The sequence below is a fragment of the Taudactylus pleione genome, unplaced genomic scaffold, assembly GCF_031769625.1.
Source record: "Taudactylus pleione unplaced genomic scaffold, aTauple2 ptg000278l, whole genome shotgun sequence".
In the NCBI taxonomy this organism is placed as follows: domain Eukaryota; kingdom Metazoa; phylum Chordata; class Amphibia; order Anura; family Myobatrachidae; genus Taudactylus; species Taudactylus pleione.
In genome coordinates, this window is record NW_028284680.1 from 1,065,410 (window position 1) to 1,209,588 (window position 144,179).

The window sequence follows — 144,179 nt, forward strand, 5'->3', positions numbered from 1 at the left end:
TATACATACACTAGGTCAGTATTTATATATATACACTAGGTCAGTATTTATACATACACTAGGTCAGTATTTATACATACACTAGGTCAGTATTTATACATACACTAGGTCAGTATTTATATATACACTAGGTCAGTATTTATATATACACTAGGTCAGTATTTATACATACACTAGGTCAGTATTTATACATACACTAGGTCAGTATTTATACATACACTAGGTCAGTATTTATACATACACTAGGTCAGTATTTATACATACACTAGGTCAGTATTTATATATACACTAGGTCAGTATTTATATATATACACTAGGTCATTATTTATACATACCCTAGGTCAGTATTTATATATACACTAGGTCAGTATTTATACATACACTAGGTCAGTATTTATACATACACTAGGTCAGTATTTATACATACACTAGGTCACTATTTATACATACACTAGGTCAGTATTTATACATACACTAGGTCAGTATTTATACATACACTAGGTCAGTATTTATATATACACTAGGTCAGTATTTATATATATACACTAGGTCAGTATTTATACATACACTAGGTCAGTATTTATATATATACACTAGGTCAGTATTTATATATATACACTAGGTCAGTATTTATACATACACTAGGTCAGTATTTATACATACACTAGGTCAGTATTTATATATACACTAGGTCAGTATTTATATATATACACTAGGTCAGTATTTATATATATACACTAGGTCAGTATTTATACATACACTAGGTCAGTATTTATATATACACTAGGTCAGTATTTATATATACACTAGGTCAGTATTTATACATACACTAGGTCAGTATTTATACATACACTAGGTCAGTATTTATACATACACTAGGTCAGTATTTATATATATACACTAGGTCAGTATTTATACATACACTAGGTCAGTATTTATACATACACTAGGTCAGTATTTATATATACACTAGGTCAGTATTTATACATACACTAGGTCAGTATTTATACATACACTAGGTCAGTATTTATACATACACTAGGTCAGTATTTATACATACACTACGTCAGTATTTATAAATACACTAGGTCAGTATTTATACATACACTAGGTCAGTATTTATACATACACTAGGTCAGTATTTATACATACACTAGGTCAGTATTTATACATACACTAGGTCAGTATTTATACATACACTAGGTCAGTATTTATACATACACTAGGTCAGTATTTATACATACACTAGGTCAGTATTTATACATACACTAGGTCAGTATTTATACATACACTAGGTCAGTATTTATACATACACTAGGTCAGTATTTATACATACACTAGGTCAGAATTTATACATACACTAGGTCAGTATTTATACAAACACTAGGTCAGTATTTATATATACACTAGGTCAGTATATATATATACACTAGGTCAGTATTTATATATACACTAGGTCAGTAGTTATATATATACACTAGGTCAGTATTTATATATATACACTAGGTCAGTATTTATACATACACTAGGTCAGTATTTATATATACACTAGGTCAGTATTTATACATACACTAGGTCAGTATTTATACATACACTAGGTCAGTATTTATACATACACTAGGTCAGTATTTATATATACACTAGGTCAGTATTTATACATACACTAGGTCAGTATTTATACATACACTAGGTCAGTATTTATACATACACTAGGTCAGTATTTATACACACACTAGGTCAGTATTTATACACACACTAGGTCAGTATTTATACACACACTAGGTCAGTATTTATACATACACTAGGTCAGTATTTATACATACACTAGGTCAGTATTTATACATACACTAGGTCAGTATTTATACATACACTAGGTCAGTATTTATACATACACTAGGTCAGTATTTATATATACACTAGGTCAGTATTTATATATACACTAGGTCAGTATTTATATATACACTAGGTCAGTATTTATATATATACACTAGGTCAGTATTTATATATATACACTAGGTCAGTATTTATACATACACTAGGTCAGTATTTATACATACACTAGGTCAGTATTTATACATACACTAGGTCAGTATTTATACATACACTAGGTCAGTATTTATACATACACTAGGTCAGTATTTATACATACACTAGGTCAGTATTTATACATACACTAGGTCAGTATTTATACATACACTAGGTCAGTATTTATACATACACTAGGTCAGTATTTATACATACACTAGGTCAGTATTTATACATACACTAGGTCAGTGTTTATACATACACTAGGTCAGTGTTTATACATACACTAGGTCAGTGTTTATACATACACTAGGTCAGTGTTTATACATACACTAGGTCAGTGTTTATACATACACTAGGTCAGTGTTTATACATACACTAGGTCAGTGTTTATACATACACTAGGTCAGTGTTTATACATACACTAGGTCAGTATTTATACATACACTAGGTCAGTATTTATACATACACTAGGTCAGTATTTATACATACACTAGGTCAGTATTTATACATACACTAGGTCAGTATTTATATATACACTAGGTCAGTATTTATACATACACTAGGTCAGTATTTATACATACACTAGGTCAGTATTTATACATACACTAGGTCAGTATTTATACATACACTGTACAGTCAGTATTTATACATACACTAGGTCAGTATTTATATATACACTAGGTCAGTATTTATATATACACTAGGTCAGTATTTATACATACACTAGGTCAGTATTTATACATACACTAGGTCAGTATTTATATATACACTAGGTCAGTATTTATATATTCACTAGGTCAGTATTTATACATACACTAGGTCAGTATTTATATATACACTAGGTCAGTATTTATATATACACTAGGTCAGTATTTATATATATACACTAGGTCAGTATTTATATATACACTAGGTCAGTATTTATAGATACACTAGGTCAGTATTTATAGATACACTAGGTCAGTATTTATAGATACACTAGGTCAGTATTTATAGATACACTAGGTCAGTATTTATAGATACACTAGGTCAGTATTTATACATACACTAGGTCAGTATTTATACATACACTAGGTCAGTATTTATACATACACTAGGTCAGTATTTATACATACACTAGGTCAGTATTTATACATACACTAGGTCAGTATTTATACATACACTAGGTCAGTATTTATACATACACTAGGTCAGTATTTATACATACACTAGGTCAGTATTTATACATACACTAGGTCAGTATTTATACATACACTAGGTCAGTATTTATACATACACTAGGTCAGTATTTATATATACACTAGGTCAGTATTTATATATACACTAGGTCTGTATTTATACATACACTAGGTCAGTATTTATACATACACTAGGTCAGTATTTATACATACACTAGGTCAGTATTTATACATACACTAGGTGAGTATTTATACATACACTAGGTCAGTATTTATACATACATTAGGTCAGTATTTATATATACACTAGGTCAGTATTTATATATACACTAGGTCAGTATTTATATATACACTAGGTCAGTATTTATATATATACACTAGGTCAGTATTTATACATACACTAGGTCAGTATTTATATATACACTAGGTCAGTATTTATATATACACTAGGTCAGTATTTATACATACACTAGGTCAGTATTTATATATACACTAGGTCAGTATTTATATATACACTGTACAGTCAGTATTTATACATACACTAGGTCAGTATTTATATATACACTAGGTCAGTATTTATATATACACTAGGTCAGTATTTATACATACACTAGGTCAGTATTTATATATACACTAGGTCAGTATTTATATATACACTAGGTCAGTATTTATACATACACTAGGTCAGTATTTATATATATACACTAGGTCAGTATTTATATATATACACTAGGTCAGTATTTATATATACACTAGGTCAGTATTTATATATACACTAGGTCAGTATTTATATATACACTGTACAGTCAGTATTTATACATACACTAGGTCAGTATTTATATATACACTAGGTCAGTATTTATATATACACTAGGTCAGTATTTATATATACACTAGGCCAGTATTTATACATACACTAGGTCAGTATTTATATATACACTAGGTCAGTATTTATACATACACTAGGTCAGTATTTATATATACACTGTACAGTCAGTATTTATACATACACTAGGTCAGTATTTATACATACACTAGGTCAGTATTTATATATACACTAGGTCAGTATTTATATATACACTGTACAGTCAGTATTTATATATACACTAGGTCAGTATTTATATATACACTAGGTCAGTATTTATACATACACTAGGTCAGTATTTATATATACACTGTACAGTCAGTATTTATACATACACTAGGTCAGTATTTATATATACACTAGGTCAGTATTTATATATACACTAGGTCAGTATTTATATATATACACTAGGTCAGTATTTATATATACACTAGGTCAGTATTTATATATACACTAGGTCAGTGTTTATACATACACTAGGTCAGTGTTTATACATACACTAGGTCAGTATTTATATATACACTAGGTCAGTATTTATACATACACTAGGTCAGTATTTATATATACACTAGGTCAGTATTTATATATACACTAGGTCAGTATTTATATATACACTAGGTCAGTGTTTATACATACACTAGGTCAGTGTTTATACATACACTAGGTCAGTATTTATACATACACTAGGTCAGTATTTATACATACACTAGGTCAGTATTTATATATACACTAGGTCAGTATTTATACATACACTAGGTCAGTATTTATACATACACTAGGTCAGTATTTATACATACACTAGGTCAGTATTTATACATACACTAGGTCAGTATTTATATATACACTAGGTCAGTATTTATATATACACTAGGTCAGTATTTATATATACACTAGGTCAGTATTTATATATACACTAGGTCAGTATTTATATATACACTAGGTCAGTATTTATATATACACTGTACAGTCAGTATTTATACATACACTAGGTCAGTATTTATATATACACTAGGTCAGTATTTATATATACACTAGGTCAGCATTTATACATACACTAGGTCAGTATTTATACATACACTAGGTCAGTATTTATATATACACTAGGTCAGTATTTATATATACACTAGGTCAGTATTTATATATACACTGTACAGTCAGTATTTATACATACACTAGGTCAGTATTTATATATACACTAGGTCAGTATTTATACATACACTAGGTCAGTATTTATATATACACTAGGTCAGTATTTATATATACACTAGGTCAGTATTTATATATATACACTAGGTCAGTATTTATATATACACTAGGTCAGTATTTATATATACACTAGGTCAGTATTTATATATACACTAGGTCAGTATTTATACATACACTAGGTCAGTATTTATATTAGGGGTGTGCACCGGCCACTTTTCGTGTTTTGTGTTTTGGTTTTGGATCTGGATCTTTCTTCGTGTTTTGGATCTGGATTGGTTTTGCCAAAACCACCCTTCCGTGTTTTGGGTTCTGGGTTTTGTGTTTTGGATCTGTATTTTTTTGAAAAAAAGCATAAAAACAGCTAAAATCACAGAATTTGTAGTTTTTTCTGCTCCTATGCTATTATTAACCTCAATAACCTTAATTTCCACTCATTTCCAGTCTATTCTGAATACCTCACACCTCACAATAGTGTTTTTATGTCCAAAAGGTTGCACCGAGGTAGCTGGATGACTATGCTAAGCGACACGAGTGGGCGGCACAAACACGTGACCCATCTAGGCGTGAAACTGCAGTGGCAGACAGGATGGCATTGAAAAACTAGGCCCCAAACTGTACATAATGCAAAGAAAAAAAAGAGGTGCAAGATGGAATTGTCCTTGGGCCCTCCCACCCACCCTTATGTTGTATAAACAGGACATGCACACTTTAACAAACCAATCATTTCAGCGCCAGGGTCTGCCACACAACTGTGGCTGAAATGATTGGTTCGTTTGGGCCCCCACAAAACAAGCTGGCAATTAATCTGTCCCTGCACAAACTGGCTCTACGGAGGCAAGAAGTCGTCCTCATCCTCCTCATCCACAGATTCCTCACCCTCTTCAGTGTTATGTACATCCTCATCCTCACAGAGTATTAATTCGTCCCTACTGGAACCACAGGTCCCTCTGTACGTTCTGGAGGCTGGTCTCCCTGGAAGAGTTGATCATTCATTTTATGAACATCATCTTCTCCACATTTTGTGGAAGCAACCTTCTACGCCTTTCGCTAACAAGGTTCCCGGCTGCACTAAACACTCTTTCGGAGTACACACTGGAGGGGGGGCAACTCAGGTAAAATAGAGCCAGCTTGTACAGGGGCCTCCAAATTGCTTCTTTTTCCTGCCAGTACAGGTACGGACTGTCTGACATGCCTACTTGGATGCTGTCACCGATGTAATCCTTTAACAGACAGACGCACGCTTGTCGCTGCTGCTTTGAGGATTCAAGTGCGGCTACAGCCCACACAATTCACAAAGACAGAAAAAAAAAAAGAATATTTTTATTGTTTGTGGAGCACACTTTGAGGGTTACACCACCCTCTAACAGACAGATGCACGCTTGTCGCTGCTGCTTTGAGGATGCAAGTGCGGCTACAGCCCACACAATTCACAAAGACAGAAAAAAGAAGAAGAATATTTTTATTCTTTGTGTAGCACACTTTGAGGGTGTCACCACCCTTTAACAGACAGACGCACGCTTGTCGCTGCTGCTTTAAGGATGCAGGTGCGGCTACAGCCCACACATTTCACAAAGACCGAAAAAAAAAGAACAATATTTTAATTGTTTGTGTGGCACACTTTGAGGGTGTCACCACCCTTTAACAGACAGACGCACGCTTGTCGCTGCTGCTTTAAGGATGCAGGTGCGGCTACAGCCCACACATTTCACAAAGACCGAAAAAAAAAGAACAATATTTTAATTGTTTGTGTAGCACACTTTGAGGGTGTCACCACCCTTTAACAGACAGACGCACGCTTGTCGCTGCTGCTTTAAGGATGCAGGTGCGGCTACAGCCCACACAATTCACAAAGACAGAAAAAAGAAGAATATTTTTATTGTTTGTGTAGCACACTTTGAGGGTGTCACCACCCTTTAACAGACAGACGCACGCTTGTCGCTGCTGCTTTGAGGATGCAAGTGCGGCTACAACGCACACAAGTCACAAACACATAAAAAAAATAGTTTTTTATTTTTTGGAGCACTTTGAGAGTTACACCACCCTTTAACAGATAGACGCACGCTTGTCGCTGCTGCTTTAAGGATGCAGGTGCGGCTACAGCCCACACATTTCACAAAGACCGAAAAAAAAGAACAATATTTTAATTGTTTGTGTAGAACACTTTGAGGTGTCACCACCCTTTAACAGACAGACGCACGCTTGTCGCAGCTGCTTTAAGGATGCAGGTGCGGCTACAGCCCACACAATTCACAAAGACAGAAAAAAGAACAATATTTTAATTGTTTGTGTAGCACACTTTGAGGGTGTCACACCCTTTAACAGACAGACGCACGCTTGTCGCTGCTGCTTTAAGGATGCAGGTGTGGCTACAGCCCACACAATTCACATAGACAGATAAAAGAAGAAGAATATTTTTATTGTTTGTGTAGCACACTTTGAGGGTGTCACCACCCTTTAACAGACAGACGCACGCTTGTCGCTGCTGCTTTAAGGATGCAGGTGCGGCTACAGCCCACACATTTCACAAAGACCGAAAAAAAAAGAACAATATTTTAATTGTTTGTGTAGCACACTTTGAGGGTGTCACCACCCTTTAACAGACAGACGCACGCTTGTCGCAGCTGCTTTAAGGATGCAGGTGCGGCTACAGCCCACACAATTCACAAAGACAGAAAAAAGAACAATATTTTAATTGTTTGTGTAGCACACTTTGAGGGTGTCACCACCCTTTAACAGACAGACGCACGCTTGTCGCAGCTGCTTTAAGGATGCAGGTGCGGCTACAGCCCACACAATTCACAAAGACAGAAAAAAGAAGAATATTTTTATTGTTTGTGTAGCACACTTTGAGGGTGTCACCACCCTTTAACAGACAGACGCACGCTTGTCGCTGCTGCTTTGAGGATGCAAGTGCGGCTACATCGCACACAAGTCACAAACATATTAAAAAAATAGTTTTTTATTTTTTGGAGCACTTCATGAGTTACACCACCCTTTAACAGACAGACGCACGCTTGTCGCTGCTGCTTTAAGGATGCAGGTGCGGCTACAGCCCACACAATTCACAAAGACAGAAAAAAGAAGAAGAATATTTTTATTGTTTGTGGAGCACACTTTGAGGGTGTCACCACCCTTTAACAGACAGACGCACGCTTGTCGCTGCTGCTTTAAGGATGCAGGTGCGGCTACAGCCCACACATTTCACAAAGACAGAAAAAAAAGAACAATATTTTAATTGTTTGTGTAGCACACTTTGAGGGTGTCACCACCCTTTAACAGACAGACGCACGCTTGTCGCTGCTGCTTTGAGGATGCAGGTGGAATCTAGACGGGATTTGGAACCGAGGACACACTACCTCCATCAATTGTCTAAATCCCACTGCACTAATGTCGGATACCGGACGCACGTCTAACACCAACATAGCAGTCAAGGCCTCAGTTATACGTTTTGCTTCAGGATGACTGCTGTCGTACTTCATCCTCATCGCTAGGGACTGTTGGAGGGTCAATTGTTTAGTAAAAGTAGTGATGTTCCTACTTCCTCTCTGGGATGATGAACAACTCCCAGCAGCAGCAACAGCACTAGTAGGAAGTGGTTCTTGATCTTTCCCTATTTTATTTTTATCAGAGAAAGTTTGGTCCTCCATTTATGTTATATTGAAATATATACGTGCGGCTAAAGCGCACACAAACACAGAAAATATTTTTTTATTTTTGCTGGAGAGTAGTGCACTTTGTGGGTTACACCACCCTTTAAGAAATGAGCCAGCCGGCTCTTTACTTATGGGACACAGGCGCACGCTTGGCGCTGCTCCTTTGTTGATGCACGTGCAGCCACAGTGCACACAAGTCACAAACACAGAAAATATATATTTTTTTGGTTTGGAGTGTACTTTGGGGGTTACAGAACCCTTTAACGGTCAAGCCAGCCGGCCCTTTACTTATGACACAGGCGCACGCTTGGCACTACTTTGTTGATGCACGTGCGGCTACTGCGCACACAATTCACAAACACAGAAAATAATTTTTTTTTTGGTTTGGACTGGAGTGTACTTTCGGGGGTTACAGCATCCTTTAACGCTCAAGCCAGCCGGCCCTTTACTTATGACACAGGCGCACACTTGGCACTACTTTGTTGATGCACGTGCGGCTACTGCGCACACAATTCACAAACACAGAAAATAATTTTTTTTTTGGACTGGAGTGTACTTTGGGGCTTACAGCACCCTTTAACGGTCAAGCCAGCCGGCCCTTTACTTATGACACAGGCGCACGCTTGGCACTACTTTGTTGATGCACGTGCGGCTACTGCGCACACAATTCACAAACACAGAAAATAATTTTTTTTTTGGTTTGGACTGGAGTGTACTTTCGGGGGTTACAGCACCCTTTAACGGTCAAGCCAGCCGGCCCTTTACTTATGACACAGGCGCACGCTTGGCACTACTTTGTTGATGCACATGCGGCTACTGCGCACACAATTCACAAACACAGAAAATAATATTTTTTTTGGTTTGGACTGGAGTGTACTTTGGGGGTTACAGCACCCTTTAACGGTCAAGCCAGCCGGCCCTTTACTTATGACACAGGCGCACGCTTGGCACTACTTTGTTGATGCACGTGCGGCTACTGCGCACATAATTCACAAACACAGAAAATTATTTTTTTTTTGGTTTGGACTGGAGTGTACTTTCGGGGGTTACAGCACCCTTAACGGTCAAGCCAGCCGGCCCTTTACTTATGACACAGGCGCACGCTTGGCACTACTTTGTTGATGCACGTGCGGCTACTGCGCACACAATTCACAAACACAGAAAATAATTTTTTTTTTGGTTTGGACTGGAGTGTACTTTTGGGAGTTACAGCACCCTTAACGGTCAAGCCAGCCGGCCCTTTACTTATGACACAGGCGCACGCTTGGCACTACTTTGTTGATGCACGTGCGGCTACTGCGCACACAATTCACAAACACAGAAAATAATTTTTTTTTTGGTTTGGACTGGAGTGTACTTTCGGGGGTTACAGCACCCTTAACGGTCAAGCCAGCCGGCCCTTTACTTATGACACAGGCGCACGCTTGGCACTACTTTGTTGATGCACGTGCGGCTACTGCGCACACAATTCACAAACACAGAAAATTATTTTTTTTTGGTTTGGACTGGAGTGTACTTTCGGGGGTTACAGCACCCTTTAACGGTCAAGCCAGCCGGCCCTTTACTTATGACACAGGCGCACGCTTGGCACTACTTTGTTGATGCACGTGCGGCTACTGCGCACACAATTCACAAACACAGAAAATATATTATTTTTTTAGCACTTGGGGGGAGCACCCCTGATGGACAGAGCACCCCCTGGACAACACTACAGCACCTCTTTAGGACTGGGACACTGCACTGGACTTTGGAGTGGACACAGCCCCTATGGAGAACTGACTGCACAACACAGTCCAGCCAGCCCCTATGGACTTTGAAGTAGTGGACACAGCCCCTATTAACAACAGCAGCACAGCACAACACAGCCAGCCCCTATGGACTTTGAAGTAGTGGACAACAGCAGCACTACACTACACTACACAGCCCTAACTCCCACCCTCCCTCTTCACTGTCCACAGCAGAGTGAGAAAATGGCGCCGACGTGGGTACCTTATATAGGATCCAAAACCCGCGAGACTCGGAAGGTGGGATGATGACGTTTTGCCTCGATTTCAGATCCGAGTCAGGCGGGAAAAGTCGAGCCTGATTCAGATCGGACTCGGATCGGGGGGGCTCGGGGGGGTTCGGATTTCAGAAATCCGAACCCGCTCACCCCTAATTTATATATACACTTGGTCAGTATTTATACATACACTAGGTCAGTATTTATACATACACTAGGTCAGTATTTATACATACACTAGGTCAGTATTTATACATACACTAGGTCAGTATTTATACATACACTAGGTCAGTATTTATACATACACTAGGTCAGTATTTATACATACACTAGGTCAGTATTTATACATACACTAGGTCAGTATTTATACATACACTAGGTCAGTATTTATACATACACTAGGTCAGTATTTATATATACACTAGGTCAGTATTTATATATACACTAGGTCAGTATTTATATATACACTAGGTCAGTATTTATATATACACTAGGTCAGTATTTATACATACACTAGGTCAGTATTTATACATACACTAGGTCAGTATTTATATATACACTAGGTCAGTATTTATACATTCACTAGGTCAGTATTTATATATACACTAGGTCAGTATTTATATATACGCTAGGTCAGTATTTATATATATACGCTAGGTCAGTACTTATATATACACTAGGTCAGTATTTATAGATACACTAGGTCAGTATTTATAGATACACTAGGTCAGTATTTATAGATACACTAGGTCAGTATTTATAGATACACTAGGTCAGTATTTATACATACACTAGGTCAGTATTTATACATACACTAGGTCAGTATTTATACATACACTAGGTCAGTATTTATACATACACTAGGTCAGTATTTATACATACACTAGTTCAGTATTTATACATACACTAGGTCAGTATTTATATATACACTAGGTCAGTATTTATACATACACTAGGTCAGTATTTATACATACACTAGGTCAGTATTTATACATACACTAGGTCAGTATTTATACATACACTAGGTCAGTATTTATACATACACTAGGTCAGTATTTATACATACACTAGGTCAGTATTTATACATACACTAGGTCAGTATTTATACATACACTAGGTCAGTATTTATATATACACTAGGTCAGTATTTATACATACACTAGGTCAGTATTTATATATACACTGTACAGTCAGTATTTATACATACACTAGGTCAGTATTTATATATACACTAGGTCAGTATTTATATATACACTAGGTCAGTATTTATACATACACTAGGTCAGTATTTATACATACACTAGGTCAGTATTTATACATACACTAGGTCAGTATTTATACATACACTAGGTCAGTATTTATATATACACTAGGTCAGTTTTTATATATACACTAGGTCAGTATTTATACATACACTAGGTCAGTATTTATACATACACTAGGTCAGTATTTATACATACACTAGGTCAGTATTTATATATACACTAGGTCAGTATTTATACATACACTAGGTCAGTATTTATACATACACTAGGTCAGTATTTATATATACACTAGGTCAGTATTTATACATACACTAGGTCAGTATTTATATATACACTGTACAGTCAGTATTTATACATACACTAGGTCAGTATTTATATATACACTAGGTCAGTATTTATATATACACTAGGTCAGTATTTATACATACACTAGGTCAGTATTTATACATACACTAGGTCAGTATTTATACATACACTAGGTCAGTATTTATACATACACTAGGTCAGTATTTATATATACACTAGGTCAGTATTTATACATACACTAGGTCAGTATTTATACATACACTAGGTCAGTATTTATACATACACTAGGTCAGTATTTATACATACACTAGGTCAGTATTTATATATACACTAGGTCAGTATTTATATATACACTAGGTCAGTATTTATATATACACTGTACAGTCAGTATTTATACATACACTAGGTCAGTATTTATACATACACTAGGTCAGTATTTATACATACACTAGGTCAGTATTTATACATACACTAGGTCAGTATTTATACATACACTAGGTCAGTATTTATACATACACTAGGTCAGTATTTATATATACACTAGGTCAGTATTTATATATACACTAGGTCAGTATTTATACATACACTAGGTCAGTATTTATACATACACTAGGTCAGTATTTATATATATACACTAGGTCAGTATTTATACATACACTAGGTCAGTATTTATACATACACTAGGTCAGTATTTATACATACACTAGGTCAGTATTTATACATACACTAGGTCAGTATTTATATATACACTAGGTCATTATTTATATATACACTAGGTCAGTATTTATACATACACTAGGTCAGTATTTATACATACACTAGGTCAGTATTTATACATACACTAGGTCAGTATTTATAGATACACTAGGTCAGTGTTTATAGATACACTAGGTCAGTGTTTATACATACACTAGGTCAGTGTTTATACATACACTAGGTCAGTATTTATACATACACTAGGTCAGTATTTATACATACACTAGGTCAGTATTTATACATACACTAGGTCAGTATTTATACATACACTAGGTCAGTATTTATACATACACTAGGTCAGTGTTTATACATACACTAGGTCAGTGTTTATACATACACTAGGTCAGTGTTTATACATACACTAGGTCAGTGTTTATACATACACTAGGTCAGTGTTTATACATACACTAGGTCAGTGTTTATACATACACTAGGTCATTGTTTATACATACACTAGGTCAGTATTTATACATACACTAGGTCAGTATTTATACATACACTAGGTCAGTATTTATACATACACTAGGTCAGTATTTATACATACACTAGGTCAGTATTTATACATACACTAGGTCAGTATTTATACATACACTAGGTCAGTATTTATACATACACTAGGTCAGTATTTATATATACACTAGGTCAGTATTTATACATTCACTAGGTCAGTATTTATACATTCACTAGGTCAGTATTTATATATACACTAGGTCAGTATTTATATATACACTAGGTCAGTATTTATATATATACACTAGGTCAGTATTTATATATATACACTAGGTCAGTATTTATAAATACACTAGGTCAGTATTTATAGATACACTAGGTCAGTATTTATAGATACACTAGGTCAGTATTTATAGATACACTAGGTCAGTATTTATAGATACACTAGGTCAGTATTTTTACATACACTAGGTCAGTATTTATACATACACTAGGTCAGTATTTATACATACACTAGGTCAGTATTTATACATACACTAGGTCAGTATTTATACATACACTAGGTCAGTATTTATACATACACTAGGTCAGTATTTATACATACACTAGGTCAGTATTTATACATACACTAGGTCAGTATTTATATATACACTAGGTCAGTATTTATACATACACTAGGTCAGTATTTATACATACACTAGGTCAGTATTTATACATACACTAGGTCAGTATTTATACATACACTAGGTCAGTATTTATACATACACTAGGTCAGTATTTATACATACACTAGGTCAGTATTTATACATACACTAGGTCAGTATTTATACATACACTAGGTCAGTATTTATACATACACTAGGTCAGTATTTATACATACACTAGGTCAGTATTTATACATACACTAGGTCAGTATTTATATATACACTAGGTCAGTATTTATATATACACTAGGTCTGTATTTATATATACACTAGGTCAGTATTTATATATACACTAGGTCAGTATTTATACATACACTAGGTCAGTATTTATACATACACTAGGTCAGTATTTATACATACACTAGGTCAGTATTTATACATACACTAGGTCAGTATTTATACATACACTAGGTCAGTATTTATATATACACTAGGTCAGTATTTATATATACACTAGGTCAGTATTTATATATACACTAGGTCAGTATTTATATATATACACTAGGTCAGTATTTATACATACACTAGGTCAGTATTTATATATACACTAGGTCAGTATTTATACATACACTAGGTCAGTATTTATACATACACTAGGTCAGTATTTATATATACACTAGGTCAGTATTTATATATACACTGTACAGTCAGTATTTATACATACACTAGGTCAGTATTTATATATAAACTAGGTCAGTATTTATATATACACTAGGTCAGTATTTATATATACACTAGGCCAGTATTTATACATACACTAGGTCAGTATTTATATATGCACTAGGTCAGTATTTATACATACACTAGGTCAGTATTTATATATACACTGTACAGTCAGTATTTATACATACACTAGGTCAGTATTTATACATACACTAGGTCAGTATTTATATATACACTAGGTCAGTATTTATATATACACTGTACAGTCAGTATTTATATATACACTAGGTCAGTATTTATATATACACTAGGTCAGTATTTATACATACACTAGGTCAGTATTTATATATACACTGTACAGTCAGTATTTATACATACACTAGGTCAGTATTTATATATACACTAGGTCAGTATTTATATATACACTAGGTCAGTATTTATATATATACACTAGGTCAGTATTTATATATACACTAGGTCAGTATTTATATATACACTAGGTCAGTGTTTATACATACACTAGGTCAGTGTTTATACATACACTAGGTCAGTGTTTATACATACACTAGGTCAGTATTTATACATACACTAGGTCAGTATTTATATATACACTAGGTCAGTATTTATACATACACTAGGTCAGTATTTATACATACACTAGGTCAGTATTTATACATACACTAGGTCAGTATTTATACATACACTAGGTCAGTATTTATACATACACTAGGTCAGTATTTATATATACACTAGGTCAGTATTTATATATACACTAGGTCAGTATTTATATATACACTAGGTCAGTATTTATATATACACTAGGTCAGTATTTATATATACACTAGGTCAGTATTTATATATACACTGTACAGTCAGTATTTATACATACACTAGGTCAGTATTTATATATACACTAGGTCAGTATTTATATATACACTAGGTCAGTATTTATACATACACTAGGTCAGTATTTATACATACACTAGGTCAGTATTTATACATACACTAGGTCAGTATTTATACATACACTAGGTCAGTATTTATACATACACTAGGTCAGTATTTATACATACACTAGGTCAGTATTTATACATACACTAGGTCAGTATTTATATATACACTAGGTCAGTATTTATATATACACTAGGTCTGTATTTATATATACACTAGGTCAGTATTTATATATACACTAGGTCAGTATTTATACATACACTAGGTCAGTATTTATACATACACTAGGTCAGTATTTATACATACACTAGGTCAGTATTTATACATACACTAGGTCAGTATTTATACATACACTAGGTCAGTATTTATATATACACTAGGTCAGTATTTATATATACACTAGGTCAGTATTTATATATACACTAGGTCAGTATTTATATATATACACTAGGTCAGTATTTATACATACACTAGGTCAGTATTTATATATACACTAGGTCAGTATTTATACATACACTAGGTCAGTATTTATACATACACTAGGTCAGTATTTATATATACACTAGGTCAGTATTTATATATACACTGTACAGTCAGTATTTATACATACACTAGGTCAGTATTTATATATACACTAGGTCAGTATTTATATATACACTAGGCCAGTATTTATACATACACTAGGTCAGTATTTATATATGCACTAGGTCAGTATTTATACATACACTAGGTCAGTATTTATATATACACTGTACAGTCAGTATTTATACATACACTAGGTCAGTATTTATACATACACTAGGTCAGTATTTATATATACACTAGGTCAGTATTTATATATACACTGTACAGTCAGTATTTATATATACACTAGGTCAGTATTTATATATACACTAGGTCAGTATTTATACATACACTAGGTCAGTATTTATATATACACTGTACAGTCAGTATTTATACATACACTAGGTCAGTATTTATATATACACTAGGTCAGTATTTATATATACACTAGGTCAGTATTTATATATATACACTAGGTCAGTATTTATATATACACTAGGTCAGTATTTATATATACACTAGGTCAGTGTTTATACATACACTAGGTCAGTGTTTATACATACACTAGGTCAGTGTTTATACATACACTAGGTCAGTATTTATACATACACTAGGTCAGTATTTATATATACACTAGGTCAGTATTTATACATACACTAGGTCAGTATTTATACATACACTAGGTCAGTATTTATACATACACTAGGTCAGTATTTATATATACACTAGGTCAGTATTTATATATACACTAGGTCAGTATTTATATATACACTAGGTCAGTATTTATATATACACTAGGTCAGTATTTATATATACACTGTACAGTCAGTATTTATACATACACTAGGTCAGTATTTATATATACACTAGGTCAGTATTTATATATACACTAGGTCAGTATTTATACATACACTAGGTCAGTATTTATACATACACTAGGTCAGTATTTATATATACACTAGGTCAGTATTTATATATACACTGTACAGTCAGTATTTATACATACACTAGGTCAGTATTTATATATACACAAGGTCAGTATTTATACATACACTAGGTCAGTATTTATATATACACTAGGTCAGTATTTATATATACACTAGGTCAGTATTTATATATACACTAGGTCAGTATTTATATATATACACTAGGTCAGTATTTATATATACACTAGGTCAGTATTTATATATACACTAGGTCAGTATTTATACATACACTAGGTCAGTATTTATATTAGGGGTGTGCACCGGCCACTTTTCGTGTTTTGTGTTTTGGTTTTGGATCTGGATCTTTCTTCGTGTTTTGGATCTGGATTGGTTTTGCCAAAACCACCCTTCCGTGTTTTGGGTTCTGGGTTTTGTGTTTTGGATCTGTATTTTTTTGAAAAAAAGCATAAAAACAGCTAAAATCACAGAATTTGTAGTTTTTTCTGCTCCTATGCTATTATTAACCTCAATAACCTTAATTTCCACTCATTTCCAGTCTATTCTGAATACCTCACACCTCACAATAGTGTTTTTATGTCCAAAAGGTTGCACCGAGGTAGCTGGATGACTATGCTAAGCGACACGAGTGGGCGGCACAAACACGTGACCCATCTAGGCATGAAACTGCAGTGGCAGACAGGATGGCATTGAAAAACTAGGCCCCAAACTGTACATAATGCAAAGAAAAAAAAGAGGTGCAAGATGGAATTGTCCTTGGGCCCTCCCACCCACCCTTATGTTGTATAAACAGGACATGCACACTTTAACAAACCAATCATTTCAGCGCCAGGGTCTGCCACACAACTGTGGCTGAAATGATTGGTTTGTTTGGGCCCCCACAAAACAAGCTGGCAATTAATCTGTCCCTGCACAAACTGGCTCTACGGAGGCAAGAAGTCGTCCTCATCCTCCTCATCCACAGATTCCTCACCCTCTTCAGTGTTATGTACATCCTCATCCTCACAGAGTATTAATTCGTCCCTACTGGAACCACAGGTCCCTCTGTACGTTCTGGAGGCTGGTCTCCCTGGAAGAGTTGATCATTCATTTTATGAACATCATCTTCTCCACATTTTGTGGAAGCAACCTCCTACGCCTTTCGCTAACAAGGTTCCCGGCTGCACTAAACACTCTTTCGGAGTACACACTGGAGGGGGGGCAACTCAGGTAAAATAGAGCCAGCTTGTACAGGGGCCTCCAAATTGCTTCTTTTTCCTGCCAGTACAGGTACGGACTGTCTGACATGCCTACTTGGATGCTGTCACCGATGTAATCCTTTAACAGACAGACGCACGCTTGTCGCTGCTGCTTTGAGGATTCAAGTGCGGCTACAGCCCACACAATTCACAAAGACAGAAAAAAAAAAAGAATATTTTTATTGTTTGTGGAGCACACTTTGAGGGTTACACCACCCTCTAACAGACAGACGCACGCTTGTCGCTGCTGCTTTGAGGATGCAAGTGCGGCTACAGCCCACACAATTCACAAAGACAGAAAAAAGAAAAAGAATATTTTTATTCTTTGTGTAGCACACTTTGAGGGTGTCACCACCCTTTAACAGACAGACGCACGCTTGTCGCTGCTGCTTTAAGGATGCAGGTGCGGCTACAGCCCACACATTTCACAAAGACCGAAAAAAAAAGAACAATATTTTAATTGTTTGTGTAGCACACTTTGAGGGTGTCACCACCCTTTAACAGACAGACGCACGCTTGTCGCTGCTGCTTTAAGGATGCAGGTGCGGCTACAGCCCACACATTTCACAAAGACCGAAAAAAAAAGAACAATATTTTAATTGTTTGTGTAGCACACTTTGAGGGTGTCACCACCCTTTAACAGACAGACGCACGCTTGTCGCTGCTGCTTTAAGGATGCAGGTGCGGCTACAGCCCACACAATTCACAAAGACAGAAAAAAGAAGAATATTTTTATTGTTTGTGTAGCACACTTTGAGGGTGTCACCACCCTTTAACAGACAGACGCACGCTTGTCGCTGCTGCTTTGAGGATGCAAGTGCGGCTACATCGCACACAAGTCACAAACACATAAAAAAAATAGTTTTTTATTTTTTGGAGCACTTTGAGAGTTACACCACCCTTTAACAGACAGACGCACGCTTGTCGCTGCTGCTTTAAGGATGCAGGTGCGGCTAAAGCCCACACATTTCACAAAGACCGAAAAAAAAGAACAATATTTTAATTGTTTGTGTAGAACACTTTGAGGTGTCACCACCCTTTAACAGACAGACGCACGCTTGTCGCAGCTGCTTTAAGGATGCAGGTGCGGCTACAGCCCACACAATTCACAAAGACAGAAAAAAGAACAATATTTTAATTGTTTGTGTAGCACACTTTGAGGGTGTCACCACCCTTTAACAGACAGACGCACGCTTGTCGCTGCTGCTTTAAGGATGCAGGTGCGGCTACAGCCCACACAATTCACATAGACAGATAAAAGAAGAAGAATATTTTTATTGTTTGTGTAGCACACTTTGAGGGTGTCACCACCCTTTAACAGACAGACGCACGCTTGTCGCTGCTGCTTTAAGGATGCAGGTGCGGCTACAGCCCACACATTTCACAAAGACCGAAAAAAAAAGAACAATATTTTAATTGTTTGTGTAGCACACTTTGAGGGTGTCACCACCCTTTAACAGACAGACGCACGCTTGTCGCAGCTGCTTTAAGGATGCAGGTGCGGCTACAGCCCACACAATTCACAAAGACAGAAAAAAGAACAATATTTTAATTGTTTGTGTAGCACACTTTGAGGGTGTCACCACCCTTTAACAGACAGACGCACGCTTGTCGCTGCTGCTTTAAGGATGCAGGTGCGGCTACAGCCCACACAATTCACAAAGACAGAAAAAAGAAGAATATTTTTATTGTTTGTGTAGCACACTTTGAGGGTGTCACCACCCTTTAACAGACAGACGCACGCTTGTCGCTGCTGCTTTGAGGATGCAAGTGCGGCTACATCGCACACAAGTCACAAACACATTAAAAAAATAGTTTTTTATTTTTTGGAGCACTTCATGAGTTACACCACCCTTTAACAGACAGACGCACGCTTGTCGCTGCTGCTTTAAGGATGCAGGTGCGGCTACAGCCCACACAATTCACAAAGACAGAAAAAAGAAGAAGAATATTTTTATTGTTTGTGGAGCACACTTTGAGGGTGTCACCACCCTTTAACAGACAGACGCACGCTTGTCGCTGCTGCTTTAAGGATGCAGGTGCGGCTACAGCCCACACATTTCACAAAGACAGAAAAAAAAAGAACAATATTTTAATTGTTTGTGTAGCACACTTTGAGGGTGTCACCACCCTTTAACAGACAGACGCACGCTTGTCGCTGCTGCTTTGAGGATGCAGGTGGAATCTAGACGGGATTTGGAACCGAGGACACACTACCTCCATCAATTGTCTAAATCCCACTGCACTAATGTCGGATACCGGACGCACGTCTAACACCAACATAGCAGTCAAGGCCTCAGTTATACGTTTTGCTTCAGGATGACTGCTGTCGTACTTCATCCTCATCGCTAGGGACTGTTGGAGGGTCAATTGTTTAGTAAAAGTAGTGATGTTCCTACTTCCTCTCTGGGATGATGAACAACTCCCAGCAGCAGCAACAGCACTAGTAGGAAGTGGTTCTTGATCTTTCCCTATTTTATTTTTATCAGAGAAAGTTTGGTCCTCCATTTATGTTATATTGAAATATATACGTGCGGCTAAAGCGCACACAAACACAGAAAATATTTTTTTATTTTTGCTGGAGAGTAGTGCACTTTGTGGGTTACACCACCCTTTAAGAAATGAGCCAGCTGGCTCTTTACTTATGGGACACAGGCGCACGCTTGGCACTGCTCCTTTGTTGATGCACGTGCAGCCACAGTGCACACAAGTCACAAACACAGAAAATATATATTTTTTTGGTTTGGAGTGTACTTTGGGGGTTACAGAACCCTTAACGGTCAAGCCAGCCGGCCCTTTACTTATGACACAGGCGCACGCTTGGCACTACTTTGTTGATGCACGTGCGGCTACTGCGCACACAATTCACAAACACAGAAAATAATTTTTTTTTTGGTTTGGACTGGAGTGTACTTTCGGGGGTTACAGCACCCTTTAACGGTCAAGCCAGCCGGCCCTTTACTTATGACACAGGCGCACACTTGGCACTACTTTGTTGATGCACGTGCGGCTACTGCGCACACAATTCACAAACACAGAAAATAATTTTTTTTTTGGACTGGAGTGTACTTTGGGGGTTACAGCACCCTTTAACGGTCAAGCCAGCTGGCCCTTTACTTATGACACAGGCGCACGCTTGGCACTACTTTGTTGATGCACATGCGGCTACTGCGCACACAATTCACAAACACAGAAAATAATATTTTTTTTGGTTTGGACTGGAGTGTACTTTGGGGGTTACAGCACCCTTTAACGGTCAAGCCAGCCGGCCCTTTACTTATGACACAGGCGCACGCTTGGCACTACTTTGTTGATGCACGTGCGGCTACTGCGCACACAATTCACAAACACAGAAAATTTTTTTTTTTTTGTTTGGACTGGAGTGTACTTTCGGGGGTTACAGCACCCTTAACGGTCAAGCCAGCCGGCCCTTTACTTATGACACAGGCGCACGCTTGGCACTACTTTGTTGATGCACGTGCGGCTACTGCGCACACAATTCACAAACACAGAAAATAATTTTTTTTTTGGTTTGGACTGGAGTGTACTTTTGGGGGTTACAGCACCCTTAACGGTCAAGCCAGCCGGCCCTTTACTTATGACACAGGCGCACGCTTGGCACTACTTTGTTGATGCACGTGCGGCTACTGCGCACACAATTCACAAACACAGAAAATAATTTTTTTTTTGGTTTGGACTGGAGTGTACTTTCGGGGGTTACAGCACCCTTAACGGTCAAGCCAGCCGGCCCTTTACTTATGACACAGGCGCACGCTTGGCACTACTTTGTTGATGCACGTGCGGCTACTGCGCACACAATTCACAAACACAGAAAATAATTTTTTTTTTGGTTTGGACTGGAGTGTACTTTTGGGGGTTACAGCACCCTTAACGGTCAAGCCAGCCGGCCCTTTACTTATGACACAGGCGCACGCTTGGCACTACTTTGTTGATGCACGTGCGGCTACTGCGCACACAATTCACAAACACAGAAAATAATTTTTTTTTTGGTTTGGACTGGAGTGTACTTTCGGGGGTTACAGCACCCTTAACGGTCAAGCCAGCCGGCCCTTTACTTATGACACAGGCGCACGCTTGGCACTACTTTGTTGATGCACGTGCGGCTACTGCGCACACAATTCACAAACACAGAAAATAATTTTTTTTTGGTTTGGACTGGAGTGTACTTTTGGGGGTTACAGCACCCTTTAATGGTCAAGCCAGCCGGCCCTTTACTTATGACACAGGCGCACGCTTGGCACTACTTTGTTGATGCACGTGCGGCTACTGCGCACACAATTCACAAACACAGAAAATATATTATTTTTTTAGCACTTGGGGGGAGCACCCCTGATGGACAGAGCACCCCCTGGACAACACTACAGCACCTCTTTAGGACTGGGACACTGCACTGGACTTTGGAGTGGACACAGCCCCTATGGAGAACTGACTGCACAACACAGTCCAGCCAGCCCCTATGGACTTTGAAGTAGTGGACACAGCCCCTATTAACAACAGCAGCACAGCACAACACAGCCAGCCCCTATGGACTTTGAAGTAGTGGACAACAGCAGCACTACACTACACTACACTACACAGCCCTAACTCCCACCCTCCCTCTTCACTGTCCACAGCCGAGTGAGAAAATGGCGCCGACGTGGGTACCTTATATAGGATCCAAAACCCGCGAGACTCGGAAGGCGGGATGATGATGTTTTGCCTCGATTTCAGATCCGAGTCAGGCGGGAAAAGTCGAGCCTGATTCGGATCGGACTCGGATCGGGGGGGCTCGGGGGGGTTCGGATTTCAGAAATCCGAACCCGCTCACCCCTAATTTATATATACACTAGGTCAGTATTTATACATACACTAGGTCAGTATTTATACATACACTAGGTCAGTATTTATACATACACTAGGTCAGTATTTATATATACACTAGGTCAGTATTTATACAAACACTAGGTCAGTATTTATACATACACTAGGTCAGTATTTATACATACACTAGGTCAGTATTTATACATACACTAGGTCAGTATTTATACATACACTAGGTCAGTATTTATATATACACTAGGTCAGTATTTATATATACACTAGGTCAGTATTTATACATACACTAGGTCAGTATTTATACATACACTAGGTCAGTATTTATATATACACTAGGTCAGTATTTATATATACACTAGGTCAGTATTTATACATACACTAGGTCAGTATTTATACATACACTAGGTCAGTATTTATATATACACTAGGTCAGTATTTATATATACACTAGGTGAGTATTTATATATACACTAGGTCAGTATTTATATATACACTAGGTCAGTATTTATATATACACTAGGTCAGTATTTATACATACACTAGGTCAGTATTTATATATACACTAGGTCAGTATTTATACATACACTAGGTCAGTATTTATATATACACTAGGTCAGTATTTATATATACACTAGGTCAGTATTTATACATACACTAGGTCAGTATTTATATATACACTAGGTCAGTATTTATATATACACTAGGTCAGTATTTATATATACACTAGGTCAGTATTTATACATACACTAGGTCAGTATTTATACATACACTAGGTCAATATTTATACATACACTAGGTCAGTATTTATATATACACTAGGTCAGTATTTATATATACACTAGGTCAGTATTTATATATACACTAGGTCAGTATTTATATATATACACTAGGTCAGTATTTATATATACACTAGGTCAGTATTTATACATACACTAGGTCAGTATTTATACATACACTAGGTCAGTATTTATATATACACCGTACAGTCAGTATTTATATATACACTAGGTCAGTATTTATATATACACTAGGTCAGTATTTATACATACACTAGGTCAGTGTTTATACATACACTAGGTCAGTATTTATACATACACTAGGTCAGTATTTATACATACACTAGGTCAGTATTTATATATACACTAGGTCAGTATTTATACATACACTAGGTCAGTATTTATATATACACTAGGTCAGTATTTATACATATACACTAGGTCAGTATTTATACATACACTAGGTCAGTATTTATATATACACTAGGTCAGTATTTATATATACACTAGGTCAGTATTTATATATACACTGTACAGTCAGTATTTATATATACACTAGGTCAGTATTTATACATACACTAGGTCAGTATTTATATATACACTAGGTCAGTATTTATATATACACTAGGTCAGTATTTATACATACACTAGGTCAGTATTTATACATACACTAGGTCAGTATTTATACATACACTAGGTCAGTATTTATACATACACTAGGTCAGTATTTATATATACACTAGGTCAGTATTTATATATACACTAGGTCAGTATTTATATATACACTAGGTCAGTATTTATATATACACTAGGTCAGTATTTATACATACACTAGGTCAGTATTTATATATACACTAGGTCAGTATTTATATATACACTGTACAGTCAGTATTTATACATACACTAGGTCAGTATTTATATATACACTAGGTCAGTATTTATATATACTCTAGGTCAGTATTTATACATACACTAGGTCAGTATTTATACATACACTAGGTCAGTATTTATACATACACTAGGTCAGTATTTATACATACACTAGGTCAGTATTTATACATACACTAGGTCAGTATTTATATATACACTAGGTCAGTATTTATATATACACTAGGTCAGTATTTATATATACACTAGGTCAGTATTTATATATACACTAGGTCAGTATTTATACATACACTAGGTCAGTATTTATATATACACTAGGTCAGTATTTATACATACACTAGGTCAGTATTTATACATACACTAGGTCAGTATTTATACATACACTAGGTCAGTATTTATACATACACTAGGTCAGTTTTTATATATACACTAGGTCAGTATTTATATATACACTAGGTCAGTATTTATATATACACTAGGTCAGTATTTATATATACACTAGGTCAGTATTTATACATACACTAGGTCAGTATTTATACATACACTAGGTCAGTATTTATACATACACTAGGTCAGTATTTATACATACACTAGGTCAGTATTTATACATACACTAGGTCAGTATTTATACATACACTAGGTCAGTATTTATATATACACTAGGTCAGTGTTTATATATACACTAGGTCAGTATTTATATATACACTAGGTCAGTATTTATATATACACTAGGTCAGTATTTATATATACACTAGGTCAGTATTTATATATACACTAGGTCAGTATTTATACATACACTGTACAGTCAGTATTTATATATACACTAGGTCAGTATTTATATATACACTAGGTCAGTATTTATATATACACTAGGTCAGTATTTATACATACACTAGGTCAGTATTTATATATACACTAGGTCAGTATTTATACATACACTAGGTCAGTATTTATACATACACTAGGTCAGTATTTATATATACACTAGGTCAGTATTTATACATACACTAGGTCAGTATTTATATATACACTAGGTCAGTATTTATATATACACTAGGTCAGTATTTATATATACACTAGGTCAGTGTTTATATATACACTAGGTCAGTGTTTATATATACACTAGGTCAGTGTTTATATATACACTAGGTCAGTATTTATATATACACTAGGTCAGTATTTATATATACACTAGGTCAGTATTTATACATACACTAGGTCAGTATTTATACATACACTAGGTCAGTATTTATATATACACTGTACAGTCAGTATTTATATATACACTAGGTCAGTATTTATACATACACTAGGTCAGTATTTATATATACACTAGGTCAGTATTTATATATACACTGTACAGTCAGTATTTATATATACACTAGGTCAGTATTTATATATACACTAGGTCAGTATTTATATATACACTAGGTCAGTATTTATATACACACTAGGTCAGTATTTATATATACACTAGGTCAGTATTTATACATACACTAGGTCAGTATTTATATATACACTAGGTCAGTATTTATATATACACTAGGTCAGTATTTATATATACACTGTACAGTCAGTATTTATATATACACTAGGTCAGTATTTATACATACACTAGGTCAGTATTTATATATACACTGTACAGTCAGTATTTATATATACACTAGGTGAGTATTTATATATACACTAGGTCAGTATTTATATATACACTAGGTCAGTATTTATACATACACTAGGTCAGTATTTATACATACACTAGGTCAGTATTTATACATACACTAGGTCAGTATTTATATATACACTAGGTCAGTATTTATATATACACTAGGTCAGTATTTATACATACACTAGGTCAGTATTTATACATACACTAGGTCAGTATTTATACATACACTAGGTCAGTATTTATACATACACTAGGTCAGTATTTATATATACACTAGGTCAGTATTTATATATACACTAGGTCAGTATTTATACATACACTAGGTCAGTATTTATATATACACTAGGTCAGTATTTATAAATACACTAGGTCAGTATTTATACATACACTAGGTCAGTATTTATACATACACTAGGTCAGTATTTATATATACACTAGGTCAGTATTTATATATAAACTAGGTCAGTATTTATATATATACACTAGGTCAGTATTTATATATATACACTAGGTCAGTTTTTATACATACACTAGGTCAGTATTTATATATACACTAGGCCAGTATTTATACATAGACTAGGTCAGTATTTATACATACACTAGGTCAGTATTTATACATACACTAGGTCAGTATTTATACATACACTAGGTCAGTATTTATACATACACTAGGTCAGTATTTATATATACACTAGGTCAGTATTTATACATACACTAGGTCAGTATTTATACATACACTAGGTCAGTATTTATATATACACTAGGTCAGTATTTATATATACACTAGGTCAGTATTTATACATACACTAGGTCAGTATTTATACATACACTAGGTCAGTATTTATACATACACTAGGTCAGTATTTATATATACACTAGGTCAGTATTTATACATACACTAGGTCAGTATTTATATATACACTAGGTCAGTATTTATACATACACTAGGTCAGTATTTATATATACACTAGGTCAGTATTTATATATACACTAGGTCAGTATTTATATATACACTAGGTCAGTGTTTATATATACACTAGGTCAGTGTTTATATATACACTAGGTCAGTGTTTATATATACACTAGGTCAGTATTTATATATACACTAGGTCAGTATTTATATATACACTAGGTCAGTATTTATACATACACTAGGTCAGTATTTATACATACACAAGGTCAGTATTTATATATACACTAGGTCAGTATTTATATATACACTAGGTCAGTGTTTATATATACACTAGGTCAGTATTTATATATACACTAGGTCAGTATTTATATATACACTAGGTCAGTATTTATATATACACTAGGTCAGTATTTATATATACACTAGGTCAGTATTTATATATACACTAGGTCAGTGTTTATATATACACTAGGTCAGTATTTATATATACACTAGGTCAGTATTTATATATACACTAGGTCAGTATTTATACATACACTAGGTCAGTATTTATACATACACTAGGTCAGTATTTATATATACACTGTACAGTCAGTATTTATACATACACTAGGTCAGTATTTATACATACACTAGGTCAGAATTTATATATACACTAGGTCAGTATTTATATATACACTAGGTCAGTGTTTATACATACACTAGGTCAGTATTTATATATACACTGTACAGTCAGTATTTATACATACACTAGGTCAGTATTTATACATACACTAGGTCAGTATTTATACATACACTAGGTCAGTATTTATACATACACGAGGTCAGTATTTATATATACACTAGGTCAGTATTTATACATACACTAGGTCAGTATTTATATATACACTAGGTCAGTATTTATACATACACTAGGTCAGTATTTATATATACACTAGGTCAGTATTTATATATACTCTAGGTCAGTATTTATACATACACTAGGTCAGTATTTATATATACACTAGGTCAGTATTTATACATACACTAGGTCAGTATTTATACATACACTAGGTCAGTATTTATATATACACTAGGTCAGTATTTATACATACACTAGGTCAGTATTTATACATACACTAGGTCAGTATTTATATATACACTAGGTCAGTATTTATATATACACTAGGTCAGTATTTATATATACACTAGGTCAGTATTTATACATACACTAGGTCAGTATTTATATATACACTAGGTCAGTATTTATATATACACTAGGTCAGTATTTATATATACACTGTACAGTCAGTATTTATATATACACTAGGTCAGTATTTATACATACACTAGGTCAGTATTTATATATACACTGTACAGTCAGTATTTATATATACACTAGGTGAGTATTTATATATACACTAGGTCAGTATTTATATATACACTAGGTCAGTATTTATACATACACTAGGTCAGTATTTATACATACACTAGGTCAGTATTTATACATACACTAGGTCAGTATTTATATATACACTAGGTCAGTATTTATATATACACTAGGTCAGTATTTATATATACACTAGGTCAGTATTTATACATACACTAGGTCAGTATTTATACATACACAAGGTCAGTATTTATATATACACTGTACAGTCAGTATTTATATATACACTAGGTCAGTATTTATATATACACTAGGTCAGTGTTTATACATACACTAGGTCAGTATTTATATATACACTGTACAGTCAGTATTTATACATACACTAGGTCAGTATTTATATATACACTAGGTCAGTATTTATACATACACTAGGTCAGTATTTATACATACACTAGGTCAGTATTTATATATACACTAGGTCAGTATTTATATATACACTAGGTCAGTATTTATATATACACTAGGTCAGTATTTATACATACACTAGGTCAGTATTTATACATACACTAGGTCAGTATTTATATATACACTAGGTCAGTATTTATATATACACTAGGTCAGTATTTATATATACACTGTACAGTCAGTATTTATACATACACTAGGTCAGTATTTATACATACACTAGGTCAGTATTTATACATACACTAGGTCAGTATTTATACATACACTAGGTCAGTATTTATATATACACTAGGTCAGTATTTATACATACACTAGGTCAGTATTTATACATACACTAGGTCAGTATTTATACATACACTAGGTCAGTATTTATACATACACTAGGTCAGTATTTATACATACACTAGGTCAGTATTTATACATACACTAGGTCAGTATTTATACATACACTAGGTCAGTATTTATATATACACTAGGTCAGTATTTATATATACACTAGGTCAGTATTTATACATACACTAGGTCAGTATTTATACATACACTAGGTCAGTATTTATACATACACTAGGTCAGTATTTATACATACACTAGGTCAGTATTTATACATACACTAGGTCAGTATTTATACATACACTAGGTCAGTGTTTATACATACACTAGGTCAGTATTTATATATACACTGTACAGTCAGTATTTATATATACACTAGGTCAGTATTTATACATACACTAGGTCAGTATTTATACATACACTAGGTCAGTATTTATACATACACTAGGTCAGTATTTATACATACACTAGGTCAGTATTTATATATACACTAGGTCAGTATTTATACATACACTAGGTCAGTGTTTATACATACACTAGGTCAGTATTTATACATACACTAGGTCAGTATTTATACATACACTAGGTCAGTGTTTATACATACACTAGGTCAGTATTTATACATACACTAGGTCAGTATTTATACATACACTAGGTCAGTATTTATACATACACTAGGTCAGTATTTATATATACACTAGGTCAGTATTTATATATACACTAGGTCAGTATTTATACATACACTAGGTCAGTATTTATATATACACTGTACAGTCAGTATTTATATATACACTAGGTCAGTATTTATATATACACTAGGTCAGTATTTATATATACACTAGGTCAGTATTTATATATACTCTAGGTCAGTATTTATACATACACTAGGTCAGTATTTATACATACACTAGGTCAGTATTTATACATACACTAGGTCAGTATTTATACATACACTAGGTCAGTATTTATACATACACTAGGTCAGTATTTATACATACACTAGGTCAGTATTTATACATACACTAGGTCAGTATTTATACATACACTAGGTCAGTATTTATACATACTCTAGGTCAGTATTTATACATACACTAGGTCAGTATTTATACATACACTAGGTCAGTATTTATACATACACTAGGTCAGTATTTATACATACACTAGGTCAGTATTTATACATACACTAGGTCAGTATTTATACATACACTAGGTCAGTATTTATACATACACTAGGTCAGTATTTATACATACACTAGGTCAGTATTTATACATACACTAGGTCAGTATTTATACATACACTAGGTCAGTAATTATACATACACTAGGTCAGTATTTATATATACACTAGGTCAGTATTTATATATACACTAGGTCAGTATTTATACATACACTAGGTCAGTATTTATACATACACTAGGTCAGTATTTATACATACACTAGGTCAGTATTTATACATACACTAGGTCAGTATTTATACATACACTAGGTCAGTATTTATACATACACTAGGTCAGTATTTATACATACACTAGGTCAGTATTTATACATACACTAGGTCAGTATTTATACATACACTAGGTCAGTATTTATATATACACTAGGTCAGTATTTATATATACACTAGGTCAGTATTTATATATACACTAGGTCAGTATTTATACATACACTAGGTCAGTATTTATATATACACTAGGTCAGTATTTATATATACACTAGGTCAGTATTTATACATACACTAGGTCAGTATTTATATATACACTAGGTCAGTATTTATATATACACTGTACAGTCAGTATTTATATATACACTAGGTCAGTATTTATATATACACTAGGTCAGTATTTATATATACACTAGGTCAGTATTTATATATACACTGTACAGTCAGTATTTATATATACACTAGGTCAGTATTTATATATACACTAGGTCAGTATTTATATATACACTAGGTCAGTATTTATACATACACTAGGTCAGTATTTATATATACACTAGGTCAGTATTTATATATACACTAGGTCAGTATTTATATATATACACTAGGTCAGTATTTATACATACACTAGGTCAGTATTTATATATACACTAGGTCAGTATTTATACATACACTAGGTCAGTATTTATATACATACACTAGGTCAGTATTTATATATACACTAGGTCAGTATTTATATATACACTAGGTCAGTATTTATACATACACTAGGTCAGTATTTATACATACACTAGGTCAGTATTTATATATACACTAGGTCAGTATTTATATATACACTAGGTCAGTATTTATATATACACTAGGTCAGTATTTATATATACACTAGGTCAGTATTTATATATACACTAGGTCAGTATTTATATATACACTGTACAGTCAGTATTTATATATACACTAGGTCAGTATTTATATATACACTAGGTCAGTATTTATATATACACTGTACAGTCAGTATTTATATATACACTAGGTCAGTATTTATATATACACTAGGTCAGTATTTATACATACACTAGGTCAGTATTTATACATACACTAGGTCAGTATTTATATATACACTAGGTCAGTATTTATATATATACACTAGGTCAGTATTTATATATATACACTAGGTCAGTATTTATATATATACACAAGGTCAGTATTTATACATACACTAGGTCAGTATTTATACATACACTAGGTCAGTATTTATACATACACTAGGTCAGTATTTATACATACACTAGGTCAGTATTTATACATACACTAGGTCAGTATTTATATATATACACTAGGTCAGTATTTATATATATACACTAGGTCAGTATTTATATATATACACAAGGTCAGTATTTATACATACACTAGGTCAGTATTTATACATACACTAGGTCAGTATTTATACATACACTAGGTCAGTATTTATACATACACTAGGTCAGTATTTATAGATACACTAGGTCAGTATTTATAGATACACTAGGTCAGTATTTATACATACACTAGGTCAGTATTTATACATACACTAGGTCAGTATTTATACATACACTAGGTCAGTATTTATACATACACTAGGTCAGTATTTATACATACACTAGGTCAGTATTTATACATACACTAGGTCAGTATTTATACATACACTAGGTCAGTATTTATACATACACTAGGTCAGTATTTATACATACACTAGGTCAGTATTTATACATACACTAGGTCAGTAATTATACATACACTAGGTCAGTATTTATACATACACTAGGTCAGTATTTATACATACACTAGGTCAGTATTTATACATACACTAGGTCAGTATTTATACATACACTAGGTCAGTATTTATACATACACTAGGTCAGTATTTATACATACACTAGGTCAGTATTTATACATACACTAGGTCAGTATTTATACATACACTAGGTCAGTATTTATATATACACTAGGTCAGTATTTATATATACACTAGGTCAGTATTTATATATACACTAGGTCAGTGTTTATATATACACTAGGTCAGTATTTATACATACACTAGGTCAGTATTTATATATACACTAGGTCAGTATTTATATATACACTAGGTCAGTATTTATACATACACTAGGTCAGTATTTATATATACACTAGGTCAGTATTTATATATACACTGTACAGTCAGTATTTATATATACACTAGGTCAGTATTTATATATACACTAGGTCAGTATTTATATATACACTAGGTCAGTATTTATATATACACTGTACAGTCAGTATTTATATATACACTAGGTCAGTATTTATATATACACTAGGTCAGTATTTATATATACACTAGGTCAGTATTTATACATACACTAGGTCAGTATTTATATATACACTAGGTCAGTATTTATATATACACTAGGTCAGTATTTATATATATACACTAGGTCAGTATTTATACATACACTAGGTCAGTATTTATATATACACTAGGTCAGTATTTATACATACACTAGGTCAGTATTTATATACATACACTAGGTCAGTATTTATATATACACTAGGTCAGTATTTATATATACACTAGGTCAGTATTTATATATACACTAGGTCAGTATTTATACATACACTAGGTCAGTATTTATATATACACTAGGTCAGTATTTATATATACACTAGGTCAGTATTTATATATACACTAGGTCAGTATTTATATATACACTAGGTCAGTATTTATACATACACTAGGTCAGTATTTATATATACACTAGGTCAGTATTTATACATACACTAGGTCAGTATTTATACATACACTAGGTCAGTATTTATACATACACTAGGTCAGTATTTATACATACACTAGGTCAGTATTTATACATACACTAGGTCAGTATTTATATATACACTAGGTCAGTATTTATACATACACTAGGTCAGTATTTATATATACACTAGGTCAGTATTTATATATACACTAGGTCAGTATTTATACATACACTAGGTCAGTATTTATATATACACTAGGTCAGTATTTATACATACACTAGGTCAGTATTTATACATACACTAGGTCAGTATTTATACATACACTAGGTCAGTATTTATACATACACTAGGTCAGTATTTATACATACACTAGGTCAGTATTTATACATACACTAGGTCAGTATTTATACATACACTAGGTCAGTATTTATACATACACTAGGTCAGTATTTATACATACACTAGGTCAGTATTTATACATACACTAGGTCAGTATTTATATATACACTAGGTCAGTATTTATATATACACTAGGTCAGTATTTATACATACACTAGGTCAGTATTTATACATACACTTGGTCAGTATTTATACATACACTTGGTCAGTATTTATACATACACTAGGTCAGTATTTATACATACACTAGGTCAGTATTTATACATACACTAGGTCAGTATTTATACATACACTAGGTCAGTATTTATACATACACTAGGTCAGTATTTATATATACACTAGGTCAGTATTTATACATACACTAGGTCAGTATTTATATATACACTAGGTCAGTATTTATATATACACTAGGTCAGTATTTATAGATACACTAGGTCAGTATTTATAGATACACTAGGTCAGTATTTATACATACACTAGGTCAGTATTTATACATACACTAGGTCAGTATTTATATATATACACTAGGTCAGTATTTATACATACACTAGGTCAGTATTTATACATACACTAGGTCAGTGTTTATACATACACTAGGTCAGTGTTTATACATACACTAGGTCAGTATTTATATATACACTAGGTCAGTATTTATATATACACTAGGTCAGTATTTATATATACACTAGGTCAGTATTTATACATACACTAGGTCAGTATTTATACATACACTAGGTCAGTATTTATATATATACACTAGGTCAGTATTTATACATACACTAGGTCAGTATTTATATATACACTAGGTCAGTATTTATATATACACTAGGTCAGTATTTATATATACACTAGGTCAGTATTTATACATACACTAGGTCAGTATTTATATATTCATCTAGGTCAGTATTTATATATACACTAGGTCAGTATTTATACATACACTAGGTCAGTGTTTATATATACACTAGGTCAGTATTTATATATACACTAGGTCAGTATTTATACATACACTAGGTCAGTATTTATACATACACTAGGTCAGTATTTATACATACACTAGGTCAGTATTTATATATATACACTAGGTCAGTATTTATATATATACTAGGTCAGTATTTATATATACACTAGGTCAGTATTTATATATACACTAGGTCAGTATTTATATATACACTAGGTCAGTATTTATACATACACTAGTTCAGTATTTATATATACACTAGGTCAGTATTTATACATACACTAGGTCATTATTTATATATACACTAGGTCAGTATTTATATATACACTAGGTCAGTATTTATACATACACTAGGTCAGTATTTATATATATACACTAGGTCAGTATTTATATATACACTAGGTCAGTATTTATACATACACTAGGTCAGTATTTATACATACACTAGGTCAGTATTTATACATACACTAGGTCAGTATTTATATATACACTAGGTCAGTATTTATATATACACTAGGTCAGTATATATACATACACTAGGTCAGTATTTATACATACACTAGGTCAGTATTTATACATACACTAGGTCAGTATTTATATATACACTAGGTCAGTATTTATATACACACTAGGTCAGTATTTATACATACACTAGGTCAGTATTTATACATACACTAGGTCAGTATTTATACATACACTAGGTCAGTATTTATATACACACTAGGTCAGTATTTATATACACACTGTACAGTCAGTATTTATATATACACTAGGTCAGTATTTATATATACACTAGGTCAGTATTTATACATACACTAGGTCAGTATTTATACATACACTAGGTCAGTATTTATATATACACTAGGTCAGTATTTATATATATACACTAGGTCAGTATTTATACATACACTAGGTCAGTATTTATACATACACTAGGTCAGTATTTATACATACACTAGGTCAGTATTTATATATACACTAGGTCAGTATTTATACATACACTAGGTCAGTATTTATATATACACTAGGTCAGTATTTATATATACACTAGGTCAGTATTTATATATACACTAGGTCAGTATTTATACATACACTAGGTCAGTATTTATATATACACTAGGTCAGTATTTATACATACACTAGATCAGTATTTATACATACACTAGGTCAGTATTTATATATATACACTAGGTCAGTATTTATACATACACTAAGTCAGTGTTTCCCAAACTCATCCCTCAGGGAGCACTAAGTGCATGTTTTCCAGGTGTCTTCATAGAATCACAAGTGCAATAATTAGCTCCACCTGTGGATCTTCTAATGAATTTGGGATATACTGTACTAAGTCAACTTTCTTCCAACTAAACCACTGTCCAACTTGTCTGTGTAATACCCCTTCCAGACAGAAGGGAAAATTACTGGGTAACGCACTTTTATCCGGTGATTTGCTGATCCACACGGGTCATTTTTATGTGTGAAAGGGTCAACCCGGGACATAATTCCTGGGACTTCGACTCTCCTTTATACCAGGGTTGGAGACACGGCAATTTCGACCCGGGTTGACCCTTTCACACAGAAAAATTACCCATGTGGATCAGCAAATCACTGGACCGAAGTGCTTTACCCGGTATTTTTACCTTTCTGTGTGAAAGTATAGAACTGGCAAAACAACCCGGCAGTAAAATGGCGGGTAAACGCCGGGGTTATGCTAAGGCTCAGTCTGAGGTATTACACAGCGCTGCACACACCTAAACTTCTTTGTCAGCGGCCAACTCCTCTCCAACGTGTGGTGTCACATAAGAAGGGGAACAGTGTTAGCCGACTTCTGCATGTTTAATATATATATATATATATATATATATATATATATTAAACAAATTTTCCCAATAAAACTGGGGGGGGGGATTCCTCTGTTTATTTTGTGGCAAATTATAGGACCCAGCATTGCCCAACTGACTAGAAAAGCTGGCCCTTGGAGAACCACAAGTGCAAGCTTGCCTCGGCACCAAGGACAGCTACGACATGTAGTTTGCCAAAAAAAGAAAATGTGTGCAGGTCCTCCTCACTTTTGAATCAGTCCTGGCGCTCACAGCCCAGGGCTGGTTACCCTGAAATCAGGGGGGAAATTAAATCAGCACTGGGAATTGTTAGCCTGGGCTGGTGGAGCCATACAAGGGTCCCCCTACCATGCCTTTAACCAGCCCCAGGCCAGTTGATGCCAGGGCTGGTTTTCCCAAAGGAATGGGGCCCACAAAAAAAGCATGTACTCCCGTCTCCCCTGGTATAACCAGCCCTTCCCTGTATCCCCTGGACTTTGAGATACAGGAGCAATAAATAAATAAACATTTTTTAAAACATTTATGGGGATCCCCCCACATTTAAACCAGAACTATCACTAATAACCCAGTGCTGGATGTCCCAAAATCAAGAAGAAATTATGTGGGGGTCCTCCCCTGATTTTGAATTAACCAGAACTGGGTTTTGCCAGCATGGAATGGTGGAGCCATAGGGGGATTCGCACAGCGCGCAGGTCCCCCCACCATGCCTCCATCCAGTGCTATATGGAAAAATAGAGCAATTTGACATCAGCCATCTTTGATTCAAAAAAAGGCTGCTTCTGTCCTGGAGCCGTATGGGAGCGAATGACATTATACCATATGGGCCCAAACACTGGAAAACGGACAAAAACGATTGTTCAAAATGGTTAAATATGTTTGACTTAACCAATTTGTCTGAACGACCGTTTTTATCTGTTTTCCAGTGTTTGATTGTCCTTTGCTCCCTTACATTACCAGGTTTTCATTCCAGCCAGGCAGATTGGACAGATCATTGTATGGTGTATGCCCAGCATTAGGCGCTGTGGCTATGGATGTACACGAATTTGGGGCGCACGTGCTGAGTAATGAGCGATTTGTGGGAGTGAGGTGAAAAGACGCAATCTGCACAAGCCGCTGTGTGTGTCTGAGCCTGTGTGGCCACAATCAATACAACTTCCCAACCAAATCTGTTGGGACTTTGGCCAGAAATCAGAATATGCAGAAGGCTTTGGTTTTAATTACTGTAAGGACAATGGTAGCAGCTGCAGGCTGTAAGTAAGATCCCAGAAGTCATTGCTAATGATAATCTCCTTCTTGACTTTTCTGCTCTCTTTCCCGGTTGCCATGATTTATAGGAATATGTATAAGAAATGCTCAGATTCATCTTATCTTCTGAAACACATTTCGGAGCCCGGAATACAAAGCGCGGCAGATCCTCATTTGCATAATAAGCGTCGCATGATGCGATATGGTTAATGGCCTCATAAAAATGTACATTTCAAAATAACTTAATATGAGCAAAATAGTTATAGTGATTACACCACCATTATAAACAGCTCTTAGCGAGCTCACTCTCATACATAACCACAGCTACTTACAGGGGGAATCACCGGGCACACTAGCAGATCTCCTGCCCGCAGTGCGCACATGTCTGGCCATCATTTCCCTGCCAGACAATGATATATAGCTGTATTATAGTCTATTATACTTTCTATCAGCAGGAAATAATAATGCATAAAAGAGACTGACGAAGAATCTGCTTTCCTCGAGCTGTGTTATATCAGATGCAGTAACAAGATCACATTATAGCTGGTCTCCCTACAAGGAGAGCAGCATTAGCAAACTGCATTCTGGTGCATTCATGAAAATGATGTCAATAAAGCCTCCCAAATGTTCCGGTTTCGGCAGGTCAGTCTGCATTCAACCCTCCGAACATCAGGGGTCTCAGCGACGTGACAGGGGACATGTCCGCAGTAGCGTCATTAAATAAAATCAGATTTTTACTGGATCATACCAGCTTCCACAGCACCCAGCACTGGAGTCCGTATTCAGTTTGAGCCGAGCCGCGATACATCGCATGTTTTGCATTCGGAAAAGTATCGCACGCGTGCCCGTGTATCGCCATATTCAATTTGAAAGTAGGCGAAAACGAGACCCGGTGAAGCGTAAACAAGCGGAAAGTCCTGTCAGATTTGGGGAAGTCAGCCTGACACCCCCCAAAAGATGCTCTGACATGGGGGTTCCCTATGGTACCCCCCGGTTTGTCTTGCTGAAGGTATTTGGTGTTTTTAAATGGGCTCAATAGCTGCTAAATAGCGTTTTTGTATACGTGGTGCAGAATAGTATTCAGGGTTTTTTATTTGCAGAAAATAACATATCCCAGCAAATTTGGGGTACTTGAAAATGGGGGCCAGCATATTTAAAAGTTGCTAAAGTTAAGTTGAAAAAATCATGAAAAATCCATCTGCCGCAAGCCCCTGCAATGAAAAAAACACATGGGGCATACTTGGGGACCCCCCCAGAGTCAAGTTCGCTAGTTTTTAACTTTGTCCCCCAACATTTTTTTTTTCGCCCCCAAATTCAAAGTGATTTTTTTTTTAATTTTTTGACACAGATTACCTTTGGGGGACTGTCTGAAGGCTGCAGGGGGGTTCACGCAACGTTGCACCCCAAAACCCCAATTCTGCACTTTTTTCCGCCTCCTATTCATAGGCGAAACTTTTCCGCCTATTACATTGCATTGAGGCAGAAAGTCTTCCAAATTGAGTACAGAGTAAAATCAAAACAGGCGAAAATGATGTCATCAGCGAAACTTTTCCGCCAAAAACGGCTTTTTTCCTAAAAATTGAATACGAGCCTGGGGCTGGTAAGTAACCTAACCCTCCCCTCTCCCCCCTTAACCCTAATCCTCCCTTAGTGGTGCCTAACCCTAACCTCCACACCTAGTGCCTAACCCTAACATCCCCCCATTAGTGCCTAGACCTAACCCCCCCTCCCACACCCTAAACCTAACCCTCCCAGGGGGGGGGTGCCTAACCCTAACCCCCCCTAGTGGCGCCTAACCCTCCCTTTCCTTACCCTAACCCTCTCGAAGGGTGCCTAACCCTAAGTCCCCCCGGGGGTCGGGATTTCGACGCCTATCTTTAGTCCCCTGTAGGGCTGCCAGTGTTAGGATATCGGTGGGGGGGGGGTAAGTGCCCGTCGGTATCCAGACTACATCCCGTTGAGAAGGTTGGTGTTGCTGCATTGCATGGTAGCAGTGAACAGGTGAAGGTAAAGAGTGACTAAGGCCCCCATTTACTAACGAGTTTTATCACCAAAACGAGTGATAAATGTCACTGTGTATGATAAATGGTGCTCCAGCCAATCAGCTCCCAACTGTCACTCTGTATGATAAATGGTGCTCCAGCCAATCAGCTCCCAACTGTCACTGTGTATGATAAATGGTGCTCCAGCCAATCAGCTCCCAACTGTCACTGTGTATGATAAATGGTGCTCCAGCCAATCAGCTCCCAACTGTCACTGTGTATGATAAATGGTGCTCCAGCCAATCAGCTCCCAACTGTCACTGTGTATGATAAATGGTGCTCCAGCCAATCAGCTCCCAACTGTCACTGTGTATGATAAATGGTGCTCCAGCCAATCAGCTCCCATCTGTCACTGTGTATGATAAATGGTGCTCCAGCCAATCAGCTCCCAACTGTCACTGTGTATGATAAATGGTGCTCCAGCCAATCAGCTCCCAACTGTCACTGTGTATGATAAATGGTGCTCCAGCCAATCAGCTCCCAACTGTCACTGTGTATGATAAATGGTGCTCCAGCCAATCAGCTCCCAACTGTCACTGTGTATGATAAATGGTGCTCCAGCCAATCAGCTCCCAACTGTCACTGTGTATGATAAATGGTGCTCCAGCCAATCAGCTCCCAACTGTCACTGTGTATGATAAATGGTGCTCCAGCCAATCAGCTCCCAACTGTCACTGTGTATGATAAATGGTGCTCCAGCCAATCAGCTCCCATCTGTCACTGTGTATGATAAATGGTGCTCCAGCCAATCAGCTCCCAACTGTCACTGTGTATGATAAATGGTGCTCCAGCCAATCAGCTCCCAACTGTCACTGTGTATGATAATGGTGCTCCAGCCAATCAGCTCCCAGCTGTCACTGTGTATGATAAATGGTGCTCCAGCCAATCAGCTCCCAACTGTCACTGTGTATGATAAATGGTGCTCCAGCCAATCAGCTCCCAACTGTCACTGTGTATGATAAATGGTGCTCCAGCCAATCAGCTCCCAACTGTCACTGTGTATGATAAATGGTGCTCCAGCCAATCAGCTCCCAACTGTCACTGTGTATGATAAATGGTGCTCCAGCCAATCAGCTCCCAACTGTCAACTGATACAAAAATGACAGTTGGGAGCTGATTGGCTGGAGCACCATTTATCATACACAGTGACATCTATCACTCGTTTTGGTGATAAAACTCGTTAGTAAATGAGGCCCTAAAGCAGGCTGGCACACCCCTTTGGGCATCATCACACCACCTCCATGCCAGGGCAAAGCCCCTTGTTCCAATCCCCTCACTTGAAATGTTGAGTGATATTTGTTTTACTTAATCCAATTAAAAGATAAATGCCCAAATACACAATAAGCCTGACGCTGAGATGGGCCCACAGCTGGTATTTTAGCAGACAATGCGCATTTACGTACTGCCCATGCCCACAAAAATAGATCAATATAAAAGATTCAGCTGGTTTTGCACTTGCAAATCCTTACGGTTAGACTGGTGGGAAGAGCCGGAGCAAAACGCCCGATTTACAAATTGATTTATAATCAAAGCTAAGAAAATCAGCCTCAATAAGCCTAACGTAAACTCTTACATACATAACAGGCATTGCTTTATCACAGATTTATCTAATGTGGGGAAGGATGAAGGCTCAGTGGTCAGGGGCTAAACAGAGAGTGACCGCAATGTGCGGTTTGCGTTCAAGGAAAATGTGTCTCTCGTCAATGGGGTCTTGAAGCATTACGACCAGTTGTTTGGGCGATACTCCTCCAGAACAACCTTCGCAAGAAATCCTTGCTGCGGCAGAAAATATTGGAGGAGGTCAACTGCTCTCCCCACCTGTAAGCGCTGTGTCACATTATATAACACGGGGCGGCACACTGCTCTCCCCACCTGTAAGCGCTGTGTCACATTATATAACATGGGGCGGCACACTGCTCTCCCCAGCTGTAAGCGCTGTGTCACATTATATAACACGGGGCGGCACACTGCTCTCCCCAGCTGTAAGCGCTGTGTCAGATTATATAACACGGGGCGGCACTCTGCTCTCCCCAGCTGTAAGCGCTGCGTCACGTTATATAACACGGGGCAGCACACTGCTCTCCCCAGCTGTAAGCGCTGCGTCACGTTATATAACACGGGGCAGCACACTGCTCTCCCCAGCTGTAAGCGCTGTGTCACGTTATATAACACGGGGCAGCCCACTGCCCTCCCCAGCTGTAAGCGCTGTGTCACATTATATAACACGGGGCTGCACACTGCTCTCCCCAGCTGTAAGCGCTGTGTCACATTATATAACACGGGGCAGCACACTGCTCTCCCCAGCTGTAAGCGCTGTGTCACATTATATAACATGGGGCAGCACACTGCTCTCCCCAGCTGTAAGCGCTGCGTCACATTATATAACACGGGGCAGCACACTGCTCTCCCCAGCTGTAAGTACTGTGTCACATTATATAACACGGGGCAGCACACTGCTCTCCCCAGCTGTAAGCGCTGCGTCACATTATATAACACAGAGCAGCACACTGCTCTCCCCAGCTGTAAGTGCTGTGTCACATTATATAACATGGGGCAGCACACTGACCTCCCCAGCTGTAAGTGCTGTGTCACATTATATAACACGGGGCAGCACACTGCTCTCCCCAGCTGTAAGCGCTGTGTCACATTATATAACACGGGGCTGCACACTGCTCTCCCCAGCTGTAAGCGCTGTGTCACATTATATAACACGGGGCAGCACACTGCTCTCCCCAGCTGTAAGCGCTGTGTCACATTATATAACACGGGGCAGCACACTGCTCTCCCCAGCTGTAAGCGCTGTGTCACATTATATAACATGGGCAGCACACTGCTCTCCCCAGCTGTAAGCGCTGTGTCAGATTATATAACACGGGGCGGCACTCTGCTCTCCCCAGCTGTAAGCGCTGCGTCACGTTATATAACACGGGGCAGCACACTGCTCTCCCCAGCTGTAAGCGCTGCGTCACGTTATATAACACGGGGCAGCACACTGCTCTCCCCAGCTGTAAGCGCTGTGTCACGTTATATAACACGGGGCAGCCCACTGCCCTCCCCAGCTGTAAGCGCTGTGTCACATTATATAACACGGGGCTGCACACTGCTCTCCCCAGCTGTAAGCGCTGTGTCACATTATATAACACGGGGCAGCACACTGCTCTCCCCAGCTGTAAGCGCTGTGTCACATTATATAACACGGGGCAGCACACTGCCCTCCCCAGCTGTAAGTGCTGTGTCACATTATATAACACGGGGCTGCACACTGCTCTCCCCAGCTGTAAGCGCTGTGTCACATTATATAACATGGGGCAGCACACGCCTCTCTCCAGCTGTAAGTGCTGTGTCACATTATATAACACGGGGCAGCACACTGCTCTCCCCAGCTGTAAGCGCTGTGTCACATTATATAACACGGGGCAGCACACTGCCCTCCCCAGCTGTAAGTGCTGTGTCACATTATATAACACGGGGCAGCACACTGCTCTCCCCAGCTGTAAGTGCTGTGTCACATTATATAACACGGGGCAGCACAGTGCACTCCCCAGCTGTAAGCGCTGTGTCACATTATATAACACGGGGCAGCACACTGCTCTCCCCAGCTGTAAGTGCTGTGTCACATTATATAACATGGGGCGGCACACTGCTCTCCCCAGCTGTAAGCGCTGCGTCACATTATATAACATGGGGGCAGCACACTGCTCTCCCCAGCTGTAAGCGCTCTGTCACATTATATAACACGGGGCAGCACACTGCTCTCCCCAGCTGTAAGCGCTGTGTCACATTATATAACATGGGGGTAGCACACTGCTCTCCCCAGCTGTAAGCGCTGTGCCTTAGATTACTTGGGGGGGAGGGGCATAACATTTTGTTTTTATTTCTATAATATATTGTAATTTAAATATACAAATGATGATAATGATGATAGACATGGTATCCTCATTACATTAAGGTTTAGCATCATTTGCTGCGTTACACTCATCACAAGATATATGTTACTCGTATCACTCTCATATCACACTCGTATCACTCTCATACACTCGTATCACTCTCATATCACACTCGTATCACTCTCATACACTCGTATCACTCTCATATCACTCTCATATCACACTCGTATCACTCTCATATCACACTCGTATCACACTCGTATCACACTCATATCACACTCATACACTCGTATCACTCTTATATCACACTCATACACTCGTATCGCTCTCGTATCACACTCATATCACAATCAAATCACACTCGTATCACACTCGTATCACACTCGTATCACTCTCGTATCACACTCATATCACACTCATATCACTCTCGTATCACTCTCGTATCACACTCATATCACACTCATATCACTCTCGTATCACACTCGTATCACACTCGTATCACACTCATATCACTCTCGTATCACACTCATATCACTCTCGTATCACACTCGTATCACACTCGTATCACACTCATATCACTCTCGTATCACACTCGTATCACACTCATATCACTCTCGTATCACACTCATATCACTCTCGTATCACTCTCGTATCACACTCATATCACACTCATATCACTCTCGTATCACTCTCGTATCACACTCATATCACACTCATATCACTCTCGTATCACACTCGTATCACACTCGTATCACACTCATATCACTCTCGTATCACACTCATATCACTCTCGTATCACACTCGTATCACACTCATATCACACTCATATCACTCTCGTATCACACTCGTATCACACTCATATCACTCTCGTATCACACTCATATCACTCTCGTATCACACTCATATCACACTCAAATCACACTCGTGTCACACTCGTATCACACTCGTATCACTCTCGTATCACACTCATATCACACTCATATCACTCTCGTATCACTCTCGTATCACACTCGTATCACACTCATATCACACTCATATCACACTCATACACTCGTATCACTCTCATATCACACTCATACACTCGTATCACACTCGTATCACACTCATATCACACTCGTATCACACTCGTATCACACTTGTATCACACTCATATCACACTCATACACTCGTATCACTCTCATATCACACTCATACACTCGTATCACACTCGTATCACACTCATATCACACTCATATCACTCTCGTATCACACTCGTATCACACTCATATCACTCTCGTATCACACTCATATCACTCTCGTATCACACTCGTATCACACTCGTATCACACTCGTATCACTCTCGTATCACTCTCGTATCACACTCGTATCACACTCGTATCACTCTCGTATCACTCTCGTATCACACTCGTATCACACTCGTATCACTCTCGTATCACTCTCGTATCACACTCGTATCACTCTCGTATCACACTAGTATCACTCTCGTATCACACTCGTATCACACTCGTATCACACTCGTATCACACTCGTATCACTCTCGTATCACACTCGTATCACACTCGTATCACACTCATATCACACTCATACACTCGTATCACTCTCATATCACACTCATACACTCGTATCACACTCGTATCACACTCATATCACACTCGTATCACACTCGTATCACTCTCGTATCACTCTCGTATCACACTTGTATCACACTCATATCACACTCATACACTCGTATCACTCTCATATCACACTCATACACTCGTATCACACTCGTATCACACTCATATCACACTCGTATCACACTCGTATCACACTCGTATCACTCTCGTATCACTCTCGTATCACACTCGTATCACACTCGTATCACACTCATATCACACTCATACACTCGTATCACTCTCATATCACACTCATACACTCGTATCACACTCGTATCACACTCGTATCACACTCATATCACACTCGTATCACACTCATATCACACTCGTATCACACTCGTATCACTCTCGTATCACACTCGTATCACACTCATATCACACTCATACACTCGTATCACTCTCATATCACACTCATACACTCGTATCACACTCATATCACACTCATATCACACTCATATCACTCTCGTATCACACTCGTATCACACTCGTATCACACTCGTATCACTCTCGTATCACACTCGTATCACTCTTGTATCACACACGTATCACTCTCGTATCACACTCGTATCACTCTCGTATCACTCTCATATCATACTCATATCACACTCGTATCACACTCATATCACTCTCGTATCACACTCGTATCACACTCGTATCACTCTCATATCACTCTCATATCATACTCATATCACACTTGTATCACTCTCGTATCACACTCATACACTCGTATCACTCTCATATCACACTCATACACTCGTATCACTCTCGTATAACTCTCATATCACACTCAAATCACACTCATATCACACTCGTATCACTCTCGTATCACACTCGTATCACACTCATATCACACTCGTATCACTCTCATATCACACTCGTATCACACTCGTATCACTCTCATATCACACTCGTATCACACTCGTACACTCGTATCACTCTCATATCACACTCATACACTCGTATCACTCTCGTATCACACTCATATCACACTCGTATCACACTCGTATCACACTCGTATCACACTCGTATCACACTCGTATCACTCTCATATCACTCTCATATCACACTCGTATCACACTCATACCACACTCGTATCGCACTCATATCACACTTGTATCACTCTCATATCACTCTCATATCACACTCATATCACACTCATATCACATTCGCATCACACTCATATCACACTCGCATCACACTCATATCACACTCATACACTCGCATCACAGTCATATCACTCTCATATCACACTCATATCACATTCGCATCACACTCATATCACACTCGCATCACACTCATATCACACTCATACACTCGCATCACAGTCATATCACTCTCATATCACACTCATATCACACTCATATCACATTCGCATCACACTCATATCACACTCATATCACACTCGTATCGCTCTCATATCACACTCATATCACACTCCTAATGTTTTTTATGCACTTTACGTCTGAGTTGGACAAGGCCCAAAGGGTATTATGTAAAGTGTGACTCCGTTTATCTGGTACAGTATATAACACTTTTGTTCAAGCTTCTACAGTCCTCATTACAGAGTATATTTATTTCACTCTCTGTCAGTAACTAAGCTGCAATAATAGGTCTATCTGGTATGTTACCTTAGTAATATAGGACTGGTAATTGCAGAGATAGGCGATTCCAGAGTAACAATCTTAGAGATAATGTGTAATTAGATGTAAATGTATGCACTAGCTTTAGCTGTCTGCATAATCAGTGTCCAGGGTCTCTGCCAGTGACTCCTAAATGTTTTCTTACCGATTACCTATCTCTAAAGAAAAAACTAACTACGGGCTCACAGCGGTTTCTCATTACAGTAGCTGGTAATAAATTGGGAATTGAAAAAAATTGTCTCTGGGTTCAGCGAATCACATATTGTAGAGGAAGCTGAATGTCTTCTCTGTAACAATGAGCATCTATAAATATAATTAGCACTCATTAACAAAGCAGAAATCTCAGTTTTGAGACTCAAAGATTGACACGATGAGATTGACTATAATAGTGAGAAATTCCTCTTGTATTATCATCATGTACAGCGGTCAGGTCATGTTGGGGGTGTAGTGTCCTATGTCTGTATACGGTGTAATAGATGTGTATTATGGTCATGTACAGTGGTCAGGACATGTTGGGGGTGTAGTGTCCTATGTCTGTATACAGTGTAATAGATGTGTATTATGGTCATGTACAGTGGTCAGGACATATTGGGGGTGTAGTGTCCTATGTCTGTATACGGTGTAATAGATGTGTATTATGGTCATGTACAGAGGTCAGGACATGTTGGGGGTGTAGTGTCCTATGTCTGTATACAGTGTAATAGATGTGTAGTATGATCATGTACAGTGGTCAGGACATGTTGGGGGTGTAGTGTCCTATGTCTGTATACAGTGTACTAGATGTGTATTATGGTCATGTACACTGGTCAGAACATGTTGAGGGTGTAGTGTCCTATGTCTGTATGCAGTGTAATAGATGTGTAGTATGATCATGTACAGTGGTCAGGACATGTTGGGGGTGTAGTGTCCTATGTCTCTATGCGGTGTAATAGATGTGTATTATGATCATGTACAGTGGTCAGGACATGTTGGGGGTGTAGTGTCCTATGTCTGTATACGGTGTAATAGAGGTGTATAAACTTTCTATCGTCAGATGATAGATGTGACCCATAAACTTAAACTAAACTTAACTAAAATAAACACAGGAGACCAAGTTATGCCGTTTAAATTAATTGGTCAGCTTTATTTGGTTACAAAGGTAGACATGGTGGCAGGAGAAAGAACGGCAACTAACCCGCGTCCGCTTGTCTTAGGCCGGAAGTAAATCACAACTTGTGAGGGCCAACTATCCCAGACAAGGGTAGGGTGATCTTAAAAACTTGCAAAGGACCAACTATCCCTTTCAGAGCAAGTGATGCGGCCCCAACACCCATGCCAATGCACCATTCATCCTGCTCGGTCGAGAGGTGCCGCTGACCCCAATAGGGTGAAATCAGCCTATCAGTGCATTGAAGGGGTGCGCACCGCTATTACTGCTGCAAGATGGACACTTTAATATTGCCGGTCTTTCCCTGCCAATGAAATAAAGCCGACACAAGACACAAGAGGGTAGGGAGGGTGGGAGATCAATTCAAAAGAGGCAGATTTTACCACAGTAGATTCTCTACACCCTCTCACTAACTCCGCCCCTAACCCAACGTCCTATCGCATCTGCCTATAACTGTAAACAAACATTTTTAACTTTATTAACCCCTCTATCCCTGACTAGAAGTTTATGTGCCGTCGGCTCTATTCCTAACCTCAGTTATATTAAACTTTCTATCGTCAGATGATAGATGTGACCCATAAACTTAAACTAAACTTAACTAAAATAAACACAGGAGACCAAGTTATGCCGTTTAAATTAATTGGTCAGCTTTATTTGGTTACAAAGGTAGACATGGTGGCAGGAGAAAGAACGGCAACTAACCCGCGTCCGCTTGTCTTAGGCCGGAAGTAAATCACAACTTGTGAGGGCCAACTATCCCAGACAAGGGTAGGGTGATCTTAAAAACTTGCAAAGGGCCAACTATCCCTTTCAGAGCAAGTGATGCGGCCCCAACACTCATGCCAATGCTCCATTCATCCTGCTCGGTCGAGAGGTGCCGCTGACCCCAATAGGGTGAAATCAGCCTATCAGTGCATTGAAGGGGTGCGCACCGCTATTACTGCTGCAAGATGGACACTTTAATATTGCCGGTCTTTCCCGCCACAGCGGCTCTCAGGAGAGAAGCAGCCAGCCACCATGCTAACCAACCAAACCCTTAAAAACTGCAAAAATATCTTCTAGAAACAAAAAATTACCCTCCTCAGTAAGATGAACTCCATCCCTACGGAAAAGGTGGGCATCCTGAATCCGAATTAAAGGATGGTGCACCACTAGCCCTCCCATTTCCAGCACGTGCCTAGCCACCCATTTGTTAACCTTCCTCCTGGACCTGTCCAAAGCCACACTATGATAGCAATAGCGCCAGGAAAGCCTGGCGATGATAGGGGACCACACCAAAAGGCAGTTAGGCAATAACCGAACCACCTCTCTCAAGTCACGAACAATCGCATGGCGCAACTCTAAGGACGTTTGCTGACCCAAATCGTTGCCCCCGAGATGGATAATTAACACTAAAGGGGGACCAAATTCAGCTACTGCCCTGTGCAAGTTGCGCAACAAAGCTTCCCACAGCATGCCCCTCTGCCCCAACCACCTAACACTCTCCCAACGTGGGAACACGGAGGCATCTTCAGCAAAGCGCGACTGCCCGGCCCAAAAAATAAAAGAGTGACCAATCCACCAAATGGGCCTAGCGTCCTGGAAACCTGCAAATATACAGAAATATAATAGATAAGTATATATGCAACATGTAAATCACGAAGGAGGAGTGGGAGGGTGGGAGGGGGGGAGGAAGACTTGACCCGAGGTGAAAACCTACAAAAAACCTGCTGGATCTTTTCTAAATTTCATTCGTTCACATTAATATTATTTTAAGCTAAACGATCAATGTCCAAAGCAGGGCAAAAAACAGGGCAAAATCTCTCGGGACCCCCACCGGAAAGGCAGCGAGTTGGCCAAGGCACTCAAGTCCAAACGAATAAAGTATAACAATTTATGATTCCAGACGAACATAACTTCTGTAAGCATTGGACTTCCATCTTCCGAGAGCCTGGATCTCCTGTGAAGAAAGACCCGAGGAGGCCGCAAAAGTGGCGGCACCTATTCTAAAAGAATGGGTGCCGTAATCCGAAGGGGAAAGCCCGAGGTGCCGTATGCAGCGATGGAAGACCGATCTAAATTGGAATTTAGTCAAAGGACTTCCGTCCTCGTGCATAAGCCAAGCCCCCGGCCGCATTGGCCTGCAAAGAGTATATTGGGAGGCTAAGTGAACCGGACAAATCCCGTCATCAGGACAGGACTTCAGGGACACCCAGCGACCTTTACCCAACTGATCGGTCTTGGAACGCCGAATACGGCACAGCAGCGTATCACGCTGCAAAATGTGACAACGAAGCAGAGGGGGCTGAGCGCGGCGCGAAGACGCTACCAGCTCGCTGATGCGAAACGCCCCATGAAAGGCCATCGCAAAAGCGAGTCGGAATAACAGAACCTCGAATTGCGAAGAACAAATGCCCGTCAAACTTTCGCCTAGACGCGCTAACAAATCAGGACCAATAGGACGACGTCGGTCATCCGCGGCAGGCCTGATGCGAGACCAACCCCTAAGGGCCCTTTGTATTAAAAAACCCTTAGTTATGTCCCTCCGCCCCGCTAGGCGCAAAAAGAACGAAATCCCAGCAAGCCTCTGGGCAACATAAGCCCGCGACCTGCCGGAATCGAACAAGAAACAAACAAAAGCAACCATATTAGTATCACGAGATTTACCTGACGAACTCCGCCCTTGCAAAAACTTCTCCCACTGTTGCCAAGATGTCTGGTAGGCCGTCAACGTCCGTGGGGCCACGGACCAACGTGCGAGATCTTCCATTCTGGTTTGATGATCTGCCAGCAATGAAATGGACAAAGCTCACCTTTTAATGCCGCGTACGGGGCCAATTCGCGGAACCGTCGCCAATCCTGTCTGGAGAGCGCATCAGCAATGGAATTATCAGTACCCGGCACATGACGAGCTGTGAACAATATGTTAAACTGCAAAGCGCGCAGAACCAGCCAAGCAAGAAGCCGCAACACTGGCAGCGACGACGATCTTTGGTTATTGATCGCATGTACTACCCCCAGGTTATCGCACCAAAAAACTATGGAACGGTCGCGCAACCGCTGACACCATAGCTCTAATGCCACCACTATGGGAAACAGCTCCAGTAGGAGCAAGTTCTTGGTCAATCCTGCCTGCACCCATTCCGCCGGCCAAACTGAAAAACACCAATCTCCTCCCAAAAAAGATCCGAAACCTGATGATCCAGCAGCATCCGTGAAGAGCTGCAGGCAAGCATTAGGCTGAGGATCCGCAGGCCAGACGCGCACTCCATTAAAATCGACCAAAAAAACGTCCCAAACCGCCAGGTCCAGCTTTAGCTCAGACGACAGTCGCAGAAAATGGTGCGGGTGACGCAGCCCTACCAAAGCCCTCTGTAGCTTCCGACAGAAAATCTTCCCCATCGGGATAACTCGACACGCGAAGTTAAACAGCCCGAGCAGGGATTGACCTTGACGAAGAGTTACCTTTCCTCCTGCTAACGCTAGGAGGATAGCATCCAGCAAGCGACGAATCTTGTCCGGCGGCAGCCGGCAAAGACCCTCCAAGGTATCAATTTCAATACCCAAGAAAACCAGCTTAGTGGCTGGGCCCTCGGTTTTATCTTGCGCAATAGGTACTCCAAATTCCGAGAAGAGTGCTTGCAATGAAAAAAGGAGACGATTGCAGCGACGCGAGCCAGCTGGACCTACGCACAAGAAGTCATCCAAGTAATGGGCTATGCTCGTCTCCCCAGACCCCACCGCGACACACCAATGGAGAAAGGAACTGAAACGCTCGAAGAACGCGCAGGAAATAGAACAACCCATCGGAAGACATTTGTCCAGGTAATAGCCATCCGTCAACCGAAACCCCATGAAACGAAATGATTCAGGACGCTGGGGCAACAATCTGAAGGCGGACTCAATGTCCACTTTCGCCATGAAAGAACCTGGACCCGCTGCGCGAACCAAGGCTAATGCAGATTCGAATGACTGGTACTGTACGCGGCAGACCTCAACATCTATGGCGTCGTTAACCGACGTGCCTGACGGATGTGACAGGTGCTGAATTAAACGGTAACTCCCGGGGGCCTTCTTGGGGACAACACCCACAGGGGAAAGGACCAGATCGGGTATCGGAGGCTGCGGGAAAGGTCCAATCATGCGACCCAGCCCTACCTCCTTCATAACCTTATCCTTTAGTACGTGAGGTAAATCGCAGGCCGAGCGTAAATTCCTAGGGGACCCGGAACTGACAGGCCGTATTATTGGAAGCGAAAATCCTTCTGCAAAACCCTTACGCAAAAAGGCGGCGGCGTCCCGCACAGGATACCAGTCTAACCATTTTGCCATGGCATCCAGATGAATGGGGGTCAACGCTTTACTTTGAAGTCCCGGCCCCTGACCATTTGGCAGAGGGTACTGCAGAGGAGGCCTGAGCTCCTCCTGGACCGTGGGAGCAGTCCTTACTGGGGTGTGCCGCGCCGCAGCGAAGGCACTGGTGTCGAAAGCGACACCTGTTACCAAGGGTACAATTCCCATTGTTGTATGCGTAACACTTCCGCTTGTTTTGCCCTCCATTGGCTGTCCTTGGTGCCGAGGGGGACGAGGGTTGAACTGGCCGCCCAGGGGACTGATCAACAAGGATGCGTGTAGGCTGGGTCACCTCCATCCACACTTCAACATCTTTACAACCCAATTCCATGACCTTAACCCGATCTTGTTTTCGACGAAACTCTTCGTCGTATTGACGCCAAGCCGTACTGCGTGAGGCCTTGAATAGGCCATGTATCAGGTGTAAGTATCGTATTACGTTAAGGTACTCGGAAGGCCTGGTTTTGAGATAGCAAGTTGAAAACACGCAGAACCCAGATATCCAATTCGTGTAAGACTTAAAGGCCTCCAGACCAATACCCCCTTTTGCCTTTGCGGTCACAGCAGCTTTCTTCGCCGTAGCTGTAAGGGTGAACATATCTACGTAGCGCCCTTTTTTGATCCGCTGCTTAACCCTGGTACGCATACCTCGAGTGACAGCTGTATTAGCGCAGTGTACAACATCCTCCGGACCCGCTCCGCGATCTACACTGGTACTACTGCCAGAGGACCGTTCGCTAGAATGCCTGTGACGACGTGAGCGACGTCTGCGAGACCTCCTTGCCCTTTTACGCCTAGCCTTCCGCGAACTATCGCTTGAAGAGGAAGAGGAAATGGAAGTAGACCCGCAGTCAGACGTACTGTCACACTCACCAGAAGCGCTGGCGAGGGCATTGGAAACTCCAGCGCCCGCGTTAGCTCCGACTTCCGCCGTCGCACTTCTGGTCGGGGCTGCGACCACTGTTAACTCCTCCAGACTGTCGTCTGTAAAAGAAGAGACAGAGGCGGCATTGTGCGCATTGTCTGTGTCCGTAGCCTGATTGGGCTGAGGAAGGGAGATGGCAGAGGGAGAGAAAGAAACGGAAGGAGCTGCGGGCATGGGAGCGAGGGAAAGACCGCAAATCCTGCCTAATTGCTGCACCAGAGGGCCTCCAGTGTCAGCGTTTCCAGGCTGCTGGGTCAAAAGCGGTGTCAGTGCACCCACCACAGACACCAGCAGTCCGGCTATGGCACCAGGATCCAGCAACGGAGCACTCCCTGGTGCCGCAGGCCCTGCAGGCATAGCAGACGCCGGAGCAGCTGCCACCCCCGCAGGCCTGGAGGAGCTGGCTACTGCAGACATGGGGGACCCCATGTCTGCATCATTATGAACAGAGGGCAGCAGAAGAGGGGGCGGATTAACCTGCCTGTCACTATGCAGGCGTTGGCTCCGCCCCCTTCGTCTCCGCCCCCCGCCTGTATTAATGTGGGCCTGCGTGCAAGCCGGCGCCATGACAGGCATCCGGCCTGCACGCTTATGTGGCCGCTTCCGCCGCCCTTCCCCCCGGACTTCAGCCGGCTCCCTCTGAGCGGCCACCGGGGAAGAAGGGACGGGCGGTGTGACTGCCCGCTGCTGGCCGCGAGAGCGGCCGGAGCGCGCACCCGCGACTCGCGCAGGCACTATGGTATGCCTGGCCGCCCCCGATCCCCGCCCGCCCTGGTCCCCAGTCGCACTAGTACTGGCGACCGGCGGGGAACCAGGTGCAGGCGGAGGCAGCACCTGTGGCGTCTCGCGGGACCGCCGCGGCCGCGTGCACGTGACCGCAGCGTTGTCCGCTAAGGGGCCCGCTGTACCTGACCCTCCCGAACGCCGGGAGGGCAGAACCTGAGGGGAATAAAGTGCGCCGGGCCCGCCACCGTCTGACAGACGGGCGGGTACCGAGCGCGCGCGCTGGGGGCGGCTCATAGTGCAGGGAAGCAAGATAGGTAGGTAAAGAAAGAGAAAGAAAAGTTAGATAAGAAAAAAGAGAGTGTATATAAAGGGAAAGTATAGAGAATAGAGTAGGGAAAGATATAAAGTAGGGAAAGAGAAAGTAGGGATGAATAAAAACGATTATCCCAACAGACAGATCTGCTAATAAAGGAACTGTACTTTCCTGGTCGCAGATCAATTCAAAAGAGGCAGATTTTACCACAGTAGATTCTCTACACCCTCTCACTAACTCCGCCCCTAACCCAACGTCCTATCACTACACCCTCTCACTAACTCCGCCCCTAACCCAACGTCCTATCACTACACCCTCTCACTAACTCCGCCCCTAACCCAACGTCCTATCACTACACCCTCTCACTAACTCCGCCCCTAACCCAACGTCCTATCACTACACCCTCTCACTAACTCCGCCCCTAACCCAACGTTCTATCGCATCTGCCTATAACTGTAAACTAGGGGTGAGCGGGTTCGGATTTCTGAAATCCGAACCCCCCCGAGCCCCCCCGATCCGAGTCCGATCCGAGTCAGGCTCGACTTTTCCCGCCTGACTCGGATCTGACATCGAGGCAAAACGTCATCATCCCGCCTTCCGAGTCTCGCGGGTTTTGGATCCTATATAAGGTACCCACGTCGGCGCCATTTTCTCACTCGGCTGTGGACAGTGAAGAGGGAGGGTGGGAGTTAGGGCTGTGTAGTGTAGTGTAGTGTAGTGCTGCTGTTGTCCACTACTTCAAAGTCCATAGGGGCTGGCTGTGTTGTGCTGTGCTGCTGTTGTTAATAGGGGCTGTGTCCACTACTTCAAAGTCCATAGGGGCTGGCTGGACTGTGTTGTGCAGTCAGTTCTCCATAGGGGCTGTGTCCACTCCAAAGTCCTGTGCAGTGTCCCAGTCCTAAAGAGGTGCTGTAGTGTTGTCCAGGGGGTGCTCTGTCCATCAGGGGTGCTCCCCCCAAGTGCTAAAAATATAATATATTTTCTGTGTTTGTGAATTGTGTGCGCAGTAGCCGCACGTGCATCAACAAAGTAGTGCCAAGCGTGCGCCTGTGTCATAAGTAAAGGGCCGGCTGGCTTGACCGTTAAAGGGTGCTGTAACCCCCGAAAGTACACTCCAGTCCAAACCAAAAAAAAATTATTTTCTGTGTTTGTGAATTGTGTGCGCAGTAGCCGCACGTGCATCAACAAAGTAGTGCCAAGCGTGCGCCTGTGTCATAAGTAAAGGGCCGGCTGGCTTGACCATTAAGGGTGCTGTAACCCCCGAAAGTACACTCCAGTCCAAACCAAAAAAAAAATTATTTTCTGTGTTTGTGAATTGTGTGCGCAGTAGCCGCACGTGCATCAACAAAGTAGTGCCAAGCGTGCGCCTGTGTCATAAGTAAAGGGCCGGCTGGCTTGACCGTTAAGGGTGCTGTAACCCCCGAAAGTACACTCCAGTCCAAACCAAAAAAAAAATTATTTTCTGTGTTTGTGAATTGTGTGCGCAGTAGCCGCACGTGCATCAACAAAGTAGTGCCAAGCGTGCGCCTGTGTCATAAGTAAAGGCCCGGCTGGCTTGACCGTTAAGGGTGCTGTAACCCCCGAAAGTACACTCCAGTCCAAACCAAAAAAAAAATTATTTTCTGTGTTTGTGAATTGTGTGCGCAGTAGCCGCACGTGCATCAACAAAGTAGTGCCAAGCGTGCGCCTGTGTCATAAGTAAAGGGCCCGCTGGCTTGACCGTTAAAGGGTGCTGTAACCCCCAAAGTACACTCCAGTCCAAACCAAAAAAAAAATTATTTTCTGTGTTTGTGAATTGTGTGCGCAGTAGCCGCATGTGCATCAACAAAGTAGTGCCAAGCGTGCGCCTGTGTCATAAGTAAAGGGCCGGCTGGCTTGACCGTTAAAGGGTGTTGTAACCCCCAAAGTACACTCCAGTCCAAACCAAAAAAAAAATTATTTTCTGTGTTTGTGAATTGTGTGCGCAGTAGCCGCATGTGCATCAACAAAGTAGTGCCAAGCGTGCGCCTGTGTCATAAGTAAAGGGCCGGCTGGCTTGACCGTTAAAGGGTGCTGTAACCCCCAAAGTACACTCCAGTCCAAACCAAAAAAAAAATTATTTTCTGTGTTTGTGAATTGTGTGCGCAGTAGCCGCACGTGCATCAACAAAGTAGTGCCAAGCTTGCGCCTGTGTCATAAGTAAAGGGCCGGCTGGCTTGACCGTTAAAGGGTTCTGTAACCCCCAAAGTACACTCCAAACCAAAAAAATATATATTTTCTGTGTTTGTGACTTGTGTGCACTGTGGCTGCACGTGCATCAACAAAGGAGCAGCGCCAAGCGTGCGCCTGTGTCCCATAAGTAAAGAGCCGGCTGGCTCATTTCTTAAAGGGTGGTGTAACCCACAAAGTGCACTACTCTCCAGCAAAAATAAAAAAATATTTTCTGTGTTTGTGTGCGCTTTAGCCGCACGTATATATATCAATATAACATAAATGGAGGACCAAACTTTCTCTGATAAAAATAAAATAGGGAAAGATCAAGAACCACTTCCTACTAGTGCTGTTGCTGCTGCTGGGAGTTGTTCATCATCCCAGAGAGGAAGTAGGAACATCACTACTTTTACTAAACAATTGACCCTCCAACAGTCCCTAGCGATGAGGATGAAGTACGACAGCAGTCATCCTGAAGCAAAACGTATAACTGAGGCCTTGACTGCTATGTTGGTGTTAGACGTGCGTCCGGTATCCGACATTAGTGCAGTGGGATTTAGACAATTGATGGAGGTAGTGTGTCCTCGGTTCCAAATCCCGTCTAGATTCCACCTGCATCCTCAAAGCAGCAGCGACAAGCGTGCGTCTGTCTGTTAAAGGGTGGTGACACCCTCAAAGTGTGCTACACAAACAATTAAAATATTGTTCTTTTTTTTTCTGTCTTTGTGAAATGTGTGGGCTGTAGCCGCACCTGCATCCTTAAAGCAGCAGCGACAAGCGTGCGTCTGTCTGTTAAAGGGTGGTGACACCCTCAAAGTGTGCTACACAAACAATTAAAATATTGTTCTTTTTTTTTCTGTCTTTGTGAATTGTGTGGGCTGTAGCCGCACTTGCATCCTCAAAGCAGCAGCGACAAGCGTGCGTCTGTCTGTTAAAGGGTGTTGTAACTCTCAAAGTGCTCCAAAAAATCAAAAATTTTTTTTTTATGTGTTTGTGACTTGTGTGCGATGTAGCCACACTTGCATCCTCAAAGCAGCAGCGACAAGCGTGCGTCTGTCTGTTAAAGGGTGGTGACACCCTCAAAGTGTGCTACACAAACAATAAAAATATTCTTCTTCTTTTTTCTGTCTTTGTGAATTGTGTGGGCTGTAGCCGCACCTGCATCCTTAAAGCAGCAGCGACAAGCGTGCGTCTGTCTGTTAAAGGGTGGTGTAACTCACGAAGTGCTCCAAAAAATAAAAAACTATTTTTTTAATGTGTTTGTGACTTGTGTGCGATGTAGCCGCACTTGCATCCTCAAAGCAGCAGCGACAAGCGTGCGTCTGTCTGTTAAAGGGTGGTGACACCCTCAAAGTGTGCTACACAAACAATAAAAATATTCTTCTTTTTTCTGTCTTTGTGAATTGTGTGGGCTGTAGCCGCACCTGCATCCTTAAAGCAGCAGCGACAAGCGTGCGTCTGTCTGTTAAAGGGTGGTGACACCTTCAAAGTGTGCTACACAAACAATTAAAATATTGTTCTTTTTTCTGTCTTTGTGAATTGTGTGGGCTGTAGCCGCACCTGCATCCTTAAAGCAGCTGCGACAAGCGTGCGTCTGTCTGTTAAAGGGTGGTGACACCCTCAAAGTGTGCTACACAAACAATTAAAATATTGTTCTTTTTTTTTCTGTCTTTGTGAAATGTGTGGGCTGTAGCCGCACCTGCATCCTTAAAGCAGCAGCGACAAGCGTGCGTCTGTCTGTTAAAGGGTGGTGACACCCTCAAAGTGTGCTACACAAAGAACAAAAATATTCTTCTTCTTTTTTCTGTCTTTGTGAATTGTGTGGGCTGTAGCCGCACTTGCATCCTCAAAGCAGCAGCGACAAGCGTGCGTCTGTCTGTTAGAGGGTGGTGTAACCCTCAAAGTGTGCTCCACAAACAATAAAAATATTCTTTTTTTTTTTCTGTCTTTGTGAATTGTGTGGGCTGTAGCCGCACTTGAATCCTCAAAGCAGCAGCGACAAGCGTGCGTCTGTCTGTTAAAGGATTACATCGGTGTCAGCATCCAAGTAGGCATGTCAGACAGTCCGTACCTGTACTGGCAGGAAAAAGAAGCAATTTGGAGGTCCCTGTACAAACTGGCTCTATTTTACCTGAGTTGCCCCCCCTCCAGTGTGTACTCCGAAAGAGTGTTTAGTGCAGCCGGGAACCTTGTTAGCGAAAGGCGTAGGAGGTTGCTTCCACAGAATGTGGAGAAGATGATGTTCATAAAATGAATGATCAACTCTTCCAGGGAGACCAGCCTCCAGAACGTACAGAGGGACCTGTGGTTCCAGCAGGGACGAATTAATACTCTGTGAGGATGAGGATGTACATAACACTGAAGAGGGTGAGGAATCTGTGGATGAGGAGGATGAGGACGACTTCTTGCCTCCGTAGAGCCAGTTTGTGCAGGGACAGATTAATTGCCAGCTTGTTTTGTGGGGGCCCAAACGAACCAATCATTTCAGCCACAGTTGTGTGGCAGACCCTGGCGCTGAAATGATTGCTTTGTTAAAGTGTGCATGTCCTGTTTATACAACATAAGGGTGGGTGGGAGGGCCCAAGGACAATTCCATCTTGCACCTCTTTTTTTTCTTTGCATTATGTACAGTTTGGGGCCTAGTTTTTCAATGCCATCCTGTCTGCCACTGCAGTTTCACGCCTAGATGGGTCACGTGTTTGTGCCGCCCACTCGTGTCGCTTAGCATAGTCATCCAGCTACCTCGGTGCAACCTTTTGGACATAAAAACACTATTGTGAGGTGTGAGGTATTCAGAATAGACTGGAAATGAGTGGAAATTAAGGTTATTGAGATTAATAATAGCATAGGAGCAGAAAAACCTACAAATTCTGTGATTTTAGCTGTTTTTATGCTTTTTTTCAAAAAAATACAGATCCAAAACACAAAACCCAGAACCCAAAACACGGAAGGGTGGTTTTGGCAAAACCAATCCAGATCCAAAACACGAAGAAAGATCCAGATCCAAAACCAAAACACAAAACACGAAAAGTGGCCGGTGCACACCCCTACTGTAAACAAACATTTTTAACTTTATTAACCCCTCTATCCTTGACTAGAAGTTTATGTGCCGTCGGCTCTATTCCTAACCTCCGTTATATTTATAGTCATGTACAGTGGTCAGGACATGTTGGGGGTGTAGTGTCCTATGTCTGTATACAGTGTAATAGATGTGTATTATGGTCATGTACAGCGGTCAGGACATGTTGGGGGTGTAGTGTCCAATGTCTGTATACAGTGTAATAGATGTGTAGTATGGTCATGTACAGTGGTCAGGTCATGTTGGGGGTGTAGTATCCTATGTCTGTATACAGGGTAATAGATGTGTATTATGGTCATGTACAGCGGTCAGGACATGTTGGGGGTGTAGTGTCCTATGTCTGTATACAGTGTAATAGATCTGTATTATGGTCATGTACAGTGGTCAGGACATGTTGGGGGTGTAGTGTCCTATGTCTGTATACAGTGTAATAGATGTGTAGTATGGTCATGTACAGTGGTCAGGTCATGTTGGGGGTGTAGTATCCTATGTCTGTATACAGGGTAATAGATGTGTATTATGGTCATGTACAGCGGTCAGGTCATGTTGGGGGTGTAGTGTCCTATGTCTGTATACGGTGTAATAGATGTGTATTATGGTCATGTACAGCGGTCAGGACATGTTGGGGGTGTAGTGTCCTATGTCTGTATACGGTGTAATAGATGTGTAGTATGGTCATGTACAGTGGTCAGGTCATGTTGGGGGTGTAGTATCCTATGTCTGTATACAGGGTAATAGATGTGTATTATGGTCATGTACAGCGGTCAGGACATGTTGGGGGTGTAGTGTCCTATGTCTATATACAGTGTAATAGATGTGTATTATGGTCATGTACAGCGGTCAGGTCATGTTGGGGGTGTAGTGTCCTATGTCTGTATACGGTGTAATAGATGTGTATTATGATCATGTACAGAGGTCAGGACATGTTTGGGGTGTAGTGTCCTATGTCTGTATACAGTGTAATAGATGTGTATTATGGTCATGTACAGCGGTCAGGACATGTTGGGGGTGTAGTGTCCTATGTCTGTATACGGTGTAATAGATGTGTATTATGGTCATGTACAGCGGTCAGGACATGTTGGGGGTGTAGTGTCCTATGTCTGTATACAGTGTAATAGATGTGTACTATGGTCATGTACAGTGGTCAGGTCATGTTGGGGGTGTAGTGTCCTATGTCTGTATACAGTGTAATAGATGTGTATTATCATCATGTACAGCGGTCATGTCATGTTGGGGGTGTAGTGTCCTATGTCTGTATACGGTGTAATAGATGTGTATTATGATCATGTACAGTGGTCAGGACATGTTGGGGGTGTAGTGTCCTATGTCTGTATACAGTGTAATAGATGTGTATTATGATCATGTACAGCGGTCAGGACATGTTGGGGGTGTAGTGTCCTATGTCTGTATACAGTGTAATAGATGTGTATTATGATCATGTACAGCGGTCAGGACATGTTGGGGGTGTAGTGTCCTATGTCTGTATACGGTGTAATAGATGTGTATTATGGTCATGTACAGTGGTCAGGACATGTTGGGGTGTAGTGTCCTATGTCTGTATACAGTGTAATAGATGTGTATTATGGTCATGTACAGTGGTCAGGACATGTTGGGGGGTGTAGTGTCCTATGTCTGTATATAGTGTAATAGATGTGTATTATGGTCATGTACAGTGGTCAGGACATGTTGGGGGGTGTAGTGTCCTATGTCTGTATACAGTGTAATAGATGTGTATTATCATGTACAGCGGTCAGGACATGTTGGGGGTGTAGTGTCCTATGTCTGTATACAGTGTAATAGATGTGTATTATGATCATGTACAGCAGTCAGGACATGTTGGGGGTGTAGTGTCCTATGTCTGTATACAGTTTAATAGATGTGTATTATGGTCATGTACACTGGTCAGGACATATTGGGGGTGTAGTGTCCAATGTCTGTATACAGTGTAATAGATGTGTATTATGGTCATGTACACTGGTCAGGACATATTGGGGGTGTAGTGACCTATGTCTGTATACAGTGTAATAGAAGTGTATTATGGTCATGTACAGCGGTCAGGACATGTTGGGGGTGTAGTGTCCTATGTCTGTATACAGTGTAATAGATGTGTATTATGGTCATGTACAGCGGTCAGGACATGTTGGGGGTGTAGTGTCCTATGTCTGTATACAGTGTAATAGATCTGTATTATGATCATGTACAGCGGTCAGGACATGTTGGGGATGTAGTGTCCTATGTCTGTATACAGTGTAATAGATGTGTATTATGATCATGTACAGTGGTCAGGTCATGTTGGGGTGTAGTGTCCTATGTCTGTATACAGTGTAATAGATGTGTATTATGGTCATGTACAGTGGTCAGGACATGTTGGGGGTGTAGTGTCCTATGTCTCTGTATACAGTGTAATAGATGTGTATTATGATCATGTACAGTGGTCAGGACATGTTGGGGATGTAGTGTCCTATGTCTGTATATAGTAGGGGTGTGCACCGGCCACTTTTCGTGTTTTGTGTTTTGGTTTTGGATCTGGATCTTTCTTCGTGTTTTGGATCTGGATTGGTTTTGCCAAAACCACCCTTCCGTGTTTTGGGTTCTGGGTTTTGTGTTTTGGATCTGTATTTTTTTTTTAAAAAGCATAAAAACAGCTAAAATCACAGAATTTGTTGGTTTCTCTGCTCCTATGCTATTATTAACCTCAATAACCTTAATTTCCACTCATTTCCAGTCTATTCTGAACACCTCACACCTCACAATAGTGTTTTCATGTCCAAAAGGTTGCACCGAGGTAGCTGGATGACTATGCTAAGCGACACGAGTGGGCGGCACAAACACGTGACCCATCTAGGAGTGACACTGCAGTGGCAGACAGGATGGCAGTTAGAAAAACTAGGCCCCAAACTGTACATAATGCAAAGAAAAAAAAGAAGTGCAAGATGGAATTGTCCTTGGGCCCTCCCACCCACCCTTATGTTGTATAAACAGGACATGCACACTTTAACAAATCAATCATTTCAGCGCCAGGGTCTGCCACACAACTGTGGCTGATATGATTGGTTCGTTTGGGCCCCCACAAAACAAGCTGGCAATTAATGTGTCCCTGCACAAACTGGCTCTACGGAGGCAAGATGTCATCCTCATCCTCCTCATCCACCGATTCCTCACCCTCTTCAGTGTGTACATCCTCATCCTCACAAAGTATTAACTCGTCCCCACTTGAATCCACCACCACAGGTCCCTCTGTACCTTCTGGAGGCTGGTCTCCCTGGAAGAGCTGATAATTCATTTTGATGAACATCATCTTCTCCACATTCTGTGGAAGCAACCTCCTATGCCTTTCGCTGACAAGGTTCCCGGCTGCACTAAACACTCTTTCGGAGTACACACTGGAGGGGGGGCAACTCAGGTAAAATAGAGCCAGCTTGTACAGGGGCCTCCAAATTGCCTCTTTTTCCTGCCAGTACAGGTATGGACTGTCTGACATGCCTACTTGGATGCTGTCACCGATGTAATCCTCCACCATTCTGTCAATGGTGACAGTATCATATGCAGTGACAGTAGACATGTCAGAAATTGTTGCCAGGTCCTTCAGTCCGGACCAGATGTCCAAACTTGGTCCTGCCTGCCCTGCATCACCGCCAGCGGGTTGCTTAGGATACCTAAGTTTTTTCCTGGCAGCCCCAGTTGCGGGAGAAAATGAAGAAGGAGCCGTTGACGTGTCACGTTCCGCTTCAGCTGACAGTGTGTTCACCAGCAGGTCTTTGCACCTCTGCAGGCTTGTGTCGGCCGGAAAGAGAGACACCACATAGGCTTTAAACCTAGGATCAAGCACGGTGGCCAAAATGTAGTGGTCTGATTTCAACAGATTGACCACCCTGGAATCCTGGCAAAGCGAATGAAGGGCTTCATCCACAAGTCCCACATGCCGAGCGGAATCGCTCCGTCTTAGCTCCTCCTTCACTTTCTCCAGCTGCTTCTGCAAAAGCCTGATGAGGGGAATGACCTGACTCAAGCTGGCTGTGTCTGAACTGACTTCACGTGTGGCAAGTTCGAAGGGCTGGAGAACCTTGCACAACACGGAAATCATTCTCCACTGCGCTTGAGTCAGGTGCATACCCCCTCCTTTGCCTATGTCATAGGTGGATGTATAGGCTTGTATGGCCTTTTGCTGCTCCTCCATCCTCTGAAGCATATAGAGGGTTGAGTTCCACCGCGTCACAACCTCTTGCTTCAGGTGATGGCGGGGCAGGTTCAAGAGTGTTTGCTGGCGCTCCAGTCTTCGGCACGCAGTCGCTGAATGGCGAAAGTGGCCAGAAATTTTTCGGGCCACCCAAAGCGTCTCCTGCACGCCCCTGTCGCTTTTCAGAAAATTCTGCACCACCAAGTTTATTGTGTGAGCAAAACATGGGACGTGCTGGAATTTGCCCAGATGTAATGCCCGCACAATATTGGTGGCGTTGTCAGATATCACAAATCCCCAGGAGAGTCTAAGTGGGGTAAGCCACTGGGCGATGATTTCCCTCAGTTTCTCTAAGAGGTTGTCGGCGGTGTGCCTCTTACTGAAACCGGTGATACACAGCGTAGCCTGCCTTGTAACGAGCTGGCGTTTCTGAGATGCTGCTACTGGTGACGCTGCTGCTGTTGCTGCGTAAGGTGATACATCTACCCAGTGGGCTGTCACAGTCATATAGTCCTTAGTCTGCCCTGTTCCACTTGTCCACATGTCCGTGGTTAAGTGGACATTGTGTACAACGGCATTTTTCAGGACACTGAGGACACTTTTTCTGACGTTTCTGTACAGTCTCGGTATCGCCTGCCTAGTGAAGTGGAATCTAGACGGGATTTGGAACCGGGGACACACTACCTCCATCAATTGTCTAAATCCCACTGCACTAATGGCGGATACCGGACGCACGTCTAACACCAACATAGCAGTCAAGGCCTCAGTTATACGTTTTGCTTCAGGATGACTGCTGTCGTACTTCATCCTCCTCGCTAAGGACTGTTGGAGGGTCAATTGTTTAGTAAAAGTAGTGGTGTTCCTACTTCCTCTCTGGGATGATGAACGACTCCCAGCAGCAGCAACAGCAGCAGCGGCAGCAGTAGGCGTAGCAATGCAGGATCCTCCAGAGGAATCCCGGATAGGAGAGTCAGTCATGCCAGTGACATGGCCTGCAGGACTACTTCCGATCCTGACTAAGGAGGAAATTGACGAGGAGGGAGTTGACGGTGTGGTTTGCAGGCGCTTGGATACAACAGGACAACGGGATTTAGGTGTCCCTGGACTGCTTACGGTCTTAGCCAAAGTTTCTGAACTTGACAGTAATTTTTTATGAACGCGCTGCAGGTGCCGTATAAGGGAGGATGTTCCTAGGTGGTTGACGTCCCTACCCCTACTTATTTCACCTTTACATATGGTACATATGGCAAGACAGTTGTTGTCCGGATTTGGATAGAAATATTGCCAGACCAAAGAGGTGGAATGTTTGGTCTTCTGCCCAGGCATGACCGTGATGGGCTTTTTCATCCCACGGACAACAACTGTCTCCCCCGGAGCCTGATTTAAACAAACCACATCACCATCAGAATCCTCCTCGCCAACTTCCTCCTCAGCGCCAGCTACACCAGTATCCTCATCCTGTTGTACTTCAACAGTGACATCTTCAATTTGCATATCAGCAAGTGGACTGTGGGTGCTCCTTTCAGCACTTGCAGGGGGCGTGCAAATGGTGGAAAGAGCCACCTCTTCCCGTCCAGTGCTGGGAAGGTCAGGCATCGCAACCACCACCACACTTGGACTCTCCTTGGGGATTTGTGATATCTTCTTAGAAAGCACAGTTCTTCGCTGTGCTTTTGCCAGCTTAACTCTTTTGATTTTTTTAGTGGGAGGAGGGCTTCCATCGTCATGTGAAGCTGAACCACTAGTCATGAACATACTAGGGATCGACCTTAGCCGTTCCTTGCCACTCCGTGTCGTAAATGGCATATTGGCAAGTTTACGTTTCTCTTCAGCTGATTTAAATGTCTTTTTCAAGGTCATTTTCCTGAACTTTGCCATTTGGGATTGTATGTGCCCTCTACTATGACATTGGGCATCGGCCTTGGCAGACGACGTTGATGGCATGTTATCGTCTATGTCATGACTAGTGGCAGCAGCTTCAGCACTAGGAGGAAGTGGTTCTTGATCTTTCTCTATTTTATTTTTATCGGAGAAAGTTTGGTCCTCCATTTATGTTATATCGATTTGATATATACGTGCGGCTAAACACAGAAAATAATTTTTTTTTTGGTTTGGACTGGAGTGTACTTTCGGGGGTTACAGCACCCTTAACGGTCAAGCCAGCCGGCCCTTTACTTATGACACAGGCGCACGCTTGGCACTACTTTGTTGATGCACGTGCGGCTACTGCGCACACAATTCACAAACACAGAAAATAATTTTTTTTTTGGTTTGGACTGGAGTGTACTTTCGGGGGTTACAGCACCCTTAACGGTCAAGCCAGCCGGCCCTTTACTTATGACACAGGCGCACGCTTGGCACTACTTTGTTGATGCACGTGCGGCTACTGCGCACACAATTCACAAACACAGAAAAAATTTTTTGGTTTGGTTTCGACTGGAGTGTACTTTCGGGGGTTACAGCACCCTTAACGGTCAAGCCAGCCGGCCCTTTACTTATGACACAGGCGCACGCTTGGCACTACTTTGTTGATGCACGTGCGGCTACTGCGCACACAATTCACAAACACAGAAAATAATTTTTTTTTTGGTTTGGACTGGAGTGTACTTTCGGGGGTTACAGCACCCTTAATGGTCAAGCCAGCCGGCCCTTTACTTATGACACAGGCGCACGCTTGGCACTACTTTGTTGATGCACGTGCGGCTACTGCGCACACAATTCACAAACACAGAAAATAATTTTTTTTTTGGTTTGGACTGGAGTGTACTTTCGGGGGTTACAGCACCCTTAACAGTCAAGCCAGCCGGCCCTTTACTTATGACACAGGCGCACGCTTGGCACTACTTTGTTGATGCACGTGCGGCTACTGCGCACACAATTCACAAACACAGAAAATAATTTTTTTTTTGGTTTGGACTGGAGTGTACTTTCGGGGGTTACAGCACCCTTAACGGTCAAGCCAGCCGGCCCTTTACTTATGACACAGGCGCACGCTTGGCACTACTTTGTTGATGCACGTGCGGCTACTGCGCACACAATTCACAAACACAGAAAATAATTTTTTTTTTGGTTTGGACTGGAGTGTACTTTCGGGGGTTACAGCACCCTTAACGGTCAAGCCAGCCGGCCCTTTACTTATGACACAGGCGCACGCTTGGCACTACTTTGTTGATGCACGTGCGGCTACTGCGCACACAATTCACAAACACAGAAAATAATTTTTTTTTTGGTTTGGACTGGAGTGTACTTTCGGGGGTTACAGCACCCTTAACGGTCAAGCCAGCCGGCCCTTTACTTATGACACAGGCGCACGCTTGGCACTACTTTGTTGATGCACGTGCGGCTACTGCGCACACAATTCACAAACACAGAAAATAATTATTTTTTTGGTTTGGACTGGAGTGTACTTTCGGGGGTTACAGCACCCTTAACGGTCAAGCCAGCCGGCCCTTTACTTATGACACAGGCGCACACTTGGCACTACTTTGTTGATGCACGTGCGGCTACTGCGCACACAATTCACAAACACAGAAAATATATTATTTTTTTAGCACTTGGGGGGAGCACCCCTGATGGACAGAGCACCCCCTGGACAACACTGCAGCACTCCTTTAGGACTGGGACACTGCACAGGACTTTGGAGTGGACACAGCCCCTATGGAGAACTGACTGCACAACACAGTCCAGCCAGCCCCTATGGACTTTGAAGTAGTGGACACAGCCCCTATTAACAACAGCAGCACAGCACAACACAGCCAGCCCCTATGGACTTTGAAGTAGTGGACAACAGCAGCACTACACTACACTACACTACACAGCCCTAACTCCCACCCTCCCTCTTCACTGTCCACAGCCGAGTGAGAAAATGGCGCCGACGTGGGTACCTTATATAGGATCCAAAACCCGCGAGACTCGGAAGGCGGGATGATGACGTTTTGCCTCGATTTCAGATCCGAGTCAGGCGGGAAAAGTCGAGCCTGATTCGGATCGGACTCGGATCGGGGGGGCTCGGGGGGGTTCGGATTTCAGAAATCCGAACCCGCTCACCCCTAGTATATAGTCATGTACAGCGGTCAGGACATGTTGGAGGTGTAGTGTCCTATGTCTGTATATAGTGTAATAGATGTGTATTATGATCATGTACAGCGGTCAGGACATGTTGGGGATGTAGTGTCCTATGTCTGTATACAGTGTAATAGATGTGTATTATGGTCATGTACAGTGGTCAGGACATGTTGGGGGTGTAGTGTCCTATGTCTGTATACGGTGTAATAGATGTGTATTATGGTCATGTACAGTGGTCAGGACATGTTGGGGGTGTAGTGTCCTATGTCTGTATACAGTGTAATAGATGTGTATTATGGTCATGTATAGCGGTCAGGACATGTTGGGGATGTAGTGTCCTATGTCTGTATATAGTGTAATAGATGTGTATTATGATCATGTACAGCGGTCAGGACATGTTGGGGGTGTAGTGTCCTATGTCTGTATACAGTGTAATAGATGTGTATTATAGTCATGTACAGTGGTCAGGTCATGTTGGGGTGTAGTGTCCTATGTCTGTATACAGTGTAATAGATGTGTACAGTGGTCAGGTCATGTTCGGGATGTAGTGTCCTATGTCTGTATACAGTGTAATAGATGTGTATTATGATCATGTACAGCTGTCAGGTCATGTTGGGGGTGTAGTGTCCTATGTCTGTATACAGTGCAATAGATGTGTATTATGGTCATGTACAGCGGTCAGGACATGTTGGGGGTGTAGTGTCCTATGTCTGTATACAGTGTAATAGATGTATTATGATCATGTACAGCGGTCAGGACATGTTGGGGGTATAGTGTCCTATGTCTGTATACAGTGTAATAGATGTGTATTATGATCATGTACAGTGGTCAGGACATGTTGGGGGTGTAGTGTCCTATGTCTGTATACAGTGTAATAGATGTGTATTATGGTCATGTACAGTGGTCAGGACATGTTGGGGATGTAGTTTCCTATGTCTGTATACAGTGTAATAGATGTGTATTATGATCATGTACAGCGGTCAGGACATGTTGGGGGTGTAGTGTCCTATGTCTGTATACAGTGTAATAGATGTGTATTATGGTCATGTACAGTGGTCAGGACATGTTGGGGATGTAGTGTCCTATGTCTGTATACAGTGTAATAGATGTGTATTATGATCATGTACAGCGGTCAGGACATGTTGGGGGTGTAGTGTCCTATGTCTGTATACAGTGTAATAGATGTGTATTATGGTCATGTACAGCGTTCAGGACATGTTGGAGGTGTAGTGTCCTATGTCGGTATACAGTGTAATAGATGTGTAGAATGATCATGTACAGCGGTCAGGACATATTGGGGTGTAGTGTCCTATGTCTGTATAGTGTAATAGATGTGTATTATGGTCATGTACAGTGGTCAGGACATGTTGGGGGTGTAGTGTCCTATGTCTGTATACAGTGTAATAGATGTGTATTATGGTCATGTACAGTGGTCAGGTCATGTTGGGGGTGTAGTGTCCTATGTCTGTATACAGTGTAATAGATGTGTATTATGGTCATGTACAGCGGTCAGGACATGTTGGGGGTTTAGTGTCCTATGTCTGTATACAGTGTAATAGATGTGTATTATGGTCATGTACAGCGGTCAGGACATGTTGTGGGTGTAGTATCCTATGTCTGTATAGGGTGTAATAGATGTGTATTATGGTCATGTACAGTGGTCAGGACATGTTGGGGGTGTAGTGTCCTATGTCTGTATACGGTGTAATAGATGTGTATTATGATCATGTACAGTGGTCAGGACATGTTGGGGGTGTAGTGTCCTATGTCTGTATACAGTGTAATAGATGTGTATTATGGTCATGTATAGCGGTCAGGACATGTTGGGGATGTAGTGTCCTATGTCTGTATATAGTGTAATAGATGTGTATTATGATCATGTACAGCGGTCAGGACATGTTGGGGGTGTAGTGTCCTATGTCTGCATACAGTGTAATAGATGTGTATTATGATCATGTACAGCGGTCAGGACATGTTGGGGGTGTAGTGTCCTATGTCTGTATACAGTGTAATAGATGTGTATTATAGTCATGTACAGTGGTCAGGTCATGTTGGGGTGTAGTGTCCTATGTCTGTATACAGTGTAATAGATGTGGACAGTGGTCAGGTCATGTTCGGGATGTAGTGTCCTATGTCTGTATACAGTGTAATAGATGTGTATTATGATCATGTACAGCTGTCAGGTCATGTTGGGGGTGTAGTGTCCTATGTCTGTATACAGTGTAATAGATGTGTATTATGGTCATGTACAGCGGTCAGGACATGTTGGGGGTGTAGTGTCCTATGTCTGTATACAGTGTAATAGATGTATTATGATCATGTACAGCGGTCAGGACATGTTGGGGGTATAGTGTCCTATGTCTGTATACAGTGTAATAGATGTGTATTATGATCATGTACAGTGGTCAGGACATGTTGGGGGTGTAGTGTCCTATGTCTGTATACAGTGTAATAGATGTGTATTATGGTCATGTACAGTGGTCAGGACATGTTGGGGATGTAGTTTCCTATGTCTGTATACAGTGTAATAGATGTGTATTATGATCATGTACAGCGGTCAGGACATGTTGGGGGTGTAGTGTCCTATGTCTGTATACAGTGTAATAGATGTGTATTATGGTCATGTACAGTGGTCAGGACATGTTGGGGATGTAGTGTCCTATGTCTGTATACAGTGTAATAGATGTGTATTATGATCATGTACAGCGGTCAGGACATGTTGGGGGTGTAGTGTCCTATGTCTGTATACAGTGTAATAGATGTGTATTATGGTCATGTACAGCGTTCAGGACATGTTGGAGGTGTAGTGTCCTATGTCGGTATACAGTGTAATAGATGTGTAGAATGATCATGTACAGCGGTCAGGACATGTTGGGGTGTAGTGTCCTATGTCTGTATAGTGTAATAGATGTGTATTATGGTCATGTACAGTGGTCAGGACATGTTGGGGGTGTAGTGTCCTATGTCTGTATACAGTGTAATAGATGTGTATTATGGTCATGTACAGTGGTTAGGTCATGTTGGGGGTGTAGTGTCCTATGTCTGTATACAGTGTAATAGATGTGTATTATGGTCATGTACAGCGGTCAGGACATGTTGGGGGTTTAGTGTCCTATGTCTGTATACAGTGTAATAGATGTGTATTATGGTCATGTACAGCGGTCAGGACATGTTGTGGGTGTAGTATCCTATGTCTGTATAGGGTGTAATAGATGTGTATTATGATCATGTACAGCGGTCAGGACATGTTGGGGGTGTAGTGTCCTATGTCTGTATACGGTGTAATAGATGTGTATTATGGTCATGTACAGCAGTCAGGTCATGTTGGGGGTGTAGTGTCCTATGTCTGTATACAGTGTAATAGATGTGTATTATGATCATGTACAGCGGTCAGGACATGTTGGGGGTGTAGTGTCCTATGTCTGTATACAGTGTAATAGATGTGTATTATGGTCATGTACAGCGTTCAGGACATGTTGGAGGTGTAGTGTCCTATGTCGGTATACAGTGTAATAGATGTGTAGAATGATCATGTACAGCGGTCAGGACATGTTGGGGTGTAGTGTCCTATGTCTGTATAGTGTAATAGATGTGTATTATGGTCATGTACAGTGGTCAGGACATGTTGGGGGTGTAGTGTCCTATGTCTGTATACAGTGTAATAGATGTGTATTATGGTCATGTACAGTGGTCAGGTCATGTTGGGGGTGTAGTGTCCTATGTCTGTATACAGTGTAATAGATGTGTATTATGGTCATGTACAGCGGTCAGGACATGTTGGGGGTTTAGTGTCCTATGTCTGTATACAGTGTAATAGATGTGTATTATGGTCATGTACAGCGGTCAGGACATGTTGTGGGTGTAGTATCCTATGTCTGTATAGGGTGTAATAGATGTGTATTATGATCATGTACAGCGGTCAGGACATGTTGGGGGTGTAGTGTCCTATGTCTGTATACGGTGTAATAGATGTGTATTATGGTCATGTACAGCAGTCAGGTCATGTTGGGGGTGTAGTGTCCTATGTCTGTATACAGTGTAATAGATGTGTATTATGATCATGTACAGCGGTCAGGACATGTTGGGGGTGTAGTGTCCTATGTCTGTATACAGTGTAATAGATGTGTATTATGGTCATGTACAGCGGTCAGGTCATGTTGGGGGTGTAGTCTCCTATGTCTGTATACAGTGTAATAGATGTGTATTATGATCATGTACAGCGGTCAGGACATGTTGGGGGTGTAGTGTCCTATGTCTGTATACAGTGTAATAGATGTGTATTATGGTCATGTACAGCGGTCAGGTCATGTTGGGGGTGTAGTCTCCTATGTCTGTATACGGTGTAATAGATGTGTATTATGGTCATGTACAGTGGTCAGGACATGTTGGGGGTGTAGTGTCCTATGTCTGTATACGGTGTAATGGATGTGTATTATGATCATGTACAGTGGTCAGGACATGTTGGGGGTGTAGTGTCCTATGTCTGTATACAGTGTAATAGATGTGTATTATGGTCATGTACAGTGGTCAGGACATGTTGGGGGTGTAGTGTCCTATGTCTGTATACAGTGTAATAGATGTGTATTATGGTCATGTACAGTGGTCAGGTCATGTTGGGGGTGTAGTGTCCTATGTCTGTATACAGTGTAATAGATGTGTATTATGGTCATGTACAGCGGTCAGGACATGTTGGGGGTGTAGTGTCCTATGTCTGTATACAGTGTAATAGATGTGTATTATGGTCATGTACAGCGGTCAGGACATGTTGGGGGTGTAGTGTCCTATGTCTGTATACAGTGTAATAGATGTGTATTATGGTCATGTACAGTGGTCAGGTCATGTTGGGGGTGTAGTGTCCTATGTCTGTATACAGTGTAATAGATGTGTATTATGATCATGTACAGTGGTCAGGACATGTTGGGGGTGTAGTGTCCTATGTCTGTATAGAGTGTAATAGATGTGTATTATGATCATGTACAGTGGTCAGGTCATGTTGGGGGTGTAGTGTCCTATGTCTGTATACAGTGTAATAGATGTGTATTATGATCATGTACAGTGGTCAGGACATGTTGGGGGTGTAGTGTCCTATGTCTGTATAGAGTGTAATAGATGTGTATTATGGTCATGTACAGCGGTCAGGACATGTTGGGGGTGTAGTGTCCTATGTCTGTATACAGTGTAATAGATGTGTATTATGGTCATGGCTGATGACTAGACAACATAGTGTGTCGATATTCTCATGGTACAGTATATATATATATATATATATATATACATACATACATACATGGTATACCACAACTGATACTGTATGAATATTAACTACTGTAGTTTAAATATTTATGGATTACCCTGAAAATATTCTTCTGTTTTTTTAATACTCCCCCCCCCCCCGTCCCCCAGGTGGGCTACAATTTAAGAACAAGACCCCCCTAATGATTTATAGCGTAACACTGTCCTGTACTGAGCATTAGTGACCTGTACCTTCGATCTCTTACAATTGTTCCCTTGACATCACCTCTCTGCATTATTAAAGAGAAGATGCAGTTACTGCCCGTGTGTGCACTTTCCTAACTACCAAACTTTCTCCCTGAATGTTCCCACAGACAGTAACTGCAGAGCCAATTAGGGTGATACTGCTGGTGCAACATCCACTGTGTTCAGCTTCTATTACTTATTATTACACAGCTTTAGACAATACTTTGCGATATAAGCGTAGTCAGTGGGGCTTATTCTGCATCTCACGCTAAGTGGCTGTAGGCGTGGGCAGCCTACAGCCACATTTACTACCGTATGCAAATATACATTTAGCTACTGCTGGGTTTGGTGTATGCGCAAGCGGAAACCCGCGCCGCCCGTTGGCTTGATGCCAGCCGCTGTAACCCTCATCATTGCTAGGTGCAAGAGATACGTCAGAACAGGCTTCTTTCCTTCGTGTGCGCGATTCAGAATCGTACGGAGCTTTTGAGACACGCTCACAACCAGTGGCGGATTTTGCCTAGGGGCTCCGAGGCTGCAGCCGGCCCCCCAGTAAAATCTGCCACCTCAGTGTAGCCAGTGCCGTCCGTGACTGCACTCTCTACACTGTTCCTAGCAGTAGCTTCCTATTGGATGCGCCACCTGCCAGTCAGATACACACCAGGCAGCCCCAGGGGGAGGTGTGTCAGGTGGAGGTGTCTCAGGGGGAGGTGTGTAAGGGGGAGGTGTCTCAGGGGGAGGTGTGTCAGGGGGAGGTGTGTAAGGGGGAGGTGTGTAAGGGGGAGGTGTGTCAGGGGGAGGTGTCTCCTCCCCCCTGGGACTGCCAGTCTGGGCTGCTATGGCAGAGAGCGGATTCCAGGAAGGAGCCGGTACTCTGCCTTTCCGCCAGCCCTAACCGGCTCCTAGGTGCTGCAGACGAGGTAGCCCTTTGGAAGCCGGTGAAAATGCACATGGGCAACTCCCCGCCGCTAGTGTGCATGAGCTGGTCCCAGCACCTGTCTTTTTGATTTTGCAAGCGCCGGGACCCAGCCACTCCGGCAGTGACCGGTGAGTCCCCCTCGGGGTGAGTCTTCGTTGTGGCGACAGCCCCCCTCTTCTAAGAGGGTAGGAGCCGCTGCTGCTCACCACACTCCCACAGAGCGAGGCGGTCGCGTGCTATCGCATTGTCACTGCCCAGTTCCCACCTCAAAATCTCCTAATTTACGGAGAGATAGATCCGGCCAGGAGCCGTCTGATTTAGAATAGAACAGAGAGAAGTGAGGGAGGGAGCAGCCAGGCTGGAATAGGGGGGCTGTGGTGCGGCATGGGGGGCACGACCAGGGACATTACCAGGCATTAGGGGGGGCGAACCAGGGACATGACTGTGTGATCACGTCACAGCGGCCCGCTACACAATTCAGAGATTACCGGCATTGATAAGTAGGAGAGGGGGCCATGATGGATTACATCATTCCTACCACCCCCCCGCTGCGGGTTTGTGTGGGGGATGGGGTCAGGGAGTAGGTGGCTAGCTGGGAGTCTTTCATGCTTTTATGGGAGGCAGGAGTGCCACACGATTTTTGAGAGTAGGCGAGTATGCAATCATAACATCTGGGTATTCGCTTTATGCAGAAAACGCACCTTCTGCAGCTGCGAACACAGAATCGTGCGCCTCAGAGTCGTCCTTCATAGTGCTGGAAAATCAAACCCAATACTTTCTCTATATACTTGTAGTTTGTGGCATCATTGAGGCACGAGGTGGCTATTGTTGTTGATGCTGGCACACGTCTGCCACCGCTGTGGGAGCTGTTTGCGTGTTTGTGGCGTAGATGACAATTACCAAGGTCACGCCCCATGGGTGCAGTCTGCTGGTGACAGGGCCTGTTCTACGCTCCTGTAAACATCTGTCTGTGAATGTTCCTGGATCAGGTATATAAAGTTATCAGATAAAAACTATTCACAGGCAAGAATAATAATGGATAACATCATCTTTTTACAGGCTGCTATTTCCTGAGCCCCCACGGAGAGAGTAAAATTGTGAGCATTCCGCCAGCAAAATAATCGGCTGTTAATTGCACCGAGATGTGTCACAGGCAGAAGGGAACATTGTCTCGCTGATAGGGAAAATGCAGGCGCTACTGGATGAAAAGAAAGGACTGTACATAAAAGGGAAACGCACAGTTAGATGCTGGAGGACAATTCATACTGGGCATTATCACAATATGCATACACAGATCCCTGCAGGAGAAAGTCATTGCTGATTCTCACGGCTGCAATTGCTGCCAGTTATTTGTGCAAACGGTGACCGGGGACAAAAACCCTATAATTACCAGTTACATAAAGATCACAGCCAGACGCGGGATGCAATTATAAATAGATGTAAAACAGGGAAAACACAATTTAATGTACTTGTCTGTAGGGAAACCAAACCAGATCAGCATATATTTACTGTCATTATGGAGATCTGTCTGACCTGGGTAAGATTTTTGTTCGGCTTCGTCTCCTGCACATCTGTTTCCCCGGGGGTTGCAGTGTGAGAGGACATAAAAATTTGTAGCCAATCAGATAAACCGGACACAAAGAGCGGTACAGGAGATGAGTGGGCTGATCTTATTGGATGCTGGGACCTGTCCACTTGTGGGATCATGTTAGTGAGGACAGGGCAGCATGGGGCAGGCAGGGTGGGCAAGACTACGGTTAAGGTGGATGGGGGTCCTCACTGGATTAAGGGCATGGAAATAGAACTGTGTGGACAATACTTATGTATTGGTCTGCATAATCATACCACCTATAGCCTGTATGTGCAGCTTGAGGAGGTAAGGGCAGATTTGCCTATTCTATGGGAATTTCTGGGAGACTCACAAATTTCGGTGATGAGGAGCCATATGTTCTCACCACTTCTGTGCACAGCTTATGAAGGGGACGACAAAAGTGCACCACTCAGATTTTTGTGGACCACAGTTGGACTTAGTGTACCTCCAGTGTCGGACTGGCCCACAGGTGTACAGGGGAAAGCCCCGGGGGGCCCCACTGCCTGAGAGCCACAGCCCATCCTCTAGAGGTCAGTAACTTGTTGGAGTGGGATCATGGGTGAAGTTGGATGCTTTGTTTGTTTCAATGGAAACTACGCCAAGACTAGCCCTCCTGCCAATCAAAGTGTGTGGTCCTGGCACATCCTGTTCCCATCTTTATAAAGGGTCCCTACCCTTTCCATGTACTATTTAATGGTTGGCTAAGTCCCTCTGTGGTGGCTGGCCACACCCCCTCTGGTGGCTGGCAACACCCTTCAAGCTTGGGCCCCTACCACTACATTCCCTGGTGAGTCCTTCATGCCCCTCTGTGTATTCACATACAGAATATTATTACTGTCCATCAATCCTATTCTTCCCTCACTTCCATCAATCCTAAATATGACCTCCCACAGCCATTACTCCCCACGTAGAACCTGCCCTTACACTCAGCCATACTGTACATCATCTTCCTGGCAAACTTCAGGAGACCAAATGCAATTACTAATAACACAATCTGGATTTACAACATTTCAAACCGGAAATACGAAGAAAGGAACATGGTTGCAGAAAGCACAATCTGCGCTTCTTTCATTAATATGTTGTCTGTTTACTATGGCGGATGTCCAGGTGAGATCTATTGGTGGATAACAGATTGGTAAATGGGCACATGTGGGCCCCCATTTATTAATGATGGTACTTGTAATGTGATCTGGGCATGACAGTACCGCCCATGACCGCATTACAAGATGCAATCACAGCGCCTGGATGTATTATCCGGCACATGCAGGGTGACTGGAGAGCTGCCCGGGGCTGCTGTGTATGTGCAATCCCGCTATCTGACCATGCACGGCCGCCATTACCGGTGGAGGGCTCCGGAGTCTTCAGATGGCTCTAGCTGCGGGGACCAATATCCGGGTGCATCACATTCCCCATAGAAATCCCTTCGGGGGATGTAAATGAAGCAGCTATTAAAAACATTTTTTGTGTACTGGTTTGTGCAGGAGTTCAACATTTCCTGATGGGAGAAATTAATTGGAATTTGTTTGGTAATTATCTCATTAGGCTACAGCTACATTGTATCTTATATTACAGGAACACCTCCCTCATTTATATCATCCTCCCTCATTTATATCATCCTCCCTCATTTATATCATCCTCCCTCATTTATATCATCCCCCTCATTTATACCATCCTCCCTCATTTATATCATCCTCCTCATTTATATCATCCTCCCTCATTTATATCATCTTCCCTCATTTATATCATCCTTCCTCATTTATACCATCCTCCCTCATTTATATCATCCTCCCTCATTTATATCATCCTCCTCATTTATATCATCTTCCTCATTTATATCATCCTTCCTCATTTATATCATCTTCCCTCATTTATATCATCCTTCTCATTTATATCATCCTCCCTCATTTATATCATCCTCCCTCATTTATATCATCCCCCTCATTTATATCATCCTCCCTCATTTATATCATCCTCCTCATTTATATCATCTTCCTTATTTATATCATCCTCCCTCATTTATATCATCCTCCTCATTTATATCATCTTCCTCATTTATATCATCCTCCTCATTTATATCATCCTCCTCATTTATATCATCCTCCCTCATTTATATCATCCTCCCTCAATTATATCATCCTCCCTCATTTATATCATCCTCCTCATTTATATCATCCTCCCTCATTTATATCATCCTCCCTCACTTATATCATCCTCCCTCATTTATATCATCCTCCTCATTTATATCATCTTCCTTATTTATATCATCCTCCTCATTTATATCATCCTCCCTCATTTATATCATCCCCCTCATTTATATCATCCTCCCTCATTTATATCATCCTCCTCATTTATACCATCTTCCTCATTTATACCATCCTCCCTCATTTATATCATCCTCCCTCATTTATATCATCCTCCTCATTTATATCATCCTCCCTCATTTATATCATCCTCCTCATTTATATCATTCTCCCTAATTTATATCATACTCCCTCATTTATATCATCCTCCCTCATTTATACCATCCTCCTCATATATATCATCCTCCCTCATTTATGCCATCCTCCTCATTTATATCATCCTCCTCATTTATATCATTCTCCCTAATTTATATCATCCTCCCTCATTTATATCATCCTCCTCATTTATATCATCCTCCCTCATTTATACCATCCTCCTCATTTATATCATCCTCCTCATTTATACCATCCTCCCTCATTTATACCATCCTCCTCATTTATATCATCCTCCTCATTTATATCATCCTCCCCATTTATACCATCCTCCTCATTTATATCATCCTCCTCATTTATATCATCCTCCCTCATTTATACCATCCTCCCTCATTTATATCATCCTCCCTCATTTATACCATCCTCCTCATTTATATCATCCTCCTCATTTATATCCTCCTCCTCATTTATATCATTCTCCCTCATTTATATCATCCTCCCTCATTTATATCATCCTCCTCATTTATATCATCCTCCTCATTTATATCATCCTCCCTCATTTATACCATCCTCCTCATTTATACCATCCTCCTCATTTATATCTTCCTCCCTCATTTATACCATCATCCTCATTTATACCATCCTCCTCATTTATTTATTTATTTATTATTTATTTATTACCAGTTATTTATATAGCGCACACATATTCCGCAGTGCTTTACAGAGAATATTTGGCCATTCACATGTCCCTGCCCCAATGGAGCTTACAATCTATATTCCCTGCCACATGCTCACACACACACACTAGGGTCAATTTTGTGGGGAGCCAATTAACCTACCAGTATATATTTGGAGTGTGGGAGGAAACCGGAGTACCCGGAGGAAACCCACGCAAGCACAGGGAGAATATACAAACTCCACACAGTTAGGGCAATAGTGGGAATCGAACCCATGACCTCAGTGCTGTGAGGCAGTAATGCTAACCATTACAATTTATATCATCCTCCCTCATTTATATCATCCTCCTCATTTATATCATCCTCCCTCATTTATATCATCCTCCTCATTTATATCCTCCTCCTCATTCATACCATCCTCCCTCATTTATATAATACTCCTCATTTATATCCTCCTCATTTATACCATCCTCCCTCATTTATATCATCCTCCTCATTTATATCATCCTCCTCATTTATACCATCCTCCTCATTTATACCACCCTCCCTCATTTATATCATCCTCCCTCATTTATATCATCCTCCCTCATTTATATCATGCTCCTCATTTATATCATCCTCCCTCATTTATTTTATCCTCCTTATTTATATCATCCTCCCTCATTTATATCATCCTCCTCATTTATATCATCCTCCTCATTTATATCATCCTCCCTCATTTATACCATCCTCCTCATTTATACCATCCTCCTCATTTATATCATCCTCCCTCATTTACAGTATATCATCCTCCTCATTGATATCATCCTCCCTCATTGATATCATCCTCCTCATTTATATCATCCTCCTCATTTATATGATCCTCCCTCATTTATATCATCCTCCTCATTTATACCATCCTCCCTCACTTATATCATCCTCATTTATACCATCCTCCTCATTTATATCATCCTCCCTCATTTATGCCATCCTCCTCATTTATATCATCCTCCCTATTTATATCATCCTCCCTCATTTATATCATCCTCCTCATTTATATCATCCTCCTCATTTATATCATCCTCCCTCATTTATATCATCCTCCTCATTTATATCATCCTCCTCATTTATACCATCCTCCTCATTTATATCATCCTCCTCATTTATATCATCCTCCCTCACTTATATCATCCTCCCTCACTTATATCATCCTCCTCATTTATATCATCCTCCCTCATTTATATCATCCTCCCTCATTTATATCATCCTCCTCAATTATATCATCCTCCCTCATTTATATCATCCTTATTTATACCATCCTCCTCATTTATATCATCCTCCCTCATTTATATCATCCTTATTTATACCATCCTCCTCATTTATATCATCCTCCCTCATTTATATCATCCTCCCTCATTTATACCATCCTCCTCATTTATACCATCCTCCTCATTTATACCATCCTCCCTCATTTATATCATCCTTATTTATACCATCCTCCTCATTTATATCATCCTCCCTCATTTATATCATCCTCCTCATTTATATCATCCTCCCTCATTTATATCATCCTTATTTATACCATCCTCCTCATTTATATCATCCTCCCTCATTTATATCATCCTCCCTCATTTATATCATCCTCCTCATTTATATCATCCTCCCTCATTTATATCATCCTTATTTATACCATCCTCCTCATTTATATCATCCTCCCTCATTTATATCATCCTCCCTCATTTATACCATCCTCCTCATTTATATCATCCTCCTCATTTATACCATCCTCCCTCATTTATACCATCCTCCCTCATTTATATCACCCTCCTCATTTATATCATCCTTCTCATTTATACCATCCTCATTTATATCATCCTGCTCATTATATCATCCTCCCTCATTTATACCATCCTCCTCATTTATATCATCCTCCTCATTATATAATCCTCCCTCATTTATATCATCCTGCTCATTATATAATCCTCCCTCATTTATATCATCCTCCTCATTTATACCATCCTCCCTCATTTATATCATCCTCCCTCATTTATACCATCCTCCCTCATTTATATTATCCTCCTCATTTATATCATCCTCCTCATTTATACCATCCTCCCTCATTTATATCATCCTCCTCATTTATATCATCCTCCCTCATTTATACCATCCTCCTCATTTATATCATCCTCCTCATTTATATCATCCTCCCTCATTTATATCCTCCCTCATTTATATCATCCTCCTCATTTATATCATCCTCCCTCATTTATATCCTCCCTCATTTATATCATGCTCCTCATTTATATCATCCTTCTCATTTATATCATCCTTCCTCATTTATATTATCCTCCTCATTTATATCATCCTCCTCATTTATATCATCCTCCTCATTTATATCATCCTCCCTCATTTATATCATCCTCCTCATTTATATCATCCTCCCTCATTTATACCATCCTCCCTCATTTATATCATCCTCCTCATTTATATCATCCTCCTCATTTATATCATCCTCCTCATTTATATCTTACTCATGATACAACGTAATAACCACACTGTACACATTTTCCCATTCCCTGAGTCCTGCGATACTGTGCGGTCATAGTGCTAGTTGCTGGGATGTGGTATATTTAGTGCTGATATAGAGAACAAAGCAGCATACAGATAGTGCTAAGCTCCGGTCTGCTCGTTACCTGTGTATAATGATACATGGCAGTGTCTGATCTGCATATGTCAGGGCATAGTTATATCAGGCACTGAGAACATTAGGAGAAAGCTACACAGATGTACCGGGACACATCACACAGTCAGGTCTCTACTGATAGGATTCTATGGGGAAGATAACGAGCACCAAATGATAAACGGAAAAACAATACAGAAAGGAGCGTTCACACAACACATCTAATTAATACAAGATAAACACTATTGTCAGCACGTGTAAATCACTTGTTTATTAAGTGCTGTAAAATGAGTGTTGATCGCCTAAAAACTGCACTCATGTGGAAGCAGGTGAGATACTGTTTGATCCCCGTATTCTTGTTATAATTCCAGCTGTGACTCATGTTACCCTCCAGCGAAATGACTTATGCCAGCCTTCCACATAATCTTCTGTATTATTCTGGTTACACTGGCTGGTTCAGTAGGTTTCCCCCATCACATTAGGTTTCTATGCCTATGTGAGCCTGTGTGTGTACAATATAGGCCCCTTACACATTGCTGTTTCCTTATAGGCATGGTACAAAGAAATATGAAGCTTGGAACCATAAATACAGCGTGAATCAGTGTAAGACAGACATGGTGCCTCTGAGTGCTGTGTGGAGGCACCATGTCTGTGAACGTCAATCTCATCCTCCATCGATCACTCAGCCGGGTCTGTCAGAGACTTCCTGAGCAATCAGGCAACAATCTCCACTAGAAATTCATTCATTCATTTTTCAGCACAGAAAAATATTAGCCCATCTCTATTATCTACACTAATATAACGGCAGCAGGTCCCTCACCTGCCTCCGCACCATTACCAGTACTCAATGGTAACCAATTCCACCACCTTTTATTTTACTGGAAACAGGAAGTTCTATGGTCATCGCTATTATTATATTAACACATCTGCCTGGAACTTCTATCACCAGACTCTTACATTCTGGGCCGTAGCTAGGGTAGTGTGACCAGTGCCATGGCACAGGGCACCGCAAGGCAAGGGGCACTGTTTGGACCTGTCAGGTTTCCTGTTTATTATTATTCTCACTTGTAGCTTCCTCTTCTTTTATCCCCAGCATCTCCTGGCCTCCCCTATCTCTTCCCTGGCCCTTCCCCATGAGGCCATGGCCCTCTCTCAGGTGCACTATATTATGTCCCAATTTATCCCCAGCATCTCCTGGCCTCCCCTATCTCTTCCCTGGCCCTTCCCATGAGGCCATGGCCCTCTCTCAGGTGCACTATATTATGTCCCTATTTATCCCCAGCATCTCCTGGCCTCCCCTATCTCTTCCCTGGCCCTTCCCCATGAGGCCATGGCCCTCTCTCAGGTGCACTATATTATTTCCCTATTTATCCCCAGCATCTCCTGGCCTCCCCTATCTCTTCCCTGGCCCTTCCCCATGAGGCCATGGCCCTCTCTCAGGTGCACTATATTATGTCCCTATTTATCCCCGGCATCTCCTGGCCTCCCCTATCTCTTCCCTGGCCCTTCCCCATGAGGCCATGGCCCTCTCTCAGGTGCACTATATTATGTCCCTATTTATCCCCGGCATCTCCTGGCCTCCCCTATCTCTTCCCTGGCCCTTCCCCATGAGGCCATGGCCCTCTCTCAGGTGCACTATATTATGTCCCTATTTATCCCCGGCATCTCCTGGCCTCCCCTATCTCTTCCCTGGCCCTTCCCCATGAGGCCATGGCCCTCTCTCAGGTGCACTATATTATGTCCCTATTTATCCCCGGCATCTCCTGGCCTCCCCTATCTCTTCCCTGGCGCTTCCCCATGAGGCCATGGCCGCTCTCAGGTGCACTATATTATGTCCCTATTTATCCCCGACATCTCCTGGCCTCTCCTATCTCTTCCCTGGCCCTTCCCAATGAGGCCATGGCCCTCTCTCAGGTGCACTATATTATGTCCCTATTTATCCCCAGCATCTCCTGGCCTCTCCTATCTCTTCCCTGGCCCTTCCCCATGAGGCCATGGCCCTCTCTCAGGTGACCTATATTATGTCCCAATTTATCCCCAGCATCTCCTGGCCTCCCCTATCTCTTCCCTGGCCCTTCCCATGAGGCCATGGCCCTCTCTCAGGTGCACTATATTATGTACCTATTTATCCCCAGCATCTCCTGGCCTCCCCTATCTCTTCCCTGGCCCTTCCCCATGAGGCCATGGCCCTCTCTCAGGTGCACTATATTATGTCCCTATTTATCCCCAGCATCTCCTGGCCTCCCCTATCTCTTCCCTGGCCCTTCCCCATGAGGCCATGGCCCTCTCTCAGGTGCACTATATTATGTCCCTATTTATCCCCGGCATCTCCTGGCCTCCCCTATCTCTTCCCTGGCCCTTCCCCATGAGGCCATGGCCCTCTCTCAGGTGCACTATATTATGTCCCTATTTATCCCCGGCATCTCCTGGCCTCCCCTATCTCTTCCCTGGCCCTTCCCCATGAGGCCATGGCCGCTCTCAGGTGCACTATATTATGTCCCTATTTATCCCCGGCATCTCCTGGCCTCCCCTATCTCTTCCCTGGCCCTTCCCGATGAGGCCATGGCCCTCTCTCAGGTGCACTATATTTTGTCCCTATTTATCCCCAGCATCTCCTGGCCTCCCCTATCTCTTCCCTGGCCCTTCCCCATGAGGCCATGGCCCTCTCTCAGGAGCACTATATTATGTCCCTATTTATCCCCAGCATCTCCTGGCCTCCCCTATCTCTTCCCTGGCCCTTCCCGATGAGGCCATGGCCCTCTCTCAGGTGCACTATATTTTGTCCCTATTTATCCCCAGCATCTCCTGGCCTCCCCTATCTCTTCCCTGGCCCTTCCCCATGAGGCCATGACCCTCTCTCAGGAGCACTATATTATGTCCCTATTTATCCCCAGCATCTCCTGGCCTCCCCTATCTCTTCCCTGACCCTTCCCCATGAGGCCATGGCCCTCTCTCAGGTGCACTATATTATGTCCCTATTTATCCCCGACATCTCCTGGCCTCCCCTATCTCTTCCCTGGCCCTTCCTCATGAGGCCATGGCCCGCTCTCAGGTGCACTATATTATGTCCCAATTTATCCCCGGCATCTCCTGGCCTCCCCTATCTCTTCCCTGGCCCTTCCCCATGAGGCCATGGCCCGCTCTCAGGTGCACTATATTATGTCCCTATTTATCCCCGGCATCTCCTGGCCTCCCCTATCTCTTCCCTGGCCCTTCCCGATGAGGCCATGGCCCTCTCTCAGGTGCACTATATTTTGTCCCTATTTATCCCCAGCATCTCCTGGCCTCCCCTATCTCTTCCCTGGCCCTTCCCCATAAGGCCATGGCCCTCTCTCAGGTGCACTATATTGTGTCCCTATTTATCCCCAGCATCTCCTGGCCTCCCCTATCTCTTTCCTGGCCCTTCCCCATGAGGCCATGGCCCGCTCTCAGGTGCACTATATTATGTCCCTATTTATCCCCGGCATCTCCTGGCCTCCCCTATCTCTTTCCTGGCCCTTCCCGATGAGGCCATGGCCCTCTCTCAGGTGCACTATATTTTGTCCCTATTTATCCCCAGCATCTCCTGGCCTCCCCTATCTCTTCCCTGGCCCTTCCCCATGAGGCCATGGCCCTCTCTCAGGTGCACTATATTGTGTCCCTATTTATCCCCAGCATCTCCTGGCCTCCCTATCCCTTCCCTGGCCCTTCCCCATGAGGCCATGGCCCTCTCTCAGGTGCACTATATTATGTCCCACTTTATCCCCAGCATCTCCTGGCCTCCCCTATCTCTTCCCTGACCCTTCCCCATGAGGCCATGGCCCTCTCTCAGGTGCACTATATTATGTCCCTATTTATCCCCTGCATCTCCTGGCCTCCCCTATCTCTTCCCTGGCCCTTCCCCATGAGGCCATGGCCCTCTCTCAGGTGCACTATATTGTGTCCCTATTTATCCCCAGCATCTCCTGGCCTCCCCTATCTCTTCCCTGACCCTTCCCCATGAGTCCATGGCCCTCTCTCAGGTGCACTATATTGTGTCCCTATTTATCCCCAGCATCTCCTGGCCTCCCCTATCTCTTCCCTGGCCCTTCCCCATGAGGCCATGGCCATTTTTCAGGTGCAGTATCTCTCTGTCAATGCTCTCTCTGGCACAGGGCACCGAAAAGTCTAGTTACGGCTCTGCCTACGTTCCAGCTACATCGGGGAGACACTTACCTGGCCGCAGCACCTTCAGCTAACCAGAAGTGAATTTATCGCATTACCAATGTACTCACTCAGACAAGCCCCTTCTAGAGACGTCAGAGCCTGATGAAATCTAAAAATGAAAGATATTGTATTGAGGTATTGAAGACACCAGTGTGTGTGAGAATCAACACTCGTCCAATCAGCTCTTGTCTGCGGCTCCCAGCTCCTTACAGGTCTGCTGCTATTGGATAAGTAATACCTGGGGTCACGGGTGCATCATGTGATCACATTATGGGGAAGTGTGCAATGTACACAGCACCATGTGAGCTAATTCCTGACTGACGAGGTAAGCGCACCTGTGGTCAGTTTGGTGCTTATTAGTGCTAATTAATTGTTCATTACCACGACTACAGATCTTAATGCAATTTGCATATTACAATGGACGATCACTGATGGTTTTAATGATTATTGCAGTCAGATGTTTGAGTTAATAGGTAACCGATCTCCCATCAGTCTCCTGTCCTCTGGCTTGTAGTGGGAGGTCTATTCTATTTCACATAGTTTATGGTTCTGCTGCAGGACTAGAGATGTAGTGAATGTTAAACAGATAAAATGTCAATTTGCTAATTCATTTGCATATATAAAATTGGCAGAACTCATTACAGTTGTACATACTGTAGTGTACGATAGGGACTGGGCCTATGCAATGAAATAACATGGTTACTCCCTGTGTGCAGCCTCAGCACTTGGTCTGAATGATGCGTGTATTGCCAGAAGCTTCCAGGGAACATTGAGGAGGAAAATGGCCATTGTTCATTTAAGGGTTAAAGTTAGCAAAGACCAAACCGCTTCACGGAACTTAGCCGGGCGCTATTGCCTGTTCCTACCTAACAATGGTAATTTTCATAGTAACCAAGTCAGCTGGGTCCCACGTACCAAGAGCCAGCACCTCTCAATAAGGTCAGCCAACAGAAGTCCTTTCCCAGGAAGCCTTGTACCTAGAGAGCCAGGATGCATTAATATGGAAATAGTATGGGAATACCAAGATGCATTAGTACGGGATACCAGGATACATTAATATGGGAATAGTATGGGAATACCAAGATGCATTAGTACGGGAATAGTATGGGAATACCAAGATGCATTAGTACAGGAATAGTATGGGAAAACCAAGATGCATTAGTACGGGAATAGTATGGGAATACCAGGATGCATTAATATGGGAATAGTATGGGAATACCAAGATGCATTAGTACGGGAATAGTATGGGAATACCAAGATGCATTAGTACAGGAATAGTATGGGGAAACCAAGATGCATTAGCACGGGAATAGTATGGGAATACCAAGATGCATTAGTACGGGAATAGTATGGGAATACCAAGATGCATTAGTACGGGAATAGTATGGGAATACCAAGATGCATTAGTATGAGAATAGTATGGGAATACCAAGATTCATTAGTATGGGAATAGTATGGGAATACCAGGATGCATTAATATGGGAATAGTATGGGAATACCAAGATGCATTAGTACGGGAATAGTATGGGAATACCAGGATGCATTAGTACAGGAATAGTATGGGAATACCAAGATGCATTAGTATGAGAATAGTATGGGAATACCAAGATTCATTAGTATGGGAATACCAGGATGCATTAGTATGGGAATAGTATAGGAATACCAAGATTCATTAGTACGGGAATAGTATGGGAAAACCAAGATGCATTAGTACGGGAATAGTATGGGAATACCAAGATGCATTAGTAAGGGAATAGTATGGGAATACCAGGATGCATTAGTATGGGAATACCAAGATTCATTAGTATGGGAATAGTATGGGAATACCAAGATGCATTAGTACGGGAATAGTATGGGAATACCAAGATTCATTAGTACGGGAATAGTATGGGAATACCAAGATGCATTAGTACGGGAATAGTATGGGAAAACCAAGATGCATTAGTACGGGAATAGTATGGGAATACCAAGATGCATTAGTACGGGAATAGTATGGGAATACCAGGATGCATTAGTATGAGAATAGTATGGGAATACCGAGATTCATTAGTACGGAAATAGTATGGGAATACCAAGATGCATTAGTACGGGAATAGTATGGGAATACCAGGATGCATTAGTACGGGAATAGTATGGGAATATCAAGATGCATTAGTACGGGAATAGTATGGGAATACCAAGATGCATTAGTATGGGAATAGTATGGGAATACCAAGATGCATTAGTACGGGAATAGTATGGGAATACCAAGATTCATTAGTACGGGAATAGTATGGGAATACCAGGATGTATTAGTATGAGAATAGTATGGGAAAACCAAGATGCATTAGTACGGGAATAGTATGGGAAAACCAAGATGCATTAGTACGGGAATAGTATGGGAATACCAAGATGCATTAGTATGGGAATAGTATGGGAATACCAAGATGCATTAGTATGGGAATAGTATGGGAATACCAAGATGCATTAGTACGGGAATAGTATGGGAATACCAAGATGCATTAGTATGGGAATAGTATGGGAATATCAAGATGCATTAGTATGGGAATAGTATGGGAATACCAAGATGCATTAGTACGGGAATAGTATGGGAATACCAAGATGCATTAGTACGGGAATAGTATGGAAATACCAAGATGCATTAGTACGGGAATAGTATGGGAATACCAGGATGCATTAGTACGGGAATAGTATGGGAATACCAAGATGCATTAGTACGGGAATAGTATGGGAATACCAAGATGCATTAGTATGGGAATAGTATGGGAATATCAAGATGCATTAGTATGGGAATAGCATGGGAATACCAAGATGCATTAGTACGGGAATAGTATGGGAATACCGGGATGCATTAGTATGGGAATAGTATGGGAATACCAAGATGCATTAGTATGGGAATAGTATGGGAATACCAAGTTGCATTAGTACGGGAATAGTATGGGAAAACCAAGATGCATTAGTACGGGAATAGTATGGGAATACCAGGATGCATTAGTACGGGAATAGTATGGGAATACCAGGATGCATTAGTACGGGAATAGTATGGGAATACCAAGATGCATTAGTATGGGAATAGTATGGGAATACCAAGATGCATCTGTAGGGGAATACCAAGAAGCATTATAAACCTTAGCTCAGGGTTAGGAGCAAAGGGAGAAGCTGAGACTAAGAACGCCAGGTCTGGCATGCCATTGTATGCCCGCATTGGCTGCCAATAGTAAGGAGAACAATGCATAGTGAGCAGTACATTTGTGGTGTGGTCACAGCATAACCAGACAGCGGCATATGATATGACTGCTGCGATGCCAGTGCTTGTATTCTGAGGCCAGTATCAGAACAGTGTATACTATGTGCCTGATTCATTACGGATCGCTAACTGCGATCACAGCTGCGATTACGCACGCAGTTCTACCGTGAAAATATGCTGTTTGCAACCGCTCAGCCATCATAGCGATGCCCACTACCGCCTATCACATCCGTAAGACCTCGCAGTCCTGCGTGTACATCGTTAACATCGGACCCTCACACAATTACACCAGCTCTGACCTGTCTCAGACTCTCATCGCACGCGGTGAGTACACAGGCTGCGTATGCCGTCGCTGTGGCTATTTTATGCATGCCCAGGAAACGGCGTTCAAACAGACAGGCATGCCTGCGTTTCTCCAACCGCTCTCCCGTCACCACCACTAAACGCTGACGTCCCGTCACTCACTCTGCGATGGCTTTGTATCTGTGCTTAGTTCTCCAAGATGTTTGGAACAACCTCCCTGTCCAGTTCCTTCAAAAACTGTGTGCAAGTGTACCGAGAAGAACTGATGCTGTTTTGAAGGCAAAGGGTGGTGAGACCAAAAATTGATTGGATTTAGATTTCTATTCTGTTCATTCACTTTGCATTTTGTTAATTGGTAAAAATAAACTATTAACACTTCTAATTTTGGAAGCATTCCTACTTTGTAGCATATTTTCCACACCTGCCTAAACCTTGTGCACAGTACTGTATATCAGAGCCTGCGTTTGCACCCAAGTATCAGGGACCCTCATTAGGGGTCCGCCATGGCTGGGCGGTCAGCGGTTTCCCCACTGGGTACCATAGCTCATGTGAGACCTCAGCTGGGTGGTGTTATTTAGTAGATTGGGCCCTGTGATTGGGATACCAGCGCGGTCTTATGATAAGATTTCATATCTATTACTAGGACTTAAGTTTGTGGTATTATAAGATCAGCCAATATTCCTCCCACCGCCCAGAGCTCTCCCATAGGAACGCCGCGGGCTCCTCATCAGCCTCTGCAATTTAGAAACCCATGTTTGAATTTATAGCGCTTGGGGTGAAATTAGTTTAAATTAACTCCACAAATAATAATGATTCAATTTTCCCATTGCTAATTAGCTGCAATAATATAATGACTTTTTTTACACAAGAAAAAAGAAATTACTTAAATGTGCAATTATTCAGTCAGCTATTCTGAGGTTATAAATATGTATGACTTTGTCTTACAGGCGCTGCATGGAGAAACGGATGCAGATGCAATTAGCGTGTTACAACGGGCGAGCGCTGATGTTTTTAACGATTATTGCAGCCAGATGTTTATAACTTGAATTAATAACTAATAGTTTTCTCCCATTAGTCTTCTTTCCTTCTCTGAGATGTGAATAAAGGATCTGAATCATTTATCTTCTGAGCTACAGTGTATCTAAATAGGAACTTTCACCCTATCTGCTCCCTGTAGTAACTTGTAACAGGCTCATTTCTTTACTATCCAATGATCAGTGATGCCGACCTAACATCCACCTGTTATTCCGCGCATAAACCCTATGGGAATAATACCAATGGCTAATGTACCTGATATGAATGTGGGGTAATGCCAACTCAAAGAGAATATAAGGTCTGTTCTAACACCTTCTAACACTTGTGTTACAACATACACAGAGATTTTATATATATATATTTGGGGTGCAACATGGTATGTGACCACATTGTTTAAATAGAAATCACAGGGGCTCTGCTATAACCACAATAACTAACAATAATAATAATAAATATAATAAACAGTGGGGTTTTGGTTCATGAATTGATCAATGCATTTAAGCTTGCAGCCCATCGTCACGGGACCCCACTTTACTGCAAGTCCCTACTCTATTGCTCAGAATTATAACATGGACATAGCCATCACATTAGTGTCATACTCAGGGTATGCTATCAAGGTTTAAAGCTCACAGCAACTTTGCTTTTAAATGTGAGACAGTCACCAAGCACACCTGTTGCAAAGCACCTAGGAAAACAGCTGACACAAGTTACATTAAACTAGTTAAAAGGGGTGCATGAGAAAATGTGATCACAAAAATGATTAAATGCATTGATCAATTCATGAACCAAAACCCCACTGTTTATCATGTTTATTATTATTATTATTATTATTATCATTATTATTATTATTACTGTTAGTTATTATGGTGAGTGCAGAGCCCCTGTGATTTCTATATACTGTATATATATATATATATATATATATATATAAAATCATTTAGGTGCCATACAGTATCTGCAGCGCCGTACAGACAACATACATTACCGGTTAATCATATATTGCAATAAATGACAGTTGCACCCATCCCCACCTGTTGAGTGTGCGCTGCAGAGTCGATGACAGTTGCACCCACCCCCACATGATGATAGTGCGCTGCGGAGTTGGTGACAGTTGCGCCCACCCCCACCTGCTAATTGTGCTCAATGGAGTCGGTGACAGTTGCGCCCACCCCCACCAGCTAATTGTGCTCAATGGAGTCGGTGACAGTTGCACCCACCCCCACATGATGATAGTGCGCTGCGGAGTCGGTGACAGTTGCACCAACCCCCACATGATGATAGTGCGCTGCGGAGTCGATGACAGTTGTACCCACCCCCCTCAGAGTGGGCCAAATTTTTGCTACTAATGCATATTGTGAACTAAAATTTAGTCTGACATACTGTACATGCCAACCTTCATGTAACATTTTATAAAAATTGTAGATGGTAAAGTGGTGACCCCTGGTCCACGTGACATGGGATGACCCAAATAAAACAAAGACTGTACTGATAGTTATAGTGCAGTAGAAGTGCCCAGAGTCACAGTTAGTTGGAGTGCCATCATCGCAGCCCGGAACTAGCCAGGCGTCCGCTAGACCTTGTGCAGAATTGAGCCCTCACTGAGCACCACATCTGTAGAAATCGACAGCACTACAAGGAATTTGTTGCCTAGAGAGGTCGCTGTGCACAGTATATAGAGGCCTCGTGGCCACCATAACCGCTCCAATGCACACATCAGCTGACAGTAAGGGCTGCGTTGGCCACCAGTCAGAGGATCTATAATATTCCCATCCACATGACAATCCCAGAAGATCGGGTGACGGGTTGTCATTTACAGTGCGCCAATCAAATGAACCATAACAAGCGAGGGGAGACTAAATATCTGCAAGCCTTACGGCTGTTACAACCAGGCTCTCAGCTCTCCCTGCGAGACACTAAATGTCACATACAGGCAATGACGGAGCCTAGTATACATACATGACGTTCTGGCACCAGAAGCCGCTAGTGACACCACCACTGGCCAAGCTGCTTAGAACTGAGACAATGGGTCGTGTGACGGACAAAGCTAAAGTTGATGGGTTTGAAAACTGTAGGGACGATGGGTTTGGAGAAGTCATGATGGATAAAGAAAAGTTAATAAACAGATTAACCCATTGTTTCCCATTGTTCCCACAATTTACCAACAGAAATGCTCTCTTGTCGTTCATCAGTTCTGTCGATTCTTTGTACCTCTTTCCTTGGATTCATCGTTGTCTAGACTCGTGGGAAACCGCCGAATGTTCGGTTGCATTGGAATGTTTGTTCGTGCAGGAAGGGAAATGTCATACGCAAAGGAGCGATTCCTGCCAGAAACATGCGTGCAAGATAGTAAGTACAACACAGGCTAATTACCATCGGGTCTGATTCACAGATGGACCCTAATGCGATCGCAGCTGTGATTCCATACACAATGCAGCTGCGAAAACACCTCCACTTCTGTAAACCTGCACATTAGTAAATATACCTCTGAGAGTTACACAGAAGATTATCTTAATTTTTTCTACAACAGACAAAAGGGTGGGATAAATGACTTACTGTATCTCCCATGCAATAATCTTCCCACAAATAGGACAACAGTAAAAAATAACATATGTGTGAAGTCAGCGGGAAATGATATGGTAGTGTGCAGGAGGCGTTACACAAGGACAGGGAAGTTTGGGATGAGTTCTCCAGTCAGTGCTGTTTCCATACCTGCTCCTTCCTGAGCCCCCACTGAGCACAGCCACTGCCAAACATGGGGAACAAATGTCCCGGCTTGGTGTGAAGTAGCATGATACCAAAGGAACATACCTGGTACACAGCTAGACTAGGGTATCAGAGAGCCACAGAGGCAGCCAATCAGCACGTGGACAGGGGACCTCCTTGGATCCAGAAGATCACTTACAGTGAATGGTGAAGGACAGTTATGATTGTAAGCAGATGTCTGTTGTGTTTTATGTCTCTGGGGCTTATTCATCAGTAGGCGCCATAATGGCCCCCAATGATGAAGTATTCACCTCACTTTCAGTTTTCGGAGTTTGCTGAATATCAGGTGGTCCTATTCGGACCCCTGCTGATGAATGGCCCATAACTTTAAATATGCGGAAACTAGTTAAAGTACTGCCTTCTGCTTTGCCAACCATGCCGCGCCGTCAGCAGCAGCAGAGAGATGACATCACAGATAGTTGTTTTTTTATTGACGGCTGATAAAACTGCTGCCTTACAATATTCGCGCATACTCTCCCCACCAATAGCTACAGTTGTTATTCTGCTACCTCGTTTACTATGGGGTCAATCCTATTAAGTGCGAACGGTGCGAGTTGCCGATGCAACGGCGTTAAAACGCCGGCAATGGACCGGCACCTCGCACCCTTTGTGGCCCGCTCCGAATTCGCTGAATTTTGCTTGGGGCCCTAAGGGGCTGCGAGCAACATTCAGCGAATCCGGACTGCCGGAAAGTGAGGCCATTGCTGCGATAACCCCTCCTCTTAGACTGTAAGCTCACTGGACAGGCTCATCTTTACCATCTGTTTTATGTCGATTAATTTTTTTGTGCTAGGATTCCCTCAATGCAAAGTTACATAACAGAGGCTCTGAATCAGGGCCGGGCTTTTCTTTTTTTTTTAGAACGGCCTCCTGGCCGCTCGCATAGCTGTGGGTGACCACCCACAGCTACAGCGAGCGGCCATGATGAAGGTCGCGATGATCAAGACCATCGCGACCATCGGGCTTGCGACGAGACCCTTGTGGTAGGGTCTCGTGGCCGCAAGCCCCAGAGAGCTTTCGGCTCTAACAGAGCCAGAAGCTCTCCACTGACATCACTTGTGATGTCAGTGGGGCTGCCCCCAAACGACAGGCGTTCTCATGGGAACACCTCCGTTTGGGCAGCCACCCGCTCTGCTCTGGGCCACCATCGACCCAGTTGCGAGCGCTCAGTTTTCTACATAAAATAATAATACAACTAAAATGTTGGGATGATATTATTTAGTTCATGGCATTTATTCCATATTATCGCTGCACCAGCTACTGTATCCTTACTGTGCTGATTTTATAACGTTAATGGTAATTATTTCATATCTCTCCACCAGCTAGGTATCTGTACTGTCATCTGTTTGTTGATTTCCTGACGTTAATGGTAAATATTCTGTATCATCTCTGCACCAGTCAGTGTTATTGTGATACGTTGTGCTGAAGATAATTAGTTATGGAGATAACGGTATGAATATGTCTATACACTATTTGTTTTAGCATTTTATTGCGCTCCTTTGTAGTGTTAATGCCAATCAAATCATTGCTCACGTTACCTTTATGTACTCAGGGCAAAATTTACTAAGCGGCGGCTTGTAAACCCCGGCAGTTTGTTGGCGGTTGTTGCTCTAAAATGTGTTTTGATGGCGGTTTTGGCCTTAGTAAATCTGCGGATAGCAAAACCGCCGCCAAACCGCCGGGGTTTAGAACCCGTTGCTTAGTAAATTTTGGCCATAGTCTGCAATTTCTGTAAACCTAGTAAGGGTGTATAGCTTGAGTTTCTACACATTGTTATAGCATAGTAAGGAGCTGGTGCAATTCAGCGCGAGTAACAGTCATTTACAAACCCTAAGGGATACTGATAGTGCCCTGATCAGCCCTGAAACACTTTTGCTGGATTTGGGAAGATCCCCCACTATTAGAGGCAGCACAGAACCCACCTACCCCCAAACGTTACCATAAAACATAACAAAGGCGGCAAAGCTCTAATGCTGATAATTACGACCAAGTGGGAGGCCGGAGACATCATCACCAGCATTATCAATTCGATCCATGTTGTCTACAGTGCATCGGCCATGCTGCGGCATTAGGGGCACTGCGTGCCTCTCAGTGACGTGCCTCTCAGTGACGTGCCTCTCTGTATCGTGCCTCTCACTGATGTGCCTCTCTGTGACATGCCTCTCAGTGACTTGCCTATCAGTGACGTGCCTCTCAGTGATGTGCCTCCCAATGACGTGCCTCTCGGTGACGTGCCTCTCAGTGACGTGCCTCCCAGTGACGTGCCTCCCAGTGGCGTGCCTCCCAGTGACGTACCTCCCAGTGACGTGCCTCTGAGGGATGTGCTTATCTGTGACGTGCCTCCCAGTGACATGCCTCCCTGTGACGTGCCTCTCAGTGACGTGCCTCCCAGTGACGTATCTCTCAGTGACATGCCTCCCAGTGATGTGCCTCTCAGTGACATGCCTCCCAGTGACATGCCTCTTGCCTACACACCAGCTACAAGAAAGAGTCTGCCTGTAGCTCACCTGGGCTGACTACACTGAACCACACAACCCAGCACCCATAAAAGTAATTTGAGTGGGCTCAACTTAGTGCATAACCTAATGGATTCACAAGACTACACACATGGTTCCCTACATCCCGACCGGGTTGAAGTTACCATAAAGTCCATGGGGATTCGCACTCTGGACTCCAGAGCGTCTCCCTCACTCAAGTGTTCGGCCTTCTCACATCCAGCAGTTTGTTGAGTGTGATTGGGCTGCAGCATGAGACTGTCCCCGAAGCCAGACTCAGGGGAGCTGAATGGAAGAAGGTGGGGTAGTAGCATTTCCAAGCTGCAGTGTTTGTGAAATTGTTTCACTTGGGGTTAGAAAGTAGTTCAAAGTCCAAACCCAATACAAACTCTGCTTCTGACTCCATGCTTCAGATGACATGCTTAAGATGCAATATAAAGCAAGAAAAAAAATTGCATTGCAGTTGATGACTTGCACCTACAAACTTAGAATGTCTAAGCCAAGATGGGCCTGCCCTTGCTCACAAGTAAAGGTTCCACCATCACCAATACCCACTGTCACGTTTTTGCGGGGCAGGGATGGCATTCAAACTTAAAAAACATCATTTTGTACAACACAGAAAGCATCTAAGAGGCTACCAACAGGGGCGCCGAGAGGGGGGGGAGCGGGTACACTTTACCCGGACCCGGGCTTCCACTGGGGCCCGGCGCCGCCCCCCCCTCCCTCCCTCGCAGCAGCCCAGCAATCTCCTCTGCCTGAGGGGTGGAGCGATCACACTGATCGTGCCCCCCCTCTGGCTTTGCGCCGGGCTGAGGGGCTCACAGCACCCCCTCCCCGGCGCGGAAAAAAAAATATTTTTTTTCTTCTTCAAAGGGGCGCGGTCACGCCCTCTCTTTACCGGGGCCCGGCGGCGCTCTCTACGGCCCTGACTGCCAAACAACAGACAGCAACCCAGTGGCCTCCACGCAATACATAAGGCATCCAAGTGACCACCACACAACACAGAGAGCATGCCAATGAATGCCACACTATACAGAGAGACACATGAAATGGCCACAGAGAGTAGTGCGAAGGGCTTGATTGGTTTTGCTGCTCACACACCATGGTTTTCATCCTGGTCCGCGAGAGAAATGGAGGAAAGAAACAGCAGAATGGAGCAGCCTTTCCAGTATCCAGACACGCTAACATTAACCACTTAAAGCAGACGATCTATCTATCTCAGGCCCGGGAGCCGTATAAGGCCCAAAGAATCGTTTGGTCTATCCCTCTGAGCTTTTTTCTGCTAGCCTCATTTGGCTAGTGGGTGCCTAGAATGGGACCCTGCAGCCAAAGTCTATGCAGCAGTGCCGCCTGGAGCTTTCTAATTATGCTTCAGATGGTCCTACAGCTGCCCTTAAAGCTCCTCGGAGCATCCTCAGGATGCCCCGGTCATTGCTGTAATCACCAGCAATTGTAGCCCTGCCCCTATGTGACATCACATGGAGGGGGCGTGGCCTGGCCTGCATCAGGCCCGCGGATCATATGTATATCAAAATGGCCCTCGGCAGAAAAAGGTTCCTCACCCCTGTCTTAAAGGAATAGGAAGACATGGAATTATTGACTGAAAGCCTCTCCAATGATTTAAACCAAATGAATCTAGTCTGGATTAGCCAGCCTGGGCCCAGGACCCAGAGCGCAGAAGGGTCTTTCTGTAGCAGTATAGGTTGTTCCATCCCTGCACACTAAGGAGGTCATTCAGACCCACTCATGAGCGGCAGTACGCTCGCAAGTGGGTCGATGTTCCCCACTGTGCATGCGCACGATGGAGGGAGCACCGTCGTGCGCAGGCGCGAGACCCGGCGAGCGACAGGCTTTCCATCGCTCGGCGTCTCGCACCAAAGGGGGCGTGCTGTCGATGTTGATTGACAGCACGCCCCCTTTGGTGGGCGTGCCGGGGGCGTGCCTGTCAGACGGAGGCGTTCCCATGGGAACGCCTACCGTCTGAAGCCGGCCCCACTGACATCACTAGTGATGTCAGTGGGAGTGATTTTGGCTCTGATAGAGCCAAAATCACTCCTGGCCTTGCGGCTGGGAAACCCGACCACAGGGTTTCCCTCGCAAGTCCGATGGTCGCGATGGTCAAGACCATCGCGACCATCTTTTTGCACGCTCGTATATGCTGTGGGTGGTGACCCACAGCTATACGAGCGTCCAGGAGGACGGTCCATTTTAATGGAGGAGGGTCCTGATTCAGAGCGAGCGCTCTGGTCAGAGCGTCCGGCTCTGAATCAGGGCCTAACTTGCTCTGTGGCCTCACCAACCTACCTCCACATCCCAACCTGTCATTTTGTGACCTGGTGCTAGGAAATATTCTGTATATAACACAATTCTGCATTTCCATATCATGTAGCCTGAACACCAGCTTGTGCTCCTTGCGCCAGATGCCAGCATATGCTACCATCAGTTACCAGGACCTCTTACAGTCCCCTAAAGAGCAGAATATTGTCTTAGAAACCACACAACCAATTTCCAGGATTTAACAGTACCCTAAGGAAAGACACTTCCATATTTGCTGGAATCTCACTTATCATCATAACTGGAATATCAGTACAGGACGCAGTGTGGTTCTGGATGCAGTAATAGCACATAGTTAATAGTCTGGATGTTCCAATTGCTCAGAATGTGAGGTCTAATTATATCACAAGAACCACAGAGAGATGAGGAGCTAAAGAGCCAGTGGGGGAGTCTTCTATTTGCAGAACAATTAGACATAGCACATACAGTATGAGTCAGCGTCATTGATAGTCACATCAAGGAGATCCAGGATAAAAAGTGACCAGGGTCAGGATGGCAGAAGAGTCAGGAGCATAACTCAGCCAGGAACCTTGCTCAGGTGTCAGAGTACATCAGGGGTAAGCAGCTAGATGGGAGCCAGATCCCCAATAGTGAAATCAATGTGACATAATGGGCACACAGTTCATACTGGCCACAATGCTGAATACACTGAGCAGGGAAAGGAGCTAATGTTGGACATTTAGCCAGAATTTTGATTTTGTAAATACACATTCAGGGACTGATTCTGAGTTGCGCATAATGTGAACGCAATTTGGGGCGTCCACTGCAAATGGAATGCTAATATCGCTATAAGCGCATTCTGAGTCCTACACAACCAGGCGATTGCTCCACTACAGCAGACCTCCGTTTGCAAGAGTGGCACGCCTACTGCATGCTACGTGCAGGAGATCCATTACAGAGAGTGGCACGCCTACTGCATGCTAGGTGCGGGAGATCCATTACAGAGAGTGGCACGCCTACTGCATGCTAGGTGCAGGAGATCCATTACAGAGAGTGGCACGCCTACTGCATGCTAGGTGCAGGAGATCCATTACAGAGAGTGGCACGCTTACTGCATGCTAGGTGCAGGCAGTCCATTACAGAGAGTGGCACGCCTACTGCATGCTAGGTGCAGGAGATCCATTACAGAGAGTGGCAAGCCTACTGCATGCTAGGTGCAGGAGATCCATTACAGAGAGTGGCACGCCTACTGCATGCTAGGTGCAGGAGATCCATTACAGAGAGTGGCACGCTTACAGCATGCTAGGTGCAGGAGATCCATTACAGAGAGTGGCACGCTTACTGCATGCTAGAGATCCATTACAGAGAGTGGCACGCCTACTGCATGCTAGGTGCAGGAGATCCATTACAGAGAGTGGCACGCTTACTGCATGCTAGGTGCAGGAGATCCATTACAGAGAGTGGCACGCTTACTGCATGCTAGGTGCAGGAGATCCATTACAGAGAGTGGCATGCGTACTGCATGCTAGAGATCCATTACAGAGAGTGGCATGCCTACTGCATGCTAGGTGCAGGAGATCCATTACAGAGAGTGGCACGCTTACTGCATGCTAGGTGCAGGAGATCCATTACAGAGAGTGGCACGCTTACTGCATGCTAGGTGCAGGAGATCTATTACAGAGAGTGGCACGCTTACTGCATGCTAGGTGCAGGAGATCCATTACAGAGATTGGCACGCCTACTGCATGCTGGGTGCAGGAGATCCATTACAGAGAGTGGCACACTTACTGCATGCTAGCTGCAGGAGATTCATTACAAAGAGTGGCACGCCTACTGCATTCTAGGTGCAGGAGATCCATTGCAAAGAGTGGCACGCTTACTGCATGCTAGGTGCAGGAGATCCATTACAGAGAGTGGCACACCTACTGCATGCTAGGTGCAGGAGATCCATTACAGAGAGTGGCACGCTTACTGCATGCTAGGTGCAAGAGATCCATTACAAAGAGTGGCACGCCTACTGCATGCTAGCTGCAGGAGATTCATTACAAAGAGTGGCACGCCTACTGCATGCAAGGTGCAGGAGATCCATTGCAAAGAGCAGCACGCTTACTGCATGCTAGGTGCAGGAGATCCATTGCAAAGAGCAGCACGCTTACTGCATGCTAGGTGCAGGAGATCCATTGCAAAGAGTGGCACACCTACTGCATGCTAGGTGCAGGAGATCCATTTGCAAGAGTGGCATGCCTACTGCATGCTAGGTGCAGGAGATCCATTGCAAAGAGTGGCACACCTACTGCATGCTAGGTGCAGGAGATCCACTTGCAAGAGTGGCACGCCTACTGCATGCTAGGTGCAGGAGATCCGTTGCAAAGGATGGCACGCTTACTGCATGCTAGGTGCAGGAGATCCATTACAGAGAGTGGCATGCGTACGGCATGCTAGAGATCCATTACACAGAGTGGCACGCCTACTGCATGCTAGGTGCAGGAGATCCATTACAGAGAGTGGCACGCTTACTGCATGCTAGCTGCAGGAGATTCATTACAAAGAGTGGCACGCCTACTGCATGCTAGGTGCAGGAGATCCATTGCAAAGAGTGGCACGCTTACTGCATGCTAGGTGCAGGAGATCCATTACAGAGAGTGGCACACCTACTGCATGCTACGTGCAGGAGATCCATTACAGAGAGTGGCACGCTTACTGCATGCTAGGTGCAAGAGATCCATTACAAAGAGTGGCATGCCTACTGCATGCTAGCTGCAGGAGATTCATTACAAAGAGTGGCACGCCTACTGCATGCTAGGTGCAGGAGATCCATTGCAAAGAGCAGCACGCTTACTGCATGCTAGGTGCAGGAGATCCATTGCAAAGAGTGGCACGCTTACTGCATGCTAGGTGCAGGAGATCCATTGCAAAGAGTGGCACACCTACTGCATGCTAGGTGCAGGAGATCCACTTGCAAGAGTGGCACGCCTACTGCATGCTAGGTGCAGGAGATCCGTTGCAAAGGATGGCACGCTTACTGCATGCTAGGTGCAGGAGATCCATTACAGAGAGTGGCATGCGTACGGCATGCTAGAGATCCATTACACAGAGTGGCACGCCTACTGCATGCTAGGTGCAGGAGATCCATTACAGAGAGTGGCACGCTTACTGCATGCTAGCTGCAGGAGATTCATTACAAAGAGTGGCACGCCTACTGCATGCTAGGTGCAGGAGATCCATTGCAAAGAGTGGCACGCTTACTGCATGCTAGGTGCAGGAGATCCATTACAGAGAGTGGCACACCTACTGCATGCTACGTGCAGGAGATCCATTACAGAGAGTGGCACGCTTACTGCATGCTAGGTGCAAGAGATCCATTACAAAGAGTGGCATGCCTACTGCATGCTAGCTGCAGGAGATTCATTACAAAGAGTGGCACGCCTACTGCATGCTAGGTGCAGGAGATCCATTGCAAAGAGCAGCACGCTTACTGCATGCTAGGTGCAGGAGATCCATTGCAAAGAGTGGCACGCTTACTGCATGCTAGGTGCAGGAGATCCATTGCAAAGAGAGGCACACCTACTGCATGCTAGGTGCAGGAGATCCATTTGCAAGAGTGGCACGCCTACTGCATGCTAGGTGCAGGAGATCCATTGCAAAGAGTGGCACACCTACTGCATGCTAGGTGCAGGAGATCCACTTGCAAGAGTGGCACGCCTACTGCATGCTAGGTGCAGGAGATCCGTTGCAAAGGATGGCACGCTTACTGCATGCTAGGTGCAGGAGATCCATTACAGAGAGTGGCATGCGTACGGCATGCTAGAGATCCATTACAGAGAGTGGCACGCCTACTGCATGCTAGGTGCAGGAGATCCATTACAGAGAGTGGCACGCTTACTGCATGCTAGGTGCAGGAGATCCATTACAGAGAGTGGCACGCATACTGCATGCTAGGTGCAGGAGATCCATTACAGAGAGTGGCACGCTTACTGCATGCTAGGTGCAGGAGATCCATTACAGAGAGTGGCACGCTTACTGCATGCTAGATGCAGGAGATCCATTACAGAGAGTGGCACGCCTACTGCATGCTAGGTGCAGGAGATTCATTACAAAGAGTGGCACGCTTACTGCATGCTAGTGCAGGAGATCCATTACAGAGAGTGGCACGCTTACTGCACGCTAGGTGCAGGAGATCCATTACAGAGAGTGGCACGCTTACTGCATGCTAGGTGCAGGAGATCCATTACAGAGAGTGGCACGCTTACTGCATGCTAGGTGCAGGAGATCCATTACAGAGAGTGGCACGCTTACTGCATGCTAGGTGCAGGAGACCCATTACAGAGAGTGGCACACTTACTACATGCTAGGTGCAGGAGATCCATTACAGAGAGTGGCACACTTACTGCATGCTAGCTGCTGAAGATTCATTACAAAGAGTGGCACACCTACTGCATGCTAGGTGCAGGAGATCCATTACAGACAGTGGCACGCTTACTGCATGCTAGGTGCAGGAGATCCATTGCAAAGAGTGGCACGCTTACTGCATGCTAGGTGCAGGAGATCCATTACAGAGAGTGGCACACCTACTGCATGCTAGGTGCAGGAGATCCATTACAGAGAGTGGCACACTTACTGCATGCTAGGTGCAAGAGATCCATTACAGAGAGTGGCACGCTTACTGCATGCTAGGTGCAAGAGATCCATTACAAAGAGTGGCACGCTTACTGCATGCTAGGTGCAGGAGATCCATTGCAAAGAGTGGCACACCTACTGCATGCTAGGTGCAGGAGATCCATTTGCAAGAGTGGCATGCCTACTGCATGCTAGGTGCAGGAGATCCATTGCAAAGAGTGGCACACCTACTGCATGCTAGGTGCAGGAGATCCACTTGCAAGAGTGGCACGCCTACTGCATGCTAGGTGCAGGAGATCCATTACAAAGAGTGACATGCCTACTGCATGCTTGGTACAGTAGATCCACTGCAAAGAGTGGCACGCCTACTGCATGCTAGGTGCAGGAGATCCATTGCAAAGAGTGGCACGCCTACTGCATGCTAGGTGCAGGAGATCAATTACAAAGAGTGGCACACCTACTGCATGCTAGGTGCAGGAGATCCATTTGCAAGAGTGGCAATCCTACCGCGTGCTAGGTGCAGGAGATCCATTTGCAAGAGTGGCATGCCTAGTGCATGCTAGGTGCAGGAGATCCATTACAGAGAGTGGCACTCTTACTGCATGCTAGGTGCAGGAGATCCATTACAGAGAGTGGCACGCATACTGCATGCTAGGTGCAGGAGATCCATTACAGAGAGTGGCACACCTACTGCATGCTAGGTGCAGGAGATCCATTACAGACAGTGGCACGCTTACTGCATGCTAGGTGCAGGAGATCCACTGCAAAGAGTGGCACGCTTACTGCATGCTAGGTGCAGGAGATCCATTACAGAGAGTGGCACACCTACTGCATGCTAGGTGCAGGAGATCCATTACAGAGAGTGGCACGCTTACTGCATGCTAGGTGCAAGAGATCCATTACAGAGAGTGGCACGCTTACTGCATGCTAGGTGCAAGAGATCCATTACAAAGAGTGGCACGCTTACTGCATGCTAGGTGCAGGAGATCCATTGCAAAGAGTGGCACACCTACTGCATGCTAGGTGCTGGAGATCCATTTGCAAGAGTGGCATGCCTACTGCATGCTAAGTGTAGGAGGTCCATTGCAAAGAGTGGCACACCTACTGCATGCTAGGTGCAGGAGATCCACTTGCAAGAGTGGCACGCCTACTGCATGCTAGGTGCAGGAGATCCATTACAAAGAGTGACATGCCTACTGCATGCTAGGTACAGTAGATCCACTGCAAAGAGTGGCACGCCTACTGCATGCTAGGTGCAGGAGATCCATTGCAAAGAGTGGCATGCCTACTGCATGCTAGGTGCAGGAGATCAATTACAAAGAGTGGCACACCTACTGCATGCTAGGTGCAGGAGATCCATTGCAAAGAGTGGCACGCTTACTGCATGCTAGGTGCAGGAGACCCATTACAGAGAGTGGCACACTTACTACATGCTAGGTGCAGGAGATCCATTACAGAGAGTGGCACACTTACTGCATGCTAGCTGCTGGAGATTCATTACAAAGAGTGGCACACCTACTGCATGCTAGGTGCAGGAGATCCATTACAGACAGTGGCACGCTTACTGCATGCTAGGTGCAGGAGATCCATTGCAAAGAGTGGCACACTTACTGCATGCTAGGTGCAGGAGATCCATTACAGAGAGTGGCACACCTACTGCATGCTAGGTGCAGGAGATCCATTACAGAGAGTGGCACGCTTACTGCATGCTAGGTGCAAGAGATCCATTACAGAGAGTGGCACGCTTACTGCATGCTAGGTGCAAGAGATCCATTACAAAGAGTGGCACGCTTACTGCATGCTAGGTGCAGGAGATCCATTGCAAAGAGTGGCACACCTACTGCATGCTAGGTGCAGGAGATCCATTTGCAAGAGTGGCATGCCTACTGCATGCTAGGTGCAGGAGATCCATTGCAAAGAGTGGCACACCTACTGCATGCTAGGTGCAGGAGATCCACTTGCAAGAGTGGCACGCCTACTGCATGCTAGGTGCAGGAGATCCATTACAAAGAGTGACATGCCTACTGCATGCTAGGTACAGTAGATCCACTGCAAAGAGTGGCACGCCTACTGCATGCTAGGTGCAGGAGATCCATTGCAAAGAGTGGCACGCCTACTGCATTCTAGGTGCAGGAGATCAATTACAAAGAGTGGCACACCTACTGCATACTAGGTGCAGGAGATCCATTTGCAAGAGTGGCAATCCAACCGCGTGCTAGGTGCAGGAGATCCATTTGCAAGAGTGGCATGCCTACTGCATGCTAGGTGCAGGAGATCCATTACAGAGAGTGGCACGCTTACTGTATGCTAGGTGCAGGAGATCCATTACAGAGAGTGGCACGCATACTGCATGCTAGGTGCAGGAGATCCATTACAGAGAGTGGCACGCTTACTGCATGCTAGGTGCAGGAGATCCATTACAGAGAGTGGCACGCTTACTTCATGCTAGATGCAGGAGATCCATTACAGAGAGTGGCACGCCTACTGCATGCTAGGTGCAGGAGATTCATTACAAAGAGTGGCACGCTTACTGCATGCTAGGTGCAGGAGATCCATTACAGAGAGTGGCACGCTTACTGCATGCTAGGTGCAGGAGATCCATTACAGAGAGTGGCACGCTTACTGCATGCTAGGTGCAGGAGATCCTTTACAGAGAGTGGCACGCTTACTGCATGCTAGGTGCAGGAGATCCATTACAGAGAGTGGCACGCTTACTGCATGCTAGGTGCAGGAGATCCTTTACAGAGAGTGGCACGCTTACTACATGCTAGGTGCAGGAGATCCATTACAGAGAGTGGCACACTTACTGCATGCTAGCTGCAGGAAATTCATTACAAAGAGTGGCACGCCTACTGCATGCTAGGTGCAGGAGATCCATTACAGACAGTGGCACGCTTACTGCATGCTAGGTGCAGGAGATCCACTGCAAAGAGTGGCATGCTTACTGCATGCTAGGTGCAGGAGATCCATTACAGAGAGTGGCACACCTACTGCATGCTAGGTGCAGGAGATCCATTACAGAGAGTGGCACGCTTACTGCATGCTAGGTGCAAGAGATCCATTATAGAGAGTGGCACGCTTACTGCATGCTAGGTGCAAGAGATCCATTACAAAGAGTGGCACGCTTACTGCATGCTAGGTGCAGGAGATCCATTGCAAAGAGTGGCACACCTACTGCATGCTAGGTGCAGGAGATCCATTTGCAAGAGTGGCATGCCTACTGCATGCTAGGTGCAGGAGATCCATTGCAAAGAGTGGCACACCTACTGCATGCTAGGTGCAGGAGATCCACTTGCAAGAGTGGCACGCCTACTGCATGCTAGGTGCAGGAGATCCATTACAAAGAGTGACATGCCTACTGCATGCTAGGTACAGTAGATCCACTGCAAAGAGTGGCACGCCTACTGCATGCTAGGTGCAGGAGATCCATTGCAAAGAGTGGCATGCCTACTGCATGCTAGGTGCAGGAGATCAATTACAAAGAGTGGCACACCTACTGCATGCTAGGTGCAGGAGATCCATTTGCAAGAGTGGCAATCCTACCGCGTGCTAGGTGCAGGAGATCCATTACAAAGAGTGGCACACCTACTGCATACTAGGTGCAGGAGATCCATTTGCAAGAGTGGCAATCCAACCGCGTGCTAGGTGCAGGAGATCCATTTGCAAGAGTGGCATGCCTACTGCATGCTAGGTGCAGTAGATCCATTCCTACTGCCTGCTAGGTGCAGGAGAGCCATTGCAAAGAGTGGCACGCCTACTGCATGCTAGGTGCAGGAGATCCATTACAAAGAGTGGCACGCCTACTGCATGCTAGGTGCAGGAGATCCATTTGCAAGAGTGGCACGCCTACTGTATGCTAGGTGCAGTAGGTCCATTACAAAGAGTGGAACGCCTTCTACATGCTAGGTGCAGGAGATCCATTGCAGAGAGTGTCACGCGTACTGCATGCTAGGTGCAGGAGATGATCCATTGCAAAGAGTGGCAATCCTACTGCATGCTAGGTGCAGGAGATCCATTACAAAGAGTGGCATGCCTACTGCATGCTAGGTGCAGGAGATCCATTGCAAAGAGTGGCACGCCTACTGCATGCTAGGTGCAAGAGATCCATTGCAAGAGCGGCTTGCCTACTGCATGCTAGGTGCAGGAGATCCATTGCAAAGATGGCACGCCAACTGCATTCTGGGTGCGGGAGATCCATTGCAAAGAGTGGCACACCTACCACATGCTACAGATGTAGCCACGCTCATCGTTGCTGCTATCACGCAGGCAGCTTAGTCGCGCCACAAAAATAGTGCAGGATGGCAAGCTAAGGCGTACTAAGGCGCAAGAGAATCCACAGCATGCAATTACATAGCTTCACCACTGGGTGGTGATTGCTCCATTAATGGAAACTAGTGGTATCATCGATGATTGCCATACCCTTTCCCAAGGGTTCGCTTCCTGCTAAGGTCGCTTTTGTGTACAGTTTTTAAAAACCATGCAGAATTCTGCTCTATTATTCATTTTACACCTACTGTAGCTGCATTTTACGCTAAACCGCTATGTAGTAGACATTGTATTGTACACATTACAGGGCCGTCTCTGTGTGTATGGCCACCCAAGTCCCTTCACCACCTCCCCCCAACATCACGCATTACTATTCAACCTCAGTAATTGTATGGCTCACCACCATCCCCCACCAACATTCACTTCTATTCATGTAATGTGTAACCCCGCACCCAGGGCCGTTTCTAGGGGCTGGCGACCCGTGCAATCGCACGGGGCGCTCCACCCTGTCACTGATCTCAACATACGCGGCCAACGTCCAATCACCGCCTCCCTACTCTCGTCATGGGTGGCACTGTCACATGACAGGAAGCCGCTCTTCCCGCTCGGCGTTCACAGCAGCCGCACTGACACTCTGGGCGCTGGCTAAGAGGGAGAGACCTCCGTCCTCCGCTCCACCACTCCCCCCGGGTCGCAGCCGGACTCTGAGTCCTGAAGGAGGGTCCGCTTCCCTGCCCTGTCTGGCTTCTGCCTCTGCTCCGTCTGCTGCCGCCTGCTGCTTCAGATTGACTCCCGCGGCGGGCGCGGCCGCCGCCTCATTCAGGTCTCAGCGACCTACACAGTGACTGAGTCACATGGTGGTAGCAGGGGCTCCGGCTGTCCGACCGCTCCCATCTGCCGCAGTGCCGCACTCCGGAGTCCGGACTGGCTGGCCTGGGACAAGCAGCTACGCCAGGTAAGGTAACCTCCGTGAAGGGGGAGGGGGTGTAGGCTGCTTGTGTGTGCGCACTGCGCAATATCAGTGGGGGGGGGGTGCAGGCTGTCTGCAAAATCACACAACAGAGGTTTTAGTGAAAATATTATAATGGGGGGGGGCGCATTTTGAATGCTCGCACTGGGAGCCAAATGGGCCAGAAACTACCCTGCCCGCACCTTAACCCTCCCCGTTAGTGCATGAACCTAAGTCTCTCCCCTTCGTGCCTAAACCTAACCCTCCCCCACCACCAATACCTAACACTAACCGTGCTATGCTACCTGAACACCCCCCCCCCTCCCCCCACCCGTGGCTAACAGCTGAGGGCGCCCCGGATTTACTTAATTCGGGCTAGTGTTATTCTGGATTCCGGCGTCGGGATTAAGATAGGCGTAGGTATTTCAATTACTATCTTAAGTCCCATGTCGGACTTTCAGCGCCGGGATTCAGACCGGTGGCATCCCGTCTGCTGGTCTGATAACGACATCCCTTCTCACTGACAAGTGCACAATAGATCTCTGTTGATTAATTCATTAATTCATTTATAGCAAAACCTTTAATCCATTAAGGACAGATTATTATAACAGCAAGCCGGCAGATTCTGATTACTGATACGATTATCTGATAGGAGGAATGTTAATCAGACATACAGTATTATTCGGCTTAGAACATGTAACTGTACGACTTAGAGCATTTCACTATTCACGGTTTTTGCAACATCCAATTTCGGGTGATAAAAACATACTTTCATTTCCTGTTACTATAATCCACTGCCACAAAAGTCAGTTAGAAGCCCATTTAATGCCTTGTCACATTATAACTGGTTTCATGTCTGTATGATAATAATGACTGGATGCCTGGAATTAACCATCTGGACATGTAGACAGACCAGGGAGAGAGAGGACATAATTCATGCAATTAAAAGAAAAAGCATAATGTTATCATTTAGAGACACATTTAATATCACATTAAGGGCCTGATTCAGAGCCGGACGCAATTAGCGCTCGCTCGTCCAGAAAATAGGGGTGGCTATTCAAATGAACCATTCGCTCTTTGCGGTCTGTTCACGCCTTTAGGTCTGAACGAGCGAACAAAACTTGCGGTCGTTTTTTGGGAAACTACGCCCCCTGGCCGCTCGCATCCTACGTCATGTCCGCTATTTATTAGATTAATCGAGTACATCGAACAGGGTATGAACTGCTCGCTATTCTGGTGGTTGGTTTTTGCTACCACAATTTTGCGAGCAGTTCTGACTATAAAATAACCCAGTGACGTGGTCAATGACGCTGCTGTTTTAATTATGCACACCCATAAAACGCCCGTTTTGATCTTTAAGCACACCTGCGATCGGATCTCCACTCCCCGTTTTCAAGCACCTTCCCCTGTTACCACCCACATACGCCTCCTCCTGTCACTCAAATTATCAGGCATTCGCTATTTTGCGAGCACATGAATTTCGACCGCACTGACAGGTTCGCGCATGCGTATAACGATCCGTACGCATGCGCAGTTGGGCAAACATCGCTTGGAGCGAACGAGCGGCCGCTTACGAGCGGCTCTGAATCAGGCCCTAAATACCCCCATATAGGGCTGGCATTGCCTGGAACCCTGAACAAGTGTAAATGAACAGAAACATGATAAAGATCAATAAAAGTGAGCGGACATCCGACAAACTGGCGCTCACTTTATATATATATATATTATATATATATATTTATTTCCTTTTTACGGCTTGTGTGTTTTATTCCCGCCTGACAGGCAATATACCTGATCTAAATTGCTCTCTGGCACATCCTTCAGATATTATCGCCCATCATACATCAGGGTAATGAATCCTGCTGACTGCTGAAATCCCATTAGACCTTGACAGAGTCAACCTAGTAACTTTAGTGTAACCTCCCAGCGGCCCTCCTGCCGCTCGGCGGGTTATCGCTCATAATGCGCGCAGTCTGTAGCGACTCACAAACACAATTTTCTCCGAGACAGAACAACACAAAGGAAAATACATTGAGATAAAAACGAAATTTCTTCCTCTTTATCACCGCGCACGGAAACCATAACAAATCTTGTCTGAGAGGGGGGGAAAAAACAGCCAAAATAAAAGTGAACAGCAAAAGTTAGTCAAGTGCTGTTTTAATCTAAATTTGTTTCATTTAACAAGCCATAAACTGAAGAGGGTCGGAGTAGCCGCCAGTTCATATCCCGACATCGACATGCCAAAAGCTGAAAATCCCGACAGGGGGTCGTAAGTATATTAACCCTACCTACCCCTCTCCCCCTCCTAACCCTCCCTTAGTGTGGTGCCTAACCCTAACCTCCCCCCTAGAGTCTAACCCTAACCTCCCTCCAGTGGTGCCTAACCCTAACCTCCCTTCCCGCACCCTACATCTAACCCTCCCTTAGTGGTGCCTAACCCTAACCCCCCCTGGTGGTACCTAACCCTAACCTCCCCACAGTGGTGCCTAACCCTAACCTCCCTTCCCGCACCCTACATCTAACCCTCCCTTAGTGGTGCCTAACCCTAACCTCCCCCCAGTGGTGCCTAACCCTGACCCTCCCTTCCCGCACCCTAAATCAAACCCTCCCTTAGTGGTGCCTAACCCTAACCTCCCCCCAGTGGTGCCTAACCCTGACCCTCTCTTCCCGCACCCTACATCTAACCCTCCCTTAGTGGTGCCTAACCCTAACCTCCCCCCAGTGGTGCCTAACCCTGACCCTCCCTTCCCGCTCCCTACATCTAACCCTCCCTTAGTGGTGCCTAACCCTAACCTCCCCCCAGTGGTGCCTAACCCTGACCCTCCCTTCCCGCACCCTACATCTAACCCTCCCTTAGTGATGCCTAACCCTAACCTCCCCCCAGTGGTGCCTAACCCTGACCCTCCCTTCCCGCACCCTACATCTAACCCTCCCTTAGTGGTGCCTAACCCTAACCTCCCCCAGTGGTGCCTAACCCTGACCCTCCCTTCCCACACCCTACATCTAACCCTCCCTTAGTGGTGCCCAACCCTAACCTCCTCCCTAGTACCTAACCCTAACCTCCCCCCAGTGGTGCCTAACCCTGACCCTCCCTTCCCGCACCCTAAACCTCCTGGGGAATGGCCTAAACCTATCCGCCCCCCCCCCGGATTTTGCCGTCGGGCTAAAGATAGGCGCTGGGACTTCATCGACTATCCCCAGTCAGGCTTTCGAAGTCGGGATTCCGATGCCCCGGCTTCCTGATCGTTGGTAAAATTACTACATCCCACTGAAGATAATGATAGTTAAAATATAGATTATTTTAAGAAAAATGAAAACTACAGTAACAGTCTCCAGTATCTAACACACTATCCCCCAGTTTTACAGTAATAGCCAGGGACTCTAATCAATCAGTCTGTAAACTACCTACCACAAAGCATAAAGGACAGCTAACCCCAATACTGCCTTAAGTTAAGCAGTAATATAAAATATAACTTATCTGGTGTCTGCTTTTCCTTCCGTGGATCCCTCAATGTCTTTTTCTCGTTCAGCAACAAAATACTCGTTTCCTCTGTTACTTGGAGATCGGTGGGCCAGCCAGATTGGGAGGATCCAGTAAGAAATATTTAGTATTATAAATTGATTGAACTCCACCCAAAATACAATTTTCAGGAATGAAATATCTCTTAGGGTTCGAACCATAACATTGCCCAAATCATGGCCAGTCACCCACACACTTTTCAGCCTCCAAGCCTTCTCCTGCACTGCAACTTATTGTCCCTGAGTCCTTCTTAAAGCTCTTCATCTGTCGTACACAGCCTACTGTATAAGGAAACACATTTTTCAACCCACAACCTCAACTGGTCCTCGTGTCTACCATTATCGTACTGTACAGTACCTACAAACATTTTAAAGTCCCACATCAGGACTCCTCGTGCGTTTCTAAGGTGCATGCGCGGAAGGGGGTGTGACCTCATACTCTGATGTAGGGCATTTTGGAGGTTTGACCATGGGCCACGCCCCAGTTTCTCCTTTAAACGAATATATTAATTCATACACTTTTCTAATGCAAACAGCAAACCTTGAACAAAAAGGCAAACAGCCAACTCTGAACACAGTAATATTAATTGTCCCCAAATCTATACTTATAATAAAGTTGTAATGGTTGTGTCTGTACACATAAAATGTTTTTGAGAAATGTACTTCTTGGGACTGTGTATGAACTAGGGGTGTGCACTGGCCACTTTTCGTGTTTTGTGTTTTGGTTTTGGATCTGGATCTTTCTTCGTGTTTTGGATCTGGATTGGTTTTGCCAAAACCACCCTTCCGTGTTTTGTGTTCTGGGTTTTGTGTTTTGGATCTGTATTTTTTTGAAAAAAAGCATAAAAACAGCTAAAATCACAGAATTTGTAGGTTTTTCTGCTCCTATGCTATTATTAACCTCAATAACCTTAATTTCCACTCATTTCCAGTCTACTCTGAACACCTCACACCTCATAATAGTGTTTTTATGTCCAAAAGGTTGCACCGAGGTAGCTGGATGACTATGCTAAGCGACACGAGTGGGCGGCACAAACACGTGACCCATCTAGGCGTGAAACTGCAGTGGCAGACAGGATGGCAGTTTGAAAAACTAGGCCCCAAACTGTACATAATGCAAAGAAAAAAAAGAGGTGCAAGATGGAATTGTCCTTGGGCCCTCCCACCCACCCTTATGTGCAGGACATGCAGACTTTAACAAACCAATCATTTCAGCGCCAGGGTCTGCCACACAACTGTGGCTGAAATGATTGGTTCGTTTGGGCCCCCACAAAACAAGCTGGCAATTAATCTGTCCCTGCACAAACTGGCTCTACGGAGGCAAGATGTCATCCTCATCCTCCTCATCCACCGATTCCTCACCCTCTTCAGTGTGTACATCCTCATCCTCACAGAGTATTAATTCGTCCCCGCTGGAACCACAGGTCCCTCTGTACATTCTGGAGGCTGGTCTCCCTGGAAGAGTTGATAATTCATTTTATGAACATCATCTTCTCCACATTTTGTGGAAGCAACCTCCTACGCCTTTCGCTGACAAGGTTCCCGGCTGCACTAAACACTCTTTCGGAGTACACACTGGAGGGGGGGCAACTCAGGTAAAATAGAGCCAGTTTGTACAGGGACCTCCAAATTGCTTCTTTTTCCTGCCAGTACAGATACGGACTGTCTGACATGCCTACTTGGATGATGTCACCGATGTAATCCTTTAACAGACAGACGCACGCTTGTCGCTGCTGCTTTGAGGATGCAAGTGCGGCTACAGCCCACACAATTCACAAAGACAGAAAAAAAAAAAAGAATATTTTTATTGTTTGTGGAGCGCACTTTGAGGGTTACACCACCCTTTAACAGACAGACGCACGCTTGTCGCTGCTGCTTTAAGGATGCAGGTGCGGCTACAGCCCACACATTTCACAAAGACCGAAAAAAAAAGAACAATATTTTTATTGTTTGTGTAGCACACTTTGAGGGTGTCACCACACTTTAACAGACAGACGCATGCTTGTCGCTGCTGCTTTGAGGATGCAGGAGGAATCTAGACGGAATTTGGAGCCGGGGACACGCTACCTCCATCAATTGTCTAAATCCCACTGCACTAATGGCGGATACCGGACGCACGTCTAACACCAACATAGCAGTCAAGGCCTCAGTTATACGTTTTGCTTCAGGATGACTGCTGTCGTACTTCATCCTCATTGCTAGGGACTGTTGGAGGGTCAATTGTTTAGTAAAAGTAGTGATGTTCCTACTTCCTCTCTGGGATGATGAAAAACTCCCAGCAGCAGCAACAGCACTAGGAGGAAGTGGTTCTTGATCTTTCCCTATTTTATTTTTATCGGAGAAAGTTTGGTCCTCCATTTATGTTATATTGATATATACGTGCGGCTAAAGCGCACACAAACACAGAAAATATTTTTTTATTTTTGCTGGAGAGTAGTGCACTTTGTGGGTTACACCACCCTTTAAGAAATGAGCCAGCCGGCTCTTTACTTATGGGACACAGGAGCACGCTTGGCGCTGCTCCTTTGTTGATGCACGTGCAGCCACAGTGCACACAATTCACAAACACAGAAAATATATATTTTTTTGGTTTGGAGTGTACTTTCGGGGTTACAGCACCCTTTAACGGTCAAGCCAGCCGGCCCTTTAATTATGACACAGGCGCACGCTTGGCACTACTTTGTTGATGCACGTGCGGCTACTGCGCACACAATTCACAAACACAGAAAATAATTTTTTTTTTGGTTTGGACTGGAGTGTACTTTGGGGGTTACAGCACCCTTTAACGGTCAAGCCAGCCGGCCCTTTACTTAACACAGGCGCACGCTTGGCACTACTTTGTTGATGCACGTGCGGCTACTGCGTACACAATTCACAAACACAGAAAATAATTTTTTTTTTAGTTTGGACTGGAGTGTACTTTGGGGGTTACAGCACCCTTTAACGGTCAAGCCAGCCGGCCCTTTACTTATGACACAGGCGCACGCTTGGCACTACTTTGTTGATGCACGTGCGGCTACTGCGCACACAATTCACAAACACAGAAAGTAATTTTTTTTTTGGTTTGGACTGGAGTGTACTTTCGGGGGTTACAGCACCCTTTAACGGTCAAGCCAGCCGGCCCTTTACTTATGACACAGGCGCACGCTTGGCACTACTTTGTTGATGCACGTGCGGCTACTGCGCACACAATTCACAAACACAGAAAATAATTTTTTTTTTAGTTTGGACTGGAGTGTACTTTGGGGGTTACAGCACCCTTTAACGGTCAAGCCAGCCGGCCCTTTACTTATGATGACACAGGCGCACGCTTGTCACTACTTTGTTGATGCACGTGCGGCTACTGTGCACACAATTCACAAACACAGAAAATATATTATTTTTTAGCACTTGGGGGGAGCACCCCTGATGGACAGAGCACCCCCTGGACAACACTACAGCACCCCTTTAGGACTGGGACACTGCACAGGACTTTGGAGTGGACACAGCCCCTATGGAGAACTGACTGCACAACACAGTCCAGCCAGCCCCTATGGACTTTGAAGTAGTGGACACAGCCCCTATTAACAACAGCAGCACAGCACAACACAGCCAGCCCCTATGGACTTTGAAGTAGTGGACAACAGCAGCACAGCGCAGCACAACACTACACTACACTACACAGCCCTAACTCTCACCCTCCCTCTTCACTGTCCACAGCCGAGGGCGAAAATGCCGCCGACGCGGGTACCTTATATAGGATCCAAAACCTGCGAGACTCGGAAGGCGGGATGATGACGTTTTGCCTCGATTTCAGATCCGAGTCAGGCGGGAAAAGTCGAGCCTGACTCGGATCAGACTCGGATCGGGGGGGCTCGGGGGGGTTCGGATTTCAGAAATCCGAACCCGCTCACCCCTAGTATGAACTATGGAGACAAGAAAATTATATTTCGGAATTTTTGTTCATTCCGGCATCACGCAAAAACTGCGGGATGGATTTGGATTGCGTATTCTATTTTGTATAGCTTAGTCACCTAGAAAGAAACTGAGGTATGTATTATTATGTGACATGAAGGAGAGGTGCAATAAAGGAAAAACCAGACACTGGACACACGGTGCGTGCAGTGTGCAGGCTCCTCAAGCCAAAAATGACTAGGTGTATATAAATATATATTTTTTTGGGACAAATATACTTTTAGGGACTGTTTCTGAATTATGAAGACAAATTTTTATTTTATCGGAATTTGCACCGGCACCTCAAGTCCAAAATGACTATATGCATATAAATATATATACAATATATACCTATATTGCACACCCCGAACACAAAGTTAGATATATTATATGCATATATAAATACATAAATATATATATCTCAAGATCTTTTTCGCAGAAAAATCCAACTATATAATAAGCACTAATCAGGCAGGTTGACTCATGAAGTTGCAGTATACATGTTAATCGCTGCTCATGTTACTTGCAACCTTTAAGTGTTACTGGAGGTTAAGTAGCAATGGATTTGGGATCTACAAGATAGTGCAGCTGGACTTCCAACGCACAGCATTGCACTGGAAGTTGGTGTTCCGATCATGCTTCTACAGAACTTGACTCTGCTCAAGTTATGCAACGGAACCCGACTTAAAGTCACTGCTTTACAGAGGCACCTAATTGAGGCACAGATTTTTACGGGATCAGGTGCAGGTGAGACTGTGTTTATAACACATATATCCCTTATTTCCAACAGTTTTCCTTTTTAACTCAAGCGCCTGCAGTTTCCTGTAAGCGTCTGCTTCACTATGATGATCAACGAGTCACAGGACAAACACTCAGGGCTGCAGGTATAGATCTCAGGACCGGCTGCTTCTCCCATGGGCAGCTTTACGTAGCTTGCTCACGAGTTAGTAGCCCCAAGCTTCTTTTTGTGTTAATCCCTGAAGGAAAATCTGCAAATATTGTTTACAATTAAATTTTGGGATCAATGTCTACAATATAAAATATTTATCACAGTATTAGATGCCAATACTGTCTTTGTAAAATGAGTTTATCTGAGCAATAACAGACATCCACGAGAGTAAAGCTGGGGGGGGGGAAGCTATTAAAAATTAAAAGTAAAATCTATAGTAGTAAATACCATGCTGAGTAATGGATGCAAACCACGAATGGTAAACCTTAAACAAAAATGGTAGAATATAAATTGGCATATACAGAAGATTGTATTATATTTATTATAACCATGCGCAGTGGCAGAATGTTTATATCACAGTGTAGTAGATGAAAGTGATAATTTAGCAATATATATATGGCTGGGGATCCCGCCCGCCGATATCCTGATACTCACATCCCGACATGGGACTAAAGATAGGCGTCGAAATCCCGACCACTATCATTAACCTCGCTACTAAATCCCAACACCTGGCATACCGAACAAAGGTAAGGTAAGGTGTCTTAGTGTCTAGCCGCGGTGGGGGGGGTTAGCTTTAGGGACCCCCGGGGGACTTAGGGTTAGGCACCCCCCCCCGGGAGGGTTAGAAGAGGGAAAGGGGGGGTTATGGTTAGGCACCACTAGTGGGGGATAGGGTTAGGCACTAACAGGGGTAGGTTAGGGTTAGGCACCACTAGTAGGGGTTAGGCACTGGGGGGGGTTAGAGTTAGGCACCACTAGTGGGGGTTAGGGTTAGGCACTAGGGGGGGGATTAGAGTTAGGCACCACTAGTGGGGGTTAGGGTTAGGCACTAGGGGGGAGGTTACGGTTAGGCACCACTAGTGGGGGTTAGGGTTAGGCACTAGGGGGGAGGTTACGGTTAGGCACCACTAGTAGGGGTTAGGCACTAGGGGGGGTTAGAGTTAGGCAGCACTAGTGGGGGATAGGGTTAGGCACTAGGGGGGGTTAGAGTTAGGCACCACTAGTGGGGGTTAGGGTTAGGCACTAGGGCGGGAGGTTACGGTTAAGCACCACTAGTGGGGGTTAGGGTTAGGCACTAACAGGGGTAGGTTACGGTTAGGCACCACTAGTGGGGGTTAGGGTTAGGCACTAGGGGGGAGGTTAGGGTTAGGCACCACTAGTAGGGGTTAGGCACTAGGGGGGGGTTAGAGTTAGGCAGCACTAGTGGGGGTTAGGGTTAGGCACTAGGGGGGTAGGGTTAGGTAGCACTAGTGGGGGTTAGGGTTAGGCACTAGGGGGGGTTAGGGTTAGGCAGCACTAGTGGGGGTTAGGCACTAGGGGGGGAGGTTAGGGTTAGGCACCATTAGTGGGGGTTAGGGTTAGGCACTAGGGTGGAGGTTAAGGTTAGGCACCCCCCTAGGAGGGTTAGAGTAGGGATAGGGGGGTTACAGTTAGGCACCACTAGCGGGGGTTAGGGTTAGGCACTAACGAGGGGAGGTTAGGGTTAGGCAGCACTAGTGGAGGTTAGGGTTAGGCACTAGGGGGAGAGGTTAGAGTTAGGCACCACTAGTGGGGGTTAGGCACTAGGGGGAGAGGTTAGGGTTAGGCACCACTAGTGGGGGTTAGGGTTAGGCACTAGGGGGAGAGGTTAGGGTTAGGCACCACTAGTGGGGGTTAGGGTTAGGCACTAGGGGGAGAGGTTAGGGTTAGGCACCACTAGTGGGGGTTAGGGTTAGGCACTAGGGGGAGAGGTTAGGGTTAGGCACCACTAGTGGGGGTTAGGGTTAGGCACTAGGGGGGGAGGTTAGGGTTAGGCAGCACTAGTGGGGGTTAGGGTTAGGCACTAGGGGGAGAGGTTAGGGTTAGGCAGCACTAGGGGTTAGGCACTAGGGGGGAGGTTAGGGTTAGGTAGCACTAGTGGGGGTTAGGGTTAGGCACTAGGGGGGAGGTTAGGGTTAGGTAGCACTAGTGGGGGTTAGGGTTAGGCACTAGGGGGGAGGTTAGGGTTAGGCAGCACTAGTGGGGGTTAGGGTTAGGCACTAGGGGGGAGGTTAGGGTTAGGCAGCACTAGTGGGGGTTAGGGTTAGGCACTAGGGGGGAGGATAGGGTTAGGCAGCACTAGTGGGGGTTAGGCACTAGGGGGGAGGTTAGGGTTAGGCACCACTAGTGGGGGTTAGGCACTAAGGGGGAGGTTAGGGTTAGGCAGCACTAGTGGGGGTTAGGGTTAGGCACTAGGGGGGAGGTTAGGGTTAGGCAGCACTAGTGGGGGTTAGGCACTAGGGGGGAGGTTAGGGTTAGGCACCACTAGTGGGGGTTAGGGTTAGGCACTAGGGGGGAGGTTAGGGTTAGGCACCACTAGTGGGGGTTAGGGCAGGGTTGCCTACCTTTAATATTCTCTTCCCGGGAGAAGCCCGGGTAAGAGAAGCAGCAGGGGGCCGACGGGGGCGGGGCTTGTCGATTTGCGTCATTAAGCCCCGCCCCCTCACGGTAAAATTGCCGCGATTGGGCACAATTTACATAGGGGCGGGGCCAAATGCTGTGATTCATGCAGAATCACAGCTTAAGCCCCGCCCCCTTCACGGAGACCCGCGATTGCCGCTGGTATTCTCCTATTTCTGCCCACTTCACTAGGAAGTGGGCAGAATGCGGGAGAAATGCCTACCCTTCCGGGGGTGCGGGGGGTTACCCGAAAAATCTGGAGCCTCCCGCGAAAACCGGGAGGGTAGGCATGTATGGGTTAGGGTTAGGCACTAGGGGGGAGATTAGGGTTAGGCACCACTAAAGGAGGGTTAGGGTAGGGAGAGTGGAGGGTTAGAGTACTTACCTGCTGCAGTCGGGATTTCGACCCATCGGGCTACCACTGTCGGTATTTGAGGCGGTGGCTAAACAGCTGCCGGCATTACATACCGATTCCATATGGTTGTAGAGCTCACGTACTGTATATACTTGTAATATAAACAGAAGCTAAATTAGATAAGACACTTGATGTACAGTATAGGGAGAGGAGATGCTTCCAACGTTAGAGATTGAGCGGAATTAGAGGATATGGGGCAGATACTGGGGCTGTAGAAGACGCCAATGTCTACATTATATAAATTATCTCTTTGAAGTAGCAAAGTGATCGGAACCTTGTGAACGGCCTGAGAATGTTATTTTGGGCGGCTGAACTATACGGTGAAGAGAGAGGAGAATACTCTAGGACCGCTCTGTATAGGAGATAACGCCCTGGTGTAATAAGATACAGGAATAGACCTGAGTGATGTAAGTCATCTCTTTCTATTATTGGAAACACCCACAATGAGCTTTAATATGACAATTCCCCTCAGATTTACTTTCATTGTAGAGGCTAAGTGAAGACAGGTGCATCATGTAAACATGTCCCTGCAATTTCCCTAACAGTGCACCTCTGCTCTCCTGCCTGCTCACATTCTGCTTATGTCTGTCGGCTTGGTGCATCGCTCACAGTATTCTCCAGCTTTCCCCTATTCCACGTCGCTTCTATCTGCTAATTATTCATGAAAAGCCTTGTAGACTTCTTTCCCTTCAAATCCCATTAAAACTCTTAGCGTCCATAAGAAGCGCTTTATTAAACTGTCAGTCTTATAAAATTATACGCTACAGTGTAACATACAGCAACCGATGTCACACAGCTGAGGAAGCACAGCCGAGAAGAGCGTCTCCCAACTGCTGCTCAAACGTCTCACCGCTCCTCGCAGACCGCAACCCAAATACCGGTGTGTCCTCATACATCTAGCTTCAATACGCCAAACGGCGCAAGATGTCCAGCGCAATTCAGCCGCTCCGAGAGGTGCAGCGTAACATCTTTGCTGTTAAATTATTCACTTTGCAGAGGCAGCGAAACACCGCTCACAGTGATCTACAGACGCCCGGCTGCGAATTTAACCGCACAGGAATTAGTTTTCAACACTTCGCATACAGTCAGACTTATTTGCACGCAGATGTACAAATGTCGCACACCAAATTGAACAGTGCAATCTACAAAAGTAGTATTGTCGCTGTGATTTGTTTTATTTGGGCAAATAAGGTGCTCATTTTGAGCGAGAACGACACTTGATGCGGCCGAGTAAGACGCTTGATGCGGGACCTGGCGCACCAAGAGGGGCTGTTTGGCGCGATTGAAGCCACAGCTTATGAGGACACATCTGTAGGTCATAAAGACAATTGTGCATATGAAGTGATCTAGATCTATTTTGTCCAGGAGGTACTTCCATGTAAGGAGGTTCACTTTCCGTCTGTGAATCGGTTTACTTCATCCATTATCAACTGGGACCCATTTTTGGTGGTAAACAGCCGAGTCACCTGGCGCGCAGAGAGGAACTGTTTGGCGCACTGCAGCAATAGTGTATGAAGACACATCTGTATATAGATATATAGGCCCTCATTCAGAGCCACTCGCTATTTGCGGTCGTTCGTTTTCTAAAAAGGGGTGGCTATTCAAATGAACCGTTCGCACTTTGCGGTCTGTTCACGCCTCTAAGTCTGAACGAGCGAGCAAAACATGCGAACGTAAATTTGAAAAATACGCCCCCTGGCCGCTCGCACCATACGTCATGTCCGCTATTTATTAGATTAATCGAGTACATCGACCAACGTATGAACTGCTCGCTCTTCTTGTGGTTGGTTTTTTCAACCACTATTTTGCGAGCAGTTCTGAGTTAAAATAACCCAGTGATGTGGTCAATGATGCTCCTGTATTAATTATGCACACCCATAAAACGCCCGTTATGACCTTTAAGCACGCCTGCGTTCTGATCTCCACTCCCCGTTTTCAAGCACCTTCCCCTGTTACCACCCACATACGCCTCATTCTGTCACTCAAATTATCAGGCATTCGCTATTTTGCGAGCAAATGAATTTCGGCCGCACTGACTGGTTCGCGCATGCGTATAATGATCCGTACGCATGCGCAGTTGGGCAAACATCGCTCGGAGCGAACGAGCTGCCGCTTACGAGTGGCTCTGAATCTGGCCCATAGTATATATTGAGGGAAGCACTGGGGAAGTTGTAGATTGTATGTAGTGTATCAGCCAGAGGGCCCGGCTTGGTCTCGAGAATGGGGCCCACACTATCTCCTCCATTCATTCCAGATTACTGTCTCTTTCTTGAGCTGTTACTTTGGAAAAGCTCCATTTCTCCAATATACGAAACAACTTTACCTGACTTTAAAAGGCATAAAATAGAAATATGATACATAGACACAAACCATCTGCACCTTTACCAGAGTCTCTCTCATAATATATTATATACATTATATCTAGGTTCCAGTATTGTTTATATAAATTCAGTATCAACAGGAAAAACATCATTTTCTCTTAATATTCATCATTATCTCTAAGTGCTCTTGTTGTCATACCAATATAAGGAACACGACATATTCAACTAATTACATTATTGCTCTCCTTGAAATTTTCTAGAGAATTGATAAATGCAGTGTTTATTATGAAGGGTTCATGAATTTCTATTCAAACTCAAGTTGGGTTGTACAGTAGTTAGCAGACGGGCAGACGGGATGCCTCCGTTCTGAATCCTGACGCACGGGACTTAAGATAGGCGTTGAAATGCCGACGCCCATCTTAATCCCGATGCTGGAACATAGCTGTTAGCCGCCCGGGGGGGGGGGGGGGGTTAGGTTTAGGTAGCAGAGCAGGGTTAGCGTTAGATTTTGGCGGGGGAGATTAGGGTTAAGCACCCCCTTTAGGCACAAAGGGGGGAGACTTAGGTTTAGGCACTAGTGGGGAGGATTAGGGTGCAGGGTGGGTAGGGTTAGGGTGCAGGGTGGGTAGGGTTAGGGTTAGGCTACAAGAAGGGAGGGTTAGGGGGAGAAGGGGGAGGGTAATTATACTTACCGTACCCCTGTTGGGATACCAACCATCGGGATGCCACTGTTGAAATCCCGACGCCAGTTTAGATCCCGATGCCGGAATCCCGACAGCCGCCATCCCGATCGTAAGTACTCCGGGGCGTCAAGGTTTAGGCACAACGCGGGGATTAGAGTTAGACTTTGGTGGGGGTTTGGGTTAGACACTGCTAGGGGGGTTAGGCACCACTGGGGAGGGGGCTGGGGTTAGGCACTGAGGGGGGACAGTTAGGTTTAGGCACCAAGAGAGGATTGTTAGGTTTAGGCACTAACAGGGAGGGTTAGGGTGTGGGGTGCGGAGGGTTAGGGTGCAAGAAGGGAGGGTTAGGGGAAAAAGGGGGAGAGTTAGTATACTTACCCAACCCCTGACGGGAAACCGAGCATCGGGATGCCGCTGTCGGCTTTTTGAGAGCAGGCATCCCTATTGCCGGTATTTCATACCCAACCCCATGTATTATCCCACTATTATCCCTTTTTGATCCCATGTGTATAGGAGGCAACCTCTCATTCATATCACTGACTGCACGATGTGGCTTCTGAGCAGAGCTATAGACTGCGATGCGCTCCCTCTGCGCTGACCTTCAGTCCCTCGCCAGCACTCAGGAATCAGAGAACCTGTGACGAAAGCCAGTGGGGAGTTTATTGCAGCCTAAAGCTATGCGCTGAGTCAAGCAATTATCACAGGAAGAACAAAAATTTATTTCTTTATCAATTGATGGCACAACTATCTCCTCTAGCCCCAAAGTGCGCTGTCTTGGAGTTATCCTGGACTCCTCCCTCTCCTTTAAACCACATATACAGAACCTCTCACAGTCCTGTCATTTCCATCTTAAAAATATTTCCAGGATCAGACCCTTTCTCACCCAGGATGCTACTAAGACCTTAATACACTCACTGGTCATCTCAAGATTGGATTACTTTAACCTCCTCCTATCTGGCCTCCCCAAATCCCATCTCTCTCCTCTCCAGTCTGTCCTTAATGCTGCTGAACAGCTCATCTTCCTCTCCAAACGCTCAACATCTGCCTCCCCTCTCCTACAAGCCCTCCACTGGCTCCCCTTCCCCTTCAGAACCCAATTCAAGGTTCTCACACTCGCTTACAAAGCCCTCACACATTCCTCTCCCATTTACATCTCTGATCTCATCTCCCTTCACGCTCCTGTCCGCCCTCTTTGTTCAACAAATGTACGCAGCCTTTCATGCCAGCTGATTACTTCCTCCCACTCCCGCCTCCAAGATTTTGCCCGTGCTGCTCCCCACCTCTGGAACTCTCTCCCTCTCCCCATCAGACTCTCCACCTCTCTACAATCCTTCAAACAGGCTCTCAAGACCCACTACTTCATCAATGCTTTCCAGCTATCATTCTAACTTGCTACTACATGCTCCCTCCTCCCTGTCTTCCCCAGCTGTATCATGCCCATCTGTCTGCCCCTCCCCTTGATAATGTAAGCTCTTGCGAGCAGGGCCCTCTACCCTCTTGTGCTTCTCCTTACTTTATGTTCATCTACTTCTTACTCACCACTAGGACACCTAACACTTGGTGCCTATGCTTTGTTACTTAATTGGGTGTTATGGCCACCTATGTATCAATGTATATTATCCATGTCCTTGTTCTTCATTGTATTGTATTTTATTGTAAGTCACTTTTTGGTTATGTACCTTGTAAGGCGCTGCGGAACACTTGTGGCGCCATATAAATAAATGATAATAATAATAATAATAAAATGTATATTAACGCTTTGGTGCAGGGTTGTAACTACCGTGAGTGCACTCACAGCGTGATAAGATGACAATGTACAGTACTGCATATTGCATACAGACAGTATACAAACTACTTGCCATGATTGTAGCATATTCAATACAGTGTAGACACTAGATTGTGGAGAGTACAGTAGCTTGCAGACTGTTCATTTGGTAACAGCCAACTGACCTGTGGTGGCTGATGTAAACTGGAGGCACTGAGGTTCAATATATACTGCGACACTACAATGTGGCATAATGCAAATCTGGGGCTACTATGTGGCATAATGTGAACTGGGAGCACCACAATGTAGAAAAATGTGAACAGAGGGCACTACATTGTGGCATAATGTGAACTGGAGGCACTATAATGTGACATAATGTGAACTGAGGGCACTATAATGTGGCATAATGTGAACTGAGGGCACAACAATGTGGCATAGTATGCACTGAGGGCACTATAATGTAGCATAATGCGAACTGAGGGCACTATAATGTGGCATAGTATGCACTGAGGGCACTATAATGTAGCATAATGCGAACTGAGGGCACTATAATGTGGCATCATGTGAACTGAGGGCACTATAATGTGGCATCATGTGAACTGAGGGCACTATAATGTGGAATAATGTGTACTGAGGGCACTATGTGGCATAATGTGAACTGAGGGAACTATAATGTAGCATAATGTGAACTGAGGGCACTATAATGTGGCACCATGTGAACTGAGGGCACTATAATGTGGCACCATGTGAACTGAGGGCACTATAATGTGGCATAATGTGAACTGAGGGCACTATAATGTGGCATAATGTGAAATGAGGGCACTATAATGTGGCATAATGTGAACTGAGGGCACTATAATGTGGCATCATGTGAACTGAGGGTACTATAATGTGGCATCATGTGAACTGAGGGCACTGTAATGTGGCATCATGTGAACTGAGGGTACTATAATGTGGCATAATGTGAACTGAGGGTACTACAATGTTTACGAATGTGGAAGAGATTCCTACACTGGACAATTAGTATTCTTAAACAAACAGGATAGTTAAACCACCTGAAATTGTCATAAGTGGTAGGTGCAACCAAAAAGCAAAATCAGTATAGTAACTAGTCAGGTGAGGAGAAAGCAGCTTCATATACGGGCACACCTTGTCTAACTAAACAGTTATAAAACGTAACTTTTATTATAATAAATGTAAAAAGTACTAAACACCTATTCACAAACCAAAACAATCAACTAATGACACACTGAACAAAATAATAATAATAATAATAATAATAATAACTAGCATTTGCCTGAAGCATCGCTCGCGTGAATGTCTGTAATTGCTCAGCGGAACTAACCACTCAGCCACTAAAGACGTAGTGGCATCTACAATATATTTTATATTGTAGACATTGATCACAAAATGTCTTTGTAAACAATAAGAATCCAGAGTTCTCTATTTTTTTATGTAAACCACAAATTCCAATTCAAGGGGCAATCAATCTTAAAGTTCACATTAGTCAAACAAATATTATTTTGTAGATCCCAAATCCGTTGCTGCTTAATCTACAGTAACACTGGAAAACATTGAAAGGTTGCAAGTAACATGAGCAGCGCCTCTATGATATGTAGTATTTGTCTTGGTGCGCCATCTACTGGATTGACATGTATACTGCAACTTAATGAGTCGAGATAAGCTACCTGATTAGTGCTTAATATATAGTTGGATTTTCCTGCAAAATATTATACATCTATTTATTTCTATATGCATACATATATAACTGTTTGCGTTCAGGATGTGCAATGTAGGTATATATTTATATACATATAGCAATTTTGGTCTTGAGGAGCCTGTGTAAGTTCTAATAAAACATTTTTTGTCTCCATAGTTCATAAACAGAACCTAAAAGTATATTTATCCCCCAAACAATGATATCTATACACATCTAGTAATGTTTGGCTTGAGGAGCCTGCTCGATGTGTGTGCACTGCGCATGCGCACGCCGGTTGCCCCGCTGAGCATCTGAAGTTCAGTCGCTTCGGGGCTCGCAACAAAACGGGACGGCTGTCGATGGTTAGTGACAGCTCGCCCCATTTTTGGACAAATGCAGGAGTTCCCTTAGGAACACCTGGCATTTGTTGGGCAGGCAAACTGACATCACTACTGATGTCAGTAGTGGACTTCCTGCTCTATTAGAGCAGGGAGTCCACTCGGCCTTGCGGAAGCCTAGACCCTACCGCAGGGTCTCGTCGCCAGGCCGATGGTTGCGATAATCGCGATGGTCTCCTGGCCGCTCACACAAAGTGTGGGTAGTCTCTTACAGCTTTGCGAGCGGCCGGGAAAAAAAAACGCCCATAGACCCAGCGAGCGCCGGGTCTGAATCAGGGCCAGAGTGTCCAGCATCTGGTGTTACTCTCCCTGTGTCATATTGAGATAATGCAGTGGTTCTCAAACTTGGCCCTCAGGATATCACAAAGTTCATGTTTTCCAGGTCACCCAGCAGGTGCACAGGTGTATTTATTACTCACTGACACATTATAAAGGTCCACTGGTGGTGCTAATTATTTCACTTGTGATTCTGTGAAGAGACCTGGAAAACATGGAGAGAGGCCCTCATTCAGAGGCGCTCACAAAATGCAAGCGGTCACTCTGAATGTGGGCGGCCACTTGTGTTTTGAAGTGCGGCCTCCTGGTCGCTAGCTAAGCTGTGGGTTACCACCTACAGCTTTAGCGACCGACCAGGTTGATGGTCGCGATGGTCAAGACCATCGCGACCATCGGGGCTTGCGACGAGACCCTAAGGTTGGGTCTCGGCAACAGCAAGCCCCAGGGAGCTTCCTGCTCTGATCGAGCAGGAAGCTCCCCACTGACATCACTGTTGATGTCAGTGCGGCCGCCTCCCCGCCTACTAAACGGGGTGAGCTGTCGATCAACATCGACAGCCGCCCCATCGGTAGCGAGCCCCGGAGCGAGAGAATTTCTCTCTCGCTCCGGGGCTTACGCACGCGCAGTGCGGCCGCTGCACGTGCGCAGGGCCTAAACATTGACCCGCTTGCGAGCGCGTCTTAATAAGGTCCAGAGTTTGAGAACATGTGAGATATTACACGCCTCAGTTTCTTTCTAGGTGACTAAAGCTATAGAACATTGAAAAGGCAATCCAAATTCATCCCGTAGTTTTTACGAGATGCCGGAACGAACAGACAGACAGACAAATATTCAGAAAAAAATAAATTCTGTCTCCATAGTTCATACACAGGGCTGTTATCAGCAAGGATCGCTTTTCTGCTAGAACGCACGCAGCGCAGTTGCTATTATTAGCGGTGAAATGCAAATGTGTGCAATCGCATTGCGATCACAGCTTACCATAAGGACGCCCACTTCCCATCACACACATCCGTATACTTGGGCAACATAGTGAAATAACCGGTAACATGGGACCCATACGTACAGGTAAGGCAAATCAGACCTCACTCAGGAACTGCTGACTTCAGCGCACGCTATGAGCCCTCAGGCTGCGTATGGTATTGCAGTGGATAATTTATGCACGCCCCTGCAATGCCGTCCCAACGCACTGGCACGCCTGCGTTCACCTGACCACTCCCCGTCACCACCCACACACTGCACTTCCTGTCTATCACTGGGCTCTGGCTCTGCATAATCTCTGCAAACGCAGTTCCCATCGCAATTGCTAGTTCACGCACGCGCACTGCTATGTTGATTAATGTGAATTAATCAACCGATTGCGTGCGTCTTTGCAACTGCGATCCTTGCTGAATCGGGCCCACAGTCCCAAGGTGCACATTTCTCCAAAAACTTTCTATGTACAGACACACTGCCCCCCCCCCCATCATTGGAACGATCTCCCTCATTCCATCAGACTATCCCCAGCCTGCATTTCATCAAGCGGGCGCTAAAAACCCACCTGTTCCTAAAATCATATCCGTTCACCACTTAACCATGTCACCGCGTAGCCTACGTCTTACCTCCCCTTACACTGGCTCACTCCTTATGTCTTCCGTTTGTCTCCCCCTTTAGACTGCAAGTCATACTTGCCTACTCTCCCGGGACTGTCGGGAGCCTCCCGAAAATCGGGTGCCGCTCCCGACACCCCGCAAGACTAGGTAAGTCCCCCGGAATAGATGCCGGCTCCCTGCTAACCCCCGCGCCAGCTGCAAAAGTGGGCGGTGCAGGGGTGTGATGACGCGATTCAGCGCGAATCGCGTCATCGTAGCCCCGCCCCCTGCCTTATAATGCCAGTAATATTGGCATTACAAAGCGAGGGGCGGGGCCACTATGACGCGATCGCGTCGGCACGCCCCCGCTCCGCCTCTTTGACCCGCCCCCATCCTCCCTGCTGGACGGACCTGCCAGCTCCCTCCCGGATTCCCCTGCCGAGATGTCGGCAAGTATGCTGCAAGTTCCATAAGCAGGGCCCTACCCCCTCCTGTTCTCATCACCTACTTCTCTTACACCCATCCTCCTTGGGCTCTCTACTCCTGGACCTCAATCATCTGTTTTTGTTTCCCCAGGCGAACTAGACCTATTATTTGCACCCACGCTGACAACTACAGGTCTCAGCTGACGCTGTACTTTTCAGTTGCAGACACTGCGTCACTGGCGAGATTTGTAGTGCTATTTGTACTGTACTGTTTTACCCTGTATTGTCTTATTGTTTTGCTCTCTGTACAGCGCTACGGAGCACTTGTGGTGCCCTATAAATACAATGTAATGTCTATGGGGCCTATTCTTCATCGAAGGCTGCATGGCCTCTGATGATGAAGTATTGAACACGCAGCGGGGGAAACTTTCCACCGGCGCAATTCATCACTGTTCCAGTGAGGGGACAACTGCTTCGAAAAGCATCTGTCCCCTCGGTTAGTATCGTAGCTACAGCAGTAGCTGCGTTACTTACCTCCTCCCCGATGGCCCGGCTACGCATGCAAGACTCAAAGTCACGCATGCGCACAGTCGCCCAGGAGGTAGTGAGGAGGCGGCGGAGGGATCTGCTCGGGTCCCCCCTCTTCACATCCCCGGAACTCTTTCCCATAGAAAGGAGCAGGGCTACGAGAACAAGCGCCATCCGGAGATGGCACTTGTCGCTTGTTCTCAGTAGCAAACTCCGAAAACTTTTGCTGAATACCAAGGGGGTCCTATCGGAACCCTGATGATGAATGCTCCGATAACTTAAATATGCGGAAACTAGCGGTTCTGCATGGTTACCGGGCCATTTATCATTTGATGAATAGGCCCCTATGTCACAAGATGACTTGTCGGTACACTTGTACACTGCAGTTTTTACAAATGATCCTGTGATCAGGGCCGTTTCTAGGGGCGGGCGACCCGTGCAATCGCACGGGGCGCTCCGCCTGACCCCTTTAACATTAAATTATAGAATAATGCATTTAATGGCCGGCATCAGGGCGGCTGTAACGCCACTCAGACTGACCGGGAGGACCTTCCCCTGTGTAAGCTCCGCCTCCCCTAGGTAAGCACCAATTGGAATCAACCATTTGGTGCACGAGCGCACGGTAACGACATGACTTCGGACCGCGCGCTAGCGTGTCAGTGAGGAGCGGAGCTCTGAAAAGGCTGGCCTCGAGTCTGCAGTGTGCCGCTGCTGACTGCCCGCCCTTCCATCCTGCGTGTGCCGGGAGCTGTCTCCTTACAGAAGGACTCTGCAGCATCAAAGCTGCAGAGTCCAGCCTTGTGGCCCGGCACCCCCGCCCACTCGCATGTGCCGAAAGTCCACCTGCCGCTCGGTGTCAGGTGAGAGAGGGGTCTGGAGGTGTCTGGTTAGGGAGGGGCCTGGAATTGTCTGGGGAGGGAGGGGGCCAGGGGTGTCTGGTGAAGGAGGGGTCCGGGGGTGTCTGGTGTAGACCCGTGACCATGCCCATTTTTTGGAGCGCGCCTTCGGCGCGTGCACACATTAATTCTCTATGCCCCCACTTCAAATATCCACTTCCACCAATATATATATATATACAAATACACACATTATATTTAAACAACTTTCACAAAATCAAATCACACAGAAATTTTTGTAAAAATATTATAACGGGGAGGGGGGGGGGGTTCGCATTTTGAATGCTCGCACTGGGAGCCAGATTGTCTAGAAACTGCCCTGCCTGTGATATATACCGACCAAGTAATCCTGACTTATAGGTGAGTTGTGATAGTAAGATCTTACTTTATTCCTCTAATAGAGCACTAATAGATTACTGTTTACATTTAAAACCCTTAGCAGGGGGGGCACAATGCTATCAAGAAAACCAGCACAGACTGGTGATAATTACAATGTACAGCATTGAGCAGAGGTACACAGCGAAAACTGGCATAATAATTATTTGTCTTATTGGAAGCAGAGAATGGTTTGTATGTGCACGTGTCAGGAGACGGGCAGGATGGACACCAGTGGCTGGTACAATGGGGGGCAATGTGCCTCCGTGCACTTCTCCTGTTAGAATACGGCTGGCGCCCGGGTACGGCCGGAAGCGCTCTGGAATGCATCGTGCTGCTGCTCAATGTCCTTGGGATTTGGCAGGAAAAATATGAATATTTAGATGGAAGGAAAAACATGTCACAGATTCTCAGAATACTTGTCGGATTGCATTTTAGCCTTGTTTTCCCTGCCGAATCCATGCAAACAATGTCATGTACTATAATCGTTAACTTTCACCTAGTTGTGACAGGAGAGCAGGGGGGAGGGGAGAGGGGGCAGAGAGTATTTTGTGCTGAGGGCCTGAGACTGATGCGCGATGCATATATAGAGGAGAGGTCCCTGATGGCCGCAGCGGTCTGTGCATTATACAGAGACGTATCTGAGTGTCTCTGCAGCAGCCAGTAGGTGTAATACGGTCTGGGCTTCAGCAGACACAAGACAAGTAACCTTCACATATTCTATTTACGCACCAGCGGGTCTCTTCTGCTCTATTTCCCATTGTAAATAAACCTCATTTTAACTCTCCAAGAAACCTGCATAAACAATGCTCCCGCTGGAGCACGATCGGATGACAAGCCTTGCAGTGGTGTCAGACGTCCAGCCGCTTAAAGGAAACAGCCATCTACTCCAGGAGCATCACAGCATCACAAACACCTGTCTCTTATCACAGGAAGAGAGAGAGAGCGATGGAGATAGGAGAGTGCGGACGGGAGACCAGGCAAAATCATTAAAGCAAACTACTCGTTGGGAAGCGAATCTGCCCATAGATATCAGGCTTGCCTACCCTCCCGAATATCGGGTGCTGCTCCCGACCCCCCGGAAAGGCAGGCAAGCCTCCCGGCTGCCTCCTGCCCCCCATCCACTAATAGAAATCCCCACAGTGGCGGGGGGCTTTGACGCAATTTGCGCTGAATCGCGTCATCGCGGCCCCGCCCACTGCTTCACTATGCCTTTAATGATGGCATTGCGAAGAGGGGGCGGGGCCACGATGATGCGATCGTGCGGTTCCGCCGCCGGCTCCGCCCCAATCCGCCATCAGTGTCTGGCCACGCCCCCCGCACTATGCAGGCATTCAGCTCCCTCCCGGCAGGAAGGAGTTGAATGTCGGCAAGTATGATAGATATGTGATACAGCGGAGTAATGCTCCGTAAGTAATATGGCCAGAAAAGAGGACTCTAGGGGGTTAATTTACCAAGATGGGAGTTCTATTAAGAAGTGATGTTTCCCATAGCAACCAATCAGATTCTACTTCTCATTTATCTAGCACCTTCTAGAAGATTATACCTGGAATCTGATTGGTTGCTATGGGCAACATCACTTCTTAATAGAACTCCCATCTTAGTAAATTTACCCCCTAGATGTGGCTCTTGCAGCGGAGCAATTACAGAGACGCGTCTTATTTTAATGATTGTGCAAAGATTACGGCCTTCAAAATAACTTAATCTAAGAATATTATTTCATCTTTAAAACTTATGATCATTTATCTATATAGCGCGCCATCATTGCCCGCAGCGCATTACAGAGAATATTTCTCTTTAACTGTTGCCTGAATCCCATTAAAACAACCCGTATGCCCAAGCCAATCCCAACCCTCAGGCGTGACAGATTGTACTGGCAATTTGGGCCAGTCAGGAAGTTGACCTTACAGGGCTGAGCGTACAATGATTGGATGCTGCGGTCAGCTGGTCTGGGAGCAGGACTCTGAGTGGTGGAGGAAAGTCAGGTGACTGAGCCCAACATGGCTGCACCCATAGTATGCATAGAACATGGCAAACATGGGGAGAACATACAAACTACACACACACCCCACTCACTTAATGATGCAAATAGCACGATCAAGTCACATCCACCAGTTTCAAAGATTACAGCAGCCAAAAAATAGGTGTTTTTTTTTCCGGTGGTAGCCTCAGCCAGGTTTGGATGAGGAAACCTATTTCTAAGGGGTTAGGGGTTAGGTCACAATCCCGACAGGTTTAGGATACCGACACCTGACAATAAGTATCCTAACCCTACCCCTCCTTACCCACACCCTAAACCTAACCTCCCCCCTAGAGCCTAATCCTCCCTCCCTAGTGCCTAACCCTAATCCTCCCCCTAGGGGTTCAATTGCCATAGAAAACAACACACTGTAGGTGAGAGTGGGCTTTTCTGCTAATACCCCTAGCCAGGGGAAAGCATAAATCCATCTCATAAATGTAGGCCCCACTCTAAAGTGACCCAACAGATAACAGCAGGGCCGGCACTTCCACTAGGCAAACTTAGGCAGCTTCCTGGGGGCGCCGGCCACTGGAGGGCGATTCTGAGTCCGCCATAACTACAGAGGGTGCAGGGGGTGCAATTGCTATAGAGCGATCGCACCCCCTGCACCCTCCATTTGCCGGGCACCCGCTGAGATTGTGTTACCAGCGGGCGCCCAGCTCCTCTCTGACCCCCCCCCCCGGAGACAGCGGCAGCCGGAGGACGAAGCTCACTCCTAAACTCCGGCTTCCGGGTCCCGCAGTGCACTATGGGAGTGATGTTGTGACATGTGGAAAGTAACGCAGGGGGACTTATCCAGGAGATATCAGTGATATATCCTGTGTTAAGATGCTTCATGAATACTAAAATAACGGTATTTAAGGAAAATGTCCTTAAAAACGTTATTTTAATGTTGATGAATAGGCCTCACAGTGATTTATTTTTAATCCTGTAGTGAAGATTTAAAAAACATATATATATCGATGTCCAAAATGCCATTGTCTCCTTTCAGGTCTCGAACCCTGGATGCCCACTCTGGAAGGCGCTCACCCAAACTTCTAGCCCACACACGCCAGCCATATTGAGACCTGCACATGTGACGTGTGTGAATTACAACAGGGAATGTGTACAATGTCAATAGAGGGCTCAGCATGCGGGAGGCATTGAATAGAAGTGAGTGAACCTGACATGATCTCTCGTCTATAGCAATTTACTGTAGTCTTGAAACAAAGTGATCATTTTAAGCATGAGGGGTGACTGTTTACACTGCCTGAACGTGATTGGCCAGCCTCTCACGGATTGCTGTGCGCTGCTACAGTATTGTATTCAGTACTGTAGGTTTCATCCGTGGAGCATTCGGCACCCATCGGTTAAACTGTGTACTGCATGGTGTGTAGTCTTTCGTAGCATTCAGTATGCCACGCCATAACACGCAGTATCTGCCATAACGCATACTGACATGTCGCACCAGGGAGGCCAGAATACCGGGGGGGACCGCGATCGCGGGGGGCGGGCTTAGCGACGGTCGGTCGGCGCATGCGTTGGCACTTGTCACGGTATTTTTTGCGAAAATACCGTGATAAGTGTGTGGAGAGGATTCACAGGGACAGAGCTTTATCGCAAGCTCTGGGCCTGATTCAGAGCCGGACGCTCTGACAGAGCGCTCGCTCTGAATCAGGGACGGCCTTCTGTTTTTTTAGAGTGGCCTCCTGGCCGCTCGCATAGCTGTGGGTGACCACCCACAGCTATAGCGAGCGGCCAGGAAGATGGTCGCGATGGTCAAGACCATCGCGACCATCGGGCTTGCGACGAGACCCTTGTGGTAGGGTCTGGTTTCCGCAAGCCCTAGAGTGCTTTCGGCTCTAACAGAGCCGAAAGCACTCCCACTGACTTCACTTGCGATGTCAGTGGGGCCGGCCCAAGACGTAGGCGTTCCCATGGGAACGCCTCCGTCTGGGCAGCCACGCCCCCGGCCAACCCACCAAAGGGGGCGTGCTATCGATGTCGACAGCACGTCCCCTTTGGTACGAGACCCGGAGTGACGGCTTGCCCGTCGCTATCCGGGTCTCGCGCATGCGCACGACCGAGCCGGCTCTGTCGTGCGCATACGCACTGGGCCATCATCGACCCGCTTGCGAATGCACATAGCGCTCGCGAGTGGGTCTGAATCAGGCCCTCTGTCCCTGCAAGGGATTTGTAGTAAATCCCTGTGATATTGCATGATTTCGCAATGCGAATTCAGTTGGTAATGTCGCACTACAATCTGCATTACAAATGCGGATTGTAGTAAATAGAGCCCTAAGTATTTACTACAATCCGCATATTGAATGCGGATTGTAGTGTGATATTACCGAGTGAATTCGCATTGCGAATTCAGGTAATATCACAGGGATTTACTATAAATCCCTTGCAGGGACAGAGCTGCGCTATGTAAGAAACTGTTAATAAATAATCATAATGAAGGGACTGAGGGCCTGATTCAGAGCCGGACGCTCTGACCAGAGCGCTCGCTCTGAATCAGGGCCCTCCTACCTCAACTTGGAGCGGCCTTATGGATGCTCGCATAGCTGTGGGATGTGGGATGATGGTCGCGATGGTCAAGACCATCGCGACCATCGGGCTTGCGACGGAGACCCTGCGGTAGGGTCTCGCTGCCGCAAGCCCTGGAGTGATTTTGGCTCTATCAGAGCCAAAATCACTCCCACTGACATCACTACTGATGTCAGTGGGGCCGGTTTCAGACGGTAGGCGTTCCCATGGGAACGCCTCCATCTGGCAGCAACGCCCCCGGCACGCCCACCAAAGGGGGCGTGCTGTCAATCAACATCGACAGCACGCCCCCTTTGGTGCGAGACCCGGAGCGACAGCTTGGCTGTCGCTGTCCGGGTCTCGCGCATGCGCACGACGGAGCTCCCTCCGTCGTGCGCATGCGCATTTGGGTAACAGCGACCCGCTTGTGAGCGTCCTGTGCTCGCGAGCGGGTCTGAATGAGACCCTGAGGACCTTATTCAGTGTAGGTCGCGAGCGCTGGGCGCTCGCAACCGACTCGATGCTGGTCCACAGGGCATGCGCACAACGGAGACTGCGCGAGCCCCCGCTAACGACGGATCACCCGTCGTTAGCGGGCTCGAAGCAGACGGAGCGAGCTGTCGATGTTGATTGACAGCTCACTCCGTTTGCTGGGCGGGCAGGGGGCGTGCCCGGCCAAACGGAGGCGTTCCTCTCGGAACGCTTGCCGTTTTGTGGGCGTCTCCACTGACATCATCAGTGATGTCAGTGGGGAGCTTCCTGCTCAAACAGAGCAGGAAGCTCCCTGGGGCTTAAGGTTGACGAGACCCTACCCTAGGGTCTCATCGTAAGCACCGATGGTCGGGTTGGCCTTGACCATAGCGACCATCTCCCTTAGCGGTCGTTAGAGCTGTGGGTGTTAACCCACAGCCTAACGACCGACATGGAGGCGGCCGTTCAGGATGCAAGCGGCCGCCCTGTTTCTGAGCGACCGCTTGCATCCTACGACCGCCTCTGAATGAGGTCCTGAGTATTGAGCAGTACAGTAACTTGTGTTTTATCCAGTACATGGTCAGTCCATGGTCAGTCCATTCACTATATACTAAGGGCTCTATTTACTACAATCCGCATATTGAATGCGGATTGTAGTGTGATATTACCGAGTGAATTCGCATTGCGAATTCAGATAATATCACAGGGATTTACTATAAATCCCTTGCAGGGACAGAGCTTGCGATAAAGCTCTGTCCCTGCGGATCCCATCCGCACTGTAGTCGCAGTAATTTCGGAAAAAATACCGCGACTAAGAGCACGCGCATACGCCAACCGACCACCGCTACTACCCCCCCACCGACGCTAATCCCCGCCCCCGGCGCTAAGCCCCACCCCCCGCGATCGCGGACCCCTGCGACCCCCCCCCCCGCGACCCCCCCTCCCTTCATTACACTTACCTGCATCCTCCTGGCCTCCGGTGGTGTTCTCCGGGCTTCCCGATCAGGTGATCTCCCATACTGCACTGGGGCCCGATCACCTGATGACCGGGCCCCAGTGCACTGTGGGAGACCAGCTGACCGGAAAGGAGCCATCACCGGAGGCCCGATCACCGGTCCCTGGATTCAGGTAAGTGAAAAAAAAAAATGTTTAATTTTTTTTTTCTTTTTTTTACAGCAATCAGCTTGCAGTCTGCTTAGACCACATAGCTGATTACTGGTACCGGCTCCCGCCTCTGCTCTCCCCGTTAGAGCAGAGTGGGAGCCCGGTAACCGGGGGAGACCCTGGATAACGCCACCTCCAGGTGGCGTTATTATCACAGGGCTTCCCCCGGTATTTTTTTACAATTTATTTTTAGTAACTTGCACACAGATCACATTTCCCATTACAATTATGGGAAATGCGATCTGCTTTACTAAAAATAAGTGATACTGGGGGTTGGAGTAGAATTTTACTAATTCTACTCCAATAGCCCTGTAATAAATACAGGTGAAACTAAAATAATGTGAAAAGGGTGTGAAAACACCCTTTTTCACTTTATTTTAGTAAAAATAATGTTAATAAATAGAGCCCTAAGTCACTCCACTAGCTTTTGCTTCGAGAGCTTGTCTCCTGCATTCCAGCCATGTTTCCTGACACCTAGGGGGAAATTTACTAAAGTGAGAGTTTTTAGAAGTGAGTTTTAAAAGTGATGTTGCCCATAGCAACCAATCAGATTCTACTTAACGTGTAACTAGCACCACCTAGAAGATAATAGCTAGAATCTGATTAGTTGCTATGGGCAACATCACTTTTAAAACTCACTTCTAAAAACTCACATTAGTAAATTTACCCCCTAGTATATCGTTTTCTTTGTGCTACTCTATTTATTAATGTGCCTCAGAGAAGTGCTTTACAGGAGTAGAATTTTCACTAAGAGAATAGTAACCCTCCTGAGCTGTCAATAACTCAGACCTGGCTCTCATTCGGTGAGCCATAAGGAGCTAATCCTCCAAAAGGACGTACCCTTATCATGATTTCACTTAATACCCAACTAAATGGGGTAATGGTCAGAGGTTCCCCAAGGCTGGTATTTCACACTACGTATCACAGGCATTAATGGACGAGAGACCAGAGCAAGATCAATTCTGGAGAACGAACAAAGGGCCTGATTCAGAGCCGGACGCAATTAGCGCTCGCTCATCCAGAAAATAGGGGTGGCTATTCAAATCAACCGTTCGCTCTTTGTGGTCTGTTCACGCCTCTAGGTCTGAACGAGCGAACAAAACTTGCGGTCGTTTTTTGTAAAAATGCGCCCCCTGGCCACTCGCATCCTACGTCATATCCACTATTTATTAGATTAATCGAGTACATCGACCAGCGTATGAACTGCTCGCTATTCTTGTGGTTGGTTTTTGCTACCACAATTTTGCGAGCAGTTCTGGCTATAAAAAATAACCCAGTGACGTGGTCAATGACGCTGCTGTATTAATTATGCACACCCATAAAACGCCCGTTTTGACCTTTAAGCACGCCTGCGATCGGATCTCCACTCCCCGTTTTCAAGCACCTTCCCCCGTTACCACCCATATACGCCTACTCCTGTCACTCAAATTATCAGGCATTCGCTATTTTGCGAGCACATGAATTTCGACCGCACTGACTGGTTCGCGCATGCGTATAACGATCCGTACGCATGCGCAGTTGGGCAAACATCGCACGGAGCGAACGAGCGCCCGCTTACGAGCGGCTCTGAATCAGGCCCAAAGTGAGGAGGAAAAATAAGAGAATTGTTGGACGCCGAAATTCCGAAGCCAAGAGGCATCCTCAAGGCCCTTCTCATCTACCAAAGCCGTAAGGTTAGTACATTTTGGAATAATAGTGGCTCCACTCCCCCCGCCGCCTGTCCATGCCAGCGTACAGCACATTGTCACAGTCCCCAACACAAAATACAGGAACCCCTGGGAAAGAGGAAATAAAATCACAGCAAAGTTTGAGGACACCTGGGCTGAAAGGTGGGGGAACATAGACCACCAAGAATATAAGTGGGTGGGAGTTGAATGAGGCATTAAGGAAAACAAATCTGCCTAATGTGTCTGTTTGGACTTTTATAACAGAGAGTCCAACACGCTTGTGAGTTAATAAGGGTCACGCATGCGCAAAGCTGTCGGGGAGTCAGGGGCCTATTCATCATAACTAAAAAAATCGATGGAGGTAATTAGGTTTATAACTGGCATGGAGTTCTACCTAATTACCGGGGGAATCCATCATTCCTCCTCCCCATCAGTATCTATTCCGAAAAGCTGTCATTTTTGCGATGTCCGCTGTTCGGGAAATAGTTACTTTTCCTGCCTGCTCTAACTCACCGCAGCTGTAATCAGTCCTGCGCATGCGCTGGTCCATTCGCAAAAGCGTCGCGTGCGCAGCACTGATTACAGCTGCAGAAATTCTGTGTCCATTAGCGTTTCCGTATAGTTAACGGGCCATTTTTTAGTGATGATGAATAGGCCCCCTGTGTGATATTGAACTATAAAAACCTGCTGGGTCACCCAGTGAGCTCAGGTGTTTCACATACAAACTAAAATAGGTGGAGAAGCACCTTTTAAAAAATGTTTTTAAAAAAGCTAGACCGATAGTTGATGTGAGAGAGACTGATGTCCTTGGTTACATACACAGCTTGTGCCTACTGCGCCCACACCGATAATGTTCTACACTTACCCGGCCAGCCACTTACGTATAATTTAAACTCATATCCATAATCGTCAGTTGAAGTGCAATGGGCTTTACCAAGCTGTTACCAGGGCAGAACAGTATGGCCAGCAGCCTGCACATCCTCCACTATCCCCGGGGAATAATTACAGTAGAACATAACCGTCCTCTCTTCTCTTATATACAATGCACGTTTAAGTGGGAAATAGCAGGACTATACCGAAGTAACCAAACAAAGGGCTTTATAATGAAAATCTTCTAACATCCCAGGCTAACATTAGCAATTCCATAGGTTGTGTTCAAACGAAATCGAATGCTGTTGACACCACTAATTATCTGGCAGGAGATGAGAACTGCAATGCTGTTACCCTGATAGCTATCCAATGTGTCTGTGCGAGGAGGCTCTAACTGGCTTTGAAGCTGGAAGAATCTGTCTGAGCCCACACTTCCCCGATATCACCCACAGCTGAAGTGAGACGTTACAGCGCCGCCGGTCCCATCTGCACACGCCAAGCACGACAGAATGCCAAGGTGATAGGAATAGTCCTAGATCTGCAATGCTCCAGAAACATAAACAAGGTCTACCAAGGAGTAGGGACGAGAGCTCTTCACGGAAATACAGGGGTCTATTTACTAAGCTGTGTTAGGAGATAAAGTAAACGGTGATAAGGTACCAGCCCAGGGGCGTATCTATAATGGGTGCAGGGTGTGCGGGGGAACACGGGCCCCTGGGTCCAGGGGGGCCCTGCACCGCACATCCTGCACCCATAACATTACTTACCTCTCCAGAGTCCCACGTCGGCGCGGGGGTCCGGCGCTGTAAAACCACTGGAAAATGGACGTGGCGGCTATTTTCCCGTCGGTTGCGCATGCGCAGTACAGGGAAAATGGCTGCCGCAGCCATTTTTCCGGTGACCTGTGAATACATTATAGACTCTGGGCACACTCTAGTGCCCAGAGTCTATAACTCCGATGCTGACCGCGCACCGCTCAGTGCGCTGCTGGCCGCCGGGCAGAGAGGAGGGGGCCCGTGTCGGAGACCGCACACGGGCCCCTCCTCTCTAGAAACTCCCCTGTACCAGCCAGTCAGCTCCCAACTGCCATTTTGCAAACACAGCCTGTGACATGGCAGTTAGGAGCTGATTGACTGGTACCTTACCTCCGTTCACATTATCTCCTAACACAGCTTAGTAAATAGCCCCCACAGGGTCTTAATAACACCGTTCCGCTCCGCAAGCTGTAGCCTTCATGGACAGCGGCTTCATACTCTGCCGTCCTAGTGTGTCTGACACCCCGAGCAGCGTCAGGCAAATCCGTCAGAATATGAGCAGAAATAAAGCGTACGGGCCGACAGCCGCGCCAACAGGGAGACGTTATTCCCATCTGCAGTGTTTTTAAGGAGATATGACATCTTCACCTCACCATATCTGAATTAAGCTCATTTAAACTCGTTACCGTGGAAACTGAGCAATTTGACTGGAGAATTTCCATTTCCATACACGATAAATATTAGTGGTGCTGAGAGGGGGGGATGAAGCCCTGTGTGTAGAGTTGTGTAAGACTTAATGGGGGGGTGGGCTCTTCCGTGCCTTATACACCCTAAGGTGGGGCTCGTGAGACCTCAGTACCAGGGCTACCAATTACACATGTGCCCTGTGGCATTCCGTGACACAGAAGGCATTTCTGCTGCTGAGAATGTGCCCCAATTACTCAGCTACAGACAGTGAGGACTGCGCTCGTCTCCTGCTGAGGAGTAGTCACATTAGCCCTCGCTGATTGGCATCCACCCCCTAACACCCCTTAATTAGTTAATGTGTTTAGTATTTGTGCAATTAGTTTAATAACATGGTAAAGGAGGCAGCAGCAACGAGGGGTCTCCACCTCATGCATGTTTCTCCTGCCCTCATGTGAAATTCAGGACGTGACCCCAATGATCTCTCCCTTACATTAGTATTTTTTCATAATGAGTAGTATTAGCGTCGCACACAGCGGCGTCTATTAGTGATCGGCCGTCTGCGACTTTATGCTAATGCCGCTACAAACTCCTTCCCTGGTGCGTCCGAATGTGCCAGGTCTTAGACGCCCGCTGTCAGCATCTGTGGGCGCTGACATGATGTTTGGAGCGTCTTTAGATGCACTATCGGACGCACTATGGAAACTCGCAGCAGCCCTATGGTTACTGAAACGAGCATGGTCTCCCGAGCGAGCAGTTCAGTGTCTGTATACAAAAGCACTTTTACTGACACGCCCATAAGGCGCCATAAGATGGACCATCTCCGTCACTGACCAGGGATGCCCACTACACGATCAACCAACCGTTCCTGTTTCTGGACTTTGTTCCTGCATCTCTCTAAGCCGCACCTCGGTCATCAAGCCGCAGCGTATCCTCCGGATCTAGAAGCCGCACCCAGGGCCGGTGCAAGGTTTTACAGCACCCTGGGCAAAACTTCAGCCCCCCACCCCCACCCAGGCTTACCTACCCTCCCGATTTGGCCGGGAGCCTCCCGATTATCGGGTGCCGCTCCCGGCCCCCCGGGAAGGCAGGCAAGCCTCCCGCAAGCCGCCATCCCTCCCTAACCCCCCGCAGAGTTACTAGCACAACCCCCGCAGCGGGGGCCCGGTGACGCGATTCGCGCTGAATCGCGTCATCGTAGCCCCGCCCCCCGCTTTACAATGCCGTTGACTCTGGCATTGTGAAGAGGGGGCGGAGCCGCGATGACGCGATCTCGCGGCCACGCCCCCGGCCCGCACTGACCACGCCCCCGCAACAACATTACTGTGCGGCCACGCCCCCCGCTGTAAGCTGACATTCAGCCCCCTCCCGGAAGGAGGGAGCTGAATGTCGGCAAGTATGCCCCCACCGCCTCATAAGGTGTCCCAAATGCACTCTAATGAGGTCTGGCTCAGGAGGCACATGCCTCCGTTTCCTGCCCCTGTCGCAGGCACAGCTCCGAGTACAGTGCCCTGAGCATGGCTGCTGTGCTGTCACTGTGACAATCATTCATTTACGATCACTACACAACACAAATCTTGTTGAGCTGACTTAAGGTGCGTATCCACTAGCAGATACTGGAACAACAGTACGATTACAGCATTGTAATCGTACAGTCGTTCCTCTTCCCCTGCAGTGCCTACACTGACCGATATGTCGTTCAGTGCGGACACCCTCCCTCATCCCCGAACATGCCCAATCTGTCATTATCGGCAGACTGACCGGCATGTTCAGGCGATAATTGAAGTTGAAAACTACCAGCAGGAGTGCGCAACGCTGGTCGTTTTCGACATTTTCATGCATGATTAATGAGCGATTTAACGATTACGATGTTGTAATCATTCAGGCGCTCTGTTTAATCGGCAAGTGGATACGCGGCATTACATTACCATCACTGGCTGTCATCGTTTTTCCTTCATATTCTTCACAGGCTCAGCTGAACCCCAGGCACTCCTGCAACCTGATCCTCGTCTTCTGCAAAGGAAGAGGAGGGCAGGCTAGGGGGCGGTGCCAACACTCAGTGCCAGATTAAGGCCAACATGGGCCTGGGGATGCAGTTGATGAAGGGCCTATTTTGTGTTGCCATAGGCGATGTGACCAGCACAATGGTTAGTGTGGTTAGCTATTTGGAGGGTGTATACACACAAACACATATATATATATATATATATATATATATATATACATACATACACAGTTACATACACACACACACAATAATGGTGTAAAGTCCATCTGCCTCCTCAGTGTGGGGGCAGTGGAAGTCCAGACTCCTGCGCCAATAGCTCCCTCTGCAACGGAGTCGCTACCTAGAAGATGACCGGCCACCAGGTAAGTATGTGGGGTGGGACAGAGCAAGGGGAGGGTGGCAGGACTGAGCAAATGAGAGGCAGGATGGAGAGTTCAAGGGGGGGGGCATCAAGGTAAAGTGACGGGGGGAGTGGGTCCAGAGAATAGCAGAGAGTGAACGGACAGAGAATGAGGTGACCTGGCATATGTACATAAATATATATATATTTCTTTTTTCACACGTACATACACTTACACACATTATATATATATACAGTCAGGTCCATAAATATTGGGACATTGACAGAATTTTCATATTTTGGCCTCTAGTCACCACCACAATGGCTTTGAAATGAAACAAACAAGATGTGCTTTACCTGCAGACTTTCAGATTTAATTTGAGGGTAATTACATCCAAATCAGGTGAATGGTGTAGAAATTACAACAGTTTCTATATGTGCCTCCCACTTTTTAAGGGTCCAAAAGTAATGGGACTATCAACTCAAAAGCTATTTCATGGACAGGTGTGGGCTATTCCCTCGTTATTTCATTATCAATTAAGTAGGTAAAAGGTCTGGAGTTGATTCTAGGTGTGACATTTGCATTTGGAATCAGTTGCTGTCAACTCTCAATATGAGATCCAAAGAGCTGTCACTATCAGTGAAGCAAGCCATCATTAGGCTGAAAAATCAAAACAAACCCATCAGAGAGATAGCAAAAACATTAGGTGTTGCCAAATCAACTGTTTGGAACATTCTTAAAAAGAAAGAACGCACCGGAGAGCTC